Source organism: Anoplopoma fimbria, chromosome 24 (assembly GCF_027596085.1).
Source record: "Anoplopoma fimbria isolate UVic2021 breed Golden Eagle Sablefish chromosome 24, Afim_UVic_2022, whole genome shotgun sequence".
Lineage (NCBI taxonomy): Eukaryota > Metazoa > Chordata > Actinopteri > Perciformes > Anoplopomatidae > Anoplopoma > Anoplopoma fimbria.
This window is the reverse complement of record NC_072472.1, coordinates 18,803,864-18,948,042: the sequence shown is the minus strand read 5'-3', so window position 1 is coordinate 18,948,042 and position 144,179 is coordinate 18,803,864. Positions and strand designations below refer to the sequence as shown.

The following is a 144,179-nucleotide window of genomic DNA, read 5'->3' as shown; positions in this document are numbered from 1 at the left end:
TCATTAAAGATGTGGTCACCAACTGGAAAGTGACTGGTTAGTAATTGACCAGCAGGGGCGGAGCCAGATGTTGAAAAACATTAAGGGGGGTATGCTCCCCTGTATTAGTTTTCCACATTTACAGCAGCTATAAGCACTATTTTCCGACCCATTTGAGATAATAGAATGTTTAAAGATCTGTAAATCATTTGAGAAAAACACAAAAGAAAAAATATGTAACATAATAAATGTTGAGGAATGCTAATTTTCACTCAGTCCTGAAACAAGGCATTTTTTTAAGGTACCTACCAAACATAGGTAGAGTAGGAATATGGTGTGAACAGCATTACTAATCTTGAAACCTCTTTTTTTGTACTATGCAGATTGAATGTTTAGCGGACATATCTTCAACATTTGTGGCAAAACTGGAGCTACAACGATTAGTTAGTCAAAGATTTGATGGTTCCTGGTTCTCAAATGTTACAACTTACAGTTTTCTTGGTCTCTTTGGGTTTTGTTGTTCAGACAAACAAGGATTTAAATGATCTCTTGTGCTCTAGGATACTGAGATTGGCATTTCTCACTTATTTGTCAGTCAATTTGGTATAAATTAAACATGATTCAATATGATTCCACTGAAACAAAAGTCATCATATTATTGCAATACTCTCCTTTCCCTGCAATTCCAAGCACAAGTAGCAGGACTGGAAAAGGCCAAGTTGTCTAGTAACCTGTGACAGCTTTTACAAGAGGACAGAGTCATCCTGTCCTCACAGAGAACTGTGTTCACAGTCTTGGCATGAAGTCAAACTCATTCAAGGTGGGTGTCAGAGTCTGACAAAGTTGTCCCTTTGCCTGTTTGTGATGTTCATGGATATGCATCGAGGCAGAGCCAAGGTCTGACTCTCAGTGACATTAGGATGCCATCTCTGCTGATTGCAGACAAATGTCATCCCTTCTGCCTTTTTGTCTTACTGTTATTTGTTGCTTTGGAGTACTTTGTTTTTTCATATTTGTGCACATTAAATTACTAAAGATGTAGTTACACAATCTGCTTAATATAAAGATTTGCTTGCACAGAAAGGACAAACTGGCGTTGCACTGCCAGCAGTGGCATTTATTCATTTATTTTTATTTGAGGAGATGAGAAAGTCTTTGCATGTCCCCTAGTTTTCAGATTAACTAAGGATTGAATCAGTATTCATAGGAATGCCCTGAAGCTGTTGTAAAGGTCTTATGCAGGTCCTGTAAGTGTCTTAGAAGCTGCAGTTCATGAAGATAGTGCACATTTTCAGGCAGGATAAAAAGCTGATAAAGCTCCTCTGCTAGTCTGGTTCCAACCAGGCTAGCCGTAGATGTATGTATGATATTTTGTTGAGGTATATTGTGTCTACAATTCACTTTCATGGTCTGTCAAATGTAATAAAGTAGCAGTGTCTCTTGATGAAAGTGCTTGCGGGGGCAGGACATTTGAGAAAACAATGTTTTATTATTGCAACTCCCTTGGTTGAGAACAGTTCTTGGTTGAGATTAAAAAAATATGGTTTTTAAATGAAATCTTAAAGGGCGGGTCCATTATTTAATGATTTATTTATTGGGAGGTTTGTTTATCTTTCTGTAAGTCTCAGTAGTGTTTCTTGTGTTTTCAAATCCAAACATTTAAGTTTTGTCAAAGTATGTACGTTATTTTCCCGAGCCCTTCTAAGAACTTTTCCCCCAGTTACCTGACGTAGGTTTCTGCATGATGGCGTTTTACATATATACATATATCCTTACACATTGTCAGTGTATTACCTACAGTAACTAAGATGACAGTCTGCATGCTCCCAGTTTGAAAAAGCAACTTAGCTTGCATCCAAGAGTCCACAATAACCATGCAAACTAACCGATCGTTGCATACACTGTGTTCTGTTGAGTACATTTTTTTTTTGTCAATGGAGCTAGTGGTTTTGAAGACAGCGATATAACGGCTTTGATTCCCTTTTAAGAAGGGATGTCTGAAAGAAACTTAAATCGGTTAAAATATTCATACATAATCAAGACTATTAAGACAGGCTTTTTTTTAGGTGGCTAAAATAGGATTTTGATCCAGCTAGTGCTAATGTTCACATTATTCTACAACCTAATTGATTAGCTTACTTTGGTAAACTATCTTACTGCTTTTTGTAACGGAAAAGAACGCAGATGGACCAGCCCTTTAATTATATTCCTCCTATATGCCTTCTTAATCTCTCTTAACCATGAGGCTGCTACAAACTGTTAAAAAAAGCTGCAGCGAGGCTTTTAACTAAAGCAAAGAGGCAGAACCTCATCTCCCCTGTTTTTAGCATCTTGTCACTGGATGCCTGTTTCTCATTGATTTTTAAGAACTGTTAATGTGCTTTAGTCTTTGAAAGACTTGGCAGCAACTTGTCTCTGAACTTAAGGTCCCCCATGACAGAAAATCCTCAAGCAGGATCCTGCTGACAGTTTTTTTGTCAAGGTTGTGTACTAAAGGTGACCATGCTGTTGCTGTCAGGGCTTCTTAGCTTATGAACAAGCTTCCAGCAAAGTGGCGTCGCAATTAAGGCCTTTTTTTATCATCCTTGATGTTTACTCTCTTTGCATCCCTGCAGCCTCGTCTGATCTCAGTATTTTGCATTAGCTATCCCCATGACTCCCTCTGTTTAGTGAGGCATTTTTCGTTAGTCAGTCATTATAACCTTGACTAACAGATTTCCTGTGGCAAATGCAGAAAATCTGATAGTTATTGTTCTTGACAGGAACCATTTACGGTACAATTTAAACTGTAAAATCCCCTTGTGCATTGAAAAGATACAGTTCAGCAACCATCATCACACCTACACGGTTGCATAGCAATGCATTAGTGATGTAAAATAATCTCTGTGAAGGAAATTTCTCCGTGCCATACCTGGTACAATAAAGAGTAGGCTGAGAGAATGAAGGTGGACAAACGCTATACGCACAATAAAATACCCACAATCATCTGTCAGCCTGTGATAAAAAAAAGAACAATACTATGATCCCCTTGGTGAGCTAACTTAGGAAGGGAGCTGTTGATTTCTGGGCAGAAATGTGCTTCGAGTTACATTGAGTTATATAAGAGTATTGCAGTCCTCTGCATAGGATGTCATACCAGGGTACATTCACCTAGCAATACAATGAGATAAAGAGTTCTAAACATGGCTTAAACTACCAACCCCCCTCTGCACAGGCACTCACCTTACTGTTCACTACAGCTGCAACTGACCATTCTTTTTTATTCATATGGAGAATTTGTTTTTCTGGATTTGTTTGTTCTATTAAATGACAAAAATAAAAAATTGAGTCATGATTTCCTAATGCCCAAGGTGACATATTCAAATTGTTTTGTCCAACCAACCAACAATCCAAAACTCTTAATTACTTAATTATTATTTTAAAAAAACAGACAAATTAGGAAGAGAAAGGGACCAGGGAGTGTTGTCATCTTTGCCGGGGGAAAAACTACTTAAATGGTCATTGTTTAAGCCCTACAACCTCCCATACTATTTGACATTACAAGGTTATTGAGTGAGACCCAAGTGTGTGTGTCTTGTCTCTTGTTATTGTGCTCTGTGATGGAAGCAGACGCTCACTCAGCCAGGGATATGTCAAAATTGCTATTAACACCTTGATCAAGATTCATTGCGGCCTGCCAAAGTGGGATCACAAATCTGAATCACTATTTTCTCTCCATTACATATTGTGCAGTGCGCACCAGGCTGTATCACAGAATAAACCACAAAAACTTGTTTTCCTCGTTCCCGTCTCATGGGTCGGTTTATATCTTGACATCCCTGCACAGCTTCTCAAGCCGTAAAAATGATCGGTGTTAAAGTTGGTGTCACCCCTGGGTCGCTTGGGTCCATTAAAAAAAATCACAAGGCAATTAAAGCTCCTCTCCCCTCTTAACGTCACAGAAAGCCCACAGGACGGTCGATTCCCAATAATCCCCCCTCTCCATATCTAAAGATGCCTGAAGCATCACATTTATAATTGCAATCGGGTCACCTGTGACTTATATGGTCAACGTGATGTGTTGGAGCCTAATAATGGCTGTTTACGTAGCTGTGTTGGTTACATTTCATCGAAATATGAAGGAAATCAAGGACAAAAAATACACAAATGTTGGGAGGGGGGGTTCATGTGCAGGAGGTTATTCAACCATGGAAAGGTTTGTCTATACTTGTGTGCCTGAAGCCTCAAAAGAACACCAGAAGTGCGCCACCACTCCCTCTGCACACATCAACACCTGACTGCAGTTTGAGCCATGCACTTTGATTCACAATACATGCCACTACTGTCTATAACCTTCAAGCTCTACTCTATTTCTCACTCATCTGGATCCGTAACAGAATCTGACCGCTCATTGTGTTTGACTTGAAAAGCCGTAAATACTCCTCAGTCCTCAGGCCCACTTCAATCAAAAGACCAATATTTAATGCTTTACTTCCTTTTCTTGTGCCAGCTGATCAAATTAATGCACAACTTGAGCAATTCTTCACTGAACAAACAACGTTTTAGAGGTTTTCTCAGTTTTAGATTAAGCAATAAGCCACAAGAGGCATTGATTTAGTTATTTAACAACAGCTAAGGGGCATTGTTAGGCACCATTTCAGGTCTTGGATGTGTATAATACAATGCCAGACATTTTTAGGAGTTTCTCAGGGTCTGCCAGTCATGATATGAAGCTTTAGGCTCTGGGAAGATGATGACATTTGAGAGATTTTGGCTGGCAGCCGTAAAAAGGTCAGAGTAAACCATGAAAGACGTATCGAGTTAAAGAGGAAGGACACCTAAATTAAGGATTCCAATATGTTATTTCAATGGCCTTGGATAGTTCAATCAATATTTGTGAACTAATGTACTCCCCCTCAAAGCTAGGAAATAGAGAAGTAACTCACAAACGTATGATGTCAGCTTGTCATTTATAACATCTTTCTCAGTTTATTTTATTTTTTATATGCTTTATGACATCACAAATTTGAGTTTAACAATCTAGTTTTTGGATTTGGATTTGAGTTGTTCATGAGTACTTGTATTTTATGACTCTGTTAGTCCATAGGAATAACAAGTATATTTTGAAAATAGCGGTGTATTCCCAATTAAGGATAGGAGGTGAAAATTAAGTAAGCGCATGGTGGTATTATGTTTTCTACAACCTACACTTACATATGGATTCTACTTTTTTAAAAAGAATATACGAAATCAAAATCAGGAGGTTATCTTTCGACTACAGTACAAACAAACATGCAGATTTCCTAACGGCTCCAATCTGGAAATATTTAAATGAAACGCCTCTTCTGATCCGTGATTTCTTGCTTGTGTTGTTTGTATAACATGATTTTCTGATGGGGATTTCCTCTTCCCTTCCATCGTATACTAAAACGGATTGCGAGAAACAAAAGGTAACATCTGCGGTGACAATGCTGTTGTTTGATGATGAATGCTCATGAGAGTGCTAAATTACGCCAAATGTTACTCAAATTCCTTCATTTGTATGCAAATCTGCCCCCACAAAAAAAACAGCTTTTTTGACAAACATTCAACAGCAAAACACTTTCAAATAACGAATCTAATATCAATGATGATCTAACAAGAACAATTTCAACGGCGTAACTGTGCAACCATGGCAGCTCCAACAGCCTTTCATCAAACAACTAGTCGATGATTTGCTCTGCACATAATGTACTTGTGGAAAATGTTTTATGCTGTTTTGCAAGCAGTTTCTGTCCCTATATCACGGGAATGTGCCATTTACATGAGAACGCTCTCGTCGGGAGTCCTCTGTCTCTGCCAAAAATATTTTGTTTGTGGAGTTTTTACGTAACAAATTAAAGCGATGGCAGAGGAATCTGTGCAGGATTAAGATCAGTGACAATCACAGAAATGATCATAAATCAGCGGGCGTCTGGAGGTAACATTATTCCAGCGTGAAAAGCTTTGGTGATTAATCTCACTGCACATAAATGGGGAAATGATGGGAGCTCACCAAGCCAGAGAAATGAGTGAGGTAAGTAAAATTCTTGGAAGCAGTGAACATGTTGGGGAAAATTAAGACTAATGCTGAAGCACTCAACAGACTTAAAATTTTCAATTTTCTTCACTTCATCCTACAAATTATGTTTTTCGTTGTGCTGGATAAGTGTGTCTCTGTTTCTACCCGCCTGTATTAACCCAGCGTGGCCTTCTCATTGTCCTGCCTTGTTCCACTTCTCAACGTCTTTGCCCCTGTGGAGCCACACTGTAAAAATGTCGTCCTCAAAGCTCCTCGGTCATGACTGACATGATCGTGGTCGAGGCTTCAACATACTTAAGAGAGCTCTCGTGATTACTTCCTGTCAGATGTGATCATGATCACCATTCGACAGTAGCTTGATGCCGTAGTCTCATGTCCAATTGAGCTGTGTGGTGGATCTCAGTGCAAACAGTAGTGGAGGGTAACCTTGTTAGTGAGCACACAAAGTTATTTCCAAAACATGTTGTAAACAATAACATTAATTTATTTGTACAATATTCGCATCCTGCTAAAAAAAAAAAAGAACGAAAAGAGGATGCTTTCCCACAACACTCTGGGAGACATTACCATCGTTTATTTTGTAATCACTGGAGATACTTTCCATTTTACTGCATCATGCCTCACTGTGCCTCCAGAAACAATATGGAAATGCTAATCCTCGCAACAATCTGCCTCCTATCTCCGCTACCCGATATGTTTGACTGCATCCGCATGCAGAATCTAAATAACGGCAAATAACAAACAGATCCTCCAATCACGCCTCTTCAGATGTAGCCGGGGTTCACAACAGTCAAGCCATGGAAGCACAACATATCCGTCTGCAACTCTCATAAAAAAGATAACACCTCCCTCAACGAAAATCTGCTCTGCCTGACACATTCCCTGCTGGACAATAAATCTTGAGTTTGCTTCTCTTCCACCACGCAGCCATTTGCTGTGAAAAGAGGGGGTGACTGGGTGGGTGGGTGGGGGCCTCTGCTGTGTGCGTCTCAACAGATGAAGAAAACTGGCTGAGAAAAGTAATTTACTTGTGGTCACACTCCTGAGTCCGGGGAGTCATCGCATTATGAGGCCTGTATAGCGTGCAGACTGAGAGATGGCAGCAAGGGGGGGGGGGGGGCTCTGTGAGGAGCTACAGATGACTGTGCATTACATCAAACGAGCGAGGTGTGGTAAATACATGAATATGTGATGTGCAGAGGAGGAACTGCTGAAAATGTGACAGAGGCGGAGGACAGAGCAGGAGAGAGTGGGAAATAAATGATCCTCAGAGTGAGAGACTTCCCATTTCATCACAACCCTTGTGATGTCCAGTAATTAAGACCGGAGCACGGCCTCTGACATTGGCTGGCCGAAAAGCAGGAAAAGATGAAGCTAATAAACGAATGCTGCAATCATAATTCGTCCTGCAGCTAAGTGCGACTGCATGTCAGGCCTGCTTTTATACCTGTGAGCCAACATATTAAACATGCAGAACCAACAGGTTTGTTTTTTATGTGCAGCTCGTTTGGACAAATGCCAATTACCAGGCTGTGCACACAGAGATGCAGCACAAATGCTTTTTAATAGCATGTTGGCACAGCCAGGGACTGACACTACTCTGTGGGGAGAAAAAAATCATTAGTTGTCTCTTTCTGTTTCTTCTTGGGCAGAAAACAACATTGCAGTAATTGTGAAAGTGTGTCTTGTTTGTGCAGTCTGCGGTAGCCCAATTTCACCAGTTTTTTTGTTTGTTTTGGGCTGGGGAGGTTGCATGTGCTTCTGTAACGGTGTGAGATGTGTGGGGAATATTTGAATTATCAATGCTGATGGGTTTGATTTCAGAGAGACATCATTGCTCAGCATATGTGGCTGTTAACACACTACATAGCATGCATGGTCACAGACAGCGAGAAGGGGTGAGTGGATGAAGAGGGGGAGAGTGACAGGCAGAAACACACACACACACACACACACACACACACACACACACACACACACACACACACACACACACACACACAGAAAGAGATTTCTCAAGAAGGGATTATGTGTTTTTTAACACATAATCGAGGCGGGTTTATGCTTCCTCAGCCAAAACAGACAACATTAGAAAAAACATATCTCTTAAGTGAAAAAACGTGTGGATACATGGAAATGTTATTCATTTATTTTTGGTAGATATAATAGAGATCATGTTTTTTTTTTTTTTTTTCAGTTAAACTTATTAATACAGCCACACAAACGCGGTACAACTAGAATTTATTTTATTTTATTAGCCAGTGTTGTTGTTGAATGGGGGGGGTGTTCCAAGGTTAAGTTAGCCTCTGCTCAACAGTCTTGTCACTGGTTGCGGTTGCTTGTTTCCGACAGGATTTTCTGCACGCTGGGGGTCAAAGCGCGGAGGATGGAGTTACGGTGCAGGTGCGGATTTATGAGGAGAAACGTCGCGCGCACCGTTGTTTAATTGCCCATTAACGGAAAGTAACAATCGCCGTAGTGTCGCATTGTGTTGCCATTTGACTGTCCTGAGAAGTCAAGCTGGGTGAAAAGCCATTTAACACGGCCATTGTCTCAACTGCATGCCCCACACAAAGAACACAAACAAACAAAAAAAGACCCCACATTTGTTGCTTTCTTTTCACCGCCAAAAAACAACACTTAACCCCCCAAAACCAAATCTCCATCATGCCAGGCAACATCACAGCGCGCGGCGCCGCATCCTCGCATCAGCATCATCTCCTCTTCGGCATCGCAAGGGAGACCTGTTAAGCCATCAATTATACTGCGGTAGCTGTACACAAACAGCAGTTGTTGCATGTGAATGAAACATTGCCACTGAGCGCATTTTCAATCATCTCCTGCTATTAATTCCTGGCAGCGACATGTGCGAAAGCCCAAATAAACGACGTGACATTAAAACACACCATAGGCAATGACAAGCATTAAAAAGAAATAATAATCTCACCAGCAGCAATAAGGGATGTGCTCTCCTTGCTGTTTCTGCTCTCTCTCTCTCTCTCTGTCTCTCTCTCTCTCTCTCTCTCTCTCTATCCAGACTGGGTTTCCTTGGAGTTAATGAGGTTCTTCTGACGCTTGGTCCGACTGATTTCTTTCTCCCTCAGCTGTTATTGTCCACTGGGGTTGGAAATGTTTTTTCTTTTTTTTTTTTTAATTTATTTTCTCCAGCGGTGAAGTAACAGGGAAAATCGGCGTCCTCTCGCAAAAAGCTCTGCCCCCTCTTCAAACTATCCTTCCCGCCCCCCTCCTTCTACCCATCTCAGATTGGCGCCGGTCAGGAGGGGCAAACCCTGGACCCCGAGGGCTTCTTTAGAGGCGGGGGTCGATCAATGCCCACATGGACATGCGGTGGGACGCTTTGCGGGAGGGTTCACTGTTAACCGACCAGCTTGTCACTGATGCTCTCGGCAGCTGGAAGGGACTCTCTCTCTCCCTCCCCCTCTCTCTCTCTCCTCCTCCTCCTCCTCCTCCTCCTCCTCGTGCGTTATTGCACAGCAGCCTCCAAGGCGAGACACGGCAGTGCGTGGGCCCACTTATTCAGAAGGGTCCGCGCGCGGTTTGAGCACTGACTGACGCAGGTGCCCAAAGGTCCAAAAAACTGCGGCTGAAAGAGATGCCAAAGCCTGCGGGCTGCTGCTGACAGTGATATAGCAATCTCATCTGAGTCATTGCAGTAGTAGGGAGAACGGGAGCAGATCATTCCCCACTCCATGACCTTGGGTTGGTGTGGGCTAATCACGGAGAGGGGCTGGGGGGGGGGGGTCAGGGACGGACTGGGCAGGGAGACATCTCTCCTTGAACTCAAAATGTGCGCAAAGGTGCCCTTATGCAAGGCATGTGATGTGACCTCTAACCCCTGCTCATGCAGTGGCAAATAGTACAAGACTTCTGCGTGCACTGTGCTGACTCCCTGGTGTGTTTGTGTGAGCAGCAAGCAGTCCCTGACCTGATTTTTATTACAGATCAAATATATTACAACTGGCAGACAAATATATGCACAACTGAAACGAGTGACCTACCAGTCAGATTTCAGCTCACATTTAAATGGAATGTTGCAGCAGCATGATTTGATGATTGCAGAGGTCAATTGACAGTAGCTATCCTATGGAGTTATTGCAAAGCCTTTTCTGAATAAACACAGGATGCTTTTCTTTTTTCCAACCCTGCAAAAGACCCCTGATTACTTTCATAGCAGACATGTTGCTCTTTCTTTTTTTTTCTGAATAGTTCTTAGACAAACATATAAATCTAAAATAGTGGTTGACTTTTTCAACTTTACAAAGTGATGGCAAGTTAATAGACAGAGGCCTGCTGAGTGCTTTATAACAATTCATAAGACTTAGAATATGTCTTGTTCTGTCAAAACTTTGATTCAGTTTTGATTAATAACACTACGATGGTGTTCAAACTGCCCCTTAATATACAATATGAATGATACATGTTACGCAGTATCTGTGCTGTATAAAGTATTTTCTGTCACAGTGGTAGACTCTTGGTAGAATATTGGTGCTCTGTTGCATGGGATAAACTAAATGAACACTTAAAGCTACATGGGTTATGTTCCTCAAAACCACATTTTGCTATATTTGTTAAAATTGTCTTTACATCCCAATGGCAAACAATACATCAAAATGCTCTGACAAAAAAAAAGAAAAATAAATTTGGTATCTGTGTCTGTCAAAGGACTTTCATAACCATGTCCAATCCTTTCATTTTGCAGAGTGACATGATTTGATTTAACAACTTTTGCTGCTAGTGCTTCTAGCTGCTTTTATCAGAAAAAAGAGTTGGCAACACTGGGCTGTTTTTTTATTCGGTTGGATAATTTGTTAAATCTAGCGTAGTCTTGCTAGTTTCTCAACATTACCAACTGTAGCTTTAACGTTCATGAATAATAAATGAGCTAGTTTTGCAACCAAGCCCTCTGAGATTGAGGTTATCTTATCAGCTCGGTCGATACTCAAACCTTGAGATGACTTCAGTCTTTAACAAGGTGGACAATAACTATAATAATAATAATAAAAACATAAAGGATAGATTCACTTTTCTTTCAAACAGACCATATTTAACGTTTTTTTCCTATCATTTATAATAAACCCTTGGCCGACTTTGAAACCTCTTGATTTTGAGAAACTCACATGGTTTTAACATAGTTCAGTGGGGTAATTTATACCTTAAAACACGTGATGAACCTATCTTTTGAGCCCCTGTGACTTTTTAAAAAACTTAAATACCTCACTTTTACCGCCTATTGCGTGGCTTTTCTTGAAGGGAAAGCGGGATTCCTCTCTGTGAGGTCCACCACAAGGTTTCTTGCATCCTTGTCCCTAATTAAGTTGCTGTGGGAAGGGTTTCCCCCTCGTTCTCACCGAAGGTATAAGGTTGTTGGTGCCATTTTCATTTATCATTTTCATTTATTGTTTCATTGTGAAGCCCTTTGAGACTGTAATTGCAATTAGAGGCTGTAATAAACTTGATTTGCTGTGAGCTCCTGCGGGCGAGGAGAGGAAGAGGCGCCGGCCGGCTCTGCCAAGGAGCCTGTGAGCAACGAGTAGAGACAAGTTTAAGTGTCTGACTTTAGGCCCTGCGTGCTTATTTTAGGCTGAAACTCATCCGCGCTCCCTAAATCTAAATGTTCCCTGCCTATATCATCAATGCCACCTGCTGTGTGCACTGCCTTCCGGCTTATTCCTTTAATCTCCCATCTTATTTGTTTTTATGTGTCACCGCACGTAAGACTCTACTCGGAAGTACGATCAGCTGAAAGCATGACATTTTCACACCACATTTTTGTCTCACCTTCTTTAGTTGATGGGGCAAAGCAGGAGCGGGTACAACGAATCAGGCTCAATGTGCCATTTCCACGCTTTCTACAGTTACCCAGTGCCTTACAGTTTGCTCCCCTTCAATAAATCCTTGAGCCGGCATAATCATGTCCTCCAGCCCGTAATTATAAACTCTGGAAAACTGACACTGAGATATGTGTATGTCTCGGCTGCTTTTGTTAATTAGTCCCAGCTTGCGGACAAAGATGTGTTGGCTTTAAAAAAACAAAACTGTATGCAGAAATAGTGCCATAGTTTCTTTAACAATGCACTTAATAAATATTGTGTAATGTTCAGAAAAAAATAACAGCGTACAACCGAATATATGAGACAGATTTAGCAGCTGAATTATTCTCAGCCATATAAGCTGATACCTTTATGATATCTGACCATTACCTCATCTCTAAATCTGGCATTTTTTTTTTTTTTTTTTTTAGCACATTGCAGGTCCAAACTGTGTAGTCTCTGTAGTGACATTGTTCGCACAGCAGACTCAAAGATGGTCAGTTCAGCTTTGACGTTACGGCTGATAATATCTACTTCTGGGGGGGTCACTCTCAGTGAGACACTTGAGCCTCAAGAGGTGCTGCCGGCCAAAAGGTTGCACTCGGCATCTCCGAGGCATGAACACATGTACCTGAATGTCACGCTGCCGAGCAATCTCCCTCTTGCATCCAATGTCTGGCTTTGTGTTCTCTCAACCTGCTCTCTCTTTCTCTCTGCGTCTAATGCGTGTGACCTTTTTGACATTTTCCATTGCTGCAAACGAGGCTGCTGTTCCTCCTACATTCATTAGAGCATATTGAGAATTCAACCAAGGGGCCCCAGTGCTCTGGTTGTTGTTGTTTATGCGTGGCCAGGTCTGAGCCACAGGTGCGAGGGTTGTCAGGGCTGATAAATAAATGCAAGACGTTTCCAAGACATGGCGCTTTTTCCTTCATGAAGACGAAGCGAGGTGTTATGGTTCGTGCAGAAGGGCGCGTTACGTCGTCAGATGAGATCAATCAGTGAACATTACCCACTGTGGAGCCCCCTTGTGACAGCTCTAAGTAGCTGCTTAAATTAATAAACAATCAGTCCCACCACTATGCATAAAACAACGTCATGTGCTCGATGTGCTGAATGTATAAATTTGCAGGCAAAGCTCAAGTTAAGGCAGGAAACACAAGTTATGCACGCCACATCAGCTGGCCATCAGCTTATTCTAATTAGCGCTAATTACTGTCAACATTTAATGCCAGGCCGCTCATTGAAGCTGTCAGCTCTTCATTTAAGGCATCAGCTCGTCTGTCATTCAGGGGTTCTGCCACACTGCTCATTGTGTGGATTCACCACCCTACTCTCTTCCTGTTCTGGTTCCCTAGTAATCAAATACACTTGCAGAGGTATGTTTCGTGCCTGTCTCTCATAATAACTTGCATTCCACATTTCAGCAATATGCACTTGCATCACCGGGCAGATTTGATCTCGACTCAATTCCGACAGGGAGAACCTAAACATTTTTGCGTTAGCAGTTTTTACTTTATGGCAGAAATGTAGCGGAATGAAATGGGTACATTTACCAGAGGCTTTGCTTTTAAGAGTTGCATACATCTCTTTAGGAGGAGCCACAGTGAGCAAAGGAAGTGCTGTGATCATCGCATAAAAATCAAGCGTCACAAATCATTGTCAGCCCGATAATTAATCACCAAGTGCTTTGGGATTCAGCACATAAACACTGTTAGCTTGATGCTAATTACTTTTGAAAGAAATTGTTGCTTGCTAACAAGTCCTCAGTCCATCCATCAATCTGTCCGCTCTCTGTTAGTGTTCGCCGCGTCTCTTTGCTCCTACAGTAAACACAGCCATAAAATAGATCATTTGGCAGCTTGCTCGGAAATGACCCAGGGTTGTAAAGGTTATGTATAGATCACCGACATCTCAATTTAAATGTATAATGACACCACGACTGCCAGTTTGTTCCGTGCTGCAGAAGTAAAACCCCTAAGCAATCTGAGTTCAGATTATATTAGCTCAAAATAATCCCAGATGGGACTCTGGCATTTTCCAACAAGACGTGTGGCTGCTCTGAGGACAGGAGGTGCTCATGGCCAAACACGTCGCTCTACAGCAATGCTTCTCAATCCTGGTTCTTGGCAATCATGGTATTGCTGATTTTCTATCCCATCACCTCGTTAATTAAAGCTCATTGCATTCTCTCAGTCCTTAATCAGCCCCTGATTAGATGGCTGAAATGAACGCCAAGAACATATTTAAGCTGAAAACCCCTCCACGGTCGTCCCCAGATGTATATAAACAGCCGGCCCCGTGAGACAAGGTGAGCACTGCGTGTCCCAGAGCTGTGTTGTAGCCTATTTGGCTGTCGAGCACAGAACACAAGTTTACATTTGTTCACAAAAAATAGTCCTCTGGGATTGCAGAGGTTTGTGCTGCTGGATCTGACCGACTTAAGTTCCAGGTTTTGTATTTGTGCTGTTTATTTCACAAGGGACAAGTTTTCTAACTTGGAAAAATACTGTGGTAAGGCTGCATTAAAGGACCATGGGCCCCGGGAGAAAAGCTTTTTTTAGGATCATTCAAGAGTTTCTAATTAAGCACCTTTTCGCAAAAACAAAAACCTTCGATGTGCATATGTACAGTATTTAATGTCTGTATTTTATTTGTTCAGGTTGTTATGCCCTAATTTAAAGACCCTGGTTCAAAATTGGAATTATTCTGTATAATATCGATACCTAAATATCGTTAGCATTAAATAACGTAAATTACATATTCTATTGATCTTTATAGATGTTAATAGGGATGTCTTTTCTCACATTTTATTATGAAAGCAGACCCATTTTTATAACATCCAGAAGCTATGTTACTCCAACCATAGCTGAACACTATCGTTATCAGTAAATAACCATCTGCCTTCAAGAAAAAAGAAATACAGATATTTATCCGGTGAGCTGTAATTAAGAGAATCTGCTCTATTAAAAACTGGCATATGGATAATGTTTCCTTTTTCATCTTCATATCAACCAGAAAACCTTTCAAGTGATTTAATTCCATATCAAGTAGACATTAATTATAATTCTAAAACGGAATGTTTATTGAACTGACCTCAGTCTTGTCTGTAGATCAGCCTCTTGAATTCCACTGTGGTTGACTCGTCAATCTTCCATCTCATGAGACTTCTGTTCTGACGGGATAATTTGGGGAAATGGTTTTGTGAAAAGCTCTTTATGCTAATTAAATACATGGAAACTTAAACATGCAAACACTGTGTTTTTGCACCAATCTAAGACTTCTACCGACGTAACTGAAATAGATTCTATTGTTTACTATTGATCAATACCTCAAATCATCACCGTAATATGTGGCTCATCATCGTCCGCCACTAACAAAAAAAATGATGATGGTTAAAAGATGTGATTGGAGGGAAAACAAGATGTTTCGAAAGCCAAGAAAACATTGTATTGAATTCCTAGAGAGGACTGAAACTCTAAGAATTTTCTTTCGAGCACAAACTTGTTAGTACAAGGAAACTTTGGCTTAGGACCCCAGGGGATGAAACTGTATAATCCTGCAGTTTTTACCCAGAACTCTTGGTGTGAAGCTGCATCAATCTCAGCTGCTAACTCTGTTACCCTAAGTATTTAAGAATCTGAAGTTAAATAGAATAATAAGGACATAATAAATAATGCACAACTAATGTTAATATTAAAAGAAAGAAATTCAGAAAGCCTTGGCCCTCTAAGAATACGATGGTAATAGTAATACAAGGGTGAATACTATCCGCTAATACTGCTCATAAAATTCTAATAATGTTGGAAGACAAGCTACATTATGAATGCCTCTTTTTAATATAAGAGGGATTCATGAGATGTAGTTCTCATATCCTTATAATGTGATTTGGGATTTGGTGTGTATTGGGAAACATTTATATTCATGCTTATTGTTTATTTTTTATTCAGAGTTTTTGTCTTCACCTCACAGATCAAAGCAGGGAGGATTAGGAGGATGACACACAGCACGCATTCAGGGAGATCATTTTGAAAGGTATACACATTATTGATCCACCCTCTTTTCAACTGTAAAGCCAGTTACTTAACGAACATGTTTCATTTGTAGCTTTGTTTAACAAAGGGTTTGATCTTGTCTCAAGTAAAAACAAAAACCACATTATAACTATTTCATCTCCAGGCCGGCCCTGGTGGTTTGAGCTACAGGTAGCATCACTGAATAAGAGCCAGCCAGCTCTATAGGCTTCAAAGAGTTCCCTGCTGTGATGTGGATTTTACCAAGCAGAAACTATGCTTTCAAGATTTTTTAGGAAGGAGAATACCTGATACTGACTTCTGTCAGGAAACATATCCTGCAGCAGTCAGACAGATGTAACAACTTTAGATCTGAGCAGAAATCAGCCTTTAATTTGCACAAATGTTTGTTATTCAACAAATTAAACACGATATAAGCCTTGCATGTTCATGTGCACATAAACTTCCATTCAAATATGCCATTGGTGAGGCTAATGATTCTAAAGTTTTTATTTCGATCCCTTCTAAAATAACCTTTTGTAAATCCCTTGTTGTAGACACAGTTCACCATGTTTAGTACGCAAGTTTAGACGATGAAGAGGAAAATAAACTATCTAGAAAGAGAAGAGACACAGCAGAGGTTGCCATTCTGTATATCCTACAAGGATTCAAAGTTAGTTTTTCTGTAAATAGATTTGGCACTGGCAGCATAGCCATTTGCTGCAGACCACGGAAGTAGTAATTCAAAGTAAACCAACAGAAATGAATTATTGATGTGTTTTGAGAGACAACCATACATCATTATGGCATTTTAGGTGGAGAGAAAATAAAAAAGAATTATTGAGTAGGCACAAGTTAGGTCAGCCTGGGTACACAAGGGGATGCAAGCACACAAGCGTCAACTTTCTGTCGTGCCAAGGAAAACAAACACAAGCCTCTAAGACCTAAGTCCATCAGTCAGCTTTTCTGTTTACTTTGGAGGGCTCGCTGTGCCATAGGAAGAAGCAGTAAACGCTTAAGATCAGGCATATGGAAGTAAAAAGCATAAAGGCAGCGGAAACACTCTGAGCCTGCAGCCAAGGCTGAACAGTGAACAGTTTACAGCTTGGAAAAATGTGGCCAGGGCTTTCATCAGCAGCCAAAGGCATCTTCAGAGGCAGATAAAAAAGGGAAAAAAAGGGCATCGAGCGGCTGGTGTGGAAGAGCAACTTAACTGTATCTAGGACCCGAAGTCTGAAAATTCGTCTCAAGAGATACTGTAGGCGGCTCACAGCCGTGTGTGATATACAGTAATGGCAGTTTGTGGTTAGTAAAATGCAGTTACTGAAAGGGCTGATTCACTCCCTCCCCATATCTCTGGTTTAAAGCTGTTTCTGGTTTTTATTCCAAATGATAAGGTTAACATGAATTACCATCTTATCCTTGATTCTTAAGAAATTAAAAAAATATTGATTACATCCCATTTACTGAAGATCAATAAAGCCAATCTGATGACTGGAATTGATCAACATGGTTCAGGAGAGAGGGTGACAAGAAGGGTCATGACCTTTACAATCACTGAAGGAGGTATGGTAATGAAAGGCTCTGAAGCAATTACCTTGTCCGCTCCGGGATTCTCTGTATGATCAATGGACCGATGTGACCTCATGTCTCCAATCACCTTAAGTCCTCAGAGGCCTCCCGAATGTGTTGGACCTGTCAAAGGAAACAGTGTGATAATCAACAACATGAGTTTGTGTGACTTTAAGCCCCAATTCAAATGTCAGAACTCAAAAGCACATCAGCACAGCCGCTGCGAGATCAAACAAGTGCAGGTTTGAGAAGTGTGTGTGTATGTGTGTGTGTGTGTCACAGAGGTGTGCGTGGGTTTGACAGACGCGTAGTGTAGTGTGTGCAGTCAAGACAGCAGCAAGGACTCCAGTGAAGCATATAAAATCAACAAAAGCAACTCTGTGGTAGGTGTTAGTCACCATGTGGTTTCTGCAGGACAAAAAGTAGAGCTGCACTTGTGAACTGTGGTTGTTGTCATTCAAGATAATATTTTTGCTTTCTTTCTGGATTCATTTTTTGTTCATTTTTTGAAGAATCCTGTAGTCTATAAAATGTGAAAAATAGAACAAAATAATTTCAGCTTCAGATTGCTTGTTTTGTTCAGCCATCAGTCCAAAATCCAAATATATTCAATTTGCAATGATATAAAACATAAAAGCAGCAACTTCTTACATTTAAAGTGAGGTTATCGTGAATGTTTGGCATTTCCCTTGATGAATAACTGAATATTTAGCTCTTATCAAAACCTAATGTTTCCATTATTTAACTTATTTACGCATTAAGTACAAGCTTCACCAAACCTCATTTCAATAGTGAATAGGTGTAAATAATAAAAGGGAAACTTTACATCAAAGGAAATTTGGGGGAAATGTGCTAATTGTCTTTCTTGTGAGAGTCAGATGAGAAGATTGATACCACACACATGTCTGCATGCTAAATATGAATCTAATTTATATAAAGACTGGAAATGTTGTCCTTACACCTTATTTTTTGTACAGATTGAACAAACATGATACAATGTGTTAAGTAGTATGCTTTAGACGTTCCTGAGAGATTTTGTTACTTTTGTATACAGCTAGCTGTTTCCCTCTTTCTACAGTCTTTATGCTAAGCCAAGTTTGTCATACAGATGAGTTATATCAATTTTCTATTGCAAGAAATCAAATCAAATGTTGAGCTATTCTTTAATATGTTTCAAAAGATCTCCTAATTTCTTTCATTACGTGTACTGTCGGTCCACTGCTCAGCTTTTCAGAATATTATTTACATGTTTGAAGGCCTTGACGAAGAACCAGAAAAAAACTGCCTAATTATACAACCCCTAACATTTTTGCTGGAATTGTACAGCTTGTGGTCTGATGTGAGTACAGTACATCACAGCATGGAGATGCTCTGTTTACTGAATGGAAAGATTATAGCAAATAACACTGCCTGGTTCCAACTAAGCCCACTGGAACCATTATTTCTCTTTACGCGCTCCCACAAGGGACAATTACCAGAAAACAATGTCAGGTTTTCACAGTTACTCAGTTGACTCTGTACACATGGCTCGACATTTAAGGACTCTCTGTCCTCTGAATTTGATTGATGAATATTTTCATAATGAGGTGGCTGTGCCGTCACACCGCAGGACACTATTTTCAATAACACGTTTCAAATTGACTAAAAAATAACCCCATGTTTGCTTCGGGCACAGAGTAAGCTAGTTTGCCGTAAATTCAATCCCCCACCACTGGGGCCATGGGCCTGTAATGTCAAGGTGAGAAATGCAGACTTGAATCAGGAAAAAAACATTCACTACTAATGATCAGATTTTTCCTCGAAAATATGGGTGGAGTATGGGATGAATAACTGTCTACCTTAGGGGTTTCACAGTGGGAGGAATTAGTGCAGTCACGACTCTTCTTAATAGCCCACACCTGAAACAGAATTATTTGGTGAAAAAAAAAGGACAAAAAAGAAATTGACCATTGATTGCTGTCTTCTACGTCTACCTGGCACTGTACCAATGCTCATATTTGTTACCTCTGTTATTCTCATGGCAAAGTTTTTTCTGCTTACCATACAGTAGAAAATAAACTAGTTTGCTGCTGATACCTCCCATATTTGGACACTTTGTGGCAGGAACTATGCTGTCAATCCAAATGCAATTTACGATGTAGTTCAGGTTCACTTAAAAAAGAAAAATCTGTGACCACAGTAACAAACTAAAGGGCTGCAATTGCAGAAATTATGACCAGGTGATATTGGTTACTATGCTGTTATTTTTAGCATCATGAATGCCAATCTTGGTCTGTCCATCAAAATATACATTTTGCTCAATGTATTGGTTTATGACCAAATACCTTCAAAACGAATGACATTCTCATCAATCTCAGATGAGCTTTGTGTTCAGGGCTACTTGTTACCATGCTAAATTAAGAAGGTGGGTTTGACCTGCTAAAAATCAGCATGTTCATGTATCACAATGTATCACATATGAATGTTTCGATCTATGATATACATCAGTAACTATCCCCAGTTTCTTAAAAAAGCAAGTTGCTATTAAGTAGCAAAATGAGACTACAAAACCTCATCACTCGACTAGTCCGCCTCTACAGCCTTGTTGTGTATACTTGCGCTCATGCATCCGTGGTGAAGTTTTTTTATAGCCTAACGTTAGCATTTTACTTCTGCTGATTGCATTCACACTTTAGAAATCATAAAAGTGGCGTTAAGTTGTGACGATAATCTTGCTGAACAAAATGTGTGGGTACCATAAATGTTTGTTTGTAAAAGAGTTTATTTTCTGCAATAATTCAAAATCCAATCAAAAGAATACCATTGGCTTTTTGACGATGGAACCAGTCCCATGCTAACTTTCTGGATTGGCCTAGAAAAATATGTCATCCCTGCAGCTTTATAAACAAATATGAATGTCCAAAACACTTCTAATTGGATTAGCCTTTAGTTTTGTTTTTAAACTTTGCCCATCCCTTAAGTGATTTCACAGTCTTTATCCTGATGCCACAGTATGACAAAGTAGATATTTGCCTCACCATGGAGCTTGTATGGTTATCAGGCTAACGGTATAATTCTACAAATTGAGAATGCTACACCTTTTTATCCAACACTGTATTGTTAGTCCTGTCCAGTCCCACCCTCTCTTTCAAATTAGACATTGATACATCTCCATTTTATTAAAGTTCCAGTTGAGCTACTGGCACAAAGTAGAAAAAAACTATTTCAGCGAAACCCATTTTTCCCACCACAAAAATAAATTCAAAGTTCCCTGATGAATAGATGACAGATAGATGGATAGACATAATATAATCACCGTCCCATTCTTATAGCATATTCTCAGTATAATCTTTCTCTTGTTCAGAGTAAGAACTGACGTGTTGCAGTGCATTCCCTCTGACAACGTAAGTGCACTAGCCTTGTCAGTGAAGCTTCCCCAGCAGTGCAGATGGTGGAACAGTATAAATTGTGAGAGCTTGTCAGGGATCCCGCCACAAACAGCAGCCAAGTTAGTCTGGTAGGATATAAATTTTGATGGCGTGTAGCTGCAAGTGCCTATTACCGCTGTCTGAGAGTGCTCACACCTACAGGAGAGCGGTAGAGCATGCTGGACTACAGTATTGCACTTTTGGATGCACATTTTAAAACATAACTATCTAAATTATTTACAGTTAGTGATAACACTTTTGTTTGGCAGGTTACAAGGTGATTTATTTTAGTTTTTCAACATTCATTTTGGACATTGTTTGGCTTTATTTCATAGCTGAAATTCAGAGGCAGAATTGATTGAGAGAGAGAGAGAGAGAAAGGATGCTGGTATGCGACAATGGTATGCTGCTTTCATGGTACACGCTTTAGTGAGCTAAGCCACCATGAAAACCCATTCCAATCCCTGTTTTAATGATCAACTGAAGACAGTGGTTCAGCCCTTTCTCTTTCTCCTTTATTATCCCCTGCTGCCCTCAACAAAGCTATCATTGCTTTCATCTCTTGTCTTGATTAGTTGATCCCATCCGCTCCAAGCCAGAATGCACTCCACCTCCTGCAATTAGTACAACATGCAGCCCACTGTACTTTTAAGCAACCAATACAGCTAAGACCATATCATGTCCATGTAAGCCTCGATACGCTATTAACCAGATTGCTTCAGAAAGTACAATGCAGACCTTTTAATTCCTTATGGGCCTGTGTGCAACCTCAGATCTTTTAGATGGAGATCCCAGGGTCCTCTTCGGCTACGTATTAGCATTTAGATAATCGACACATGTCATGTCAGTCCCTCTTATCCCTTAAGATTACAAACGGATGGTTTACTGTTCAATACCTGCAACTTTATATCATATAAATATCAGTCATGCAACTATTTTCTTCACCTGGTTTAACATTTTCTTCTAATTCGAAAATGTATATTGAGCATTGCTGCAAAATGTTTCAATTCTTTATTCCTAAAACTCTTGCAAACTAGGGATTTGGCAGTGCACATGTTATTGCATGCATTCATCTTCCTTATCAAAACCCGGTGCCTACATTCAGGTGTGTTACTGTAGTCGTGGATGATCAGCATTGAGCCGCTTGCCTCAAGCAGAGATGAGGAGGGGGATGTATCAAGTGTAAACTTGAATGCTGATTACTAGCAAGAGGGGAAACATTAGAGCACAATTTTGGAGACAGGGTTGATAACCCAAGGTATGAACTCTCTACACTGAAATATTTACTTCTTGACTTCTCCTTTCCAATAAGCACCGTGGAGCTGTTGAGCATCGACTTGCTCATCTGGAATCCCACCACGGCCTAGTATTTTTTTTTTTTTGAAGCAACAGTGAGCACAGCTTGACAAGGCAGACAGAGCGTTCTCAAAATCTGATTCTGACACCACAACTTGTATCTGCAACACAGGCACGTTAAACGTGTTTTCTCATCAACAACAAAAAAAGGAAACCCTTTCCCATAGTTTACATCACAGGACTGGACCAGGCCCAGCTGTGCATACACGACTCTCCCAGCAGGATTATCGAAGCACCAGCCAAATGTTTTATCACAGCTGATTGTAAGAGTACATGTTGGCCATTTCTTTTTATCTAACTGGAACAACCCTCTCAGCTTGCCAATGGCTGAACTCAGGAGAGGGGCTTGTTTTTTGCTGAAAATAAACAGTGATGAAGAATTTCCATCAGATGAAACACAACAAAGATCTTTGGCAATGATTAATATGAATATTCAATTTGGGATTTAGTTCACTTAGTGTGATGACAGGAAAATACAAAGGATAGCACAAGAAATTGGCACTTAAAAGAAAAACACATTGTAATGTAATAGTAATGAGGTTTATTTCTGAATAAATGTATCTTTAGAACTTCTGTACCTAATGTGTGATTTTATGTCATCTCCTTTGTATATTGCTTGCTTTTTTTGCTCTTTATACTGTGTGCTTTTTGTGATTGTTTTTTTATTGCATTCTTTCATGAAATGCTACATGCTTACATCCTTTTGATGCGATTTGAGCTACAGGTCCTGGTCCAGGATTTGGTCACCCCCAAAATGTGAATAATGAGCCCTCAAGCTTAAATAATTAGTTTCAGGGTTTTTGTAAGCTCAAGATTTTTACAGTTTTTAAAGATTAACACAGGGATGTAGATGTAAGAAACAAAAAATGAAAAAGATCAGAAAAATAGTATAATTTTATGACTTAATGGCATCCGTGGTTACGCAATTACCCCTGCCCCGCCTAATCATATGCTGAGCTGTAATGTTGGGGATTAGCCTTGGCCTATTTTTCCTTCTCACACTACAGTACAGAAGCTCTTTTACTCCTCTATGGTTCTACCATTTGCTCATCCTGTTCCTTTTCTGCTCTTTATTACTGTATCACAACCCTCAATGAACTTGCAGGAGCCCAACACACATGATAATTTAATCGTGGCTCTGGTACAGCTTTAACGCTAAGCTGTGATAGGAAGCACTGCAAAGCTGAAGGTATTTTAGTGTGTGTACTCCTCTTTCACTGGTATTTCTCTGCTACAATTCTTCTAGTCTTTTATTTTGCTGGTATTTTATGTGCACATGACCCTGTGTCGTTTTGCTTTTTACATAGCACATAATGGGGAGGTGAGGTTTTCTTTCACTTATCATAGCACTGTGTCTATTCGGGTTGATTGGCCTGTCCTGTTCCATCAGGGACCGTTGCACTGGTACTCTTTAATCTGTGGTAGCATTCTGGGGTCTGTTACCTTGTTATTTGTGCTCTTGAAGCGCCAGAGCACTCTGTGAAATCGCTGCCTAAAGCTACAGTAATTGTTTTTGCTATCAGCACCTAACATCCAAAATGAATTAGGGAAACAGCTTTTGTGCAGTCTGCTCCCTCTCTTCCTTTGGACAGCTGGTGTGGCAGCAACTTCTTGTACCGTCTTTCTTACGATTTTTTAGAGACAGCGGTAGGATGGATATTGTCGCACTCTGTGCAGTGCTATGATTTATCTACCAATACCTTGAAAAACCGTATTCATTGCATCCTGATTTGAATTTAGAAATGGGCTACACAAACAGAAAGTGAATTACCCAACAATAATGATGCAATAAGTTCATAAAAGGATAAATCAAGACAAAAGATATCAAAACCTGGCTAAATGTGGTTGTAAAGTGTGGATTTATAAGAAATGTTGATTATATTTAACCCTGATTCTGTGTCAGATCTGTTGAATGGCTTTATTGTTATGTGAAATATCATCTGTTATGAAGACTTTTCAACAACTTTCACTTTCCAAGCACGTTTTGCCCATTGATTGAGTGAGATCATTTTTGATCTCACCTACCCAAGACCTGACTGAACTGATGACATTGTCTGTGAGGTTAAATAAGAAAGTATGTATTAGCCTGTTGTTTAAATCTCACTGATGATGTCACCAGTTCAGATAGATCAGGTTATAAAAGGGACAGTGAAATATAAAATCTGTCGACCTTGCTCCCTTGAATTAAATCTCGCAGACCTCCCCCACACTTTAGAGGTGAATGACTTGTTGCCCACGGCCCCCATGTTCCCCCCTCCGGGGAAGTAGCGTTTGGCGTGCAGTAATGATGATCTAATGAAAACTATTAGCTAGTTGCACTCAGATCTGCAGACCGGTTCCAACAGGTTTCTGCAGTCTCTCAAAGCTCTTTACCTTATCATTACTCGATAGCAAACCACACATTCAGAACCATGTTTTCCTCTTTATGTAATGCTGTGCCACTGGTCAGCAGGTATCAGGGAGATTGTTACCATGGAAACAGAGCACTTCAGAGTTAAGGCTAACTTTTTTTGCTTAGAACAAGTCATTCTTTATTTGTGTTTTTTTTATGTTGGTATCATTTGCACCTAGAACACATAATCTATACTTAAGAGTATCTTGCTCATGCTGCTGCTTCTCTTTAGTGCTGAATGTTCCTGAGCTGTGGCAGTGCCTTAAGCTAATGTCTCTGATTGCAGTGGGCACCTTTTTAACTGTCTGCTGTGCTGTGAAATATCAGAGTGTTACTGTGAATGTCATAAAATGCATATTTGAAGATACATTTTTTGAAGTAGCTTATCTTGCACAGGGTTTAGAATGTAGACAAATAGCTGGTTGCATCAGCAGACTGACTCTCCGGTATCACATGTCCTGTACTTAGAAAGGTCATGCACGCCGTGTACACAGCCTCTTGTCCTGTTAAGCGACAAAGGGCAAGAATAGAAGAGTCCGTAATGTTAACAGCCAATGCTGGACAGACTATTTGTTGGACTCAGGTGCAAAGTGACCTTGGCCATGTCTGGAATGGTGATCCAGGAGGGGAGAGCTGACAGTGAATGTAAATCACATACCCCTTTAGCTGATTAGAGTGCCTTATGCAGTCTAACCGGACAAAATATGGAGGACCGCCCGAGTCCATGGGTGCAAAAAAGTGCCACAAATAATGCATCCGCCCACCAAGAGCAGGTCTCAAGAGAGAATGACAGGTTTATGCGCTGATTTAAAAGAGTGCGTGTCCTTCGTAAAGAGAGCGAGCACAGTGCGCACTCCAACCGACTTGCCGTCATGACCAAAATGACAAACTGAGGCTGCGGCTGGGAATACTAAATTGGTGAAAAAGGACAGGCTTTTATCGCAGACGTACTGCAGAAATGTGAGGAAGTATGGGTGTGGATGGGTGTACTGCGTGTTTGGATTGCACCCATCTCTAAAAACGTCCTCAAACATGAAGGCCCCAGAGAAATTAGAGTGATGAGAGAAGCTACGAGGTGGCTTTTTCGCAGTGTAACCTGTGGGAGATGGTGTGTGAATAGATGCATTCTCTAAGATGAGGGGGCTCTCGTGAATTTGGCTGTTTTGAGGCAGCTCTTTAGTCTAGCTCTTCACCATCAAATGTAGTTCTGTGAGCGGTAATGAGGCAGCTTTTTTTGCAGTCATGATGAATTGTAGAGACGGTGAGCTATAGAAGGTAGAACCAATATGTGAACTTCTGCTGCTGCTCTTTGTGTATTTGCCTAAAGAACCACAGTTTACATGAGAGATCGTCTTTAAAACATGGCCACACTCTTTCACCATGACCCAGGAGGTCTATGCAAAATGAAGAATTGCTCACGACGGTGAAGTCATATTTATTTCCCCTGAAGCCAGCGCTGCAAAGCGATGAATCACAATCATTATTCAAATCAGAGGTTTCATTGTCTCTATTGTTGCGTCTCCAGTCACTGCACAAAATATGTTTTTGGAGTAAACTACATCTCACACAGGGTATTCTTAGCGCTTTCTGACATGGCAGTGTAGGTTTATTTGTTCTCTGCAGCATTTCTGTTAGTTGACTTGTCATTGCACTTTATTCATATAGATAAAGGTTTGTCGAATTTGCTTAAAGCTCAAGAGATCAATAGAGAGCATTTAATATTTGTGCAAAGGTGAACCAGAAAACTTGTGACTTTTATGTCTACAGTTTCAACGAATATTTGTAATAATAAAACTGTTGTTTAGAGAATTTGTATTACCATTATATGGTATAGAAATGATTCAACTAAGCAGCCGACAACAAATGTCAGCAGAAAAGTAAATCAACCTGAAATCCAAGAGCTTATCATTTCTGATCATACTCATACTAACATACTGAGACTTACTTTGTGTGGTTTTCGTTTCATTTTTAGGATTTAGCTGATGCGTGGTTATATAATACAACACATTGTTAGGGATTAAACAAGTGATTCCAAAAACATTGTCTGGTTGGGGCCCCTTGGTACATTTTAGATGTAGAAGTTCTTAACAGTTTCACCAAAGAGTCATTCCCCCTTTAGGCCTCTCATGGTTCAATTTAAAGATTAGAGACAAGTAAAAAAAAATAAAACAATAAACAACTTTTTTATAGAACTTCATTGGTTATTTTTTGTTTTTTTACTTTATAATTTATATTATGAGAGAGATTTATCTTGTGATCCTTTGGAGGGGGTCCAAATCCTTGTAGGTTGGGAATTAGTGGACAAATTACCAAACTGTATTTAAAGTAATAAAATAATCAAAAATCTATCTGTACCCATTACAAAACACTTAGGTCACTGCATCAGTAACAATATAATGATATAATATATAATAATATACAGTATGTGGGACAATAATCTTCAGCGTTAATACATTTACTTTTTAAACTTTAATATTCTGCTAATTCTATTCTATTCTTTTACTTGTAATGGAGTATTATGACATTTCTGTATTGGTACTTTTACTGAGGAATACTTCTATCACACCTGCCATCTCATTCGGTTACTGGATTATATTTCTACAAATAGAGCAAATGAACCCAAATCCCAAACTTAATTTAATACTTTGTCTTTGATATGTCAATCACGATGAAGCCTTTAGTTCAGGACAGGAGCCTTTTCAACTGTTTTCTAAGAACAGTATCAAAGTTTGTTTTCTGGTTTATAAAAAACCCTTAACCTTCTTTTTTTATTTTTTAGGTTTATTTGTGTCCAGTGTTACTAGGAAGGCCAAGCATAGCTAATTTTATCTTGCTGAAAATACAGATGAAAGGGATGAGGTTGTTACAAGAGTAGCATCCGTCTCTGATACCATGAAGGCTTGGGACAAAACCTCGACACACGGATGATCACAACATCCACGCTCAGGGTTATAAGGATAGCAAAGTGGTACACCTAACTTTGTGTAATCTAATGATAATGGCTGTGCTGACTCATAATTTCATAATTTCAATGCTCTTTTGACATTATCTCTCACACTCTTTAACTGTCATATTATAACATCACACTGAAGCGATCTCTGAGTAACACAAAATATATATTTTTAGAATGTTTTCCACTTCATCACACTCATTCCATGCCCCTTACTAACTTAATTTTTTAGAAATATACATTTTATATGACAATGTAGGCATTTTTCTTTAGCATATAATTTACATACAAATGTAATTAATACAAAACTAACATTATTATTTATTACTTATCAAGAGTTCAACAGTCAAATCTTCAGCTAATCTGCCTCATTGGGACTTTGTAGGAGCGGTTTGATCAGATGTGATTGAACCAGCAAACAACTGTTCAATTAAATCAATCCATGACGTCAGAGTAGGGAAATATGTCATATGAAACAACGGACGACATCGCTCACAATAAGGCTGATCGAGAAAATAAAATTAGATTTTCTAGCCCTTGGAGACAAATGACAAATTAAAATGTGCCACAGTTCAGTCTCAAACTTGCTTTTACTTCCTGAGTCTTCATTACAGAGTATTTTATTAAATTGCCTGTTATTAAAATTCACATTTTCTGTTCCAGTGTTGTGTAGTAAAATCACTACCACCATTCCAGTACCTGCCATAATCAATTGCTTAAATGACATCATACTGTGTCAGTCGTCATGTGAACAATCTCCTGTTCTCATCTCCTCCTCTTAAAGAGGTCAGAGGTCAGAGGTCAGGGTTGGCTACATCAGTCTCACCTGGTGGCTTCCCAAATGTAAAGTGAAATAAGAGATTGAAACAGTAAAAAGCTTGAATTTAAAATGCTGTAAAATCTTTGCCATTTAATTTAATTTGACTATTTTATGTGTTTAGTGGGAATTTTTTGAAACCTTTATATGTCTGTTTAATATGTGGTGTAAAAGACAATTAGTTCAAAGGAAAAACAGACAATTTTATTAAACAACTAAACATAATTTGAAAAGGATACTCACTGTTTTCTTATTATGTGGCACCTAACTGTAAAATTTGTGTCTTCAGTAGTGGCACAATGAAGCAGCTTTAATCAGAGCTGTGGGTGGAGGTGAGATAATAACAGGGGCCATGCGAGGGCCAACACAAATCCTTCATGGAGGAGTCGATACATATGTAGCGAAGACTAATAGCTTCAGGGAGAACTGTGCCAATAATGAAGCGGAAAGGACAATAATTCTCACATTGGTTGTCTCTGTGCAGGTTCTTAAATCCCCCAGGCCACCATTGAAGAGGGAGGACACAGGTTTGAGACACCATCCAGAGGACCAGAGTGGTATTACAGGTATGGAGCAAAGACGTGTAGGAGATGAATTTCTTTCCCTTCACTCATCTGGGATGAAGCCTCCTGAATCACAGCAGTGGTCACCAGATGGTGCTGCAAAGGCAGGTTTGATCCATGTGTTGCTCGTCCAGGCGAGAGGATGAAGGAATGAGGAAGTGGAGGGTTCACATCATGATAATCATCATAACTCTGGTGTCTGGCGTGCCGACAAGTGACTGATGGCAGCTATCAATCTGGCCTAAGAGAAAAGAGGCTATTATATATGCTGTGGAGGAGAGTGATGCTTTGCACTTTAGAAATTAGAGAGGTCCATGGGCACAATGTACCTTACTTGTTAATGGAAAAGCCGTATCATCACTACAGACAATTCTGGAAGTTGTTGCGTGGCAGCGGATAGATGGACGGTCGCTGGGACTGTGTCTAAGATGGAAAATGTTTATCAAGTTATGAATTAATTTTTTGACGTTATAATACCTTTTATTGAGGCTTTTAAAATGTTGCCTAAGACAATAACAAGATAGTAGGTCTAGAAGAGAAAGAAAAACACCCTAATTAAAATAGTCACAATAATAATGAATTTCTTAACGTAAGGCAACTTCAGAGGTTGTTTTTAACACCAGAAAATAAAACAATCTATTTAAAGTGAAAGTCCTGCATTTAAAAAATGGACCAGAATAAAAGTAAAAAGGTAGAATGTACTTACTTAATAAATTGTCTTTCTGTTGTTCATGTATTATCATGAATGCAGCAACTTAATGTTGTTGGTGTTCCAAGTGTAGCTACTTTCTACCATCAGCATTTTTAACTACATATAGCAATACATCATATGTCAAGCTGAAACTGGTAGATTTTTCTACAAGGTCTCAAAATAGACACTTTGCATGTAGATAGCAGAGTAAAAAGTCCATTGTCTAGTATAAAGTAAAAACATTCAATATAAACTCTCTCAAAATGGAGTAAATCAAATATTAGACTTGAGCGCAATACTTTACTAAATTCACTGTCCACTGCTGATCATTTTCAATTTGATTTCACGCACTAGAAGTTGCAATGTCAGATGTTCATGGCATTGTGGATGTTGGTGTAAATAAAGTTACGAGATGATAGATGCCAGACAGCAGGGGAGCTCAGGACATTTTCCAGAAGCCCAGAGGTTGGCACTAGGATGGGCCACCGCCCATCCTAGTGCCAACCTCTGGCAGGAAAACGGGAGCAGCAGATGGGGTGTCCCATTAGCAGTTGTCCTGTTAGCTAGGGCCAGCTGCCACTCTCTGGGTCTCTCTCCGGGCCCGTCTTCTCCCCTGAGTCCACAGAATGAACCCATTTTTGATTTTAGGTTTGTTGTTTTGATGGCTTTTGCGAGTGGAGCTTGAACACACAGAGCTGCATGTACGAAGCAGACAAAGTAGTCTATATGTAGGAGTCCAGAATGTCACTTCTACAGCCATTAAGAATAATTTCGGATAATGTATAATTTTAAAGAGTGGGTGTTAACTTACTCTTTAACCAGTTTGGACCATCACGTTTTTTCCCTGCTATGCACATGAACATATAACTGTTAGATGGTGTCCATCAACAGCACAAAATCGACCAAATTTAGTCTGTATACTGTCTGCTTTGAGTACGCTCGTCACTTCTCTCTTGTTAACACTGAACACTGCATACACAAAACACACAGCAATAGACCAGAGCATGACATCATACAATGCAAAATAAAAAATACATTAGAAATAAGTAAAAAATCAGCTCCTCCTTTTTAACATAACTTACTTAATACTTAAAAGCTTAGCTAAAAGTTATTGCATATTTAACAGATCAGTAACATTATCAGAAAAAAAAAATTCAGATCAGAATCACAAAGGAGATTTTGTTGTCATGACAATGATGTCACTGATGATGATTACTATTATTGCTATTACTGTTATTACTATTATTGACACTATTATTATTATTATTATTATTATTATTATTATTACTGGTATAGTGGTATAGTGAGAAAATAAGACGATGAATTAAAAATAATAAAGAATGGATATTACAAAAAATAGACATACAACATGCATGATGTTACCACCACTACTATCGATGATAATGATAATGATTTTAATAATATGAATTATGATCATTTAAAAAAATTAAATGATAATAGAAGAGGATGAAAATAGAGAGGAGGAGGAGGAATAAGAATTATGTGTTGCTAGTGTGTATGTGGCCATTGTGGCTAGTAAAGTCAAAGTCAGCAGCACCTCACATTGTTTCTCTGTTGCTTTAATAACAACAAATGGTAATGATGGGATTTCCTCACCCAGACAAGCAGCCTGTGTCTATCACTCACTCTGCTCCTCCATTTGACAGAGAGACATAGTTGCATGGTTCCTTCACACCATTTCGTTCGCCAATAAAACACACACAGACGCACAGATGCAGACACACACATGCAATTCCATACACAAGTCCCAATTTTTCTACAACCTTTCTTCTTCACTCATCTTGTCTTTTTTTTTTCTTTTCTTAAATAGCTCTTTGTTCTCTGCCCGTGTCTATTTATATCCCAGCGTTCACGGGAGGAGTCAGAGAAATGACGAGGCTTGGGAGACTTGCTCATCTCCATGGCAACTATATATTGCAAGCCTTCAGCGTCTAATGTAGTCTTTTCTTCTGTGTTCTATACCTTTTGTTGCCCTCGTCTTAATATCAGATTTGCTCAAGTCCGTATTTGACGGCACTTCCTCTCCACATGTAGCCCTTTTTTCCCCATGCGTGCTTCCTCTCTTGGATCCTCATCTCTCCACGCTGTCCACCCCTCAACATGCCCCCCCCCAAGAGTGGATTGAGCTGTCTTTTCCTCTCTGAACCAATGGGCGTGCTGTTGTGGAGTAATTCTTCTCTAACCCACGCCTCACTCATGAGCCACAGTTAAGATGCCGTTCGTTTTGCTACCACTGTGAGGCCTACTTTCATGAGACCTAAAATCTCTCTGGGCTTTGTTCGGTTCAAGGGGGTTTCCCCATTTCCCCCCCCTTTTAACAAATCCTGCTGAGAAATGCAAATTTTCTGACAATCTTCCCCAGTCAATAACTGCAGTATGGCACCCTCTTTTGAAACACATGCTGTACTACTGGCCTTGTTTATAATCTGATTAGAAAAGCACGTTCATCACTCTTAGGTTCACTACACCGTATGTACCTGGAAATGTATTATAGTTGAATCCTTTGATAGTAGATGCAGTATTTCTTTATCGATATTTCCAATTAGAGCTGTATTTTCTGAACTGTTTATTCAAACTCAAACAAATTCACGACGCCATTTGTAATCCTGTCACTGTGTGCACTAAATTAAGCAGCACAAACAAACCAGCCTCCATCCGCATTATTCCATCACAGATCTCCCAGCCATTAGTCATCTCCTCATCAAAATATTTGCATCCATTGTAGCTAGCTGTCTGTTTCAGAAAACGGGACATGCATACAATTCCTCATGTGGGATTCCTTCAAGTAACGTGGGCCGGGGCAGCACACACATATGCTGTCCGTGGAAGCTTCTGTGTGCATTGGCATTAGATGCACAAAAACACACATAGAGAGAGGAAAGTACAATCATAGGAGCTATAATGGTACCAACATGAAGGGGGTGGGGGCTTCAGAGGAGGCGCTCCAATGAAACACAAGCAGGAGACAGAAATACACCACAGAGGCAAAGAGCAGACTGATGCACAGCCTCATATTTAATACAGCCTGCACACCGTTAAAGGATAAAAAAGAATATGCTCGCACCCAGACTAACAATGCCAGGTGAGATAATGAAGTTAATTAGGTGTTGCCTTTTGTGCCAATCCACAAGCGCTGACAGATGTCAGTAGCCCTGAGGAACTAAGTGCTCACCCATGGTCCTCCAGATTGCCCCCTAAAATAAATCTTTTCACCGGTCCGCCCGTTCCCTATGGCAACAGTCGTCCCCATCCTGCGTCACCTGCCAGCGAGGGAGCAGGTGGACCCAGCGGGGCCAGGTGGAGGCTTCACCTGTCACACTTCCAGAGCTGTCCCACGCATGCCAACACAAACATAAACGGTGGCACAAATGATCCAAACCTGCGATATTTCGAGGTTTCTTTATGCAAAACACATGAAACACACAAAAAATTGGCACGCTAACATGTGTTTAGAGTGCAGACAGAATGCTGTGTGTAACACAGGCTATAGGTGTTTGTCTCCATGTGAATCTTTGACAGCATATCTTGAGGTCCGTTAAGATTGCAAAACTAATTTTATTTGTGAGAATGGTGTAGTTTTTATTGCAGTTACATATGTACTTATACTCCATTGTTCATCGTAACAGGAAATATTTATTTGCAGCCGTCTTCATTATGGGTTTACTGACTGTAGGGCTGATTAAGTACATTTGTATTGCATTTATGTATACAGATTTAGATCAATCCCTATTTAAAACATTCTACATCCAGCTGAATAGAGTGCCCTGTTGATAATCAGACAGAGTGCTCTACAGGAGCAATAGAAGCAGTGATCTTACGCAGGGTTGTGTGAGGGCTGCGTGTGACCCTTGACGTGAAGTGAGTGACAGTCAGGCAATCCACAACAGCATCTAAGGTCACAGCCCCCCCAACCCTGAAATACAGTGCAATCAATACGGGCAATGAGATGAGGTGTGACGAGTGGTCTATCAATACCTCGGGGCAGAAGGAGCTGGATTCATAAATCAAACCGTGTCTTTCAGGTTCTGATTGTACAAGAACACTTACAATGGCAGGACAAGAGGGCACGTCAGCAGTTAACTGTTTTATCCAAACAAAAGCATACCTTCCAAGCAGAAATGGTAATAAAAGTTTATGAAATTGCTACATGTATTAAATGCTAAATTATGTAGCAAAGATCTATTTTAAACAGATTGTGTAATTTTCTCTTTGCGCATTCAGTATTTCAGGAATGAAATCGAAATGCTGAATATAGAAAAATACAACATTACAATGTAAGCCTTTTTCACGCAAGTTGACAAATAGATTGATGATTTTGAACGGAGGAACGACAATGATGGAATATGCCATGATATTAAACTACTGGACCAATGAACACTACTTGATGTGTCGGCACTGACAACTGAAATCAATTCCAAATGCCATTAAAATTATATGTTTTCTTCTTTTTCATTCCTTGCCCTGGCTCAGCCGTAATGGCATGATTAATGTGCAGGGAGAGAGTCGCACGCCACTTCTGGGCTGACAGTGTGGGACAAATGATGTAGTGGCTCCTAATGCTCTTTACCAGGAAAGAAGCAATAGCTTTACTGGACCAGTACTGGACCAACCAGGGGATGTCAAGGGTTACCGATTGGAATCGCATCTCTCTATCCATCTTGCTCTGAACTGTCCTCCTCATCCTCAAGGCTGTTCATTCGCTGCTACGGAAGGCTATTAGACATGAGGGGTGACATGTGATATTACACTTTGTTGCCTGCTCACTGTGTGCATCCCATTCCCCTAAAATGGTGAGTATCTGGACACAAGGGCACTGGGGTCTGACCTCTGGTTCCACTGTTACCCTCGGTTGCGAAATCAATGAAGCGCGTGCGCAAAAGGGCTCCCTCGGGACAGTCCACATCTGCACAAATCAGCAGTGTTTTGTCACCACCATTTTTTCTCGGCTCTGTCAGATGAGATCAGAAGGCACAAATGTGCCACATTTTACGCACCTCCACTGGATCTTCACACACAAATAACCATAGGATACCCAGGAGACAGTAGAGGCTGGCCATACACACGTCTCAAAAATATATTTAAAAGTAGGCCATATAAATGTTGGTATTTTTATCATGACTAATAAGACATGAATAAAGAGGGGCTGCTTTTTAATACACATGTATTATGTAGACATTGTTTTTCAAATCCCAATGTTCATTGCTGACTTCAATTATCAGACTCGGATCCCAAACCTTCCCCCAAGCCAAAACCTGCACTTTGCAATTTCCCCCCAAATCTCTGTTTCCCTATTCTCTCTCGTGCAGCACAATCCATTTGCCTTTCCAGGCCCTTTAGTTGGCTCTGCTCTTCTCTTTGCTCCGTGCTGTACAGTATATGAGTTTCTCCCCTCGGGTCTCTTAGACATGCAGAATACTGAGCTGTGCACATTTAGGTTGACAGATTAGTTTACATTTGGTTTGACACCAAAAGAGAAGGCCTCAGCTTGCCTGCGGTAATGGCCGCTGCTCTCTGGGTTGGTTCAGTGTGAAAGCATGAAATATGGAGGGTCCAGACCCTGACCCAGTAGGACCTGCCCATGAGTTCACAGCCCCCGTGCCTTTGGAGTACGAGGTGAATCATCTATATGGGAGCCCATATATACCAAGCAAAGCAGAAAGAAGCCCTGGGGAAGATTCTGTTTCTAAATTAGTGGCCACTGAAGGCTGCATTACGGAAGAATGCATAATCAGGCTTCAAGTGCGCTTAATTCAACACTGACCATCTCAGAGAGAGAGAGAGAGAGAGAGAGAGAGAGAGAGAGAGAGAGAGAGAGAGAGAGATAGAAAACAAGTCAGTCAGTCATGTGCTTATTTGTAATATTGACTGTGATTATTGTATTTTTATTGTAAGCCTGATTATGGCATAAATCATTTGATAGCTGATTTAGTCAGATGCTTGATAAGTCTATTCACATTAAATTATTTTTTATAATTTCATGCATTTAGAACTAGGTTTAAAAAGTATTTTTCAGACAGTGATGAACAGACCTATTAAACTAATAGAGTATGTGCTGCCTGTGACTGATTCATTTGTTCCCATCTATGTGAGGCCACCTCTCTAAAAGTGTAGCGCAGCTGCTTGGAGATGGCTCTGGTCCCCTGGCTGAACCCCACCACACAAACAGACACATGCACACAGACATAAAGACACACAAACAGAAACAGACAAATACACACACACACACACACACACACACACACACACACACACACACACACACACACACACACACACACACACACACACACACACACACACACACACACACACACACACACACACACACACACCTCCTTTCCCCTAGAGTGGGCTCCGCAGCTGTTCCTGTTGGGAGTGTGCAGGATTTGGATCACTAGGGCCAGAACAAAATCTACACGATTGTAGGAAAAATGGGTGCCTCAAGGAAGATGAGTACAAATGTAAACACATGTCAGATAATTGAGAAAATATATATTCCAGATATAGGAGAACATACTTGTACATTTGTACTTCTGCAATGATGCTTCTGGAAATGTCTTACAAGTCACCCAGTGAGGTGCCCTTAAGCAAGGCACTTGACCCAGAGTTGCCCCTGTGGAGATCTCTGGTGGCCAATTCATTAAAATCTGGCTGTACTTGGGTGCTCCTTGCTCTAACTTGTGTGTGACTGTTTGAAGCTGGATGTTTCTAGAAAAAAAATCAAATCAGCCAACCTCTCCTTACTAAATTAAATAAAAATATATTTACCATAATTATGCCAGAAAAGCTCAACAATAGATTAACTTAAATGTTTATTTTATTATCAGACGTGAGTCAAAGTGGTTACAACCAAAGTCCTGTAGGCAGAACCGAAACAAAATGAATACTTTTAATGAAATGAATGTTTTATTAGGAGTGTAGTTCTGAATGTACTCTTATCCAAGTTACTGGTGCAGTTTGTCTGCTTAGTCTCAGGGTTATGTAGTACGTGGATGGGGGATTGATCAGCAAATAATTTGTTATGGGGGCTGGTGGAGCGCTGGGTCTAAGCCGGGTAACGGCAGCAACAGAAAGTTTGCTGGTCTGACGAGAAGTACAACTGCAACAAGTTAATGAATGGTGGTGAGAGACTAACTGCTAAAACAGTATATTATGATAACTTCTATGAAGTGCATACTGTATATAATTACTATGTAGGATATGGGACACACCAATACCTACATATAAATTAAATTGTTGTATAAACTGGTTAATGGTTAGCAAGACAAGGCTCATTTTAATATATACCAAATTAATAAATCCATATGGTAGATGATGTACTATAGATCTGAAATATACTTATGTAATAATAAGTGTTTTATTGTCATTACTGACATCAAATGGTGCCATTCTTAAGATAAAGAAGGGACATGTTTAACATCCAGCCTCTCCTTCCCCCGCTGTATCCATATATTGATCTCATCACAATCAGTGAGGCCAATGAGGCGCTAACAGTACAGTGGTTGCTGATTGCTTCTGACTGAAACGACATTGACCTCAGGTCATTTTCGAACTGCTGTTACATATAATGTTGTAAAGAACATACAATGTTTCACTTCACCTCAAGTACGAGTCCTCGTTTTTGAAATTACTTGTTCTGTATTTCAAAGATAAATGTAGTAAATGTTCTAAACTCTTTAGTCACACCCAGTGCCTTTCTCAGCTTAGTCTTAAAAAACAAAAAGCTTCTCGCAAATGTTGGTAATTCCAAAGAAAGGCCTTATTGTCATTAGCGAGGGCGCTAGCTGCAAAGTGACGGCATCCCATTCATTATCTATGCACATAAAGAGTGAGGGAAGACGGCAAGAAGTCTATACGAAAGTGTCAACAACATAACTGAAAGTGGCAATGTGCCACTACAACTATGCATATGTTGGTGTCAAACACAGGAGCTCATGGTATAGTTAGCATAGTGTCAAATGGGCAGACAAGGCTGGCCTCAGTTGTTTCATTGCAATTTCTATCATCCAATTATGCCAATATAGATTAAATGGAGGATCTGGATGCTGCAATTGTGATTTGATGAGCCAGATGATGTGCTTTAGTGGTTTGGCTTATCTGAATTGTATGGATGCCATCCAGTCACACTGCTTGTACAAGCAATGTAAAATAAATGAGAGGTAAGTGCATCATAGAGTGAATACATATGTAGCCATGCGAGTGGCTCCAGTCTCCTCTCTGCTGGTAGGATCTCAGTTGGAGATGGCACCTGGTTGTAGATTCATCACTTCTGAGTTACGAGTGGCCATCACTGAGTCAGTCAGTAGCTTATATGACGAAAAAAAGAAAACCTGTCTTTGCATGTTTGTTAATTAGCGCTCTGCTGCATCTATTGCCAGAACATGAGCAGATGTGTTGGCCAGGTAACAGATCTCTCCTTGTGAAGAAGTGTTTAAGCAAGAGAGACAGTGAGCCGCTTCCAAATAATTAATTTGGAGTATACTGTGGTCCACTGAACAAGGTCATTCACTACCCATCCTACAGGCACAGTGACACAGTGAGTGAAGGAGGTACCACTGCTGTCCCCTCACCACACCTCATGTCAAAAGCTTTGACTTTCTCTAAATCAGTTTTTTTGTATTTAAATATAACAAAAAAACAAAACAAAAAAACAAAAGTTTTTTTAGATATGTATTCCTCCTACCAGTTAAACTATTCATCAGAAAGTGACACTGGTGCCATTCCTGCTGCTGATGGGATCAAACGGTTGAAATATGAGAGAGATGCAGCATATTGTAGTACACCACAGCGGTCTACTACCTGTGTGATTTAAGTCCAGGGCGTCAGCAATGGCACTTGCTGATAAATGGTGTAATTTATACCCATAGATAGATTAAAAGATGATGGGCCTGATACCTTAAAGGGCCCTCGTCCTACCTGATCGCAACGGTGTCATGGTGGCTTCCATGTTGTGTGGTCTTCAATATCAGTTTTTTCCTATGGAATTTTGACTCGCCAGAAATGTTAAACAATGTTTGGTGGAAACCATAGAGAGAACATTTTTCGGAGGATTTCATTCAGGTTAATTGATGAGTCATACGTAAGATTGTAAATAAATCTTATAATTTATCCACTGGTGATTAATGATTGAACATCATATTGATTGGATACCTTTTTGTTAACTAGTTATCCTGTGAGGTCAAATTGTTTAATATGTATTATAACAAAAAATGTGTTATGCTGGTATAGAGAGCAGGGATAGCCTTCTAAGATTTGATAGAGACTTTGTCCATGGCTTGACTGAATAGTACTCTTGACTCCACTTCTTCCCCACCAGACATTGGGGTGGTGGTAATTTCGGGTCATTTTACATCAGCCATCTGCAACAGTAGCAAACCACTGTCTCTGCTTCCATACCCATTAAAAATGATTATATTAAACAAGTTCTGAATAACAATGGCCATCCAGGGTCGGTGTCCCTCTCCTGTGACCGACCTTTTGTGCAGGTCGGCCAGGAACATAAAGTACCATAGCTAGTCTGGAGCACAGTGGCTAAGTTCATTGTTCTGGCCCTGAGTGTGTGGGCACTGTAATTTATTTGTCCGGCCGAGTGGCTGAGGAGTTACAAAGGCCTTCCTCAGAAGCGTGGGTTTGCCTGTTTCCAGATGGTTGTTGGCCCTGCATGGTTTCTGTAGGAGGCTCCAGAGTCTCTGTCTCATCAAAATCTCAGCCAAGGGAAGGCTTGACTGCGTTCTCGGGAATACCAAAGGATGGGTTTAGCTTGATGGCAAAGTAGTGGAACAGGAATAGCTGTAATGGAGAAGGGAAAACATTGTTGTCATCTAGCCATCTGTGGCGGTTCACCAATGGAGCTGTCAGCCAGGCCACACCAAAACGTAAGAAGGCAGGTTGGACTGTAGACTGAGATGTGATTAATGGCTTCGGTCCAGATAAAACTGGCTAGGTTGAAGCCTGTAACAGAACTAAAGCAATATGGTAAAGTCAAAGTATTAGACCCCTGAGATGGTATTCTGCAGGATTTCCCATGACGGCCTATAGCTAGGTACGAGTATTTTTACAGCTAGCTGCAGCACTGGAAGATGAGCATTTTGGTAGAATTTGGTAAGTGTGTACATGTTTGTGGACGTGTTGACTGAAATGGGCATGTTGGCAGATTGGCCGTGATTTGCTGTCTGTTTTAGGGGGAGGGTCTGGTCAGCAGGCAGCTGTGTCTGAAGAGATGCTCTGAACAATGACATGTGCTATTAATTTCAGTCCTGCAACTGCCAAATTAACCTTATTTTAATTGATTAACATTATGTAACTAAAGGTATAACACTCGGGGCTTGATGGTAAGGGTTGCCAGGTTGACGTGCCAACCATTTTGAGAAATTTGCAACAAATTCTTGGTCTATCTTTACATATAAAAAATAGGGACATCAAACAGCAGACCTTGCACCAAAATATAAATACATTTCTTTATATTTGTTGCGTTAGTGTTATTTGAATATTGCTGTTACAGTCAGAACCACACTTATATGGTGCATTTACTCTTTTGCTGCATGGGCATCTGTTTTAGAGGCAATGTTGAAGCAAACTAAGTTGTTTGACTGTGGGGTGAAAAGTTCAACTAACCCTTCAACATAACAAAGAAAATGTGAAAATTAATTCAACAGTCAAAGAACAAGATGCACCTGAGAATAAAACAAAAAGGAAAACTTGTGAAGTCTTGGGAGGCAAAGTATCTCGGCGTCTTTGAGCTCTAAAGTACTGCAAAGCATGTACAACAGTGACACATCAAGTTCAGTAGTTCAAGGTAGCACATCGCACAGAACCACGGGGCGAGACAAACACTGGAGCTCAAAGCAACATGTGTGGGCAGCTAACAGACATAATGAGGTGGAGGTTGCAAGAACTGGCACACCCATTGAAGGGACGATGAACACCGCCGTTCACATGATTGTCATTAAGCTGATATACAACCCCATACTACATGTTTTCAATAAACACTTCTTATAGGTAAATTTATCAAGTGATTCCCAAGAAGAAAGCAAAGATTGGAAGACAGAAAAATGAAACATAATTGGGTGTTGCAGAAACATGTTATTTTTGCTTTCCTATCCTGAGCTAAAGATTTTCCTTGTTTAACTCCTGCCTACCAGGTTGGCAACCACTGTCATATAATTTGACAAGTGATGATGCTGGGTAATTGATCATGTTGTCATTGCAACGCTAGTGTTACTGTGACAACGTTAAGTATGGGCACAACACTTGAGGTTCAATTTGCATTGAGAAAAATGTATATACAGAGATAATGCAGCAATATTTATCTCTTAATGGTATTAAGATCTTAATAGAATAAGTAAAAAGAAACAGTACATGTTGCTGCGAGTCAGAAATCTATAGGTTTGATACATTGTTAATATTGGATGATTTAGGTGTTAGACATGGGAAGCATTGTGTCATCAGAACATTTAAACTTAATCATTCTTTTAATTGTATTTAGATGACAGTGACAGGTGATGAGAACCATCAGCATAAAAGCTTAAAAGCCCCAAAACAAAAGAGAAAAAAAACATATTCTTAGGATCTGGAGTGTTGTTGATTTACATACAGTGTACTGTGCGCATCATGCTCTGTCTTTTCATTTCTCATTCAGCACTTAAAAGTGTAGATATTAAATTCACAAAATGATGTGGACACAAGCATTCATTTTTTTTATCAGAGGTATCCTTTACATAAAATAAATGCACCGACTTCTTCAGTGAAGCAAAACCAAAAGCTGCAAAGAAAGCACTTTTTCTTGCAGATCCTACAGACCAGCAACATAATAAGAGGTAGATTTCTTTTACAACTGAAATATAATCAATATCACTGACATTCTATTTCAGTGGAACATTGTCGCCGTTTTATTTTAATTCTTCAGTTTTATTAATTTGGAGAGTACATTTTCATTGAAAAGTAAAATTTATGTTAATTTCAGGATTGCGTGCCACACGTCCATATGTTTATAATGAAAGAATGGTGGTGATAACACAGAGGCTCAAGGTCAGCATACAGCCGCGGCTGATTCAGAAGTGAATATCAGGCTGAATAATGTCTGCAATAAATAACAGCTCCACATTACTGTAAAGGGGTAATAAGTAAGATTTTACTGCCCCGTCCCACCAAATGACCATAATATATCTGCGCTGGGTTGATAGGATTATTGATCAATACAAGTGAATCAACACAACTCACCAAGTGCCTGGATTTCCTCTCTATTTCGGAAGTGAAGCTTCCTGTTCATTGAAATCTCAAGACATTTCCTCCCTCCTGCATACTTCCATTTTCACCTGCTTCAAGATGTAGGATGGTGTCATGTGCAACCGACCGGCATCACAAGACAGTTTGTTCTCTTTGTATTACTGTATCTAATCATTATATTTTCTTTTGCAACTCCACTCCCAGGTGGTTCAAGTGTCCCAGAAATAATTGGGAATTCTGAATGCAACTTTATGTCAGCCGCAACAGCTGGTAGTCGTTATTCTGGAGGTGTAGTTAATGGAGACCTGTGACCTGAGAACATTGCTGAGAACCTCCTACCTGCTGAACGACAGTGAGACAAGTCACAGTTACTTCTAAAGCTGTGTAAACCTCTCACATATAATGTAATTAGAGAGGGCTTTTTTTTTGTCTCACTCTGACTTCTAAGGAGCTAAATGCTTAATCATAGCAGTTGTTTCAAGAATAAAAATGGTGAGTTTGATGTGCGATCTTCCTTTTAAATGAATACTGATAATGAATCTCTGATTGATTGCGTTTTTAGAGATTTGAAAAGTTCCATGCAATTTCTGTTGATTTTTAAGGGCATATTGCAACCTCATGACTTCAGGATTTCAAGAAGTCACTGCGCCTGACCCCCTTTTTAGAGATTTGAAAAGTTCCATGCAATTTCTGTTGATTTTTAAGGGCATATTGCAACCTCATGACTTCAGGATTTCAAGAAGTCACTGCGCCTGACCAAGAAATAGTCCCGCACCTAACCCCCCTTAAAACCATAACATGTTGTGATGTCAGGTTTTGCATGGATTAGATATGCCAGCTTTAACATATAAATATGCAAGATTTAGAGTCGCTGGAAGATGGATTTTGTTACCCTGTTTCCAGGCTAATTGCTAAGCTAAGCTAACCGGTTGCTGGCTGTATATTTACTGTGCAGGCATGAGAGTGATATTGATCTCCTCATCTAACTCTAAGCCAGAATGCAAAAACACATATTTCTCCAAATGAATGCAAACTCTAAATTGAGATCACATATTTCTCCAAATGTCGCACTATTAACGCTTAACGCTTACTCTAAATTGAGATCTTCCAATAACCCAACTTGTGTCCTCAAATTACATGACATTTTTGTGTCTCTTGTGTAGTCTCTTAGGTATTCATGAGTTTCAATGAGCTAGGTGACATCCTTAGGACGCAGACTGTGGAAGTTTTGGAGAAAAACTAAACGATGTTATACACTGTAGATATTTAAATTGTATTTCTTGTGAAAGAAAAGGTTGAAGTCCTGCACACTTTCAGGCAGCAGCGATTCATTGGAGAACATTTTGTTCATGGACCTTTAAATTTTATTTTCTGAAAAATCTTTGTTGATTACAAAAATCATTAAGAATGTAGACCGAAAAAAGGGCCTCAGAAATGCACCTCTAATATTTCACCTGCATGTCACCGTTAAGCCTGGCGTGTAATTTCTAGCCATAAAGAAATGATAGTGTCCCTCCATGGCTCATTTAGCAAATAAGATGATATCTCTTCGCCTACCTGCCTGACAAAGTCACAGAGCCTCCCACTAATTTGCTTTATGACTTATTTCTCTGTGCTTGTGTGATAAGCTATGATAGTCACCTAATCTTGTAACTTCTTGTCAGATGTGTGCTATCTCATCAATTAAAAACTCCCCAGTGGAGGATTGGATCCCAAAAGGAATTACTAAAAAATTATTATCCAATTATGATCTGCTTACAGCTGTGTAATTACACTTGACCACAGTTCGTCCTGCTGTGTCATGAGGGGATTGCTGAAGTCCATCTCTTTTTAATTAACCTGGATAAATGTGGCTCAAAAAACTAAACAGATTGGGCTGATGCATTGGTCTGAGCTCAAATTATGAATCGACTGATCCCATGTGAGCCCCAACCTGTGACATCTCCCGACTAATTATAGCTCATGTTTGTTGATTTCTCAAAATAGCTTCAATTCATTTTTTTTTGTCACAAGTGAATGTGAACACTCATCTGTGCCTGTTTCACGTTTCATTTGGGTTGCATTGCTATTTCAAAAAGGGGAGCAAATGAAAAGCGACATCACAGGCCCCTTTAAAGGTGGTTTTCAGCAAATGTTCCTTTTTTCTACAGAGAATGTGAACACAAATCACAAAAGTAACAGCAACTCAAATATGAAAATAGTAGATTTAACTGACACAACGTAAAGCAATGTGCCTGAAAAAATGGAGCATACACTCTCTACATCCAGCTTAATGGACAGGACACATCCTGATGGAATGTGGTTCAGATCCTCAGAGAGTTCCCTGCTCTTGTTTCTGATTGGAGGAGGAGAAAAAAAACAACCTTTTAGTCCAAAATGGACAGAAAGACACCTAGGCTTATCGGTGTTTTAATGCTTCTGCTTGTCGCTGTTTATTTATCTTCCCTATTTGTTTGTTAACTGAACACTCCACGCTATGTGCTTCCTGCCCCTTACAGCTCCTTGCATCTCTATGCTAACTCCACTTTATGGACCTAAAAGCTTTTCGATGCATCTCAAAATATTTATGAATCTAAATACAGTTTCTTTTTGCTTCAGCAACTGAGTGCCGGCAGTGAATGCAGCAGAAACCAACCTATAGAGTCATATATGCAGAGTCAAGCAGAAAAGTCCATTTGGGCAGTGTGAGAGACTATTGACTCGCTATTGGGAGGATGGCTAATGGCACTGAAAGAGCATGTTTTTGTGCGGGAGGGGATTAGGTTAACCCACCAGCTCATAGTGTGCTGCGCCACTTATTTTTTGAAAACACGGGTAGGATTGTATAATTTTGAAGGGACAAATAATTATTGCATGTACATATGTGTGTGTGTGTGTGTGTGTGTGTGTGTGTGCCGCGCAGCATGGTCTTGCCTGTTTGTACACTTTTGTATTTGAGAGCATAATAAGCATCACGGACCTCAATCTATTCCTTCTTTCCTCAGCTCAACCGCGAGGCACATTGCCTTAGGTCTGTTTCATATTGTGAATTAATTATTCTCTGCTGGAATTGTGTTAGAGCGTGCGTGTGTGCGCATGTGTATGTTTTAGTGGCTGTGTGTGCACTTTGTTATTGCAAAGGAAACGACAGAGCACATAGTATTATTTCCCATCTACCACATCCAGACCTCGTATTTTTGAATGCATTAACTCCCTGGCTATTGCAAATGCATCTCCAATGCCAATCACAATTCCTTTGAATTTTCAAAGATGGATAGAGAGAGTGAGGAGGGGAGGTGGTACGGGGGGTGAGGGTGCAAGGTGGCTACTCCTCACTCTTTGTGGCTCTGTGCTTATTAATAAAAAAAAAAAAAAAGAAGAAAAAAAATCTTAAATGCAGCTATGTGCACTGGAAAGCCTCTGCTTGCTGAATTTTAAAATACCTTTTGCTCCATTGTTTTTTTTCTCCTCCCTCCTGTGTGTATACAAGCTGCAAGCAGTCACGCAGCTGTTTCCATGGCAATATCTATCTGTGTGAGGAATTCATTAACCCTTTCTCGTAGGAGTTCCGTGTAGAAATCCCACGTAGAATACAGATAGGAAAAGAGGAAGGGATGCTACAGTGCTATTTTTGACGAACCGCTACTATTTATATTATGTTATATATTTCTTTTTGGCTTGTAGTTTTTTTTGCTTTGGTGTTGACATTCATTGTTTCCGTGTTATGGAGACAACTCAAGGCTGTTGCATCAGGCTGTGACATTTGAATTTAAGGAAAGCTGAAATGAGGACACTTTGAATGCAAATAAGGGAATTATATGAGTTGCCCTTTTGCCAGAGGAATACGAGAGTGACCAAATGAAGCCTCTACCTTACAGCTATAAGCCGTCCTCGCAGAGAGAAATATATTGAGACAGTGTTTGATAAAAGATAAATCAATGGCACGCTGAAATCCACCTAGCTGAAAGACAGTGTAATATAAAAAATACATGGAGTGTAAAGAAATGAAGGTGGATCTATGACATACACATGTACCTACTCACACATGCAAAGACAAACAAGCACACTTACATACGCTCATCCTCAAGAGGGGGAGAGAGGTAACGCAGCCGACTGACTAAAGACTTTGCCGGACGACGTACAAGTCACAGACGTGCTGTTTTGATATTGATAAACCATTGAGAAGATTAACCTTGTGTCAGACCTTTACAAACACTTAATTAATTATTTTGATTGTATCAATAAAAGGCCACAAGGGTCTGGTTAAATATGCACCACCCCAAATGCTCTATAAATGAAATGCACTGAGAGTCGCAAAGGGACGCGGGCCAGGTGTGGGACAGAATTACAGATTCGTATTAGTGTTTGTCCTCCATCAATAGCTATTTAGCATTGAGTGTTGCGCCTCGCCCATGCTAATTTTGGAGCCGGCGGACCACGTGACTGTTTGAGATGTGCACTCCTCTGGTGGAGAGGACAGATGAGTGTTTCAGGTCAGTTAGCTGTGTGGCGCCTGCAGGGGGGGCGAGCCCTTAGTTTTCTCACTTAGAGTGGATGAACAGGTAGGTGTTGAGCTGCTTACATTGCATGTAATTGCACAAAATGCACAGAACTATTTTTTACAGAGGGTGGTGTGACACATCTAACCTTTTTGCTTAGTCTTATTAGTATTGTTCAGACCCCCTGAGGACAAGCACCTCATGTCATTACTATTGATCATTTTAAAATATGTATTACATTTTACCTGCCTGTCTTTAAAGGGCCACGACTCTTTTGTTTATGGTCAATCAGGACGTGTTCATTAATTTGCAATTATGTGAGAACATTGATACATTGCTGTGAGCGATTTAACGCGAGAATGAAACAAAGTACTACATGTTGAAGGTGAATGTCTGTCAATTTTATGGCCATGTTTAATAATCGTGAATGGATGTCACTCTGTCTGAGTCATAAATCATATGCAGGGGTTTTCATCTGCCATCCTGCAGTGCACCACATACAGTATATCTCGAAGTGGATGGCGACACACCACCTGAAGCTCAACCTGGACAAAACCGAGCTACTGTTCCTCCCGGGGAAGGGTTGCCCGCACCGAGACCTGTCCATCACCATTGATGATGCCGTGGTGACGCCAACTCGGACTGTGAGGAATCTGGGTGTGACCCTGGACGACCAACTGTCGTTCTCAACAAACATTGCATCGGTCACACGCTCCTGCAGATTCCTCCTCTACAACATCAGGAGGATTCGCCCCTTCCTCACTGACGAGACGGCGCAGGTGCTCATCCAGGCTCTGGTCATCTCCCGCCTGGACTACTGCAACTCACTACTTGCCGGAGCCCCGGCGTCGGCCATCAGACCTCTGGAGCTTGTCCAGAAAGCTGCAGCACGTCTGGTGTTCAATCGCCCCAAGTTCTCCCACACAACTTCCCTTCTCCGTTCTCTACACTGGCTCCCTGTAAGAGCCAGTTTAAGACTCTGGTGCTAGCCTACAGGGCAGTGAAAGGAACAGCTCCTTCCTATCTCCAGGCCATGGTCAAGCCCTACACCCCCGCCCGACCACTTCGCTCTGCTGCCTCGGGGCGATTGGTTGCCCCGTCGCTCAGAGGTCCCTGCGGCCGATCGACCCGGTCACAGCTTTTTTCTGTCCTGGCCCCACAGTGGTGGAATGAACTCCCCACTGACGTCAGGACAGCAGAGTCGCTGCCCATCTTTCGGCACTTATTGCATTCGTATTAGTTTGTTGCACTTATTGTATTCGTATCAGTTCGTTGCACTTATTGTATTCGTATTAGTTTATTGCACTTATCCTATTCGTATTAGTTTGTAGCAATTATTGTTTTCGTAGTAATTTGCCTCTGCACTATACTTTTGCTCTGGTTTATGCTTTTAGATGCTTGTTTAAGAAAGGAGATGCACTTATGACTTCTGGTGACTAGTAGTTCTCTTGAATACCTTTGTTAAATACACTTCTTGTAAGTCGCTTTGGATAAAAGCGTCTGCTAAATGACTGTAATGTAATGTAATGTAATGTAATGATCAATGGAGGATATTATTCATGATGCATCAGTCTGCCTTGTTTACATGATTGTGTTTTTTTTTCCTGCAGAAACCTGAGGTTGACCAAGCGGAAGCATTAGCATGCATTTCGCCCTCTCTCTTGTGTGCTTTCTATGGTTTGAGTGTAAACAGCGCTCCTCACAAGTATTTGGAACATTGTGGTGCAGTTCAGCCTCGACGAGCAACACACTGCACTTTGATTGGGCTTTCTGCGGTAGCATAGCAACAATTGCCTGGTAGCCTGCTTCGAGGTAGTGCTTCAGAGCCGTGTGTTTTCAAAGCCTCCACTCTCATCACTGCAGTCCATGAATGGCGTGATGTACATTGAAGTTGAACCTTCATTTTCTCAAAGCTTGCCAGGTGTACTGTTACACAGCGGGGAGGCGAGCTCATGCAGCGCCGCTTTGGGCTGCCAGTGTGATCACAGTGTAAGATTCCATGGTGAACAGTGGATAATCATCAAGTTTAGTCATGCGGTGCATACATTGCATACGGTGCATACATTCAGCACGCCTATACAGATAACAGCAGACTCACCTGCCTTAGAACTCCCATGTACAGAACCTGGAAGAGTGCTTGCATAGATCACAACTTTTAACTTGGGTCTGACTTCATAATCAGATAATTAGGTCTTAACTCAGGAGGTCAACTAAGCTCCCAATTTGAGAGGGGTTTGGCTTGTGTGTGGCCGGGGGAATTGAGAGAACCAAATCACCTTTGGATCTAATAACCCATCACATGTGTCTCATCACATTCATTTTGGTTTCCTCTTGGGAATCGCTTTTTTAATTTTTTTAAATTACTTTGAAATACAGACTTTTACCTGCAAACTTCAACGCTTAACCTGGTGGGACAGTCTTGCCACTTGGACTCGCCATAGAAGCAGCATGCTAGTGGCTCAGGACAGTTTGCATTGTCCTGATGAAGTGTCATCGAACCTCCTCCGTCTACAATCCAGGAAATAGTCTGAAATTGGATTGGCTACAGCAGATGCCACCCTATTATTCTAAACTACTATTGGCAAAGTGCCCAGTGAGAGGCAGGCACTTAGAGCCAACTGTTTGACGTGTAAAACCGGACTTTCGTTTATTGGTGCAATTCAGTCTTAAACCGGAGAGGTGGCAATGCGCCGGTGCAGATCGAGTAGGGAAATCTTAATATAAAATTTGTATGAGATTTTTAGTAATATGTATCTTTTAAATTAATATTTCCAATACAGGAAAGTAAAAACCTGTAAGATACTGCAATGTAATTAAACTAGATGACTATCCATGTAGTCCAAGTAATTCTGGATTTGGTAACACAATACAGTAAAGACAAAGGTCATCAAGTTCAGACTTGAGTCAGGTAGGTCTCCTGCTCTGCTTTTCCAAACCAAGGTGATACAGCCATGATAGCGATTTGATTCTCACAATAAAGGAGAGCCCTCTCACAGTGAGGTGGCCCAAACATGAACTCGGGCTGTCGTTTCACCTCATGGTTAAAGACTTAAATGAAACCTAACTTCTCCATGAGAAGCCCTGATTGTGATCTCTAATCAAAGGGAGTACGCAAAGTCCCACAACACATTAGCGTTAAGCGAGCCCTCATTAAGTCGGCCCCTTTTATGAAACGCACATATTCACTTATGTGCCTGACTGATGGTGAAGTTGCCTGAAGAAAGGATGAAGCATGTTGAAATGTCTCTAAACACATCAGTTAAATATATCATATGTTACTTAGCGGATAGGGGTGTGTGACAGATATGAACAGCAAGAGGAACAGAGAGTGACTGGAAGGCACCAATGCATTAACCATGTGATACTATTTATATCATAGGAGCATGGGTGACCCAGCAACTCACATGCGTTATGCAACATATGAATGGAGCAAAAAAAGTGCATGGTACATCTCAAGGGCTCGGATCTCCTTGTCATAGATGCCAATTAAAGGTAATTGCAGTAATCAGGGAACGCTGTGAATGGGAGCACTATTGTGAGCGAGACACAGACTATGGGTTAAAAACACGGACTGAGCATGCCCAGACATTAAAGGGATCCATCTAGTATGGTGCCACATAGGTTCTGGCTCCATATTGCACATGGCTCTACTCTGGCTCTCACTAACATAACCTATGGGAGATGGACTGAGTACAAAGAATACACATATGGACAAAGTCTGCTTTTTCAGCAATTATCCAGCACACAATTACTGTTGCCTTGGCACCTATGCATGAACAGACTGATTAAAAAACGAGAGTAAGTCAAGCTAGTTTATTCTCAAATTGCCTGGTGAATAATTTGCATTTAAATCACTGAATCCCATTTTGAAAACCAATGTGGTACTGGTTAAGTATCTACCACCGATTCCAAGGTGAAAGCCCACTGAATAACTAGGTTTACAAGGTTACAAAAAATAATACTGTATTCTTTCCATTTAGGGACTGTAAGAAAACCATTGGGGTGGCAGTTTCACTAAAAAAAAAAGACTCTTGGGGCTTATTGATATTTCTTTGTATATTCTCCCCTTCTCAACTCAAACCTAATTTTAGGACTAATATGTTAATGCTCAACCAAAATCACACAAGGAATTACCACTTGCCAAAATTATGGTAAACATAACAAATGGTGTATCGTGTTAAACGAGCTGCTAAATAAATATTGTTCGATTTGGTAATAGTTGTAACTGTTACAACTACTGTCACTGAATAAGTGAACAGGGTGCAGGTAGAAACTCAGTGGCTTCTAAGTGGCTTCAGCACTATAATATATTTGCTTTGCTCATTAACAGTTTTGGCTCTATAAAGATGCATTATATTATAGATTAGATAATATATTGCTTTATTATTATTATTATTATTATTATTATTATTATTTATTGTCATTAAGAATAAAGTGAAGGCGACGGTTGGCTAGTGAAAAAATGGCTTGACAATGTTCAATCCCTACTAACCCTAAAGATCCACAGCTAATGTTACTGTCAAACTGACTATCGGTTGGAATAGCAACTAGAAAATTAAGAGATTCTGAGGTGGAAAAATACAACTTTATGATCTATTGAGCCCACAAAAGGCTGTCTGTGATGCAATTTTTTTTTTACAGTAAATCCCAGAAGAAAAGAAATATTAATCTAGAGCATGGAAAAAATAAAGACCTCCCTTGCTCCCCCCCAAAATTTTGATAACCCTACTTTTAGCAAAAAGAAGAAAAAAAATAGATACCTTCTTCAGCTTTTTCAATTGTAAGTTTGTTCAGCTTTGTGGATTCTAAAGTGTCTGATTGATTCAAATGATTTTTAGTGGTTGAAGACAATGCAACATCAAACATTTATACTGTGCTCTCTCTGAAGCCTTTAAACTTTTGCAGCGCAGAAACACCATCCTTTTAGCCGGTTGTCGTAAGCAATCAGATTTTAACATTAGACTAACGCTCACGAAGTAAGAAGCACCCCAGTCAGCAAGAGTTTTTAAGCTCAAAGGCAAACTAATCTGCACAAATAGTCTTTAAGAACTTCATTGGTTTAACTCAAAGTCCAGTAGCTAACTTTTCCCAAAGCATTAACCCACATCTCATGGTCTTCTTTGACGGGTATGGTAATGTCAGTAACTAAATAACGTGGAAACAATTAAAGGTTAGGTTTAGGCAGGAAAACCACTTATTAAGGTTTTGTGAAAACATCATGGGTTGGCTCAATATAAGGACGTAAAATACGTAAACCCATCACCAATGTAACTTCACAATGACTTCCCAATCAGGCTGTGAAAGCTTGTAGGCATTTATATTCCCTCCTGTGATGCAACACGTAGGCCATGAACTGTGAAAGTCAGTCTGTTTCTTATAGATCATGTTATGTTAATTGCTCACCCTTGGGTGCCCGTTCATGGTCAGTCATGGTGTTGCCCTTTTGATGCACAGTATGTAATTGCAATGCCATTTCTTGTCAGATTTATGATTAGGGGATTAAGTATAGTCATGTTAAAATACCATGCCTCTTTTAAAGCTGGAGCACTGAAAAGCCAAAATACAAATGTATAATCATTCTACTTATTTTGTTTTTGTTTAACATTGACACTCAAATAAGTCGTAATAAAAAAAACATTAAAGTCCATCCAGAAAACATTACCAAAAAAAAGAATTCCTTCTTTGCCAGTTCATAACCCTCTTGTTCAGTGCTGTGACATCACCTATGGAGGGACAAAAACTGAATTCTCCTCATATGGGTAAAGATGACTGCCGAGCATAACCAAAAGCAACACATACAGCGGGTAAAATAAGTATTGAACACGTCATAATTTTTCTCAGTAACTATATTTCTGAAGGTGCTATTGACATGACATTTTCACCAGATGTCGGTAACAACCCAAGTAATCCATACATACAAAGAAAACCAAACAAATAAGTTCAGAAATGAAGTTATGTGTAATAAAATGGAATGACACAGGGAAAAAGTATTGAACACGCTTACTGAAATTGATTTCGGCTGTGGCGGCTGTGGCGTAGTGGAGAGCAAGGTAGTTCGCCAATCAGAGGATCGGTGGTTCGATACCCGGCTTCGGCAGTCGATGTGTCCTTGGGCAAGACACTTAACCCCAAGTTGCTCCCGAAGGCTTGCCATCGGACTGGATGTTGCATGAATGTTAGTTAGAGTCTGATGGTGGCACCTTGCATGGTAGCCCTGTCATCAGTGTGTGAATGGGTGAATGATATGTAATATACTACTGATTGTAAGTCGCTTTGGATAAAAGCGTCTGCTAAATGACTGTAATGTAATGTAATTTAATACTTCGTACAAAAGCCTTTGTTGGTAATGACAGCTTCAAGACGCCTCCTGTATGGAGAAACTAGTCGCATGCATTGCTCAGGTGTGATTTTGGCCCATTCTTCCACACAAACAGTCTTCAAATCTTGAAGGTTCCGTGGGCCTCTTCTATGAACTCTGATCTTTAGTTCTTTCCATAGATTTTCTATTGGATTCAAGTCAGGTAATTGGCTGGGCCATTCTAGCAGCTTTATTTTCTTTCTCTGAAACCAATTGAGAGTTTCCTTGGCTGTGTGTTTGGGATCATTGTCCTGCTGAAATGTCCACCCTCGTTTCATCTTCATCATCCTGGTAGATGGTAGCAGATTTTTATCAAGAATGTCTCGGAACGTTTTTCCATTCATCCTTCCTTCAATTATATGAAGTTTGCCAGTGCCGTATGCTGAAAAACAGCCCCACACCATGATGTTCCTGCCTCCAAACTTCACTGTTGGTATGGTGTTTTTGGGGTGATGTGCAGTGCCATTTGACCTCCAAACATGGTGTGTATTATGGCATCCAAAGAGTTCAATTTTGGTCTCATCTGACCAGTCTATATTCTGTGTTGTGCAGCAAACTTTAAACGAGCTTCAACATGCGTTTTCTTCAGCAATGGAGTCTTGCGTGGTGAGCGTGCATACAGGCCACAGCGGTTGAGTGCATTACTTATTGTTTTCTTTGAAAAAATTGTACCTGCTAATTCCAGGTCTTTCTGAAGCTTTCCACAAGTGGTCCTTGGCTCTTGGACAACTCTTCTGATAATTATTTTCACTTCTCTGTCAGAAATCTTGCGAGGAGCACCTGGTCGTGGCCAGTTTATGGTGAAATGATGTTCTTTCCACTTCCGGATTATGGCCCAAACAGTGCTCACTGGAACATTCAGAAGTTTATAAATCCTTCTGTAACCAATGCCATCAGTATGTTTTTCAACAATAAGGTTGCGAAGGTCTTGAGAGAGCTCTTTGCTTTTACCCATCATGAGATGCTTCTTGTGTGACACCTTGGTAATGAGACACCTTTTTATAGGCCATCAGTTGGGACTGAACCAGCTGATATTAATTTGCACTGACAAGGGGCAGGATTGCTTTCTAATTACTGATAGATTTCAGCTGGTGTCTTGGCTTTCCATGCCTTTTTGCACCTCCCTTTCTTCACGTGTTCAATACTTTTTCCTTGTGTCATTCCATTTTATTAAACATAACTTAATTTCTGAACTTATTTGTTTGGTTTTCTTTGTATGTATGGATTATTTGGGTTGTTACAGACATCTGGTGAAAATGTCATGTCAATAGCACCTTTAGAAATATATTTACTGAGAAAAATGGTGACGTGTTCAATACTTATTTTACCCGCTGTACCTGTTGAGTATTAACATGTTTAAATAAATAATGCTATAGACTGATTGATTCATCACAGGCCCTGACAGTGATGGTGATGATGAGGAGTAGGACAATGATGATGATGAAGCAAAAGTAGTTTGAGTGTTATATCCCTGACACCCCACATTTCTTTTACATGTATTATTGTAGGCTAAATGGCGTCCCCCCCCCCCCCCCCCCCCTCCTTCTCCCCCAGCCCTATCATAACAGAAATGGCTCCATGGTACATCAGTTGCTGTCTGCTTTTGTCCCACTGACACCCCAGCGGTGACAGCATCGGTTCTACTCCTTTAAATGAGCCTTTGCGCATAGCCTTCGAATCACCACAACTGCATCGGTGCTGGCTGGGTTGCTTAGCAACTGGACAGCACAGAGATCCCTGAAGAAAACCTCCTCCTCTGTATAAAACACGAGCTTGCGTGATTCTTGAATTGGTGGTGTGCGCGCGCTAGCAGTTTCCACTAAGGATGTGCATGTTTCAAATACATCGGCGCGAGCACTAGTTTGCAATGAGGAATTAAATGAATAGAAAATTGATAAATAAAGTGAACACGCGCAATCTTTTTTATTTTTTGAGTGTGCGCGCGTGATTGTGGGTGTGGGTGCATACGTGCGTGTCTCTCCGTGTGCGTGTTAAAAAAAAAAAATTGTGGCAAAGTGGAAGAAATGCACGAAAACGCACCGGCACACACTCCCAGCATCCTACTGGGTTTCAGAGAGAATAGACAGACGATTGAGCGCATGGACACACAGTCGCTAAGGAATTCACCTTAGGTGTCCCCCCACCCCTTTCTCCCCCTTCCAGTAGGCTAGGACATCTTTTTTTATTTCAACTAAGAACTCCAAAAAAAATAAAAAAGACAATCGAAAGGAGACAGGATATCCTCGTCATGTCTCTTCGGACTGTTGCATGTCTGACACTTGCTCGGTGTTTCGAGGGGAAGAGGAGCGGACCACGTTTAACGTGTTGAAACGCCATTTAACGTTGGACAGCGGAGGCAAGTGGACTTTTCAAAATATAGGTACGCATCTTTTGACATGACATCCGAAGCTGTGATACATGCATTAGCGTATAAGGGGCCATCCATATTTCTCGGCATCTATTTTTTTTTTTCCACCAGAGGAGCGATATAGCCTGCTCTGACGTCTGCATCAGATATTACCCAGTGCTTTTTCAATGTGCATTTTCCCCTCAGTGACTTTGCGCTGATCTACATCATCATCAGCAGCGGCAACGGGGGGAAGAAGAAAAAAAAAAGGGAATGAAGATTTCATTTTTCTTTTTTTTAAACCCACCGCTCCCATCCAGCCGACCAGCGTTCCCAGCACAAACAAATCTCTTTTAAAACAACATCACGTTGTGGAATAGTCTGGCGCCGGAGCATCGCTGGAACCATGCCTCTTCTGCAGATTTGGACTGGGAAATTTCATCCACCGATTTGATCATCAAGAGGCTCCTGCTCAGTCATTCATGCCAGTGTTTGTTTTTTTAAGAGGAAGAATACTTGTCATCACTTTTAAAAGTATTGTGTATGCTGTTTTTTGAGCAAGATGTCTGATCTTCTGGTGTTGGTCGAGGGGCTCTGTGACCTGCACGGATTTCCATAGCCGGGGAAAACAGCGGGGGCCAATTACGAGATAAAAAAAACACAACACAAACCCAAGAAGCCTATTATAATGAACACATCGCATGCGTAGATGTAGGTTAGTTTCTTCGACATTTTTAAAAAGGCAATTATTTTTTAATTGCCCGTTTTTACTTTGTGAATTTTTCTGGAGGACCACTGGACTGGTTGGATTATAGAAACTATATCTAAGGATTTGTGGAGATGTTGGGTCGTCAAGAAGATAAATTATGTGGAATTTTCTCTGCTCTGGCGGCTTTGTCCTTCTTCTGCTTTGTTCAAAGGTAAGAAAAACGTCGCTTGGACCACAAACAAACAAACAAAAAAATCCCGTTCACACCAACGGACGTGATTTGCCGGTCAATAAAAGGCTGAGATGTGGCAAATCGCATAAACGGGGCACCCAGGCCTACTTATTAGGGGCATTGCTGCCGATATATGTTCTATTAGATGGTGTTGTGGTACGCGCGAGCGTAAAAACATGCGCGTGCACGGTATCAAGCCTATTGTGAAACGTAACCTACTCCCGATATCAAAATGGGGATAGACATATGTGTACTGGGAAGGGCGACTCTCAGTATGATGATGCCTAAAATGACAGCCCTCTGTGGGTTACAATAGTGTTGGCTGATCATTAACTGATGGGATCGATTGATTACTCCAGGGTAAGCAGCCAGATGTATGTCTCCAGTGCCGTGGCAACACTGTCCGAAGGCTCACTTATTGTATTCATCTCTAAAAATGCAAATCCTTTTCATATAATCTACGTGATTGCCCATTTTATTGACCGGAACCAAATCAATTAAAATCGAAAAATAATCCCAGCAGGGCATCATCTGCTGTTGCTTTCAAGACAGGAAGCAGGGTGTATGATTTAACGTTTCAATAAATACACTCTTGTCTAGTTCTTGAGATGTTTAGCCTGCAGTATGAATTACTGCACAGGCCTTAAAGAACATCATCACAGTCCCAATCTCCAGATCAATCCCTTTTATTGTTTTGTTGTTAAAGGCACTGATACATATCCCTCCTGGCCCCCTCTTTTTCCTGGGCTGCAGTAACCTGCAGCCTCACTTATGAGATTAAGGTGCTCAGTGAGAACTGGGTCCCCCTTTTTTTTTGACATTTTGATCCCACTGCAATAACCCAGATTAACAATAGAAAGGGGCGTAATCTTGTATGTGTTTCAGGTGTCATTGATATTATTCTCATCATGATGCTCTCAGGTGTCAAACCCTCAAGTCCTGTAACTGGCCAGCTTTATGAACAGCTGCACTACCTATGAGCTAATTGAACAGTGCTTCCCTGACTGAGCCGAAGGCTAGTGCTCCTTTCACGAGAGCAATTTTAACCCACTTCCTCCCCTAATTCCCCCCCCCCAACACACACACACACACGCTTATTCCACACCCTCCCCGTAACAAGGAACCTCAGCTGGAGAGCCGATCTCGGTCAGGTGATGCAGGTCATGGCACCAATGTTTTAAGTGTCAGTCAGACTAGTGCGGACTATCCGTTCCTCCTGGGGATAGTCTGTCTCCAGTCCAGTCCAGTCAGACCATCCAAGCCTGAGCCTCTGAAAGCACAAAAGGAAGATATATTTTTAAATACATGGCCCACAAATACAACTTTGTTACTTTTAATGCCACTTTTTTGAAAGACCCATGGCAATAAAATGCTTGAAATGTGTATTACATCGCAGCCCTTTAACTGATTAGATTAATACACTGTAGGTGGGGTTCCATACACAAGGCACATGTTTTAACCTTCCCCATGACAACAGTCAGCATGCCTAAATATACTAAATATACGTGGTGAATGTTTATTCTTCCGTCAATGTGGTAACAGCCCAGAATGCAAGATAAAAAATAAAGTTGACTGAAATTGAGGATATAATATGACCAAAAAAATAGTTTATTTTAGAAGAGAAACAGATTGTTTGATGAATGTATTTGTTGGCTGTTGTTTAATGCATCCATAGTCCTCATTCCCTTCGTCAAATCCTCACCACGTTGGCTTAAGGGCTTACTCTTCCAATGTTGCGTTCATGTCAATAATGTTGACAACAGAGAGTATGTGCAGTAATAATTGTATTGTACAGGTGGTGTGCTGTAGAGAAACAAATGTCTTTGACAAAAGTATCAGACTTCCGTTTTCTCCCACTACTTAAAATGGCTCTTACACTTGTGTTTTCTGCCCTTAGCTCTTCCACTGGAAGCACTGGAATGTCTGTGGCCAAGACCACCGTGGACAAGTTGCTGAAGGGATATGACATCCGTTTAAGGCCTGATTTTGGAGGTAGGTGTTGCGGCTACGTCCTTTTTTTGGGGTCTCTTTGTTGTCGAGGGTTTGTGCACGTCAGGGTCTGTACACGATGATATTCACGAGTCATCCCAACTGAAATCTGCCGAAGAGTGGGCCTGTGGCAAAATATAGGGAACGGCTTTGATGTAACTGCTACCGCGTCATTACTATGCATCTATTCGCATATCGAAGATGGCTGCTCCTCGAGAAGTAGAGCACACATGGAGAAGAGCAGTCAAACACTGTTTTTTTTAAGACCAGGGATGTTGAATGTATTTTTTTGTATTTTTATACTTTTCTGATTGGAGATATTTTTTTATGGGGTCTTTGTATCACATAGCAGTGTTTCTGAGCATTTGATTAGCAAATCAGGGAAAGCACTTTTGCCCCATTAACTTTTATTGGAAATTGTGCATCTTTTTACATCCACTCTTAAGAATAATGGATAAGGAATTATTTTGATAATTTGCTAAAAAAAGAAGGCGTGGGGGAACAAGTTATTAGTGTTATGTCAATCAGGCTGATTGTTTTGCTGTAACGATTCAACCTCAATAGATGTTAAGCAATATAAAAATAGTTTGATTTTTGACCAGCATACTAGCCTAATGGCTAATTATTTATGACAACAATGGGCTACTTTGATCTAAAATTAAAGGTTTCCAGAAAAACTATTTTTGCAAATTGAGTATGGCACCTGTAACTACAATGTGTAGGATGGATTTTAAAGATGAAGCTTTCTGTTTCCTGGTTCTGACCTTTGCATCTGGGCCCTGGTCTGTGAAGGCCACTCACTGAAGACGTCATAACTCAACGCTGACTGACAGCCACAGTGATGGCTCTAATTGAGCACAGAATATGATTGTACCTAATCGTTTCAGCACCAGCCTTTTGTGTCTGCTCTACACGTGCTCCAAAACTTTGTGTTCAGATAAGCTTATTGCTACTTAAAAAAACAAAGAGGGCTTTTTACTTCCAGGACAGAGTGTGATGTTAATTTAATGAGAGTCTGTCGCCACTTGAATTTGCTCTAGCTCTAGTGTTAAATATAGACAAAAAAATCTATCCTACATGTAAAAATATCACCATGCTGAAAAAACCTGCTTTCAAAATTACTGATCATCCCTTGTTTAGCCACAATTACTCAAAATCTTAGTCAAAAATAACAGAGGTGACATTAAACTTATTTAAAAATTACATTTGAACAAATGGTAGGTAGAGACAATGTTGCAGGACTAACCTGCAAAATATCTGAATATTCTATGCAGTCAGGTTATGTGTAAAAACGCTAGACTTCCTTTAACAAATTATATAATGATTACATGATACATGATGATGTTCATTGCCTCAAGAACTTCACATATTTAATTCACTCTGGCAGGTTGGCTTTTCTGTAAAGCTTAAAAACATTTTTCGAGTAGAATATTTGATATTTTTTCTACATTAAAAGTACATCAATTTACATTTTTTAGACAGCATTTGGCCTATTATTGTAATAATTCATATTATTATATTTACCAAATACAATCTAATTTATGACTATTAAATATATACCACTCCGCAGTATCTTCCTAAAATAGGGTTCAGGCGGCAGCTTGTCAGTCATGCGACCACATCACACTTGATGAAAATGAGAGCAAGCAGTGAAAAGCATATAGCAGGTGCGCCTCCTCATATAACCTTCCTCTGGTTGGGTTCTCTGCCAAAAACAGATGCTCTGATGAAGGCTTATGTGCCAAAATGGGTTAGCCTGATGTTAGCCATTGTAAAAATGTGTAATAGTTGAGGTTATGTCTTCGTTCTGTGTTTTAGAGTCCTGCCATTCCAGGGTTGTGTCATGGATTCGGTGGAAGGAATTGAGAGCAACAAGCAAAGAAATGTCTCATTCATAACTGTGTAAAACATTTCAATCAACCGTATAATGGTCAACAGTAGTTATTGACATTTCAAATGTAAGACATTTTCAATTTGCAGCCAATTTCAGTTTGAGAATTATCATCAGCATGCTTCTATAACATATTCACACCTTACTCAGCCACACTAAAGGAATTTCAAGTAGTGCCTTCATGACAGTTGGCAGCAATTTGAACTAATCTAAATTACTTTAAAGACGTTCCTCACCATCAACAGTGTTGTCGCTCACCAGTTCTACAAGTGAAAGCAGACAAAATTAAAAAATATGAACAAGAATAACTAAAATGTTGTACCACATTTTGTTGATAAATATGACTAAAAACTGTCGGCAGATATGAAACAAACTTCACTTTTTGTTTATACAATGAATTATGAAACTATGCATTAATTATGAAGATTAGGTAAAATAGGCATATCTACAGTATATTTATGTGTATACTTCTGAAAATATTTCTCAGTGTAATCAAAGTATTGGCACATTTATTGTATTATTTCACCATTGTGCAATGCTTTAGTTTTATATCAAACAAACAACTTATGGATCAACGACGACAGCACCACTTTGTATCATATAAATAACTGTGAGTTCAGCAAGATGGAATGGAAAGCGGAAGTGTTTTGATTTTTAGTTCCAGATAAAATTATTTTTTGTATTATACTTCATTATTAGCAGGTTTTTTATTATTTTTAGAGATACCCTGACCTAAAAGTGATTTCAACAAACATTTCTACTTCGATGTTGGTTGCTCAAGTATTTATTGGCTAAAGCACACTATTGTCTAGCAGCCTGTGAATGCACTTGAGTGGGTCGAGCAAGTTTTAGAGAGTGAGTATCCCAGGCAGAGGTTAGCTGTGCTTTACCCTCAGGCTATGGGAGCTATAGTCCATCATGTCTTGATATTTCCAACATCAGTCAGCTACTTCTGCCGTGACACACACTGCTGATGACCTTCAGCTCTCGAGATTCAACAGAGAGGGTCTTAATTTGGCACAAAGCTGGACACACACTGGACTGTGGCCTGGCCAACACCCATATTTAAAATAAAGAACAACTCCAAGGTGAACATCTCTGGAAAAAGTATGGTCCTAATGGTTAGAAAGAGCGGCAATAATGCTGCCATGTGATTTTAATGATGTGTTGTGGCCTTACCACCAGTATATCTAGATGAAATGCCCGCTCTGAAGTCAGTTTATTCAGACCCAGCCCTCTTCCACCCATTGGCCTTCAATTCAAGAAATTGGACACAGACCCAAATGGCAGCTGTCCAAGAATTCAGGATCTAGCTGGGGCAGTGAATTATATTTTTTGTAATTATAATTGTTATTATAACTTGAAAAAACTTGTCCTTGTGTCATTCCCCCAACTGATGCATCCGTTGCATATGGTGTCTGCAGCCTTTCATTATCTGCTTGTTTGGATTATAGCCCTTGGATGTAACTTCCTAACATATTGCTCATGGCCATAGGGCTGAATCATAGACAACAACCCCCATGTAACCTGAATGTTGCATTACATAGATTTATATTCAGCAAGATAACCACAGCCTTGCTTACCCGGCAAAGAAAGTATAATTTTTTGAAGATTGAGCAATATTATTCTTTCTTTTTTTTGTGGAAACATTTGAGGTATGAGATTGCAATTCAAATGTATGCATACTAGTTCTGCTATTACTATTATTTAATCAAATACCTGAAATGAAAGACGTGCTTTGTATGGAGAAATCACTAATATGATCGTTTTACACACTGCCTTTTTCATTATCATGTGATTATAAGTTACTCTAAGTTGGTATTGGGTACTAGTAATGAAATAAGGCATTTGATAACAGTGATATAATGCATTACAAAAAGATTATAATGTATTCCAACAAGTTATGATACTTGACCATATAATACTTTATAAAATGCTTTATTTTGTGGTCTGAGTGTTGTTGTGAAGCATTATCAATATGTACGATCATAACACATTGTAAGTGTTTTTATAAAGCATTATAGACATGGAAGGTGCCAGAGTACATGCTTACTTTCTCAGTTCTGTTTTATCTTCTCCTATTAAATATTCAACCCTAACTAAATAAAGAATTAAGACATTTTACTTCCAGTTTCTCCTACTGTAGTTATACTAGTCTCACACACTAATGTCTCTTGTACGCTAGCTTTAACTAGATCATTAATGGGCAAATGCTTTTTTGAGAAATATATTCCTTGTTTGGCATATGATTCAAGGACCAGTGTGAGGATAAGTTAGGGTAATTTGGGCCTATTTTGGATTGTCAGTTAATTTGCGTATGGAACTAAAGCTTATCAGAGTATTGGTAGTGAGAATGGAACACTGGGACATTGCAAATGGAATTACATATGAGGTTTAAAAGAGCTCTATTCCACTTGGTGTTTCTAGTGTGGTGGATATCCAAATGACTATATGAGGAACTGGTCTTGGAACCACTGGGATCCAAAGCCTTGGTTGTCCAGTTTCAAAGTTCACAGCCATTTCCATTAAGTATGGCCAGTTCGAAGTCTATATTGTGGCATAGATGCACCATTTGTTGGAGCACTGAATTTTGAGTTGTGTCTGGTGACATGTTAGGACAGGCTTCTCTGAAGGGTTAACGATCATGGTGTACAAAACCATCTGTTGGATGCGTTCCCTTACTTTTAAGAAAGTGCTTTAGATTTCTCAGGGACCTTAATGACTGCTAAACCTGCTAGAAATATTCAGAGGGGACATGGAGGAGTTTAAATCTTTGGGGTCGTTACGTTTTAGACTGATTTGAGGTACCATCAGTCATCGTGATTGGCCTAGAGAGATCTGACTGAAATGGCAAAAATTCAGGCACAGCACTATATCCAAAGATACTGTGAAGTTCTTAAGAAGAAGCTGGGCACCTTCAAGGGTTTTAAAGTGAGGATGCACATCGATCAAGAACCCACCCGATACTTTTACAAGTCCAGTTTGTGGTTTATGCCATAAAGGGAAAAGTATAGAAAGAGTTGGAGCATTTGTACAGACTGGGGATTATTGGGACAGTGGCACCCATTGTGTCAGTCCTGGATGAAAAAATGCCAAACATTAAAAGGATTTGTTCAGGTATAACTGCCTAGGAAGTGATCGAACATGTGCCACGGAGAGCCAACTGTCTGCTGGTTTTCTGGCCAAACAAAGATTTATTTTACTGATTAATATCCTTCACAAGTAGTGGGAAATAACTCATCGGTAAAATCACCTGCAAAAGTAATCAGACTGTTGGCACTCCATGGTACATGGTTGCCTTCCCTTGGTTTGTTGTTAATTGCATCCAGCCCCACCATTTACCACTAGCAGTTTAAACACTGTATAGAGGAGGACCTGATCCTGTCCCATATGTCCTATATCTCTTCACAAAATAGTGTCTGGAAAACAGATGCAACATTTGGGGACCAGAATGGTTGTAACTCCCTTTAATTATGTCATTTGGGTGCTTCTCGTTTGAAAAGTGGTACCCAATTTAATGTCTGGTGGCCCGAAATAGACAAGATGTTAAGAACAAAGCCAATCAATGAATGGTTCCACCCGCTCCTTGCACGACTTTGCAATCTGTTACGAAAAGAAGGTTTTCTTCATCTGCACCTTGAATTGTGGATGGTCATTTAAAGTATATTCATGGCCTCATCACAATAGTCCAGGCCACTCATTGTTTAGCAGAGCTAGCAGTTTAGACAGTGAAGGAGGGCTTTAGGAGAGCACGAGGAACCAGGACAGGTTTGTCTTGTTTTCTGCATTGTCTCATGACATGGATAACCATAACATGCAAGCTGCTTTGAGCTATCCAAACCTGGAGGGGCCCCGTTTCATTTATGTCAAGATGGCAGACAGGATTGTCTGAATTCACTGTAAGTTTACAAAAGCTTCTAGTAGCCACACCCCTCACAAAAAACTGTCACCATCAATGTTGTTGCCAGTAGACCAGAGAATGGCAGACGGTTTAGACTCAGATGGTAGAACCTTCTTACCCTGACTAAGGCTTTTTTATATAATCGACCCCTGATTGCCGTGAGCGTCCTGAACCTTGAAGGTCTTCTGTGACACTGGGGTTCTTGCAAAGCTCTCACTTGTAAACAAGCAAGGGAAACTCTACAAGATTTACAGTTTGCTTTGCTTTTCTAGTTTACCCAGCTGAGAGGGTTGAACTACTTTTAAATGCCCTGACGAAGACCTACAGTGGTCAAAAGATGTTTGCTCTTTTAATTATTAAGCCACTATAACAAAGGCTTTTTTAATATTTCCTTGTTGTTCCAAGATTTTGGAGTGCCTGGATTGCCTTCCTGTTTATCCCCAGCTTTAGCTGCCACAGGGATTCTAATGACCCTAACCCTAACCCTAACCCTAATGTGCTCTTTTACGTACAATGTGGATTAATAAGAATTCTATTCTCTATTCCAGTGCCAATTCATAAAGCTTTGCGTTTAGTCAAGCTATTTGTTATAGGGATAAATAGATTTTTTTCATAGTCAAAGGATACAATCACAAAATCCTTATACTTTGATTTAACATTTCATAGGACTTTTTGGTAAGCAATTTAAAGCTAGGGTTTGTAATGTTGATAAACTAGCAAAAGTATGCTAGATCTTTAAAATGATCCAACTAAAAAAATCCAGCCCAGTGTTGCCAACTTCTCCAATGAAAGTAACAAGCAGGACTGGCATCAAAATTCCCTGAATCAAGCCAGAAAGTTGTCAAGTTGGCAACACTGGTGGAATATCCTTTCGGACCTCCCTCCAAAGCCACTTCCCCAAAATTATCATCATGAACGTAAATATATCATAATTAATGTAAAAATAAGACTCTGGTGATGCCCAGTGAGACCAAGGATTTCGTTCAGGCGGATTTATTGGACAGGTTTAAAGAAGTCCTGCAACAGCCACAGTTACTAGATTTTTTTCGTGTTTTTGTCAGAGCATTATATTTATTGATCGCTGTCCACATGTCGCTTTTCTTTAAGTTTTTCATTATTTACATTAATAAGCATTTCAATTGAGCAACATGTGAATAAATATGTTATCAATCATGATGATCACATAAAAACACAAATTCATTGCAACTTAGATCGTAATTGCGTATCTATACAACATTTCACTGAAACCATGTCTCACTTTTTGAATACTTCTCTCATTCACACTGCCTTTCATGCATACACACAAACACGTAGGCATTCAAGAGTGCTTGAGACCATGCATGTCTCTGCATCTATTGATTATTTTTCTGCCGAGTTGTCTACCACTACTAATAAAGCCACGACCACAAATACTGCCCCTCCTGGACAACACAGCCCATCTTTAAATATACAAACTTTTTGAAACTTATGGAACGGATTCTCTGACACATGGCCTCAACACATACGTACATGTTGGCACGGTTGGAAGGTATGCTTTATGATGAAGTGTTTTTTATAAAAGTCCCATAAAATGTAACTGAATAAAATTATTAAGTAGAGTAATGAAATACATGACCCAGCTAAATCAGTTTCATAAGAGGCCCATTTAATTATTAACCAGTCTCTCAATGCGTTTACAAAAATGGTGTTACCTTGAAGTTGACAATTATTCCAATATTTTTTTATAAGCAACAACAGCAACAAAATGAACGTTACGGCTGTTTTTTGACAGTTATGCCGCTTTGCTGCATGCTGAGCTTTTTAATCATGCCTAGCAAAATTGTTACCTGTAACATAACATTTCAAGTTGTTCTCCAGACTAGAAATTGTACATTTATTCTACCAAAATGTACACAGCGTTTGTCTCCTCTGCTCATTACTGCATGAAAAGGCTCCTGAAATGCTTGTTGTTCCACCTAGTATTCTATTGATTTGCACATTGGAAGTGGAATCGTGTAGAGTAATGGGTCACCAGTGGGCAGACTTTCTCAGGATTCTACGTGGAAAAATTCACCGTATGGATCTCAATATTTAAAAGCTCAGCCCTCACCTCGGTCACACAATCGTCCTCCTGGAGGACATATTTTAAATCAAACTGTCATTATCACGCAAATGGGTTTTATGATCTCAGCTTCGACCATTAACAAAGCATGAAGGGTGACATATCATTAATGCTTTGAACATGCCATTCTTCCTGCTGAGCTAAGTGCACGACATTCTGGACTACAAAGAACCGAATTTGTTTCATCTATATTAACACGACAGCATTTTATGGATAGTTAAATGTGCTGGGGTAAGATCATGTTTAAGACAATAAGTCTTTATATATATATATGGTACCAGGCATGGCAAAGTATGCGTTCAAACACAAGTGCTGATCATGAAGAGCATCTCCCCCCCCCACTAAATATAGTTGACAAATGTCCAGGGGGTGTTCTGAAGCAAGCACTTTTGAAACGGTGACTTTGGGATGAGCTTGTAGTCATAGAGAGAACGCATTTTGAAATGACCAACCCAGTGTTTGCTGTCCTGTAGAATAGGAGAGTACACTTAAGTTGTTTAATAGTATATTGATGTACGCACAACCAAATAAATACAATTAATAACATCAATATTTTTTCTTACATGACTACATCACCTAAATTTAATTTAAATAAAAAAATTGTATCTACATCAAGTGGGAGGTGCTACGCTGAAAACATTATTTTCCACATGATCAATGTGCAGTACATACCACGGTCTTTAATGTGATTACAGGAAACTGCAAGGCTCACAACACGCAACATTATACCTGGAAAAATATCACTCAGCAGTAGGTATGAAGCTCTTTAACTGATTAAAGTACACATTTATCTTCTCCTCTTCATTACACAGAAAAGCCAGATGGAAGAAAAAAAAAAAGTTAACTGGTTGGGTAGGTTTTTAATGACTAACTATGTAATCCGCTTGCTGGCAAGTCAGCGTTAACACATTAACTGCAACTATAGTGATGAGTTGATTTAACTTGGACTCTGATACAGTGCTTTGATAATTTCACTTTCATTGCTTCCATTTAAGGCTCAAGTCGATAACAGTAGATGGCAAAGGTTGGCAAAAGCATCATAAACAATTATGGATAATGCTGTATATCAGTCATGATTGCTCTAGAAGTCGTATTTGTACTGTATGTAATGTTTTTCATGCTATTCAGCTTTTTTTGCAATGGTTGTTGATTATGTCAGCATTTACATTGTCTCTCTCTCCTTCCTATACATGGAAAATAATTTAGATTATCAGCACAAATACAGTTCTCTGATGCTTTCCTAAGCTACTCTCCTTCCTTACTTTGTCCTTGTCTGGCGTAATAAACAGTGATATTGGCTTAGTATGTATTAAATGGTGTTCTGTCAGTTGTGCAGCAGAGAGAAAATGAATTTCGCTGAGCATACTGTTGATGTGCATAAACAGGATGACAAAGAAACTGGGGTGCTGTACGGGGGTGATTTATGGAGTGTTGTCATTTGTTGTAGATTGCCCTGCAGATTTTGGAAATCCTTGTGAGTGCTCAAAAGTGAAAATCTGTTGTGTGATTATTTTTGATAACTTCAAATAAAGGGCTTTCAGAGGTTCATGGGGTAATCCAAAATGTTTCTGTACAGGATGTTTTAATGAAGGTTCACTTGCGTATTTTCTAGGCAAAAAGGTCCGAAAAGAATGTGTCCCGTTCTTGGACTGTAAAGTCACACATGAAGCCTCGTGTGAACATTCAATAAACCCACAAAGTCCTAAACACTGTCAATGTAAATGTACTGTAGATCTAGACATCAGCTGTCGACAACCCCTTCAATTGGGGAAAAAAGACATATTGTAGCAAGAAATTCTGACAAATTCTGACAATATGGACAAAAAACAGCAACACATGACAGTATTACATCATATAGTACAGCCTTAAAATTACAGTCCAGTTTAACACAGGAACAAAATGGAGGTTAACAAATGTTGCTGAGCTATTGAATTATGTTATAGGTACTGTAATGTTACCTTGTATGAAGCCAATTAAAAATATACAAGTTCAATGTTGTTATTGTCAAAATACATTTCAGTTTTGCCCAAGCTATGGAATTAGAAAATATGATAACTTAACCACCAAGATAGACTGATTGGGTTCATCTCGTTTGATGAAATGTACAATATATGAGAAAAAAAGAAATTTGCATTATGATATTGTTTTTGGTTTTGTGTTTTTAAAGCCCCTTTGCTTAGGTTTGGTTCTGCACAAATTGTACATATATACTGCCTATTAATGTATATGTCCAATGCTTCCACAGCTTCACTACAGGACAGCAGTCTGTAAAGGCTCCATTACGACTGAACTGAGAATTTATCACAATGTACTGACAAGGACTTTGACATGAGCCTTTAATGGTTCCAGCTGAAGGAGCATTAGCGTATATTTTGCCGTTTAACGATCTCGGACATTAAAAAGCATCAATAGGTGCCAGGAGGACAGGGATGTGAGAGCCGGACTCTATCTGTTAGGCAGCTTGTAACCATAACTGTAAGCACCGGATCCCTGGCCATATAGGCGGCACACATTTCACCACTCCGATGAAGCTCGGTGCCAGTTCATCCTGCAGCCGTGTCATCAAAGCGTGGTCACCTGTCCCTATCTGCCATATGCAGCCTGTGTTTTACTGATCTCATTTCCCATTGACTCAAATGAGCCCCAGCTGCAGCTTGATCTTATTTGTAATGGAAGTGCAGTAAATGTAGCCATGAAACTGCAGATCAGTTGCAGTGAGTAGAATAGACACTTAATTGACCGAATATGAAAGAGAGACCCCGGCGATATGAGAACAGCTGGAGCTGCACCACTTTATGTTCAGTTTCTAATGTACTTGACTGTATGTAATGTACGTGTAATTGATCTTATAGGCTACGCTTTGTGTCCTATGAGATAAGAGACTAAATGCTCTCCACATACTGTTTGCGTGCAGCCATTTACAAAATCACTTCCCACCCGGTGGTTTTACCCTCTGTGAACATGACCGCTGATTGATGCGTGCAGGACATCAGCTGCAACCTGCGTTTCGGTGGCTGCAGCCACTAAGTGATGTATGGTAGCAGTTCTTTCATGACCAGTGGACGCTTTTGCAATACTGAGGACAATTCTTTAGTCAGTGTGCTGCCACATGTCAGATGGCGGGGCACTTTGCATACGGGCGGATAGCACAGGCCGTTGTAACTCAGTCTCGAAGTAATGCCTATTCAGCGCAAAACAGGAGTGTGTTGTCAGAATCCCAGGATGGATGTTCAGGCATGAACAAGTGGTATCTATCCTGATGAAGAGAGAACGCCCCATGATTTATTTCAGAGGAAACACAGGAAAAATGCTCAAGCTGGGCACTTTTCCCTTCTCCCTTCACTTAGATTTTCTATTTGAATTAAATGAGGTGTGTATGTAGGCAGGCAGAGGGGGGCAAGGGTGCTGAGAGATAGCACGCAGGAGAAATGACATACTTCATCTTCCCATTCAAATTGTTGTTTTCAGCAACTTTGAAATGAAGGAGAAAAATGTTGATAGAATTGCACCAGGATGTATCGCAGTGGACTGCAAAGTACAAAAACCCTAGGTCAGACTTTGAGGAGGCATCCTGCATGCTGGGCTGTTTTTTTCCCCCGTTTCCCATCTCCTCTTAAGGTCCCCAAGGACACACGTTTTTTGAACCTGCAGTGATTGATGGGAGGTGTACCCTTGACAGGGCTAGGATAGGCTGGCCAAGGGCAAGATGCAGCTATCCAATTGTTTCACATAGATAAACAGGGAGAGAAATGTCATTTACAGCATCTGGAGATAGATGCTGTCATCCTCACTACCAGGAAGCACGCTTAAAAGCCCATCTCATTATTGAACTCCTAAAAGCCGGCTGTAGGAAACGGCTTCCACATAAATATGATGTGTGCACCATGCAGAGCTGGAGGGGAAAAACAGGAAGGGAGATTGAAGATGTCGAAGTCAACAATATAAGAGAAATATTAAAAACATAAAAGCTAGACATTATGGTTCACAAATACGCTTTAGGTCAGAGATCTTGATAATAAGTGGCCTTTGTAGTTGCCTCCTCTCTGATGTTTGGCCTCCTTTGTTCACTACTATACTAGTATACACTATCTATCTATTCTTTCAATTTGTACCATTCCCGCATTAGTATGCGCTAGCTCAGGATATACTAGAACATTTTGAATATCAAGAAAAGATTAACCGTTTGTGGTTTATCTGTGAATTTAAACCAATTGCAGTGTCAGGTCTAAAATAAACAGTAAAATGTTGTTTGCTGATTGCTTGGGCCCCGTCTTCCAGCTAATAATATTCATTTCAAGTCGAGATGAAATGAAAAAGTGCATTTTGAACCCTTTTAGATCCTATCCTTGGTCTTTGTGCACCTATTAAACAGTTTAAGCACATAAATTACATATTGTTATAATAAAATCCAATAATTTTTCATCCTGTAAAACAAAGTATATACCGTGTTCTTAAGTAATCTGGTACCAACCACTTTCAAACAATAATATCATGACATCCATACATCAATCAATCTGCACCTTTTCGTGACAAGGGAGGTGTGTGTAGAGCCACAGTACTCTGTAACTTCGTATTTAACCCGCCCACTTTTTTAGCTGTCCAATCAAATGCAAAGGATTTTATTTAAATCCCTCTATCTCTGTACACGGCTAAAATATTCCATTTCTCCTGGAGATACTCACAGTACAGAGGCTAAAGATGATTTCAGGACGCCACACACAAACGATAGTTGTAGTCACGAGTTTGGTGGCCAACCTTTGAACTGCAGGTAACCATAGCAACAGAACTTTCTGCTTTGTGCTGCGTAGACCTTGGTATTATCATGATAATGCACTCTGAGGTGCTCTGATATAGAAAATAACCTAGACACCTTTTTGTGTCATGTCAGTTACATTCAACTGTTACGCATCATTATTTTGGCCATGGTGATATTCAGTGACAATGCAGGAAGCAGAGTGATATTCAGGTCCAAGCGTTTTCAAAGTAGTTGCCAAGGTTTTTGCACATATCCTTAGCATAGCATGAAGGGAATAAATATGGACAGACAGTACACTGTGGCCTGTGGGGTTGGGGGCCCATATAGAGAGCCGACCCTCTAACCATGTGTTGAGCAGAGAACGGGCCTTTGCCATTCATTCAGTTTGGCACCTTGGAAGAAAGCCTGTGTGAAAGAAGAATTCAGTTAAATTAAAAGGGGGGCAATTTTCTATATATGCCCTCAATAAAGATTTGCGAAGAAATCTATAACTAAATAAAATGCTTATATAAACAATAAAAACTACAAATGAATTCTAAAAAACATCTATTGAATGAATTACTTGTTTTTTTCTGTGGCATTTTTGTCATACAGATATGCAATGATTATTGCTGAGTTATGTGTATGGTGACGTCCAATGTTAAGTCTGTAATAGATCGTGAACGAGACGATACGATATCAATAAACCTGTCCTGAGTATTGTACCTCTCTGCTTTAACCTAAGAAACACATTTTTCTGTAGATTCCAACACAAACATTGTGGGAAAATATATATATATGCCTAATGGTGTGTGTGTATGTGCCTGCTTCCTAACTAGTAACCAGTGTGCACTGGGGCCCGTTGCAACTACCTTACCCCACTGATACAGCTCATTTTGCGGCATATGATTCAAGTAACTACCCTGCAACAAGAGCTGCGTTACAATCATGCGCATTACCTTAAAACAAAGCTGTACCTCCAAATATTGAGCAAAAACTGGGTAATTACTTGAACGTGTGTTCTTATGTCAACCCGACAGTCTGTTGTTCTGCTGATTTGGCTCGTAATGCTGTGTACGTCATACATGTATAGTGTAGTACCAATGTCTTCTGGACTGCCTTCATTTACTACCTGCAAAGTGCTCATTTAGTTTATAATTTATGCTGTCTGGTCTCCATTAAAAGCATCTGGAATAGATCGGTCCATTTTGCCTCTAAGGTCACAGTTCAAATATAGACGTACGAATCAACTGGCTGATGAGCTAAACGCACAACACACCTTCTCTATTTCCCCTCCGTCTTTGAGCACACACCAGCACACAATATACCTTTTCCTTTTGATTCCAATTTTTCCATTTTGGTCTCTGTGAGTTTATCTTGGTGTCCTCACTTTACATTTATACCGTTTGTTTTTGATATACTATTTTTTCCTTGTTTTTCAGTCTGTCATTTAGAGGCTGTTATCCAGCTCTGTTGACTTTTGTTTGTCACATTGTTTTGTCTTTGTTTTGTTTGAGGTGAGAAGATTTTAGTTTTTTCTGACTTTCTTTTTTTATCTCACCTGCACAATGTGACTTTCTCTGTTCCTTTGCTGTTTATCTGCACATCATTTCATGTGCAGATAAATTAACTCGAAACTCTAGATGGAAGTGTGGGAGAAGCAAAGATTATTTGTCAAATTCATATGGGTAAAAAATAAGTGTAATATGTGACGCATATGTTTCTCGCATTCAACATTCTCATAATTCTCTTAAATCCTACTGTACCTCTTTTAGATCCTGCACTGGTCAAAAGACAATGACAGTTAGTAATATTAATTTTGTAGCTGTTTGTCATTTTTATTTTCATTTAGGTAATTTCTTTATGGCAGGACTGTATAAACATGAAGGGAAAACCCAGAATCCAGTTTAATAATGTAATTTTTATCCTCATGGGATTAGAGAGATGACGTAAGGGGAAATGTATGGGGGGATGTCATACAAAGGTCCCGGGCCAGACGTCACCCAAGGACGTTACGATTCATCGTCGGGGCCTTAACCTCTCAGCTTCCAGGGCGCTCCAGTATTTCACATTTTATGATCTATGGTTGCCTTCTTAAAACGTTCTTTGGTCGCTGTATTTGTCATAACATCTTGAACAAGCCAGTGGAAAGAATCAGAGGTAATAAAAACACAATTTTTTAAATGGCAGCCACCAATATGATCACTTATTCACTTGCACGCACACCAGAGTTAATGTAATGTCCACAAATTAATATATTAATAAAGAATTAATGAATGAATCCTAGTCCCTTGAGACACATTAGCCATGATCGTTGGGGAGGATCTACACATAATTACCACAGGTTAATGTAATTACGCAGGCAGCTTCAGCAGGACTTACCATTACACGGCATGCCACTGAAGCAACTGGGATTTACTGCACATGTAGGGTCACTCAGGAGATTAGCTTTGAAGGAGACAGAGACTGTCTTTTCCAATACCTAAAAATCTTTACCATTCCCACTTGTCCAAACTTCAAAATGTTCACTTCAAAATCATAGAGGGACATGGAAACGATGGCATTGATTAAAACTGCCAATGTGTGACTTGCTGAATAAATTAGGTTGTTAAATATATTAATTAGAAGTTGGGTCATAAATTAATCATACACTTCTTTAGCCAATAAGTTTCCCAATGGCTCCAGGATAAATCCTGAAACGCGCACACTTTGTCCTCAAATGCCCACACTGTACATCATTTCTTTATAAAAGAAACTAACCTTCCAGGGTCTTCTTTTTTATTTAAAATTTGAGTTTGAAACTGAATCATGACTCACACTATCTTGTACTGTACATACCGTCCTTTCTTTGTGCAACATATCAAATCCAGCTCTGCACATCTTTAGAAGATAGAAGCATCATTTGGAGTACTCTAATGTTATCTCCAATTGATTTCCTTTAGCTGTTTCCAGTATAGACATCTCACCATTCGACCAAAACTTACAAGAGAATGGGCATTAATTGTTTAATATACTAACTTGTTTAGATATTTCCCCAAAAATGCACCAACTATGTAACATCTCAGGCATTATAATTGCACTAAACATAAACTTTATATTTTTTAACTATATTTTATTTACGTGACTAAGCTAAAATACGCTAAATTAAATGTAATTAAACTAAACTATTCTATTGTAATTCACTCTTTATCCCTTTGGAGTACTTAAATAATGGTCCTCATAGGATTGTAATTTATGAGTTGGAAAGGCAGCCGGTAATATTTGCAGTGTTTTCATAATTCACTGACAAAATATGTGTATGTAAGTAAGAAGCATTGTTCATATGCAGCAGCGTGTTGGTGTGGAATCAAAGTAGGTTTCATGTATCAAATGGAGGTTTGTGACAGGATAGGACGATAAGATGAGGCCACCTTTACTTATCCCCTGTCTCTCTGGCTTCCTGTGATGTACTGCCTCTGCTCTCCTGTTTTACCTCATCATTTTCTTTTTCCTTCTCCTCTGTCCTCTTTCACTCGTCGTGCCAGAGCTGCTTAAATGATTTCCCTTTATTCACCAGCTATCACTAATCTTACCTTGCCGTTTCTCCATCCGTACAGTAGTTGCCATAACATTTTTCTGTATATTTATAGAAAAATAAATATAATGAAAAATATACAGTATCATTCACTATTACATGCATGTGATATTTCTTTCAATGTGGGACCAGCAGTTCTGAAAGCACGGGGAAGACAATGATCTAATGGATCAAAGACTAATAAAATTGACATTTTGAAGATAACTTGAAGCATTTTAAAGTTTTCTCAAAAAAAACAACAACTTGTGAGTGACTTTATATAATAATAGAATTGATGGATATAGAAACTGTCCAGGTTATATGACTGGAGTTGGAAATATATGACACGATTAATTAGGCCTCAAGAAAAAAAACATTAAGCAGAGCTGCAAGATGAATCGCCGTGTCAAGTCAGTTGGTCTCCTGTTGGCCTGTTGGGCAATAAAACTGAGCAGCATGGCTTAGACCAAATCACACGGGGGACTCTACTACAAATGCTGAAATATCAAGTGTACCATTTCCAACACCAACCTTTTTTACTGCAGATATAATTATAAAACAACAAAACCCTTTTATTTCTAGAATAATCAGTGTATATCTTCTTTTTCTTTTACTTGGTTATGACCAATGTTAAATTTGCAACCAAAACATCCGAGTCTGTTCATCATCGTCTTCATGTAAAAGTTATGCAAAACCCTTAATGTGGTGTAATGCTATACTGCATGCAGCCCACAATAAAAGGCTAATTCGTTTTTCAGACATATTAAATATATCGTGTTAAAAGCACAGAACGTCTTTGTCTGATTGTATGTTTGTATTTTTGGGATATATCCTTTATTTAATCAGAAAGAATCCATTGAGATACAATATCAGGCAGGGAGTTCTGCACAAGAAAGGCAGCGAGTAAAAAGTTTTCATATACGTCCAAAGGGGGACGGATCATAATGAAAAACATACCAAAACACAGCAACAGACACAAAACATACAGGAATCAGAGGTTGATCTAGTGTTATAGCTACTGGATTAATCTGTCGGTAAACTGAATATGTACTGCTACATTTTACCCACTCAAGTTTTAGTGATAAAAATCAACATGCAAGTTTTTTCTCTGTAAACACAGTGAGGTCCATTGAACGCAAGGCAGCATGTTATAGACTAATAATTTTTTTGCATGCATATAAATTCCCCATAGTCTAACAATTACAAAAAGATACTTTGGAAGAAATGTTAAATGAAAATGTAACCCTAACTCCACCTGGGTATTTGTAAGTGGCAAATATGTATTTAATGTATATCTTTGTTCTATATCTATTTTTCAGTTTGAAAGGCTTTAAAAAGAGGAGGAAGCATTGCCTTTGTTAAAAAACAGTGATTGCTGAATGTTTGTATATATATATGAGAAATACACAAACAAATGACAGTGGAGGTGTAATATTATACTTTCCTAGTGTTTTACCTTCTACTGCCGTGCAGTAAGCAAGCATTTTATTTTGAAATGGCTGCTGGTGAACACTGTGGAGGGGAAACAATTACACGACCTATAAATGTTTTTGAATATTTATTAAGACCACATGGTGCCTCAGCGGTTAGGTCTGTCGCCTCACAGCAAGAAGGCCCTGGGTTCCAATCTGCCAATCTGTTCGGGACTGTGATCTTTCTGTGTGGAGTCTACATGCTCGCTCCATGTCTGAGTGGGTCTCCTCCGGCTGCTCCAGATTCCTCCCACAGTCCAGAGACATGCAGGTTAGGTCAACTGGAAACTCTGAATTGAGTTGCCCGAAGGTGGGAACGTGTTTGTCAGTATATATGCGTGTTAGCCGTGTGATAGACCGGTGACTTCCCAACCCTGAAGAGGAGCATGTAGAAATTGGAAGAATTATAAAATTATATTTAATATATGGCTATATAGAAAAAAAGAGCTTAAAGAGTTTATATGCCTTACCTATCTATATTTCTTAAAATGTTGATGATTTCTGCATTGCAAATTTAATACAGCACCACCCAACACAATGTTGATGGATATTTAAGGACTTGAAGGTGCAGCATAAATAAAATTAGCCAGCACAGACAACTACAGTAGTTACCCTAGTTAGCTTCCTTCAAAAAGACCCTCCACATTCATAACCTCTTAATGTATGCAATCCACATATTTTCATATAAACAACTAGCATGATGATTAGTCCAATTCTATTGATGTTATATGTTTGTTACCAGCCTTTAGGTTCCACATACTAAGATTTAAGTGAGCCCTTTTTTAGAAATATAATTGCCAACCATATTTTAGAATATTTGGAAGGGTTTTACATACCCATAGCTGATGTTCACTACCCTAAGTTAGGATGTTAAGTGTGGCAGAGTTTGGCTGTGTTGTTCGATCTCAAACTTTTCACATTTACGCAAGAGCTCAAAAGGAATATTTTAAGCATCTAAGCCTTGTGATACGCACATCACAGCCAAGCATAGATGTGTTTTCCTGAGTGATCATAATAAGAAATCACTCACAATGTAGTCTACAGTAATGGCGTTGAATCCAATAGACCCGTCATAAACAGTGTTAAATTTTGAGGTGTCATTGTTACTTTTGTAGATCTTCTCTATTTGGTCACTGTCGATGCCTATCAAAGACACCCTTTGTTTTTTATAAACCTTTTCTGCATTCAATGTAATTGCATCGGTTGCTCTCTGCTGCGATGGAAAGAAATGATGAGGCCACTGTATTAAATGCAGGGGAAGAATTCTCCACGAATTCTCCACGAATTCTTCCCTGCAATGTAACATGTAGTTCTATTTGTTAATTTATTGGTAAAAAGGGCTTCATGAGGGCAGTGGCCATTGAAAATAAAAGCAAACACAGACACGACTGGATAAATCATCATGCTTCTCTTGCCACACTGTAGGGAAAATGCTGCACAGTTGCTATGGAACCCTCTGTTGCTAGGCAATGGGTTGATTATCAGAGGTTTTTTTTTATATAAGAGGCAGAGTGGTGTTTTCTTTGCTGTCTACCAAATTTGCTTTCAGAACTGACAGGTTTTTACAACTGACAGTATCTGTGGAATAACATGACAACGCTATCCACGATCCAAATGCAATTTATCCAGTTTGATATATTCCCACTCTCTGGACTGGAAGTTGTGGCGCACTGAATATTAGAATGCTCCATATTTACATGAAATGTAAACATCATGAAAGGTTTTACTGGTAAACATCGATGTTGGGGAAAAACGGAGCTTCTCCTTCCTATGTTGACTGTATAAAACCGTATCTGTGACTGTCTAGCTTCCTTAAGGAGCCTCTTTAATCAGATTTCATCACGTACTGGTGCTGAATGCGGTGCAACGAGATGTCTTCTCGTCGGCTGAAAACTAATTTTTTCTTGGCACGAGTACAGAATCAACCCAGATATGCCAAAAGATTTAACTCAGCCCCTAATCTCAGCACCTGTTTGCTGGTAATTTATGCCGCTCCATTTATTAAAATATCCAATTTATAAGCAGTGGACATTGTGAGGGAATATCATAATGTTGCCCTCTTGTGGTTGCTTTCAGATATCAGACTGATGAGGCCTTTCATAAGTGGAGAAAGAAATCTGTCTTTTTTATTGTTGATGTTGATTGATGTGATCTTTTGCAGTGCACTTTTCTTTTGTTTCAGACACGTCATGAGATTAAAGGTTGTGTTTAAAATCACTGCAATGTTTAACGCAGACGTTATTAATGTTCAAAATACTAATGTAATACCTTTTTCAGGTTTGCAAAATTTCAAGTTTGCCAAATACAAAACACAAGCAATGGGTGTCAGCAGGGAGCTACGACTCTCTCTGCATCCTCCTCAGTCTCTGCCTTGATCACATGTTTTCTGAGCCCATGTGGTCTTCACATTACTCTGACAAGGGACTCTGATGAGTCCCTGAAACAACGCCGCCCTACTGCCCCTACGTCTGATTAAGCCAGCAATTATTCAAATAGAAGACATATCTTATATAACGTTTCTCAAGACTTAAACTAACAATGTTCACCATTAGGCCGGAGTAAGCAAAGGCCTGATGTGTCCTATCCTGCCAATCTCCATGAAAAATCTAAAGATTTAGTGATGCTTTTCTCATCACTAAATTAATATACAGGTAATGTTGGCAAACACATGAACAATCATGCAGTGTTTCATTTCAGTGCACTGCAAGTTTGCTTTTTGTACATTAGTAAATAATTCTAATACATATATAAAGAAACCAATATCAGAGTTTGTCAGAGATAGAAGATGAAGTTGTTCATGTCTACATATTTTATCTCTGAGGAAAAAATAATAGGTGTACAGTAGGAGCTTTGGTTGACATTGACATCCATAATAAAAGCACTTCATGATTTTTGCTTATCTGTCAAGCAGCCATCAGGTTAGGTATGACACCACATTATTGATGCCTCTCCAGCCTAGGTCTATAGCTGGCGTTACAGTGACATGGAATAGCTGTCTGAATCAGGTTTATTCTGTGTACAACCAAGAATGATTTCTAAAGCATTTGTTAGATTTCTACAACACTGACATGATATCACTGTGATTTGGAGGTGTAAGACATCTAAGGTCCGGCTACTGTGGTAGGTGGCTCAGAATAGAAAAAAACATGATGGCCAATCCCAGACACTGAACTTATATATATATATATATATATATATATATTATTATATATATATATATATATATATATATATATATATATATATATATATATATATATATATATATATATATATATATATATTATTATATGTATATTATATTTTCATCTGAACTTACATCACCAAGGAAATCATTAAATAGGGCAGCCTCACCGCCCACTACAGTTTAACTTGTCTGCCCTGAGGCTAGATGAGTCCGTCAGACTTGAAGCTGAATGTGGAGACACATTGTTGGAGTTGAGAGGACAGAATACATACATAATAAGCGGAGAAGGAATAGGATAAATAAATAAAGTAAAAAAGCAAATGTCAACGAGGATTGGAAACATGACGAGCCCAGCGAGATGCGTGACTGTCTGGTTTTTGATCCATCTAGGGAATCCAGATCCTGAATTTAGCAGCTATCGTCATCGCAGGGTTCCCAACCTTGCTACTAATTCCCTCATCCGTGATCCAGGTCAATCATCCGATCCAGAAACACACTTTAGATGTTGTGAGGATGGTGTGCTAATTGTAAACTGTTACCATGGGGATCATCAGGCAGGCAGCACCATTCAGTAAGCACGTAATGTAAATGGTACAGCGTTTAGTTTTAAATGCAGTTATGTTAGTATTACTAAGGATGCATTTCTCAATAAAGATAAGAGGAATTAGGCCCATGACACCCCAGAAGGCTAAACAGTAGTTATTTCCCTGCTTACAATGTGTACATGATTCCATCAAGCATCATTGCTCTTTTTTGAAGAGTGAATGCCATTTTATTATGCAATAAAAATACCATTTGTTTTTGATATATTGTTCAATTGATCGCCTTTAGTTCTGCTAGATGGCTCTTTTGGGACAAGGTACTGTCAAAGTCATTAGCACATAATTTATACTCTAATAGGAAGGATATCTGATGAGGTAATGATATCCAGGGTTGCATTACTGAGACACAATCACAGAGATTGATCATATATAATGATTTCGTTAAAGGACTAGTTTGTGTTTGTTAATTGTCCTCACAATAAATAGAACAGCCTGTAACAAGATGACTTTGGTAAAATAATAACAAGCTCATGCCGTACAATAGTACGAGCACTCTGTCAAAAAAGCTGGAAAATACCTCTCCTTTAAGAAAACTATTGGGCAATTTCTCAATCATTTTGCACTTAGTGATCAATAATTCATTGGCACCGAAGTGTATGGTCTTCGTTTTTTTCTTGTTGACTGTCGATACGCTGTCAGTTTTCCAGGTCTCTCAGCTCTAAAGGAACTGAATGTAGTTCATGACTTGATTGTGTTTCTCCCAGAGTTAATTCTCTTATTCTATTTAATAATAGTCATCTCTGTTGACATAGAGAAAGCTTGAGGATTAATTGTATGTCCTATCTTGATGCTGCCAAGTGCTATGGTAAACTGTTGGAATGTGTCAGAATAGCTCATACTCCCTGAGCAAATTTTAGATAATGGTTGAAGCTCATATTTTGCGCATAAATTATTATTGATTGATACCTTTCCTATACGGAAATTGAATGGGGGAATTAAATGGATAGTTTCTTGATACTAATACTTGCAAAGCAAGGGTGGAAGAAAACTTAAAACCATGTCATCAAAAAAATGACTTGTACTTTAAATTTGTATGCTTTCACTTTATTTCTATAGTTAGTCATGAGTAAAAGGACAGCAGTAGCCTTGTGGGAACCGACAGGGCTTATTTGTTTTATTGTGGTACATATTAAACTAAATAGATATAAAACAGGTTAATTACTAAGCTTTAATAGAGCTGATATTGGCGGATTTTGTAACCTTTGCTTAGCATCCAGTATTGATGCTAAGCTAAGCTAACAGACCGTTGCTGTGTGTGGATATTTACCCGACAGATATGGGAATGGAACTATATCAAACTTTCAAGAAAGCAAATGAGCAAATTTCCAACTATTCTTTAACTGAATCTGGAGGAATCACTGCAAAATGCTGCCATATTTTATATATCGTAAGGCTGTTAAAAAGTTATGATTGCTTATTGAATTTAAATAGATCTGTATAGATGCCAGTGTCAGTTGTCTATTTATGAACTGATACAAAGACACTAAGATGGAAATGCTCCTCCAAAGTTAAATGTCGTCATTGCTAAAAGACAAACCCTAGATTAGTTGCCCTCTTCTCCTCATTTATTGGTGGACTGGTTTTGCTTTTTCAACGTATATCCACCAATCATTGCTACCACCCTTTGCGGTCCCTTTGTGCTCATGGCAACCCTGTGCATTCTCGTGTGCATGCTGGTAGCACGTGTAATCCATACTCTGCCACACCTCAAATGTTCAAAATACCCAACAGGGCACCTTTCATTTGTAAAATTTCAGTGAATCTGTTCTATTGTCTGAGCGCTGTCCCTGTGCCCAGTCCTGCAGGGGGCCACCGATGGGTTCAGTCAAGAGGCAAAACTGGGCGACAATTAGAGATCAGTGCATATTGTTTCTTTGTCTTTGTTTGTTTTAATGGACTTCATCCATATCCAGCCCGCCATCAGATATTTGTGGAAAGCTGTTCCTGTTGTGATATTGGACTAACACTGGTATAAAATCAGAAGCGGGTTGACTCATTCAGTAGATTCTTGGAAGAGTAGTGGAAACTGTTAACACGCTGATACGATAATTGTTCAGAGACAATATGGTTTGCCTGGGGACGGCATGTTTTCATGCACTCACTCACTGCTTCCTTTTATGTAAAATACAGACAGGGGATAGACTGAAGGATGATTGTAGTGAGCACTTTGTTCATTTGTTCATTAGTATCATTTTTTTTAAGAGTATCCAAATATTTAGTGGTAAAAAAAAATCAAGCATTTTCTAGACAATGTTGGAAAAGGTGGTTGACACTGAATGGAGAAATGCTTATTTTAAGATGTAAAGTAGTGTTATTGTTCTCCCAACTTGTGAAGTACAAGTATAGGAAGCGTTTTCTTTCTTTCAGAAGGCTGTGGTGACAAAGTGAGTGCCTCCGTTTCACTAAAGATGGGTCAAAATATGCACAAAGAGAGAGAGAGAAAGGGAGATATTTGATGCTTTCTGTTTTCATCTAGCGAACAAATGTACTTTGACGTCTCTGGGGAAAACTGTTACTGGTTGCCTTCACAAAGTGCGATGGAAAATGGCCCTACTTTTTGCTTTTTTTTAAAGAGATGGGTCAGGGAATATGACAAAGCTTCAGGGCATTTAGTGTAGTGGGTGGAGTGGGGGGGAAGGAAATAGGATTACAGAATATAAGAGGGAGGAGAGATGAGCCTTTTTTTTCTCGGTCAAGTGGTTGGCTAGTTAATATTTTAGTACAAGTATTTGAAGAGAAACATCATAATTAACCAATATCTGCAGGAAGGGCCCCATAGGAATACATCATGTTTAAGTAATTTAGAGGAATCAGAGTACATGTTTACATGTGTACATGTCAGTTTTTTACCATCATAGTTTTTAAACTATTTGTATTTTGACCATCTGATGGACATATTATGGTCAGTGTGTCCTCTCCAATGGTGCATCCAGTAGTGTTGAACTCAAAACAGAAAGACACCATCATTTTACATCAAGAGTTCTGTATGTCCTGAACGATGTGATGCTACAGATGAGTACAGTCACGACTGCCTCCCCTCAGGCTCCGGGGGAGTATTTGCTGACACTAATACCTCAGTAGAGAGCACAGGATAGTACAGGATACTACATACTGTAGTTTTGTTTGCAGCAGTGCTTACAAATAAATGACTAAATTGTGATCATGTTTCTCTAATTTAGGGGTTTATCAAAGCTTTGACCAAATGGTCCTGTTAAGATAATTAATTACATATTTTATGATCCATTTACTCAAATTAGATCAGCTGGTATGGCGGCCTGCAAACATTATTCCATAATTTCTTTCTACAGTGAACTTGAGAACAAACATGCTTACTTCTGATTGACTTGGACTGCTGTAGAATTATCCATAGTACTCCGTCGACTTGTTAACGTGTGCATAAATAGCCCAGCACACAGCTGCCACATATTTTTTCAAGCAATTAGCAATGTGTTTAACACCAGGTGGTGTTTAAGAACATGTATGCCAATCTACTTTTATTTGCAAGCTGCACCACAATAGCTACTTAGAGTTCGGTTGGATTCATGCACTGAAACGTGTGCAGTAAGTTTAGTCAGGGCTGTTAATGTGTATTCATAGGATTTTTGCCTCTAGGTTTTTAGCAAACAGTGCTTAACATAAGAGACACGTCATTTGTGTGAATGATTTATTTGGAATAGTGTTGGTGCAGACACAGACTCAGTGGTCCCTGTGGTCTGAAGTTGGATCGGATCCTGGCAGTGTGCCCGGCAGGAGGGCGTATAAGTCTGCCCAGGCATGCAAACAACCCTGTGTTAAACCACCTGTTTAATCCATATTTGCTTTGGGTCAGTGAGACTTTGGTTGGACTTTGCAAGAGGTGCTTGGACCCCATTATAATTCCATGCAAGGCAGTGAATGGCAATACACTGAAATGTGATGATGCTAAGTCCAATTAAGTATTTATTAAACTAAGTGGACATCACGCTTGGTTAAGTTTTACCCAACAGTGCAAGAGTTTACACTGGCTTATTGTTGTTGGTCAAATAATTGTCATAAATTATTTTGTCAAACAAAATGTTTTTGCTCAGATGTGCTTAATCCTCTTCTATTTCTTACAGTAGCATGTACAATGAGCTCCATTCTCTAAGTGATTGAAGCCAGACACAGGATTTGTGGGTCTATGCTGTTATTACAGTGATGGACACTATATTTAGCAAGGGTAAAGTGCAGACTGACAGCTTTGATTGGACTGTATTTTTAGCCATATCTAATAAAATAGTCATATGGCCTTTTCATGCACTTTGATTCTTTATTGTGGGATATATTGTCATTTTATACATTGTCAAAAATATTATGAGATCTGAACTGTGCAAGTCTGCAACCTATAAACGTCACCATGACACATGCTGTCTACAGTAACTGTCAAGATGCTTTTTTTACATTATTTTTGCATTTCAAAGCGTTGTATTTTGAGAGGATTCAGAAGTAAAGGCAAAGATCTGATCTCGTCAATCACAGACAATACACACAATACATTGAGTTAAACATCCATCAACTGAGCATAGAAAAATCTATCACCCCATTTTCTGTGAGTCACAGTGGCCCATAAGAGTCCACCTTAGTCTAAAAAACGAAGAAAATGAAGACTCAATGTGACATTGTGCAGATACGACTGTGTGGGGAATGAGACCTTGCAAAGTTTTAAAGAAGGTAGTAAATGTGAAAACAAGTGATCTAAACAGATGTGCAAGGACAAATCCAACAAAGAACAAACAACTATCTTCTAGCTGATTTTGATCAGGATGGTAAGAAAACTGTTCCTTTCCCGTCATTAGCGTGTTCTGTTTCGTTCTGGATTTGTGAGTCATAGAAGCGGACGAAGACAAACAGTGGCAGAGAGAGAAGGGGTCTACAACGGGGGGGGATAATAAAATGCACATAAACATCAAGTTTAAATCCTATTTGAGTAAAAGAAGGTGCTGTACCTCTTGATTGTGATGATACATGCACAATGTACATATTGAAGCACAGCTGTTTTCTGTGTAGTTTATGATCCTTATGCTAATGTCATTTCCACTGTGATACCATGAAACATTATCTGTATATACTGATTCAGCACTGCCTCATAAACCAATCACTGAAATGTTTCTGCCGTTTCTGTTCTCTGCGTCAGCACTTCATATTTTGTGGCCTGATCATTCTCGCTGAAGCAATGTAAGGCGGACACGGTTGGAAGAGGAAGGGACGAGGGGGGAGCGTGTTTAGGTGTTACAGATAACATTGGGACTTAAAAATGCATGGAAGGACAAAGCATTTATAATGGTAACACACTGAGAATCTGTGTCAAAAACAGTCTTTTCACTCACAAAGTCCGCTGCCTGGGGTAACAGCTTCTCAAGTAGTGGGGTCTGGTTGTCTTTATTTTGCTGCATGCTAAAAATTGTACCAAGTCAAGAACAGATGAAAGAAAAACAAATATCTGTGAATAGACTCCGGCCCTCTCCGCAGTTCTGCATCTAGCTTCTTCAGCATTACTGTCTGTGTTGACCAAGAAGGTGTTGTTGTAGTGTTATCTCCATTAACAGACATTTGCAAGTGAATGCAGGATCTGTAGGAAACGGGACAAGATTTTGGTATCGGAAGCATTCTAGTTTCTGTGTGTAGTCCGTTTGTAGTCCGACTATTATTGGCCAATTGCTTTTGTGCGGGATAATATTGCATGCAGTTAAACAGTCTGTATGTTGGTCAAAAGAGGGGAAATGCATTGGCAGAAATGCATCTCAGAACCCATTGGCTATTGTCTGACAACGATTTAGCATCTTTTGAAACATTCATAACTTACAGTTCCTAATCAAACTTTAAACAATGATCAGTGCACAGAAAGGGGAATCATCTGGCGCCACCGGAACCCCATTAATTATGTTTTTTGTCCCCAGAGGTTAAATCAACGTCAAATAGAGTTCCAAGATTGGTTATAGTGTGATATAAATATTTCAAATTTATTTGGATTTAACCTAATCTGGAAAGAGCTGAAAACAACAAAACGAATTAACTCCAGGTTAGAGAGCTCAAGGGTCAGGGAATACGGTTATACACTGTACACTTAAATCATCTTGGCAATTATTCAAAATGTGTTTCAAGCACACCGATGTGAAACATTTAATTGAATATGTTGCACACAAGCTTATCCATGTGATTATACACTACATAGTCACACAGTGCATCTGAAGTCACCTACTCATGCTTACAGTGATAGTGTGGGCGCATGGGCACTGTGAATGGATAATCCTTGTAAACCTTAAATTGTGTGAATATTGAAGTGGGCCAAGTGTTATCTGCCCATGTAAGGGAGATGATGTGCATAGCTGTTTACATGTCTACAGCATGTACTGTAATCATGTAAATGAGACACCGTCTGCTCTTCCAGTTCCTTGCTAGCTCAGAAATTAGGATGGATGAGTGCATTTTCCCGGTGTTGTTTCTTGAGCATAAGCTGAGAGTAGCATGTCTTTACTTTCTGTTTTATGTACACTCTCTGAACAGCAAAAACAGATTTAAATTTTTCATCGATTTAGTTCAACATCTGCAAATAATGCAAAATGCAAGTTGTCTGTGTGATGTTTGACTTTTAACCATGAATATTGAAATCAGGCGTACGGGTGAAATCCATTCTTCTGAGTTGCAAACATTTTCCACTACGTAAAATCTGACGTGCAAATTTAACATCATCATCATCACTACTCTATTGTGCTTGGTGCTCACACATTTCAAGTGCAGCAGTTGCATATTATCCTTTTTGTACTTTTAAGGTGACAGTTTTTTTTCTTTGTTTCCTCAGGTCCTCCAGTCATCGTAGGAATGAGCATCAACATAGCGAGCATCGACTCCATCTCAGAAGTAAACATGGTAGGTTAAAAAGTGTTTTGTGTTATGATCCCTCACTGGCTTCCCACCTACAACTACTGCCAGTTCTGATTGTTGGACAATATGACCAGGGGGGCCAGGCCTTGAACTACTGATATTTTTCTCATATTGTAATCCTTTCACTACTCAGCCAGACAACACATATTTGTATGCTCTGACACAGACTTTAGAGCAGTCAGGAGTCAAGAAGGCAATATGGCCGGTGTCTGAGTGACGTCATTCAGTCTCATAGCAGGCTCTTTATTTTACTCAGCTTGACTCCTCCCATATGGTTCGGCAGATTCAGATTATTTTTCTTTCTTTTGTTTATTTGTTTCGGTTTTGCTTCTGAACGGATTGAATGATTTTTCAACCTGTTGAAATCCACAGCAGGGATTTTTCTTTGATATGTTCATGATCTGCTTGAGATATTTTCTTTTACATCTATGAATCATAAGATCATAGGAGGAATTAAATATCGTGAGGGGTTTTATATATAATATATATATACGAAAAAATATGCTCTTACATAGTTAATAAAAAGCACACAAAAATAAAATGTTCGTCATTGGTTTGCTATTTCTGAAGACAGTCGAGGGACAAAAAGTTTTTTGCTCTGTGTTTTTGTCAAACTAATTTCTATTTCTGCATTTGAATTAGCTCATTTTTAATGTCAGATATGATTGAGAGGGTTGATTAAGTTGTTTATCAGTAGTGTGGCTGAGGGCTAATTAAAATCTGCTTGTTCATTCACTTAATCAGGAGTGATTCTTTTCAATATGAAATACATTGCACTGTTAATTACAAAACAGGATGTAAGGGTTTGTATTAATAAGTGATGCCCATTGATTCCAAATCATGTTTATCATACTTTTTTCTACTATCACTAAACATCTTTAGAATAAAAGAAAAAAGAATACTACGAGTAAAATATTAACTTGGAAAATTGTTGAAATTTGTCCAAGAGAGGGAGATGGGGGGGTCAGTAGGAGACAGCAAAGTAGTTTGAACTTGGAAAGTGGTATTATGTCTGTCAGTATTAGTATTTTTCCTCCCCAAATGTTATATTCTATGCCATAATACAGTTTAAAGTCTTGGGTGTTGGGATATGTAGTGTTTTTCTTCATTTAGTCAGGAATGGGTATTACTAGACCATTTCAAATAGATATTGCCATTTCGCAAGTCTCAATGTTAGATACTAGCACAGCTGTCTTTATTGGTTTGGTACCCATGTACTATTTTACAAATGCTGGACTAGTTTTTATGATTGTGAAAAAAAAAAAATCATGATCAGAGAGCATAAACACAGTGTTGTAGTGCCCTCGTAGGAGATGCATTTCTGTTATTTCTGTTGCTGCCCTATCAGAGTTGCTTATTCCTCTTTTTGCCCTTATTTAAATTACATTGTGGTAAACTACTGAAAATATGTATTATGGATTACATTTTTTATACTTTATTAAGTCTGTTAGTACACACCACCTTGGTTATGCTCTCATATGTAGCATACATTATGTTATTGTCTGTCAATTGTGATTTTATGATTGACAAAGATATTAAAGTTTTTATTTTAGTTTTATTTGTTTTTTGCCTGTGTTAACATCTATGTTCATGTGTTACTACCATTTCAATAAACCAAACTCATTATAAAGGGCTCACTCAAATCAAGCACTTGTTAGGAAATGGGTTTTTTTGCTTAATTGTTCCCGTAGTTCACCTTGTGTACAACTGAGTTTTCTTTTGTCTGTGACTTTACAGAGTGTTTTTTTCCCCCCAGGACTACACCATCACAATGTATTTCCAGCAGAGCTGGCGGGATAAGCGTTTGGCCTATAATGAGCTGAAGCTAAACCTGACACTGGACAACCGTGTAGCAGACCAGCTTTGGCTCCCTGACACCTACTTCCTTAATGACAAGAAGTCCTTTCTTCATGGTGTGACGGTGAAGAACCGTATGATCCGACTGCACCCGGATGGCACTGTGTTATACGGGCTGAGGTAAGAACGCCCTACACTCTGCTTTTCTCTGGTGGTTTACGTCACAATTTTCTCATTGCATTTTTTGGGTAATCAATAGCGTATCCTTTTTGTTGTTTTCCATCCTGTTTGGTTTTGCTTTCTACGTTTCAACTTGTTTCTACTATTTAAACCTGAACTACTGGTAGTAATTGCAATTCTCAAAGATTATTTACATAAAGAAAAAAAACGATACGGTTTTGATATTTTGTGTAGCCGTAGATTATGAAAAATTATGAATTCAGTAATTATTTTTAATTCACACCAATGACAGATATGCTCACAAAAGTCAGAACTGTTAAGAAAAGTGATAACACATGATCGTTGATAATTGTTAATGTATGACTGAGAGTTTGAATTAAAACAATGTTATGCGTTAAAGCAATACTATGTAACTTTTTTAAGAACTCACACATTCTTCCTCTTACAAATAAAATGATGATTCAATAGGCAATAAAAGCTGCTTCAATACACTGATGGTTTAGCAGCAGCAGCTTTACTGGTCTGGTGTGACCAGTATCTTCGGGTCAAGGAGAGTTAAAAGGGGAGATGTCACAATTCTTATAATTGGGGTAGCACACATGTGCAGTAAAATCTGGTCTTCAATTGCCTCATTTACTGATGCACAAGCGTACAAACAGTTCTGTCAGGCTGAGCGCAACCAAAGAGCACCTGAGCAGAGACCATTCCTTTATTTCCAGCGTGTGCTCTAACCCTGCAGCATCGTAGTTAGATAGGACACTTCACCAACTTTGACTCCTCTGCTCTTTCTTTGCTCTTGCAGTCCGAAGGTAAAGAGAGTAGGTGAACGGCACACTCTAAATTGCCCCTAGATGATTTAAATGTGAGTGTGACTGTATGTGTCTGGTTGTTCCCAGAGATGGACAACCTAGTCCAGGGTGTTTCCCTGCCTTTTGCCCAGTGCATGCTGGGAGTTACCCAGAAAAGGAAGGTGGTACGGCGTAGAGAAGGGATGGATGGAGTTTTCTTGTCTTTTTAAATTGTACTTTAAGAAAGATTAAATAATGCAAGAAGATGAAAATATGGATACAAAGGAAAAATATTTAATTCGTGCCTGGAAAGGCTTTTACCCATCCGTGACCCTAGACAGCATTATCACATTCAGAAAATGAGTCGATGGCATCACCAGCCTTTAGAAATCTAGAGCAAGAGCATTGAATATAAGACCAGAGAACTCACTCTATTGTCGGATGGGAAGGACAAGTGATACTTGCCAACAGTAAACTGCTGAATACCCAGACAAACTCATCATAACTTTTGACTGCTGCCTCACATTTGGAGCCACAAAAACTAGATCACCGCTGCTAGTGTTCTTGTCTCAATTATGACAGATTTATTTTTAGCGAGAAAAACAGACTTTAAAGTTTTATTTATAAAGTTAATAGTCCACAAAGTTCTAAGTGTGACTCAGGACAAACAAAACAATATTTTGGAAGAAGAGGGGGTACATTCAATCCGAGACTCTTTGTCCCAGAAAGGCTAAAAAAAGGTTCAAAATACTCACCACCTCAATGTCCCAGATCACTGTGACAAACTAGACAATTCAGTCAACAGTAAATGTGCACAGAGGGACCCATCTAGATTCCCCTGGGGACGGCTAAAAGTACGACAGCGTCCTGAGGTTTGTTCAAGCTCAGAATGGATCGGTGCTTTTCTTAACACAAGTCATTAGAATAAAGTAGTTTGACGGAGGCGAGGAAGCTGGGAACGGGTTTTGTTCCATGAATAAAAGAAAATGGCAGTGACAAGGTGTAGATCATACAAAGTAATGAATTATTAATGCAATAATCAGTATTCAGAAACTCTGAATTACTGAATTGGCGCTGACACAAAAGGAGATTTGATGGCAAAAGTTTCTTTTTCTTTTTCCTTTTATGATTATCACAAGGTATCAGCTTTGTAGAAGTGCAGTCTCACTGCTGCTTTAAAGACTGCGCTGCAAATGTCTGCCTAATGGGTGAATCTTTAAGGTTTGCTCTTTACCCTCTGTCACAGTTGCTAAAGGGCCAGGCAATGTACAATTGCAATCTTGGAGCAGAATGGTTAGAAGGGTCTAGAGCTTGATGAATATTACATTTTTTAAAGGAATACGTTAGCAGGTGACCATTGGTACGTGCTATAATAAAGGCCAATCAAATCACCTTCTGTCTTCCCCCTTCTGCTGCTGTTTAACGGCCGCTGAACTGAAACAGAAGGACCTCATACCTCCTACAAGCAGTTTCAGATAACATTATACTGTAAGTAGGAATAACCCATTTGGGTAAAAGCTAATTCGGTATTAAACAATGAATTCAATTAATCATTTATTGTTTTAAATGTGCATTAGATGAAAAACCTCACATGTGTGCACCTCAACTAAATAAAGCAAGTGGGAACAGGATAAATTTCACACCATTTGGTGCCAAGATGACACTACGCCACCTGATCTGAATAAGCATTCGCAGCTGCTCCACTCAGCGCACGTACCTCCGCACATCCAGGTTCCTTTGGAGGCACAAAAGTACCAAGCACGCACAAGCATAGTAAAATGGAGAAGAAAATAGCATTACACCTGGCTTTGTGCCTGCATGAAACAGAGAGCTAAGGCTGTTGCTAGGGACAATAGCATCTTCCAACATCTTGTCTCCAAGCATACTGCACAGGGGTTTTACTGTTACCATCACACACTGCAGTAATGGCAAAAGGCAGATGGCGTCAGGCCCTTGGATCTGTCCTAAAGACCATTTTTTAGCAGTGTACAGTGATTAGAAGCGGTGCATAATCTACATGCCATGGAGATTTCAGGACCTTTACAAGCCTCCTGTAAGCATGCAATCAAACCGCTTTGTGAAAAGCGGTTTGATGCAATAGAGAACAATAGATGTAACTTTAACAATAGATGTTGTTTTCTCAGTTCAATTCATTTGAATGCCGCGCCTCTTGAGTTTGACCACTTGAGGTTTCCTTAAATGCGTTTTCTTGTAAAGACCGCCTGTTTGAATCCATCACCCGTGCTACACTACAATGCGAACTGTGGACAATCACATTACACACACTGCTGCACCTAATGCTGCGCTCTCACCCACTCCGCTCAGCTCACTGTGAAATGTGCTGATACTGGTCTTTACCTTTTTTTTTTAAAACCATTATTTACCTCGAATCCTAGTCCTTTAAGTGATTTTAATCCAAGCTGTGCTGATTTGTGTCGATCAACCTCTTCAAGTTCCGCACTCATTTTAAGTACAAGCGCTGCTTCACAAATGTGTCCAAATTTTTTTACCCACTGATCTTGTGTTGAGCGTTGAATGGTGCAGTCTCTGTACCTGCAGTCTTTATTCTGTGGATAAACCAGGCACAATACAGAATATCAAGTTTTTTAGGGTGCATTGTTTTTATATTTATACAAGCGAAAACGTACATGTCTGCAATCAGATTATTGGAAAAAATGCTATAATCACATAAAAATGTAAAAAGTGACTTAAAGGGAATGAATTACAAATTATTTCGTATTTTCCAAGCAACATATGCCCATAATTCCTTTCTTCTATAGTCTCCATGAATTGTGAGAGTCAAATGATGGAGGAATGATGGTGCACTGGAAGCCCAAAATTCAAATCAAATCTGACAAACTGCCGCCAACCACGTCCCTAGAACAAATTTTGCTTCTGCAAAACTTGCTTAAATTGACATTTTTGTATACTGGAGATACCGTAGTTGTTGCTTTATTTTCTTTATACGAAGAGTAGAGAGGGGGCCAGGTTTGAGGACTGCTGAGTAGTGCAGGGGTTGCAAACAAACAAAGTCATTCGAAACGTCAATTAAAGAAGTCGGTGTCAGTAGAAATTGTCCAGCCCCGTGTGCAAAACAGAACAGCTTTTTTCGAAATTGCCAGTGAGTGGAGAGGCTGAATCATCGATAGAGGACTGACAATCCAGGTTTGGTAGAGCATGTGGTCCTCAGAGCATTGAGGGCTTTTTTGAGGTAAGCGTTAGCCAGATGGGGAGTTCTCTCTTCCAATCTTACGTACCTCTTTTTTTTTAAACCACGGTGTAGTACTATGATCTTCTTTGGTAAGCAAGCCTCACAGAGAGGGATACAGCAGTAGACTGAGTAGGTGTCAAAGCTATTGCTCATATATCTGAAAGCTTCCCTGTCTATAGTGCTGGCTGAGCCTCTTGGATCCACCTCCAGGTTGCTTTTAGTTGTCACGTAATGCAGGCACGATACATGGTCTGAAAGCCAAGAGCGGCCTGTAGAAATAACTAAAACTCACCTTTTAGTTGTGAATCAAAGGTTTCTACTACCTCAGACGCTACGCCTACTAGTAAACTCTCTGTTTGTGTGTTTTGCATTGTAATCACATTAAAGAAGTTATATTTATATTTTCCTACGATATTTGCGTCACACACCTCTTAGTGATAATGACAGAAAAATACAAACCAACTAACATTGCGTATTGTGTTGCAACCTACAAAGTAGACAGACCACTCAGTGTCGGACTGCAGTAGCTGCTCAGGTCTGAGGTTGCTGCTGGACAGACTCTGGTGGGACTGGAAGTTGCTGACCTACATCTGCTGACATTTCCAAATCCCAGGCCCTCGCTGTGAGCCGTCCCAACTTGTGCCTACTCAATAAGGATTCTCTCCTGACTTGTTAACTGTCACATAAAAAGTAAATTTATTCGTCCAGGGTTTTTACCCCATCCTCTGCCAGGGGGTAAAGGGGGAGGGGGGGTTCCATTTCTCCGAGCTGCTGCTGCCAGGGTTTCACTGATTCACTGTGCTACCGGGGGGGTATTGTCTTTTAAGTACGTTAACTGTGTCTTGACAGGATACGTGTTTCAGTTTATGATCATGAATGACACAGGACTACACTACTTTTGGTTTCAAGCAGAACATTTAGTTCCTCCATTTTCTAGATTGTTCCATTTTACCCTTACAAGATGCATTTTTGGCATACTTTCTTTGGTGATGTAATTGTATTGCCACTTCTTCACCATTTGTACTTGGTAAATGTATATAAAGGCCGTGGTTATAATGTGTTGGAAATCTGTAAAGTTCACTCTAATTGGACTTAAAGGCCCTTGAATATAATTTCACAATCAGCATCTTACTCTGAATCATAGGATCATACATGAAGACGTGGAGATTTATTGCTGAAGTTAGAACAGCTCAGATTAGAGAATTCTGTATGTCTTTATTCCTCTGGGTATAGTAGCTAGTAACTTAGCCATTTATTTGTATAAAACCAACATCCACCGCTCTGCAGAGAAACATTGTCGAAAAGACAGTTGTTTTTTCTCCCCAACTTTTTGCCTGGAAAATCATGATTGCCAAGTGACCTTTCCTATTAATGTAATTAGGCATGATGTTATCTCCTCACAGCGTGTGTCAGTAGTGGCCATGCTGTACACTCAGAGCAGAGGAGCACTGTGAGGCAGCAGGGTGGTGCAGCACAACACAACAGAATGCAGTTTGAGCAGCTTACTGCTTGTGCAGCAGAATGCAGCTCAGTGTCATTGTGACTATATACCTGTCACACACTTGTTTATGTATTATTTTCTTTACCCTTCTGGTGCCTCCTGCTGTCATGGACCCAGAAGGCTCCACATGCTTGTGTGTTTATCATGCCCAATCAGCTTTAGCAGAACATATTTTGTTTTCCAATTACCAGCCGACAGCACCTCTGTTCACCCCACCATGACCAATTTACAAACTCTGTGTTCAAGCGATATATTTCCAATGCAAACAGTTTATTATCTACTGTGTTACTAATTCTAAGGTAGATGGTGGTGTGCATTTGCTTACTGTTTTCACTGTAAAACCAAAAGCCTGTAGCAGCATTAGTGGCTTTCACTTAAACATGATTGATAATCTTTCCAAAATGTGAAACATGCTTTAAAGGGTAAAACTTCACTCATTACTCTCATCATGTTCTGTGTCAGATGCTTCTAACACCGAGATGATGAGCTGAGAATACATTTTTCTATTTAATTTACACAGGAGGGCAGTAAGCGAATGAAAGCTAGTATGATGAACACATAGCAGCTGGTATGAACAGCAGAAATGTAATTACTAAAATGTGCTGCACCGGTAAATATTTCAGTTAAATGCCAAAGACCCCTACATGTGTAATTTGTAGCCAACCACTGTTGTTTTTTTTACTGGGCTGCTGGGTTTATTGATATTAATAAACTGCTATGCATACATATTTTCTAAAGCTATCAGGCAGAAATGCACATCTTGGAACTAGCAATAAATAACGTGCATTGACAAAATCGCAGATGCTGAGCAGTTAGTGATCCATATGAAAAGATAGATTCCTACAGACTACTCACAGAAACATAAAATATATTCATATTTAAGGGAAAAGGAGGAAAAATACTTTGGGAAATACCCCAAAATACAAACCGTCCCTTTTAATAAAAAAGAGAAATGGGTTGCTGCATGTACACCATGACCCTGAACCATGAATGTGTGCCATAGTTACATACATTCAAACCCACAAAGATGCATGCTATACTGGCAAAAACGTCTTCTAAATAATATAAGTTTAAAAGCTAGCCATGAATTATTGAACTGCTTTCAGGTTTCCAACAAACAGCCACAAAGTAATTACTCTGAAAGTGCAACTTGAGTAAGTGGCGAACATACTGGTGGTTCATCATATTGGGCAACATGTTAAAGTTACCCCCATCTTAACCTTTTTCTGTGAAAAAAAATTGTGTATCCATGTCATTATGATAACGCCTTTATTTTTTCTTAGAATAACCACCACTGCTGCGTGCATGATGGACTTGCGGAGGTACCCTCTTGATGAACAGAACTGCACCCTGGAAATTGAAAGCTGTGAGTATAATTTGACTTTGTCTCTCACATCAAAGACTTAAACACGGAACGTTACAGTTACCTTCATGTGGTTAATACATTTTTACAAAATAATTTAGAGGTGTCATTTGTGAAATATTGGGCATCTTTGCCAATGTGTGCCATTTGTCAGATGAGTGACCTCTGCGGTTGATAACCGCCTTGAGAAATAGTGATGAAATCACAGTGCCTGCTGATGTGCATTGATTAGTATTCCCTCAGTGTGACAGATGGACTGGCCCACCACTGAATCTTTGAGTTGTGAAGGCAAACTGCTAACATTAATATTAGGGACCTTACTTCATCCTCACTATGGCTCTTAACATCTAAATTATACTAGTGCCATGCAATGTCTGAATAAACACCCACCACATCCTCAATAATAATTTTAATTAATTATTTGTATATGTGACTAGTATGTAAGTAACAAGGAAATAATGAGTTATTGGTAAAGTGTCATTAAGCACCTGATTAATCAGGAATGATTAATTAAGGGAGTTATAAGTATGTAGATAATCAGATATTTGGTGCAATAAGATAGTATCAAGCAGTGTTTTCTAAAATATAGTTATCATTATCTACTAATATCATTATCTACTATTTTCCTTAAAGGAATATTTTTGGGAAATAAGCTTTATGCTTTCTTGCAGAGGGTTAGATAAGAACAGCAAGACAAGAAATAGTCTGGATTAAACAAACAAGATATGTTGTGTTAATTAGTGATCTCTGGAGGTTCTGGTAGGTGGATATTGTTACCTTTTGGACACAGCTGTTTATGCCTGTTTCCAATCTTTATGCTAAGCAAAGCTAAGCCAAGCTATCCATCTCATGACTTTAGCTTCATATTTTCCATACAGAATTGAGAGTGGTATTCAATCTTCTTATCTAACTCTCATCAAGATAGCAAATTCTCAAAATAATTCTCCAAATCTCCCAAAAACCTTTAATTCAGAGTTATTCAGGAACTACTGGTTAGCCCCTCTGTTCCTCATTTGTTCTGAAAATCTATTCCGAGAGCCTTCGTGAATTGCATTTATGTGTGAAATTGGTAAAGTTACCCTTTAAGATCATAAAAATTAACATGCTTTTGACCTGGTCGTTTGACTCCAAAAAGGAATGTTGTCATCTGATCTGTTGTGTTTCTGTGTAGTCATCTTTTTAAATGTAAATATGCATAGGAGAAAATAAGAAAAAGTTGATGACTTTACACAATATCACACAATATCTTTCAATTGACATCTCATGTCTTTTTTTTCAAATGCTTTAATTTAGATGAATCAATATCCAGGAGCAAAATGTGCCAGCGGTGTAATTAAAAATTGTATTTGCTTGATCATTTTCATCGACCACTCCATCAGTCAAGCCACTTGCAGATATTTGTGGTCCTTGTTGTTCAAGATAAAACTGCAGAGTGTTTACCCTAGGGGACATCAGTAGGCAATGAAATATGGATATGCCATGAATTAAAAAGTTGCAAGAATATCTGTTAATGCTCATGGAATTAGCTGCGCCAGTGGGAGTCATGCACATTAACCATCAGTTTGATTGATTAGGCAGGTAGTTTTTTCATTTTCATGAACAATGTCACATTTCCTTACCCTATAACCTCGGAGGGAGATTTAATGGTAATGAATCCCGGTCCTTTAGTGAGTTTAATGCCATCCAGGTCTGGATGCGGGGTAGTACAATGTGAAATGTAGTAACATTTCCTGGACTGAGATATTGCTCTGCAGTGAATGCATACTGGCCTATTGACATAAATCTTCGGCTGTGGTCACTTTCGATTGCGCTGTCAGTTGAGAATGTGTGGGAGCGCCATACCAAGTGACACATGTTAATAAATATTCATGCAGCGGATAATGCATGCATTGATATAAAGCTCCATAGGAGTCTGGACAGTGGAGCATGTGATTGCAGGCCGAGACAACACGCAGATTTAAGTCTCAGGTAGAAATGTTCAATAAGAAGTTTTTGTTTTGATTTAGTGTTGTCTTTGGTGCTGCGTGGTCGCAGAGGAGAAAACATTTCTCCTTGAAGCCTTTCTCCTCCCACCGTTTGACTTAAATGCTTAATGAATGGTTTGTACTAATTTGATAAACCTGTGATGTCTTGTTGAAAGATGAATTGTGCTTTACTTGACCTGATGGACCCATCTCTACCACGTGGTTTGAGTTTGATCATGTTTGCCTCTTATGAATAACATTCCAAATAAAACAGAACTGCATTGTCAATCACATTTTGAGGGAAAAGTATTTTCTCCGGGGTTAACATTTGTTTTTGATGTATCACAAATACGTTTCTTATTATAGTCTGCAGAAGTCTGCATAGAGAGGAGGTCAGGTCAACTCAAGACTTTCACCTAAGAGACAGATGTTCATGTTCTGTGTGAAACCAAAAGTACCTATTTTTGGCCAAACCTTGATGTTTTTACTGATTATAACCAAGTTGTTTTGTTGCATTTTTGTTTTGCTTTGTTTCAATTTACAACTCTTATCCCATGTTTAAGTTACAGAAAATCTTTGTTGTCTTATTTTATTTTATTTAGCTTTTAGGTCTCACTGAACAAAAAATGATTTCTGCAGCTATACAAGTATAGTTTTGCCATGGGAGACAACGTTTTATGATAACAGTTGTCACAGTGATGAATCAAATGCTATTTTTCAAATTAAAATACAGTAAGCAATCAGTTAAATACAGGGTGATACTATTGATATTGGCAATAATCAATTAACATGGCAAAATGGAATCACAATAACAGCTGTAGACATTGACAAATTTTACTCTGATTACTGGGTGCTGTGCAACTCATACCCAAAGGGCAGGTTGAAGTGTGTAGGGATTACTAATGGGGGAATCACGAAAAAGGATCTATTGTTTAAAAACCTGTTGTGCTGTTGACCCACCAGACAGATTTCAAAATGTTTCATGTACTTGTAGGTCATTTATTTTTTTGATTTCTTGAGGGTTCACATTGCTCTTGTCCATAACAAAAAAAGTTTTTGCTTGTTGGGGGTTATTATTGGTTACAATGAGTTAAGATTAAGATTCTTGCAATGCAATGTCCTCCAAAAGTCGAGAAAAGTCTTCCACTCATTATCTATACTCCTGGAACAGACTTTAAATAGAAACATGGTTATCTTTAATGCCTGTTTCTTCACCACACTTTGTTTCCCTCTCTCTTCCCTCCCCCTGAATTTGCCCTGACCTTGACACAGATGGATATACCACGGATGACATCGTATTTTTCTGGCAAGGAGGAGACAGTGCTGTGACGGGCGTCGACAAGTTGGAGTTACCTCAGTTTTCCATTGTAGACATCCGTTTAGTGTCAAGAGAGGTCAGGTTCACCACAGGTAAGGCTGTTGTAGAAGATGCTTCTAATAAGGCTCCCCTGCATACTCAAAATTATTCAACGATGATTCAACCACGTTTAGTTCTTTGATTTGGGGCATCAGTAGAATGGTTATATTTTGGTCATAAAGGAAGACAATTTTTGATGCAGCAGATTGTAGGTGGCCATTTCCACATATTTATAAAAATGTGCACTGACTTGCAAAAAAAACATAAATAAATTTAACTGAAGTAGAAAACTTTGACTAATGATAACTACATTATTTGACATATTTTATTATCAGCTTTCCTGTAAGAATCACTACTGAAAATTAAACTCAATAAATGTATGGAGTTGTTATCTAAATTCAAGTTTGGGATGCTTTTCCCTGAGTATTTCTATTTTTTGACACTTTCCACTTCTACTTCACAGTCCGCTTTAGGTTGGCAGATATTTTTATTACCTTTGGACAGAGCCAGGCTTTTTGTTCCACTCTTTATGCTAAACTAAGATAAGCTAACTGTATATATTCAGTGCACAGACATGAGAGTGGGATTAATCTTCTCATTTAACTCTCAGATTAAAAAAATGAATAAGTGTATTCCCCAAAATGTCAAACTGTTCTTTAACTGTAAGTAAATAATCTGATTACCTCTTCCACCAATGAGCAAGAATATTTGGATTTAGAATACATCACAGTATGCTTTCAGTTCTATATTTGAATCTCTGACATACTTTATAGAGATGGCTAGAAAATCAGTAATCTCATTAATGTTTACCCCGGCTACCGAAGGACAAAAGTAAAATTCAAGTGTAATTCTCATGTTTGAGTTTAATGAAACCCATGAACATTTGTCGCCACCATTAATCTAGGATGTACTTGGGTGATCTAAGCCACTTGTCTCAGGTTTGATGAAGTATGTTTGCTATGGTATTGATTCATTAAAAGATTTACAGGAACCTGGCGATGATGAAGTCATTCATCATTGTGTGTTCCCCCATAGCAAATAGCCTTTTAGATTAAAACCCTCACGCTTATCTGAAGCGCTTTTCTCTTTGATGACATATTGGAAATAAAACTGTAGATAGAATACATGGAATGGAATTTAACTATATTTAGTGCAACTTGTATTGATTTCAACCTTGTAAATTTCTAGTTATAGCTGAAGCAGAGAGCTCCTGCCTTGATGTAAATACTGTTGTTTGCATCAGCATTGCATTGTTGTGGTTGTTTAAATTAAGGTGCAGTCAAAAGACCAATTAATGTCTTGGCACAGCTAGCTGATATCTTACTGTAAAATGCACAATGGAATGAGTTACCACTTTGCAAGTGTAAAGGCATGCGTTGCAATTATGCACCTCTAAAATGCCCTTTTGGTAATGTTTAGAGGACAGAGAGAGTGCAAAAGAAAAGCAGAGCAGCTCTCTGTGACAATTCTCAGAGGGATGCTGGAGCTGCCTGCTGAGATAGGGGGTTGCAGAAAAATCTGCCGTGTTTGCGACTTTCTGCCATGTTTAATTGGAATCGAACTTGTCCCTGGAAAGGAATCCATCGCTTTGGGGAAATTAAGTGTTCCATCTGAACAAATGGAGAAATGACTACCCTGCGCGTTGTCAAAGTGCAGACTTTGGAACTCTTAAGTTGTGCCAACGTTCAACCCCGTCCCCCTCCACCCCTCGCCCCCAACTCCCCCTTATCGCCTTTTTCTCCACTGATGTGTTTTCACTCTGACTCCCTGCCCTTTTCCAAACTGTCACTCCATCCTTTCTCCTTACAGGTTCATATCCAAGGCTTTCGCTGAGTTTCAGGATTAAGAGGAACATTGGATATTTCATCCTGCAGACGTACATGCCCTCCATCTTGATCACCATCCTCTCCTGGGTCTCCTTCTGGATCAATTATGATGCCTCTGCAGCTCGGGTGGCCCTGGGTAAGAGACACAGCCACCACCGCTGCATTATTAAACCTACAACTATCCCTGTTAAAACCCAGCGATTACCACTGGAACGAACAGCAAGTGGTTGACACATGTTCATTGTTGTTATGTACATTGTTTGCACTTACTGGCACATGAAATTATCAACTTTATTTAAGTAGTGATGTGTAAACACTGACAGTAGACACACTGATGCCAAAATATGTCCAAAAGTGATGTCCTGATGTCCAAAGATGGAGTGATGAGTAGTGTTTGAGTATCTGAGAGGACTAATTATGAGTAAACCTGAGAAACATACCTAATCATAAAATGATATAATACAATGTGTCCAAATTACCTTGAAGTAGAACAAAGAATGTCACAATTTCCAACATGACCCTCTGGCTGCTTTTGTGATGTTTATGACATTTAACACATTTACATTACTGTGTGTGACAAAGAAGCTCTCACACTCACTCATATTACTGACCAAAAGCTCAAACCCCAATACTCTAGTGAATATTGGAAACAGCGGCCAAAATTGCAAGAAAAGAACAGAAATGAGCAGTTCTGTAAAAAACTTAATTTTACAGATGTAAACAATAATTGGGTTTTTACCAATTTTCTAAAACGGTTATTCATGCTGCTGTATGTTGAGTTATTTGGTCTCAACCAAATTAAAGGATAAGGTAGCAGATGGCACTTTCATTATTCTGTAAAACTACAGCATTAGTGGAATGTTACTAAATACATTTATTCAAGGACTGTTCTTACTGCAAGTTTAATTTTGAGGCCCTTGTACTTTACTTGAGTATTTCCATTTTCTGCTACTTTAAACTTCCACTCCACTACCTTATCAACGGGATCGCATCCCTGAGGCGTCATTACAGTGAAGCCTTTTTGTAGTATCTTGACACAGAAGGTTTGCGCAATTAACGTTGGGAAATGGTGGTGGTCAGGTTCAGGCAACAAAACTAGCTGGAAAGGGTTAGAAAAAAAACCATCACCTTTTGGATTAAAATAAGTAAGTCTGTTACATAACTTAAGCTACGGAGCTAATGTTATGTGACTCAGTGAACTTTGGGTTTCACACGGGACACGAACAGCGGTCCCTTGAGAAAAAATCTTGTGTTTGTTTGAGACAGTATATAAATAAGTTACTATTACCAGCTAGAGCATTAAAATGCTGCTTATGTGCCAATGCATCAGTATTGCTAATTAAATTATATGATATTATTTTACTGAGAGGCCGTTGTGTTGCCAAATTACAAAAAAATGTATTTGAAATATATTTTGCTGAGAGTAATTTTGTACTTTTACTTACAAAATAGGAATAGTTTTACTGTGCTTTTACTTTTACTAAATTATTTCAATACTTCTTCTATCTCTGAGCTACAGTAATGTAGGTCAGATGATGTCAGTGTGAATAACTTTGTTTCTGTGTGTGCTGTTTTGCTCAGGTGTGACAACGGTGCTTACCATGACAACAATTAACACCCACCTTAGGGAGACTCTCCCAAAGATTCCGTATGTGAAAGCCATCGACGTCTACCTCATGGGCTGTTTTGTGTTTGTGTTCCTGGCCCTGCTCGAATATGCCTTTGTAAATTACGTGTTCTTTGGCCGGGGCCCTGCGCAACAGAAGAAAATCAATGAGAGGCTGAACAAAGCCAACAACGAGCGCACAAGATACGAAGAGAAGCGCCTGAGGGAACAGGTTTGCATCTTCATCTGCTACCTCTCTTTTACTCTCTGTGTCATTCAGGGCTCAAGTACAAAACAGCCAATGTTCTGCACATAAGATTTCTAGCTATAGCCATTTTATCCACAGACACATATGCAGTATTCCCCCAAGTAATCTTCCAGAAGCATACTGATGCCACCACAGCCCAATATGTATTCACCAACCATCATCCATTGCTTCTACCTCGAGCACTGACTGCCTTTTAATCGAGCATAGCCCCTTTTCATTGAGATAGCGATTCATCTAGCCAAACAGTGGTGTTAACATTCTCATTTCTTATTTAGGTTGTTGTCTATGTTTATGCTGCAGGCTTCATTCACTCTCACTCTGCTACCTTATGTGTTAACGTGTATTTTCTTGACAAAATATCAAAATGCGCAATGAGAAGGCAATTTTTTTGCAACGGCGGATGCTGAAGTGTTCAGACTGAATGAAGCCCCCTCCCCAGTTTGTTTGTGTGTGAAGTACTAAATGCTATGCTTATTCAAAGTTGTTTACTATAACTTTATGTCTTATGCATTGTGTAATTTTGAGAAAAATTTGCTTATTTGCCAGAATTTTATAGCCGTTTTAATGTTCTCTTCATTTTTCTTTCACATTGCAAGGACTCCATTTCCGTGCCGTATCAAACCAACACCTTCAGGTCATTTACACAGCGAAGAAATCTGTATCTCGAGGAACAAAGAAAAGTTGGGGTACATGTATTTAGAAATCATATCAGCTGTAGGCTAGCCCTCACAGTAAAGTCAGATGATTAAGGCTGTTCAAATTACTTGTGTCACTTTTGTGGAAAGTCACTAATAGATATCTGTATAAAGAAATTCTTTGTTAACTATTTGTGTGGCATGCAAGAAATTACGTTCCATATCATCCCTGCATTTAGACATTTTGGGGACGGGAGGGGGGGCTTAATAGAAGTTTCATAATTAAGGGGATTTGGGGTTGCTGCTCATCATTTCAGCCATCACTGACTCCCGCTGTCCTCCCCCCCCTCTCAGGTGGATGCTTATGGAAACATCCTCCTCACCACACTGGAGATGAACAACGAAGTGATGCCTTCTGACGTGGGAAGCAGCGTCAGTGACTCTCGGAATTCGGTCATGTCCTTCGACAGCTCCGGGGTCCAATTCAGGAAGCCCATGGCGCCCGCGATGGCTTCAGCCACCACTCGCTGGATCGGAGCGCCATGCGGAGCCGGGCCAACTGTCGGCTACGACGACGCTCCTCCAAGCTCAAGTTGAAAATCCCAAACCTGTCAGATGTTAGCACCATTGACAAATGGTCCCGGGTCATTTTCCCTATCACCTTTGGATTTTTCAACCTAATCTACTGGTTGTACTATGTGAATTGATGTGCATCCCCCTAGGAATCATGGGCCATATTTTGAGAGCACATTAAATTGGCTTTGATACAGTTCCAAAATATGTATACACATATACAAGTTGAACATATGTATATGCATATTTATATATATTATATTTATATATACACACGTGTGAAATCTGAAGGACCTTTCTGCTGTACAAAGTATTAATAGGATGACTTGAATGTTTAAGAAGAATTGTGAGAGAAGAATTTCAAGGCTTTGAGTTTCTTTTTCCTCCTGAAAGAAACAAAGAAAGAAAGAAACAAACCAACAAACAAACAAACACAAGATCCCACCTGGGGGTTTCGGAACTAAAGACTGCATGATATTTTTGCTAAAAAGAAAACAAGAAAAAAGAGAAAGTGAAAGCTCTTGAGAGAGAAAAAGATGTCTCAGAGTCCCATTGACTTTTTATTGATACTTCTTGTAATCAAAAAAAAAAATCCTCTACTGCAGCTCATGAAATCAGTGGTGGCTCGTCTGTTCAGGCATCAGCTGAGTGAGATCCTTGGCACACCCCAAACCCTCCCCCCAGCCGCTCTCACCTAACCCCACCCCCACAACCCCGCCCATCGCCCATGGATAACATGCACGGAAATCTCCGGTTCTACTATGTACAGCAACCTTGTTTGGATTATGTGTTGTTCCTTGGGTTTTTTGAAGTGATATCGTTCTCTTTATCAGACATCAGCTCTGGCCTAACGGGCTCCATTAGAGGCTGGCGTGGATTGGGATGTTTGACCGCCGCATTCCCGCCCAGAGTCGACGCAAACTTGTGTTCCTTTCTCTTCTCATGTTATTTTTAGAAAACATGTCCTTGGTGGGGTGGGGGAGGGGGGGTATTTTTCATTATGGTGGAAAACAAGTGCTGATTATTGTAGATATGATTTTGTCTTGAAAAATACTGTGATTTCAGAAAGTGTCGGAACATGTTCTAGAGCTAGGGCATTATGAGATAAAAGAGTCAAAGGTATGCATTACTCATTTTGATTGTGTGAAGAAAAAAAAAACATATTCTATACATTTTATCATTCAGTATTCTCATGAAAGTATACTTGTACTGTTTATTTCCTCCTATTGATTGATTCTCATGCTCTTTAGACGCAGAGTTCATCGATGTCATATCCTGCTTTGTGTTTGCTAAACGGAAATGGGAGGAGTGCTTTTGTGATTCATTTGAGATTATTCCATGGCAAAGATGTGAGGTCATGTATTTATATTCAAAAGAGTCAACATATCAGCCCGCAGTTTGACCAGTTGTCATTCAGTATACAGTATTTCATTGTTTGTTCGTTGAGCATTTGTTGTGGAGTGGCAGTTTTCGAAGGCAAGATTATTTGATTGGGATAATTATGGGCAGCCCGGGCAGAAGACGTGAGGAGAAGGATTCAACATTTAACACTTTAACTCGATCAGTGCCATCACACAAACGCTGCAAACCCAGAGGATCAGAAACATCAGCCTTATCAGGAATGATGCAGTGATTCTTGGGGAGAAAATGTGTGATTAATAGCCATGAATTGAAATAACGACCAAAAGGCCTATAAACCATATGCATTATTGTTTGGTTTTGCTCTCAAACACACATACACATACTCTGCATTTCCAGTACTCAGCTTCATTTACAAACTAGGGCCAACATTCTTTCAGAATTTTTTGGGGAAATTAGACAACATAGTAATCGCATGTGTTAAATTGCGGTATCCAGCGCCACCAAATGAAATTTAAAGAACTTAAAATGAAGTCAGAGCATAAGATGGCTGAGGCAAATGGACAGTGGACATTGGAAGGGGAGAAAACTCATAAAAAAAATCCTCCCGTGCCTGTTTTGCTTCAGCTGAAGTGCAGATCAGCATCTTGTGTCATCTTCACTTCAGGCACAAACAGGCTCTACTGGGAGCAACAGGCTCCGAGCAGGAAAATACACACCCAAATCTACCATTGGGTCCCATAGCAGCAAAAAAAAAAAGCGATTCATTAGAATACGCAGCGCAGCGTGGTCCCTTGGAAACACAAATGGAAAAGAGAAGGACATATTCATATACAGTACACAAACACATGGGAACAAGAGGAAGATGGAGGGGCTGCAGAGTAATCAATTTATCATCAGAAACATCCACTTCCCTCCGGAGTGCAGGATGTAGTATGCATAGGATGTCTTCAAAAAGAAATACGTATCAGAAACCAAGTTTGACTGAGAGTTTAGTATTTTTTTTTGTTTAAATTAAATGCATTGTCATCATAATACTGAAGGAGCAAAAGCTAGACAAAAATATCCCCTTTAAGAATCAAGTGATCCATAAAAATATAAAAATGGAAAAAGGCATGAGAGCAACTGGAAGACATACTGAGCTGTGAGTGTTGTGTTTCTGTCTGCAGCTGAACAATCTGTCTTTGTCTCTCAGTCCACTGTGAGGTCCAAAGGATTACATGACCAAAACATAGTGAAAAGTCTTAAATGTGAAAAAGGACAATTTGTAGTTGTTTATGACAGAGTTGACAATGTGATCAACGAGTGCCACACTAACGAAATAAGCAGTTTCTATTGTGTTATATAGTGATTACAAAGTTTTAAACTGTAAGTGGTTGGTAGGAGTACCGGCTAAAAAGATGGCATATGCGCACAAATTTAGAGTTCTTCAAAAGTTGCCAAATGGAAGTGAGTCAAGATTGAAATGCAATGAACTTGAATACGGTAGCATCATTTGTTTAAAACATGGGTGTGTTACGCTCGTAGCCCCTTATGTAGCCTCGAGGCTCTAGGCTCAAGCAGAGCTGAGGAGCGGTCCGTTAAGCTCACTTCTTTCTAACTCCACACGCCCTGATTCCTTTCATCGTCTTCACATGCTGACTCAAGTGACATCACTTGAGGACGTTTACCAGACTTCACACAGCTCCCTCTCGAGCCACAAAAGGCATTATACAGCTTTTTTTTCTCCACATATGCAGTAGTTCTCCCCAAGACATATAAACAGACTTTGGTGTGTGAAATCAGTGGAGTTCCCCTTTAACTAACATCTCTAAGATATGCATGCAACAATTTAAACTCCTCATCTGAGACACTGCAGTTAAGTCATTAATAGATATGATTCTCTTAGTGCCAATTGGGTTTTGCAATAAAATAAAGAGCAGATCTTGATTGTGTTCTCACAGTATATATTACTCCACGGTTGGATATATGATATATATATGATCTGATTCAGGCACTATTGAGGTGGTGATTACCTGGGTGCACATTCACACTTTCAGGTCACCTTGTCCTTTAGAATAAAAACAAAGGATGGTGGTAATAGTGAGTGGGTAATGAATGCAAGTTCATTCTAATAGCACCCATTAGAAATTAGTTTTTCGTCCTGGTTTGCACACTTACGGCTTGAAAAATTGTAAAAAGGCTTTTTGATGGGTCTATACTAAAAGTAGAGTCGGGGTGTGAGGCCAAGAATACTCTTTTGTTTCAGTGCAAGACGAGCACATATTGTTTGTAAAAGTATGAGGCTTAAAAGCAACCATAAGTGTTATTTTAACCAAAACAATGGAACATGTTTGACCAGAAAGAAGCCTAATCCATCTACTCTGTGGTTTCAACTTGCTCTTACATTTCGTAACCCAAACTAGCACAAGTATCAAATTATCATTCAGGTCGGTTTATCCCCATAAATTAATATTATTTATTTTTCTTGATTTGTTGATGCATATCTTGAATGAACTCCAAACACACACAGTGGAGAAACTAAGCAGCCCTTGCATGATCGCAAAATATACTCACCACTCATTTCACTGGACATGAAAGCAGCACATTCATCCCAAAAGCTGTGAGGATCTTCTGTTCTATGCTTTTATTTTTAGGATATTAGCTTATTCAAGAGAGAAGATAGATTTCTTTTTGACACATATGTTTAAGGAGCAGAGGAGGAGAAAAAAAAGTGTTGAACTGATTTCAATGTGAATTTTCTTGCCTCTAGTGTATATGTGTAATTACATGTGAATTGTACTGTAAATATGATATCTTTCACTTAATAGTTCTTAATGCATGAACAAAAACATGGCAGTTCGTAATACCAGCTAGCCTCACTGCTAATGGCATGGACAGCTTCTCTAGCATTGGCATACTTCTGCAAACGAAACCTAAAAAAAATGAAACACAAGAAATACATGGTGTGAACAAAATAATGGAGAGATCAATGCAAAGTTCTCTCACAGTGAAGGAGTTTCTGGTAGCTCTGAGCTCGTATCGGTTCACCTGCTCCCTCGAGAACAAGGCTAATGCTAATGCTGCTGAAGACTCCTGGAAATTACAGTACGCCTTGGTTCACTGTCAGCGAATGGGATGGTGCCATCTTGAATGAAATTCTCTAGTTGGGCTTTTCCCATTTACAATATAGAACTTAAGGATTTTTTGGCAGATTGCAGAGAGGTATACGTGTAGCGTTCAACTCAGCCATCAACAAATCACAGAATCGTCCAGGACCCCGCTAAAAAATATCAAGGGCATGATCGGCTAGCTGGCTTATAGAGGCTAGAGGAGCAGGATAGCCTTAAGAAGGCGAGTGGGATGTTCTTTCCTGTTCCTCAATAAGACAGTCATGTGTGCCCTTGAGCAAGGCACTTAGCCAATTGCCCTAGTGCAGCTGCTCACTTGCTAATAATAGAAATCTATGTCTGTGCGGTCTAGTTCCTGGAAGTAAATTATGTTGAGCTATGTGAGGGTATAGGAAGCTGTCATCTGGATGAATGCAACTAGTTAAAAAGAAACTTAGCATTGCAGTGTGATTAAACCGTCTCATCAGTACTATAGTTAACAGCTGAGATCAAAAAAAAATAAAAGTTATGAATCATGTCATTTTTTGTAACCCCAGTCTTCATGTGAGGGCGCTTTATCTGGGATTACACCACTCCCCGATAAAAGAAATGCATGACGGGCCAAACCTGTCAATGCAAAACTGTTCTGTGAGTTATGAATAGCACTGACGCTAACCCTTAATAAAAGAGTCGACCACAAACATGCAAGAAAATTTCATCCACCAAACACCATGACCGCGGCTGACAGACTCCTCACTGTTGGAAGAGCTTTCGCTGGTGCATTCATTATTTTGTATGTACCTTGTAGGTTTTGTTTTGCATGACCTGAGTTTTGAAAGGTTTATTTTCATATGTTTTTACTCCACGCCATCCGATTCATCTTCATAGCCAGGAAAAGAAAGACGCAGTGTTTACATGCTCAAATTGCACTTGTTTTACAGCCAGCTCTTTAAATCTTTTGAAATAAACTGTTCGTAAAACTGGAGGAAAAAATGTTAACCTGTGGAACGTACATGGTGTGATTCGTGCGAATCATGAATATGTACTTCTATACAATGTATTTACTGTAAATCACACAATTTGGAATAGATGCACCACGTGCATGCTGTAGTTTTATCAGGTTCAGCATAAGCATTAACATCAATCGCCCTTCAACTACAAAGGATGTTAAGGATGCTCACCAGTAGCATCTGAACGTAAGCCATGTGATTGCACACTGAGTGGGTGTTCCCTGTATTTTCTCTTCAATAAGTTGCCTCTGGTTATGGTCTGTTGTCGATTACTGTATGATGATGCTTGCAAGAAGCTGTGCTGATTCCCAGTTACACATCAGTATACCTCCCTCTTTGAAAAAGCATACCATGGAGACTATCTCATGTCTAACCAGTGAGTAAGAACAATTTTCCAACACTTTATAAAAATTGGCAACGAGAAGAAAGAAACCCACAAGACCAACAGTCCATTTATTTTTCAATATGAATTAGTAAATTATTTGATTCATTTCTGTGTTCATTTCTGATTTATTGTATTTGTTGCATTTGTTATGGATTGTTATTCTTACTGTAGTTGTTGTTTTATCATAAGAAGGAAATGTAATTCATCTGATATACTGGCACTGGAAGAAAAATGCATTTGGTTTTTGTACTGTAATTGTTTTGTTCACATTGGGCGCTTATTTGATTCAGTTGTTTAATAAGGTGTTTGATTTCATTTGGAGTATCAGTACTCATGGAATCAACATTTGTGTAGTATGAAGTTGTATTTTTTTTGTCAGTGCAAATTAATGTTATAGTGTCAATCAGCTTTTTTAGGTGTTTGAACAAAATGTGTTTTTTACAAATACAAGGTGTTCAAGTATGTGGTATAAAAAGGGTTATCATTCAAACAACAGACTTTTTACAAATAAAGGCTTATACAGTAAAAAAAAAAAAAAAAAAAAAAAAAAAAAAAAAAAAGCTAGTGTCTTTTCATTTGCCCTTTGAGGACTAATATACTACACTGTTTCATTTGACGTCTTATTAACTTATTTTCGGATATTAGTCCGCAAAAGGTAAATAGCATACAATGTTGCAAATTAAGAAGATAAAACAGGTATTTACCATCGCTTTTCCATGTTGTTGTCAGAGCTCTCACCTCCTAGTTGGTGTCTTGCTTTTGATAGGGACTCTTGGACACAAAGACATTCCAAAAACAAAATTTAAGAAAAGTCAAAAATATCTTCTTTTAATTTGATTATAAAACATTGCGCGTTTATGAGAATATACCGCCTTTCATACCCTATTTCCTGAATAAAGACGCAAAGTGACACCTGCTGACAAGTGTAATATTTCCCCCCTTTTCAATTCAGGAGCTATTAATTAGTTGTTTTTTTTACAGTGTTGGCAAAAACAAGTAAAAAGGATATACTGCTATACGTGTCAGATGAAGTAGCATTGAGCCATGTCTCGGTCAGTTTGGGTTATGCATCTACAAAGCACAAGATAATTAATTTATTTTGTTAGAAGGACAGATGCAGTTGAAACTCTTTGCTGAGACTTTTTGTCCTCTGTTGGAGGACATGACGCTATATATGGTAACACATTTGGACTTTTTTTGGTGGATGCACTCTGGGCAAAAGGTGAAGAGAACAGTGACTGCACCTGGAGCAGAGAACAGTAATGATTCAGTAAGACATTTGACATATTATGGTCCCCATATAATGCCTCTAAGGATTAGGAAACAATGTATTGCTGTCCAAACCAGCTAATTGATTTTATAGATTCATAGCAGAGGTGGTTTGAGGGGCTTTGGGTACAACCCACCCCTCCACCGGTCCTATGTGAAGCAACAACCTGATTAAAGGCACAATCTGCCTCTGAAAGATTTAACCAAAGTAGTTGCCCCTACTACAAACATTAAAAACACATGACTTGAATCTTCTATCACTTCCAAATAACAGGGGGACGGGCTTTTAAAGGGCCAGTTTGAAAGATTTGGCATTATCTAGTGGTGAGGTTGCAGATTGCAACCAACTGAAACTTCTTTGTGTGCAAAGCTTGTAGGAAAACTATGGTGGTCAGCACCAAAAAAATAATAATTATAATGGCCTTACTAAAGCGAGTTTGTCCATTCTGTATCGCAGAAACATGGAGGTGCAACTCCTTGAAGAAGACCCGCTCCGAGGCAATGAAAACACAATGCTTCTTTTTTTCAGGTGAAGAAAACATAGTCATTAATAATATAATCTTTTTCTGCCAACAGAACCCCCCTAAATACTACACACTGGCCCATTAATACATCAGCAATATACAAAGTTATTAATTACATCTGATTCTGTTGTGTGAATTTCTATGTACATCAGTAATGTTTGTAGACACATCTGGAAAACAGATATCAAACAGTTCAAATCAAATTTTTCATATACTCTACCAGATATGGACGTCATGGGCCTCTCTGTGTGGCGTCAGCATGTTCACTTTGTGTCTGTGTGGATGTCCTCCGGGTGCTGTGGTCTCCTCTCACCGTCCAAAGACATGCTAGGACCACAGGAGACTCTAAATTGCCTGTAGGTGTGAATGTGTTTTCTACATGCGTGTTAGCTATGTGATAGACCGGTAACATGTTGAGGCTTCACGCCCAATGCATGCTGGGATAGATTCTAGTTCCCAGTGACACATAACAGGATAAGCAATTAGGAAAATGGATGGGTGGTTGTACTTTACATGTTAAATTCTGCAATTGCTGTGTGAAAATCAGTGTGTTCTTAATTTATATGGTCAGAAAAAACACTGAAGGCTTTAAGTTGTTAGATAAATTCAACATGTACCAGAATGTGTTTTTAATTGTGCATTGATGGCTTTGAAAAGTCATCAGTTCCAGGCTTCATTAATGATTTGTCGGAGCAGTGACCCAAACACTAATACTTCAATGTCGTCAGGAGCAGGACCCAAGGCTTCGTGTGTGAATGGTGCACATGCATACAAATGACACATACGCAACTTGGTGTGGAAAAAAACGTTTACAATTTACAGCTTGAAAAGACCCGAGTGTACATTCTACACACTGTGCGTATGCATATTTGGGAATGGATTCAGGAGTGGGATATGGTGATGCATTATTTACCATACAAGTTATTTTTTTTTTCTTCTAATAGCCTCTTATGATATGGGAATATTACTTAACTATACATTCAAAGGCATTAGAGATATAATTGAATGTGTGTTATGTTACCCAGCCTTTTCCTAGAAATTCTGACTCACAAAACCCTAAAAGTATTTAAAAGCTACGGTTGGTAATCTTGAGAAACTATCAAGATTAGGCTTGATTTTTTTTAAATATCCAATTGAGAATCCAAAGTGTTGTCAATTCTTTTCCAAATAAATTTTCAATACAATTATTATAGAACAGAGAGAGAAATTACAAGACTAAGAGCTACAGCCTTGCTAGCAGCTCTGTGATGCTTATAGGCACAGTTGTCACAATGCTCACAATGACAATACTAGCATGCTGATGTTAAGCATGTTCACCATTTTAGTTTGGTACATTAGCATGCTAGCATCTGCTAATAAGAAAAGTAAAGATGAGGCTGATAGGAATGTCATTTTGTAGATATTTAGTTTAACTTAGGTATTGACCCGATGATCACCAAAGTCCTTAGAATACATTATCTTGGATCATGAATGTCTGTACAAACTTTTGTGCCAATCCATCAAATAAATGGATGTTGCAATATTTCACAAGATAAATGTAAACTTTTATCCGCTGGTGGCCCAAGAGGAAATGTCAGGGCATCCCCAAAGTCATGAGGAGTCATCCTCTGGGCTCCATGAATGTCAGAACAAACTTCCAAATCAATCAACTTAATCAATCAACTTTAGTTTTTGAGATATTTCTGTCTGTACCAAAGTGGTTGACTCAAAATGCTATTCGGATACCATGGCAAAAACAATTGCTATATTGTCATATCAAAATTATATTTAAATAAATGACATTTCAGCTATTTGAAAAAGATAGATGAGACACAGAAAAGGACTTTTGTCAAGAAAGCACATGATGGGGCATCCTGGTGGCCTAGCGGTTAAGATGCATACCGCAAAACCACAATGTCCCCTGTTCCCCAATGGGTTGCTGATGTTTGTTGGGACTCAATCTGATTTAATTCAAAATGCCAAATAAGATTTTTGTTAGATAACTAGACATTTGAAAATATTTTAAGATATTCAAAAAGGGGTTCCAACAATCTGTCAATGTTAAGCTTGTTCAAACACCCAATGGTCCACTCTTTATTTTTTCCCTAAAAAGCCAAAATTGATTTGCTGCCTTGGTATAAACAAAAAAAAGGACAGAAAAAAGGAAAAAATTGGTTAAGCTACCAAGCTGGATGGCAGCTGTAGGCCTTACCTCAAACATGCAAAATAGCCATTAAGATAATAGCTGAAGCCTACCTCACTCTTGTTTTTCTCCAGTTCTGCTTTTTTCTGCACAATATCAGTTCTTTTTTGAGACATAGCTGTTTCACTATAAATAATGCATAGGGGCAAGAAAAGGCTTGCGGCAGCACAGTTAAGGGAGGAGAGAAACATTCTCTAAATTTCCAGTCTGTTCAGTACAAAGTATGTAACAATGTACTTAACACAAAATGTTTAAAAATGCATCCTTTAGTCAGATTCAAGATGTTTTCTGCGTTTTAGAATTCTTCTCGACTTTAATACTTTTTTTTTTTTTTTTAAACAATATGGAACGCTTATATTACAAGAAATAAACAGCATATAGTTTGTTTTTATATAATATATGTATTTAGTGTTATTCACGTCAAGTGAAATGACTATTCTAAATGATGAATAAATATTGTCCATCTCCTCTGTTAATACCAGAACTTAAACAAGAAGGATTTGAGGTCAGAGGTCAAATATTGATTTCAAGGAATGAATTAACTCTCTAATAGATAACCAGGGACCTAAAGACAGAATCAATGCCACTAATATGTTAGCAGATCATAAAAAGTTGTGGCGAAGCATCTTGTTTGGAACATGAGTTTACGACAACAGCACCCCAACAGAGATACAGTAATGGAGCTGCAGATGAATCATTATGACCATCTTAAACCTTCGCTGTATCTGTTTTAAATGGGATCCAATCACAATGCTTGAATGTATCGTTAAAACAGATACTAGCAGAAAGTAAGGCAATGAGATAGATTCTGTGGTTTATGCCAAATTAGCTGAAGATCTATTGGCCAAACTTTCACGGGGTACACAGTATTACACATCTAAGCTCTTTTGTATTTGTTGTTGTTGTTGTGTGGTGTATTTCATCATGCTTAGGATCCTCTTACTGTGACCTCTGTAATGATCCTCTGCTGGTATGTCCTCATTCAGATACAACACAGATTTAATGCACAGGTTTGTCTCACCTAATTGATTTATTTTAATTTCCTCTCAGTCACCTTCAACGGGCACTTTGACAGTTGATTAGGCCGCTAAGTGAGTTCACCTTGAGAGCTAACATATATAAATTACATGTCCAACATGAAAGGACGTACTGATATCAACCTATATTAAATCAACATTAAATTATACCCTGTACAACTCAGGTGAAAGGGCAGTAAGTCACCTTTGGAAAACAACAACAAAACATGAATATGTGTGAATACTACTGCTGCTTAATTTCAACACTTGTGTTTAGTGTGGATTAAAGATAACACATACAGTCTCGCTGAAGTCGCTGCTATCTCTCTCTCTCTTTCTGCATCGGAGTGCATAGCTCTGTTGAGAAGATGGATACAGAGTCAGTGAAGTAGCCCGGCAAAAAGCAACTTCCATTTCTGTGTTCTATTGTCAGCACTCCATATAAAAACATAAAATATTGAAAGGTTGCATTAACATGGGTCAGGAATTGATGGCTGTTCCACTGTGGGGGGAAAAAAACGTAAAGTGACCAAAAAGCATTGGATGCTTTGGCCTTGTGTCTTAGACTGCCTGTGCTTTCTGCCACGTATGTGCTTTAAGAAAATAGTCTGAACTGATTCTAACTGATGCATTAAGGTTGATCTGCTGTCTTTATGGAATATTTGGAGTATTTAGAGGTTATAAAAATGGTCAATGATGCTGAACTGTTGTTGTTACAGTCGTGATTGCTACACGATGTTTAAAATTTAAAATCAATCCAGTATTTCAAACAAAGCTCATGTCAAACATTAATGTAGACTGTAGACACAGTGGTGCTACTCATCCAGGGACAGGATGTACTGTTTCCAAGGGATGACTGGAATTGATTTTTTCTTGGATTGGCTGGATAGATGACATCCACTAAAATCATAATTATTTAGCCAGTAAACAGTTTAATCTCTTAGTGTTTTACCCCAAAAAAGAATCACAAATTCTTTAAGCATCAGTTTTAACATGATAAAATGTCAAGCATGCCTCTCCTGTAACGCGGCGTGTCCATCTATTTTCCTTTTACAGGATGTTCATCTGTGTTGCCATGGAGTTCTTGTTTGGGGGTTGAAAAGAGAGTGAAGAGATGAAGAAGAGTGGAAACATAATGTGTCTAATAAAATATTAAGACACATCTCTTTTATGCATTGTGACCACGGCTGAACCACTAAATCCAAACCCCCCCAGGGGGCATCATTTTGAACATCCGATGGTATAGCGAAAAAGGGTGGTGGTGATGGTGAGGGAGAAAAAGGAAAGATTATAGTTACATATATGTGCCAAAGAAAATGCAAACACTGCACATTGTGTGATGAATGTAACTGAGGAGGTGTACATGCCATCGGTGTCAAAGTAAATTTTCAAAATTAATTGATACTGCGTGGCTTTGTTGGAGCTTGTCACTGCCCTCCCACATTTGCATTACACCATGAATATCAATCGGCGTGCAAGATCTCATTTTAAGACACTGAAATCTCTCTCCAGTATTTTATATAAGACATTTAGAAAGCACGTGAGAATCACTTAAAAAAATTGTTTGGTATGCTGCGTGGAAAAAAAACATAAACTGCCTCTTGCCAAGTGAAATATTTCACTTAAATTGTGATAAGGTCACAAGTCAAACACATAAAATTCTACTTTCCTGGCAAATCTGCTTCTCAATTTATTTTGGCATTTTCCCTGGATTGAAGTAAATCACCGAAGGACAGATTTAAGATTATCAAAAAGGCCATTAGACAGTGTGGCTATGGGAACATAATGTGTCTTAGGGAAGTGTAATTCTTCTTTTTGCCAATAAGGGTCAACTATGTGCTCGCTTCTTTTTTTACTTCTGGCACTTTATGAAAGTTATAGCTTGAAGGCAACAGTGACGGGCTGTCAATTAGACTGTTTGCTGATGTAAACTCTCTCCCTTCCTTTGACCTTTGTTCCATGCTCTCTTCCTCTGACTAGTTCGTGACAGGTCACCTTCACCAATAACAGACTATTTCAGAGATGACAAAAGAATCAGGACAAGTTGCCTCTGAAGCCCATGCACCACTTTATATATATATATATATATATATATATATTCATGTATATATAGATTAATTTTGACCGTTCTGTCTATCTTTTTGAAATCAGTGTTTCATGCTGCATTTGATGCCAATGTGTAAAGATATTTCAGTGTCACTCCATTTGGCTTTTTGTGCCTTGAAGATAAAAAAGCAATGCAAAGGAGACCTTTTCTTATTTGCGAGTCAGATGATGTTGCAGACGACTATTTATGGTTTGTGTGGTCTTGTTTCCACATAAGATTATGTTTTGTAACATTACTATTCTTTAAAGTAGAATGGCTGCTTGGTACCTGGACAGTAAGTGAGAGCATACTAAATGTCTGGCATTTATATATGCCATGGCTGTTGAGAGCAGGAGAGCAGAAGAGGAGGAGTAATGCCAGTATGTGGCGCCCTTGGCATCAGAGCTCCTTGCACCCTCCAACACAAACACACACTCAACATCTGACAGCCTGGCCTGTCATCTACTGGCCAACTTCTGAACTGCATCCCAGCGTTCCGAGCAACAGCACTAACAGTTTCTCAACCAAACCATACTGCTACCAATTCCACTTTAAATAAATACATTGCTACAATAATCAACTGATATATATTTGATTATATGTTGTTGTTGTTGTTGTTGTTGTTGTTGTTGTTGTTGTTGTTGTTGTTGTTGTTGTTGTTGTTGTTGTAACGCAAAAGCTACCTTCAGACAGGTCTATCAAAAAGGAGAAGAAAACACTTCCTCCTTCTGAGCCAAAGCTCTGATTCACACCGCCTCGCAGTCTGCTGACGGGGAAACACTGGTTGTAGTGGGTGGATGAATAAGTGTGTGAGGAGGTATTGCACTGAATCCTGCTGGCAGTTTGTGTAGGACACAGTACCAGGCCCAGAAACCTTAATTTCAGTGTGTGAGACAGCTCTCAAAGTTTGTGCGTCATTGGTCCTCCACTCACATTTCAAATTAATAACTGCAATTATAACTATTAATGTGACTGGAATATTGATAAGATAGATAGATAGATAGATAGATAGATAGATAGATAGATAGATAGATAGATAGATAGATAGATAGATAGATAGATAGATAGATAGATAGATAGATAGATAGATAGATAGATAGATAGATAGATAGATAGATAGATAGATAGATAGATAGACCATGCGCGCATTATATACAGGATTTAAACAATATGATATATACAATGTGGCAGGCTTTCATAGATTATTATTAATACACTGTCCCAAGATCAGAAGTGTAAACTGCACTGATATAAAAAGAATGGAACCATACAGCAGTGGAGTATTTATTAAACTTTGTCAGAATGGATAATCAGCATTTCCAAAATGTAACCATAAGTTTGCATTATTTTCTTCTTTTATTTATTCTTTTTGCTTTCCCACTTGACTTTCGTTCACCCTCTCCCCCTCTTATCACTTATTTACTCATGCTGGCAACTCTTCATGAAGGTTTTTTCGTCTAGGATCCTGTGCAGTTGCTCATGAGTCATCCTGTTGATTTCATTTATTTAAAGAGTGCTCCTTGCTGTTACACAGTACAGTTCTTCCCAAATACACAGCTTCCTACACATGTTGTTTTCTTCAGACAAAGTCTTGAGACAGCGTGATGGTCTCGCTTCCCATCCTTTCACGTTAGTGTCTCCTAGATAATAAGCTCCACACGCCTCCATCCACTACCCCACCTTATCCACCTCACCCCTCCAGTCACCCCTGATCAACATTTTTCACATTGTTAATCGCCTATGTCAGCTTCTGGTAATTATAGACAATTAATCATGTGTGATTCAGTCTCTCTCCGTCAGCATTGTGCTCCACGCTGTGTTGAGTGAAACCGACAAAGGTGAAACTGCCTTTATTAAGTAGGCAGCGCCAGGGAGTGAACTCCCCAATGATAAGCAGCGTGTTGCAGTGCTGTGGCTTACACTTCCTGGAGGCCAGCGATAAAGGCCAGGTGGAGATTAAATTACATTAATTCCTTCGCCAGAAGCCCTGACCCAGAATGACTTACAAGACAAGGAGGATGGAGTGATGAGCTGTAGTGAAACTACTGCCAAAGTACTGAAAAATGAATTAACCATCAGTGTCACAACACACTGTGGTCCTAACCTGCATTATAAAGTCAACGACCTCAAACACAAACAATAGACTGCACTGACTAAGAAATCACTGTAACTTTATTGTGCTGTAATTTAAAATGCATACCGAGTTACTCATAAATGTATGAACAGGGGGAATTATTTTCATCTGCCCCAACCCAAAACTATTAACGGCTAAATCTACGTTTTTGAAATAGTACACAAAGAGTACACACACCCAGTCTGGCAAACACTGATATGCAAACATTGTGTTATCAACATGCTAAGTAACAGTCAGTCGGTGGCGGAGAGTGCAGGAAGTTCAGTTCTGTGAGTGTTCTCCAACATTGTGTGAAGATGTGTCCCACGATGCGCTTGTTGGTGCTTATAAGCATGATAGGTAAGTACATTTACTGCTTCTTTACTCTTGTAATTTTGTGTTTATGGGACTATTTGTATGTGTAGGTTTCAATACACAGTGCTTTCAGTGGTGTTTGATTTTGGATTAAATTTGTTTTTGTAGGATGTGTTGAACTGATCTCGGTCAAGACTCCCCAGAAATATGTCAACGTTACAAGGGGTGAGAGTGCCCTGCTCCAATGTATGTTTGTGTCTATCGAGCAGACCACGGCCCTCACCATCCAGTGGGACTTTGTTTCACCGTCCTCCATGACGCCACAGCAGGTAGAGACACACTGCTGCTCGGATCAGAGCTTTGCACCAAATATGCTTGAAATGTGCTGCATTACCCACTGGGATGATCGATACTGTAACGTCAGGTTTAGTGACTTCCTTCATTGGTAAAAAAAAGTGAGGATCAAAATATTTCAAATAACATCAATTGAACAAAAAAAGCAGGCCTCTCCCATCTAAATTGAGTTTCAGTCAAGTAGCTCACAGTGTTTGTTTAATGCAAATGTGAGACAAAATCACTGCTCGTCAATGAAAGAACTCAACAATTTGGGAGATATTCAAAAGTTTCAGTTGTCTGTGCTTTAATTAAACTTTTTACCAAAGCTTTAACATTCAACTCTTGTGAAAAGGTTAGCGCCTTTTTTCAGTATCCCGTGTATGTTTGACTAACCGCCAGGAGACACACCTCACTGAGCCAACAAAGCCTGTGAATGCCAAATCAGATTCAAGCAAATAAAAAATAAAAACCCCCACAATGTTTACAATTTAAATGATTGCAGGAGTGTGATTACTATTTAGAGTTTTAAACTAATTTAACAGAATGACAAAAATTTTATTAGCTGCTGCAACGTTTTTATAAAATGGTACTATCCTCTGGACATAATTACACTAAAGGTCATTTATTTAGGGCCTGTGGACTTTATTTCTATTTTTTCCGTAGTTGTTTTTTTTCGTGCTAAGCGACAAAAATCTTTTCTCTAGCAATTCGAATTTTACCAGCTGCCTTACTAATGCTCTTAAAGTAGTGCACATGGTACCTTGCAACCTAGGAAGCAGAGACTGAATAAAATGTCCCTGAGAAGACAGACTGTCACTGAGTATCACAGAGTAACAGTATACAGAAACATCTGTGTCTTTATCGTGTCTGACGTGTTGCCATCCGCTTTCAGGTGTATTACTACCAGGCAGGCAAGGATGTCATCCCAAGTACTTATGGAGGCAGGATTCAGCCTCCGTATTCTCCTGGCACGACAAAAAACGCCTCAATAACAATAAGCAACATGCAACCATCAGATTCCGGAGTCTACACTTGTCAGGTTCACAACTTTCCTGATGTGGACGGACAGTCTGAGGTCAATATCATTGTGAATGTTCTCGGTAAGTTTTATTAACTACAGAGGGGGTAAAAAAGAAAAAAAAAAGCTTTTACCCTCTTGGATGTTAAGTGAAAGGTTTGTGGTGAGGAGCTTTGAATATTCGATAAATACTTTGAACATAATAAATAACTAATTAAAAAATGAGTAAAAAAGTAGCAATAATGATCTGTACACATCCATGCAGCCCAGAGAAGTGTACAACTGGTGTATAGAGGATTTCATACTACTTGACCACACCCGTTAGCAGTATCAGCTTAATATTTGCATTATGACAGAATGCAGAAAGTAGCTGAATCATTTTTGCGTCCGCATGTTGTTATCATGTTCTGCTTTCATACTTGCGTTCACACCTGGACCTGAGTGTTATCTGACAGCATGAGCTGCTGGTGATGTTAAAACAGAGAAAAGAAAGAGAAAAAAAACCTACCCAACCCTAATCTGATCCTCGTGCTGGTGTTTCTGCCATTACTCTGCTGCTCATAAGGGTGTGGCTACCTGAAATGGGAGAGACAAAGAACACCAACGGTTTCCTGACGTCCACTTAAATTATTATTTTTTTTCTTCAAATTTTAGGTTATATTTAAATGTTGTTATTCCATAGTAATCATTTTGCTAATCATTGGTGTCATTAGTTATGTCTGAGTGAGCTTCTCCTTCAAATTCCCGAGGGTTTTCTTACACAAAATCCCACTGTAAATTTGTTTGAAATATTTTAGTGCTGAGATTGCTGTAAATATTATCAGTGTTGTGACATTAACACATCTATTAAAGCAGTGGCCCTGAATAGTGTGATTAGGGAATTATATTCAGTTTGAATCCTCTCATTCACTGAGTTACCAGGGACAACCTCGCAGGCCTCAGTATCCTCAGTAGTTTCCATGGTTACTGCAGCAGTCTCCTCATTGTCAGCGTTGGAAATTAGAGTATGACTCTGACTGCACCCTTGTACTGCATACAGAATATATATCAGCATCTCCTGAATGCTAAACACACGTCTTGGATTTCATAACCTTTAAGAAAATGTTTGCAGGGCAGTTTCTGGAAGTGATGCCTACTTAAGAGCTGTTTGAATATGTATGAATGTTCTCCTGCTTATTATCATGGGATAAAATATTTTCATCATCACTTTCTGTTACATAGAATTATGGTAATACAGAAAAGAGAGGGAGTATTCTATCATGAATTGCAAATAAGTCTGTGAGCTTTACCTTTATTATGAAAACAGTAGATGTAAAAAATAAGTTATGTCATTTTAAAGAGCTGACCAATCAAAACACTGATAACCTAATGATTATAGGTAGGCACAGTGGAGATTGAGTCTATGCTCAGGAGTTGTAACGCCACTCCCAACATACTATCTGCCTCGTGATGACTAATGGACAGACTCAATGTTTGATTAACAATAAGCAAAGGATTTGTCATTTTAACAAACACAAATCTGCAATTGTCTTTGTCACAACACACAAGATTTATACCAGAAATCGAACCATTCTGTACAAATGAATAGAAATAAAGAGAGGTTGGCAGCATTAAAAACACTATTGATTTAGTGACTTTGACCAATCAATGAATTAGCAGAAGCTGTTGGACTGTAATATATACAGGATAGTATGATCCAATCTTAAAGCAGTGGTGCAAAGTCAGTTCACTTATTAAGACCATTTTGGCTTGTTACCCTTTCTAATGTAATCGCTCTTGTTAGCAAGAGTGATTTCCCCTTTAAACTGATTCATTTCATTTCAAAGAGGTAAAATTATCATAAAAAGAGAAAGAAAGAGAAAAGTCAAAAAAATAAATACATTAGTATAGAATATCAATATTTTCTACTGATTGAACCAGTGCTTTCTAATAACCCCAGGTAGAATTAAAACATATAAAGTCACCTAGTAGACTCATGCATCATCCTTGTCCTCTGTCAGAGAGGCCCAGTGCTCCTTATTGCTCCGTCCACGGTGATGTGGAATCGGGTCACCTGGTCACTCTGACCTGCCACAGTGTAGCGAGGGAGCCCGGAGTCTGATTTGGACCAAACTGGATCAGACTAAGACAAGGAGGCCTGTGAGCGTGGGAGCCCGAGCCCGAAATACACTTGGACCAAACTGGATCAGACTAAGACAAGGAGGCCTGTCCTGGGAAGAGGTCAGTAATGTGTGTGTGTGTGTGTGTGTGTGTGTGTGTGTGTGTGTGTGTGTGTGTGTGTGTGTGTGTGTGTGTGTGTGTGTGTGTGTGTGTGTGTGTGTGTTGTGTGTGTGTGTATTTGTGATTTACTTGTTGACTTATGCACATTTGCCATTTTTTATATACAAGTGTGCCCTTTTTTCTTCAGCAACTGAAGCAGGAATCCTGGAAATAAGAAACATATCCCAGTTTGAGTTTGGGGAGTACCAGTGCAACGCTACAAATGCGGTGGGATTTTCAACATGCACTATTGACCTGAGTCATGGTATGGTAACAGTTTGGGTTTTTGAGAACATGAACAAAAATACCTAAATCAACACAAATACTAAAAAAGGCTTCATTCTCTTATATTTGTACAGAAGTGGGAGATGGAGTGATTGCTGGTGCAGTGATCGGCGCGTTGCTCGGGTGTGTCCTGATCATTCTGGTTGTGTGGTTCATTGCTCACACTCTGAAGAAACACAGATACAACAAGGTCAAAGAATCAGAGGCCAATGAGATGAAGTAAGAATTAAAGTTCTTGATGTTGTTGCATTTCACCATGTCATTCCTACTTCAAGTGTGTGACACCAACTCTCTCTGCCACCAGGAGGAGCGCTCCTCAGGCCCGGGAAACCTCAGATAGGGTTACCGTGGCAACCCCAGCCAGCAACCTCCATGCCGAGGGAGATGAGCCACAAGCCTAAAAAAAGCCTGTTGAAAACGTCACTCTTCAGAAACAGGGAGTCCAGGATGTTCAGTCTTTAACATACGTCATTCTCAAATTTAATCAATATGACGAAGCTCACGTTCGTGTTTGAACTTGCATATTGTTACATGTTTTCTGAATCATGGAGTCATATGCTCACCATTAATTCAATCTTTAACATATCTTTTGTGTGTTTTTTTACTTAAAATGTGCTTTTGTAGTTCTATTGTTTGTTTTACCATTTCATAGTTAGAGTGCCAATCAAAACATGTTAAAGAGCCCTACATTAGTCATTCAAGCTACATAATATTAGAACAAATACATTAATTGTATGAAATAGGACATTAAAAATGAAACTAGAGGGTGGAATCTGCATTATGCAAATTATCAGCATGATTACCTACTTATGTATCAAGACAGTATTGTCTTTAAAAAACTAATTATTTATAATTTGGTTTTTTTTATGAAATTATCTCAATGGTTCTTCATAGGATATTCAGACCATTATAACAGCAGCAAACTGCTATTTGCAATGTAAAGATATATTGGATTAATCTCTACCTGAGCAAAGAATCAAGTCACTCCCTCTGTGTGTGTGTTGTAGTCAAAGCTTCTCTGTGCTTTGTTGACATAGCCGGTCCGGTAATATACTGCACGTTTTTACAAGTGTGTGTGCACGACTAGCTAGCTCATGGCCGCAGCCATATATGTATTTTTGTTTTTTACAGCTAATGGGAAGTACAAACTAACTTAACTCATCTTTAGGTAATTTTTTTTACTTTATGTAATGACGTCCGGAGATCCTGATTAAAATAAATATTGTGTTTTCGGAGTCATTGAGTCATTTAGCTCTTAATTGATAATATCATGTTTCATCAATGTGGCAGCAAACTTACACTGGAGCAATTTGAGGTCACAGGTTAGAGTCCCCCCAAGTCTCCAAGACTATTTGTCTAATGGGTTTCAGTGGCTTTGTTTTTATTTTGTATTGGGAGGGGTCAGATGGCTTTAAAATTGTATTCAAGCTGTGTGGTTTCGTAGTCTATTAGATTTTTCTGTTTTTATTCATTTAATAATGGTTAAGGGGGGCAGTGGTGACAACTTGAACCTCTTTATTCCAATGGAGAAATTAAAAGGTCAGCAATCGGAGAGTCACTGGTTTGATCACCAAAACTATTAATTCAATTCAATTCAATTCAGTTTATTTTGTATAGCCCAGAATCACAAATTACAAATTTGCCTCAGAGGGCTTTACAATCTGTACACATGCGACATCCTCTGTCCTTCCCTCACATCGGCACAGGAAAAACTCCCCTAAAAAACCCCTTTAACAGGGAGAAAAAAGGAAGAAACCTCTGGGAGAACGACAGAGGAGGAATCCTTCTCCCAGGATGGACAGAATGCAATAAATGTCATGTGTACAGAATGAACAGCATAACAGAGATACAACACATTCAATGTATATGACATAAATGATTCATATAATAAGACTACTTATAATAACAGCAGCAATTATTATAGTAGAATTATAATTATGAAAATAGGGATAGTAATGTGATTAATAATAATAATCGAAGTAGCAGTGGGTGTCAGTCGGCTCACAGCAGGAGGCACGACTACGGTCCAGGTACCACAACGATTCATGGAAACCTGCAGAGCGAGAAAGCAAAAAGGGCTTCAGGGTGGAAATAAAGCTAAAATGCTTAATGGTACAGGTAATAGTAATAGTAATGTGACTAGTAATAATAATGGTGGTAGCAGTCGGTGTCAGCAGGGCCGTAGCAGGATGCACGACCACGGTCCAGGTACAGCCACGATTTATAGACTCCAGGGTAGAAGCAAGTCAATAAGCGTAATAGTACAGGCAATAATAATAGTAATGTGACTAATAATGATAGTGGTAGTAGTAGTGGGTGTCAGCAGGGCCTCAGTAGGTGGCACGATGACAGTCCAAATATAACCCCGATTCCTGGGAACCTGCGAGGCGAGAAAGCACAAGAACTCCGGGGAAGAAGCAAAATCAGTAATGTGCATAAATAGGAGATTAATACATAAAGAGGAAGTGAGAGAAGAGGAGAGAGGAGCTCAGTGTATCCTAGGTAGTCCCCTGGCTGTCTAGGCATATAGCAGCATATCTAGGGGCTGGACCAAGGCGAACCAGAACCAGCCCTAACTATAAGCGCTATCAAAAAGGAAGGTCTTAAGCCTGCTCTTAAAAGTGGTGAGTGTGTCTGCCCCCCGGACTGAAACTGGAACCTGGTTCCACAGAAGAGGAGCCTGATAACTGAAGGCTCTGGCTCCCATCCTACTTTTTATAATAGTTGGGTAATATGGAACTATAAGTTCCTTAAGATAAGACGGTGCCTGGCCAGTTAGAGCTTTGTAGGTAAGTAAAAGAATTTTAAATTCTATTCTTGATTTAACAGGGAGCCAGTGCAGAGAAGCTAATACTGGAGTAATATGATCTCTTTTCTTAGTTTTTGTTAGAACACGTGCTGCAGCATTCTGGATCAACTGTAAAGATCTAAGAGACCTATTAGAGCAGCCTGATAATAAGGAGTTACAGTAATCTAGTCTAGAGGTAACAAATGCATGAACTAGTTTTTCTGCATCGCTTTGAGACAGGATTTGCCTGATTTTCGCAATGTTACGTAAATGAAAAAAGGCTGTCCTTGAGATCTGTTTTATATAAGAGTTAAAAGACAGATCCTGATCAAAGATAACTCCAAGGTTCTTAACGGTAGTGCTGGATGCTAGAGCAATGCCATCTAGAGAAACTATATCGTTAGATAATTGATTTCGAAGGTGATCTGGGCCTAGTAGGATAACTTCTGTTTTTTCAGAGTTTAACATTAAGAAGTTACAGGTCATCCAGGTTTTTATGTCCGTAAGACATGCTTGAAGTTTAGAGAACTGGTTAGTTTCGTCTGGCTTAATCGATATAACTGGGTATCATCTGCATAACAATGAAAGTTTACTGAGTGTTTTCTGATAATATTCCCCAAGGGAAGCATATATAAGGTAAATAAAATAGGTCCAAGAACAGACCCCTGTGGAACTCCGTGACTGACCCTGGTTTTCATCGAGCTTTCATTGTTTACATATACAAACTGAGATCGGTCTGATAAATACGACTTAAACCAGCTAAGTGCGGTTCCTTTAATGCCTATTAGATGCTCCAATCTCTGTAATAGGATTTGGTGATCAATGGTATCAAATGCAGCACTAAGGTCTAGCAATACAAGTACAGAGACAAGTCCTTTGTCTGAAGCTATTAGAAGGTCATTGGTAATTTTCACCAGTGCCGTCTCTGTGCTATGATTCACTCTAAATCCTGACTGAAAATCCTCAAATAAACTATTGTTATGCATAAAGTCACAGAGCTGATTTGCTACTGCTTTCTCAAGGATCTTAGAGAGGAACGGAAGGTTAGATATAGGTCTATAGTTAGCCAACACCTCTGGATCAAGAGTAGGTTTCTTAAGAAGAGGTTTAATTACAGCTAGTTTGAAGGCCTGTGGTACATGGCCCGTTAGTAAAGACAGATTGATAATTTCTAAATTGCTAATTAAAGGTAAAACTTCCTTAAGCAGCCTAGTCGGAATCGGGTCTAAGAGACAGGTGGAAGGTTTAGACTTAGAAATAGTTAAAGTCAATTGTTGAAGGTCGATGGGAGAAAAGCCATCTAAATATATTTCAGGTTCTACAGCTGTGGATCGATCGGTACTGGCTGAGGTCAGTAGATTATACATTTTTTCTCTAATAGTTAGAATCTTATCATTAAAGAAGTTCATGAAGTCACTACTACTCAGGTTTATAGGAATACACGGCTCAACAGAGCTGTGACTCTCTGTCAGCCTGGCTACAGTGCTGAAGAGAACCCTAGGGTTGTTCTTATTTTTCTCTATTAATGCTGAATAATAGGCTGCTCTAGCATTACGGAGTGCCTTCTTATATATTTTAAGACTGTCTCACCAGACTATTAACAACAGCAAATGAGTTATAGACATTACTTACATAACATTTCCTTTATTTATTCCCACATGGATAAAAGCAAATATTAAACAGCTCCTTCTATCCATACATTGGCTACCCCTCTGGCCTCTGCCAATGCTAAGCTAGTGTCCACAAATGTATTGCAAATGATTATACATTTGAAAAGAAACATTGTAAATGAATAAGCATGTCATCAAAAAAAAATTGTATCTAATGACTACATCAGATCAGCAGATAGCAGCTGTGGCGTAGTGGAGAGCAAGGTAGTTCTCCAATCAGAGGGTCGGTGGTTCAATACCCGGCTTCGGCAGTCGATGTGTCCTTGGGCAAGACACTTAACCCCAAGTTGCTCCCGAAGGCTTGCCATCGGTGTGGACTGGATGTTGCATGAACGTTAGTTAGAGTCTGATGGTGGCACCTTGCATGGTAGCCTGTCATCAGTGTGTGAATGGGTGAATGATATGTAATACACTACTGATTGTAAGTCGCTTTGGATAAAAGCGTCTGCTAAATGACTGTAATGTAATGTAACAGTGATTCTTAACTATCAGCCTCGACTATGCTTACTTTTTAAGTGCTTATTAGCTGTAACTTACTGTATTGAGGGAAATATTACAGACCCAGTCCATTCCTTTATTACACCATTTATTGCGATCATATGATTGTATGAGCTCAATAATAACTTATCCATTTCATTTTTTCAAGTGTTATACAGGAGACATTCAAGATTTCAACCACAGTCTGTACCCCATGCTGCCATCTGAAAAGCGTTACAGACGTATTATCTTTCGTAACACCAGACTGAAGAGCTGCATCTTTCTTCAGGCTGTGAGACTCCTGAACTCCTTCTCCCGACTCGTTATAAAAAATAGAGTTGTTCTCTTGTGTAGTATAAAGGGACTGCAACTTGCATTTAGGTGTGCAACTAGAATGTTATTGTTGTTGCATATGGGCAACATATGAACCTTGAACCTATAGGCTAATAGATAAGGCACAGAAGTGAAAGGAGTTCCTGTCCAGGATCAGGCCTGCAGACCGAAGCAGCGTGCGGAGCTGAGGATGTCATCTCTGGTTAAATAGCATCCACAGAGCTGCCTCAGGCCAGTGAAAGACTCCCTCCCATGCATGACACGCCAGTTGTCTATGAAAATTACCTCATGAAGAAAAGACAGGATACAATTCTTAGATCAAACTGAAATACAGTTACATTTGTATATTTAAAAGTTTCCTAAATCTGTAAATTAATTGGTTGAGTTGGGCATTTGGAGAGCTTTTATACATTTTTGCTTCCTGGCTGGGCCGTTTCTGAATGCACCTCCTTTAATAAGAGTAACTTTCTTACTTTCCCTGGAGTCAGTTTCACCCACAGCTCGTTCTCAGGTTTCCTCAGTTCTGTAGTCAGCTCTCGATGTGCCACGTACCATCGCTGAACAAGGTCATGGGGTACTGTGTTTATCACCGATCGGTCATAGTTGTTGTATCTGTTGAGAAAAGATACACCAATCTTGCTGTTGATTTTAATTTAAAAAAACATATCATCATACCTTTAAAACTACAAAACATTCCTTTAAAAACAATATAAAAATAGCAAGAAATGAACTATCAAAACTACAGAGTTTCTCAACAAACTTTAAATGAGGACAAGTTTGCCTTATTAATATATTTACTCAAGGGAAGCCATGAATATTTAATAAAAGGATAAAGCTTTAAGCCTTCATTAAAATCCTAAAATTTCGATTTCTGATAATTCACTACTGCGCAAACATTAGTAAAAATCGCATCAAACTAAAGCGCTGACATACCGGATCAGGTACATTTCATTGTTCCAAGGGTAGACGTTAAGCACAGGGCCGATGCCTGTCATGTGGTTTTGGTGGTTGTCAGAGGTTTCAATGTACTCATGCCTGATCGGCACACGTGCAAGCAGCTCAAAGTTTTCGGGAGACTGCTGGCGCACTTTTTCAGCAGCGTAGAACCCATCTACAAGTAGTGTCCTTCCCCCAGTTCCATCATGCTTGAGACAGTGAAATACCTGGATTCTGCAACAGCAATCAGCGTTATTGAGTTAGAAAATGCAACTTTTCTTGAGCTTCGTTTAAGATATATATTAAAATTAAAATCACTCAGTGTAATGAAAACAGTTGACAGGACATTTGTTTCAATGCTTCACAAACAAAATCCCTTCCTTTCTATCGGGGCCGTGTTGAAATCACATATCAGTTCATCTCTGCTGCACCTACCCACATGGTTCGTGAAAGTAGGAGGTGTCAGTGTGACGGTCCAGGGCAAGCTGGCTGTAAGCAGTGTCTCCTCTTGAAAAATCTGATGTAAAACACCACATTCTTCCATATGTAGTCTCCCTTGTGGATCAGTAACACAAAAACACAAGTAGATTAGGAAGGGGTGAACAGGGTCGAACAGCTTCTGTGCTGCCTGTGAATATTGCCATTGAAAGCAAATCACTAATGCTGAATATAGTTGCATGAAAATGAAATTTGTAGTGCATAAAGTTTCACAGTCAGCACTTAATACCTGATAAGACTGACTCTCTGGGTCACTGCCTCGGTGGCCTCCACTGTAGCTGGGACATCATCTACAAAAGCGATCCCATACAGAAGGTAGTTTTGAAGAAACTTCTTTACTTCATCATCACTGCTCATGAACGTGTCCCATTTGGCGGAGGGTATGTTTGCATTCTTATAGATGTCTGAATCCCAAAGGATGCATGGCTGGACGATGCTCTGCTTCTTTCCTTCATAGCTGTTCTCAGCTAGCCAGCTAAGGCTGTACTTTGACACATGACCTCCAGGCCCTGGGATAGAGAAATTGAATATATTATTATTGGGTACACTTTATTTAAATTGCATGAAATGCAATGCATGACATGGTTATTTCTCATCTTAATCATTTATTTATGAAAGGTTACAGCCTATTTTGGGTAGATCACAGTGTGTATTTGTTTCGTAAAATGCACTTAAGTACACAATATCCTGAAATGATTAGAGAATTTAAATGTATCAAGCATGTTAATAATGTTAAATCTAAGCTCTTATTTTAAAGCCCTTTCCTCTCAAGGGGCCTTGTGTCGTGTGTCATGTGCATGAACAAACTTATGATAAAAAAATAATAACCTTTGCACTGCAGCACATAAGGCCCTTTCTTCATTACCTGACCAAACCCAAAGGATTAACTGACAACACATTGAATCTGCACAAAACACACCCATCACAGAGTGAAAAGTCCACCTCGCCTTTGCATGAGAAGAGAGCTTCTCAAGTCATGTGACAATGCCAATTTGCACTAATGATTCACTCATTTACACTCTTTTGTGTTTTATATGACTGAATATTCCTAGAGACAATAGAGCAATGTATTTGTTCATTGAAAATAAGAGATTGATCTGACCGAAGGTTGCATGTTATAAATGCTTTATTTCATATTTTACAGTTTTATTTCTTGGTGCTTATCTTGTTACTTTCTGTGATGGCCCAGGCAACTCCTTTCAGAGCTGCAATGGAGCATGACAATGTGGTCACATGGTGCATGGTCAGATTAATTGTTTAAAATGTGTTTGCCCAGTATAATGCTCACAGCGAAATATATATGACAGATTGGATGTATACTCAGAAACTCACCTACCACAGTGCAATACAACAAGCTCCCAGGTTTTCTGTGTCAATTAGTTTGGGGGCAATTTGATTTAAAAAAAACATTGAAAATCTGGCCCCAATGGGGCATGTGCCTATTCTGAGGTGCGGAGGAATATGTTTTGACAAGAACTCTTTGCCTGACCTGCCCAGTATTTCCAGATTTTCAGGTGGGTAAAGCTGACTTACAGGTGAGGACGAGATGGCCATCTTGCACAGTTGTATTGTCAGGACGGATGTTGAGATCTATGCTCCCAGTGTCCAGGTTCCGCTGGTTAGTCTTGGAGTTGTATGAAGAGGGGGAGCGGCAGTGATCCCGCAGCCACACGTAGTTAAAACGCATCCGCGTTCCTCCATAGTTCAGCACTGGCGATTTCATATGCAGAAAGTTAACATTGAGTTCTGCCACAAATATGCATGGGTAATAGTGCAATTTAACTCACCGAGACAACCTTCCAGTGACTGAATTGTGGCTGAACCCGCAGCACATGTGCGGATCTGCATCTTGTGTCGCCATGGTAGCTGGGAGTTTGTGAATCCAGACAGCAGTTGCGGCTGAGCCTGTTTGAGCGCAGGTCGCAGTATCCTAGTCAACGTGCCCAGCATCCTGAACAACAATGTGTGATGTAAGAAAAAGTAGAGTTAACCACAAACTTAAAATGACAACCTTCTTCTTTACGCGCAGTCGTAGAACCGACACATCTCCTTCAGCGCTCCACCTCTTTAATACCAGAACAGTTATTTATATGCCGAGATTAATTATCAACCACAGCATGTTTTTTGTACCACAGAAATCGTCAAGCCTAGGTAAGATTTCTGTGGTACAAAAAACAGGAGGTAAGATTGGCGCATGCGTGATTCCCTTAACACCAATACCCGGATGTCCAGCGCATACGGAGCGTGTATGTTGAAAGAGAGCAGAGGCTGTAGTTTGAGGTGCTATTCAACTGTATTCTACTTAGAGGTAGGCTGTTATTTAGCAGATACCCTCGGACATAATAGAAAAAGCACCTGTCAACGCCATATAGTATCATGTGTACGCTACTTGCCCTCACAATCCAATGAGGGGATGCCAAAATATGTGAAGGCCCTTGTTTGCACAATAGATGTGTAGTGTTGTGCTTTCGGGCCCAGACAATGGGACTAACAGGTAGACTCAACAAACAAAGATGTAAAGGATAACCCAGTCTTTGCTTGGTCAAAACTCTGGTTTACAGTCATCAACAAAGACGTGGACATGCAGGCACCGCAAACAAACTGGAAGAGATGAGAAGAGCAGACTGGCTGATAGCAGGAAACAGGTGTGCAGGCAGGTGAGCGACCAGATGACTGCAGGGCTTCTCTAAGGGCATTGTTCGGCTTGGGTGGAAGGGGCTTATCCCCAAATATGTTCCCAGGATCGTATGTTCCCAGCGGGCATAGTGTGGCTCTTACACATTGTAAGAGATTGGTAGGGCTTATCATAGCAGTTCAAAGGGAAATGGACGTTTCAAATGGAGTTTGAATGAATCTGTTCAGCTACTGTGGAGATATCAGTGTCTAAAGTCAAGGAAACCGGCATACCCACATATATGAGGGTATAGGTTTTAATGAGTATTACATCAGCAGGTTATAAACTGTATGTGGTTGATTTTTAACTAGTTGATCTAGGGGAAACGTACATTAAACCCACGGCCTAAACAAATAGGTCTTTTTCACAGCAGACATCTTGTCATAGCAGCAAAATCCCAGATGTTGTTTACACAAACAGTGGTTCTGTTCTCGTCAAGTGTCCCAGTAAGCCATGACAGTGAGACAGCATTCTCAATACCAGGACCCTGAAACTGACGCAGCTGAATTGAATTCAGCCATCATTCATTTTAGTATTTACCCCCATGCTCTTTCTTTCTGTGACAAATCAAAATGTCTCCTATGAAAGAAGCCCCTTAACTGCCCTCATTAAACATGTAACATTGGCTGTGTGGCTTTCCCCTGAAAGTTGTGTGTGCATGTTTTATGATGGTCTTTGTTTTAGATTAGGTGCCCACCTCTTCTAGGAAATACTACAGGAGAGTTGGGATCCTCTGAGGGCAACTAGTGGGCAGAAGGCGAGTAACTGGATGTGACAAGACAGGAGAAACAGAGTAATTAGAGGTTAAATGAGTCTGTGACAGAAGTAGTGTGTGCTGCTCACCTGTGAGCATGAGAGGCCTTTTCTACTATGGAAACCTGACAGCTATTTGAAGCAGAGGTAGCGGTGAAGCTAAAACCATGCTAACCCCATATTCACAAGGAGCTAGGCCTCAGCAGACTCAGCCATGTTAGTGGCTGATGGTTGATAGAAACCTGCATGCTGGCTCCCTCTGGAGTCCTTTCTAGAAATTGTCTGCTTTTAATACACAAATCACCTGGCTGAATACCGCTTTCCTTCTCTCCCAATTTTCCAATGATTTGTTTTGGTGTGCGTCACAATGAAGAGCAGTGGTGCAAAGCTGTCTATGCAGAATCCCTTTGGCCCTGCTGCACACTGGGGTATCCATATAAATCAGGGGAAGTTTAATAGAAGAAGATTTATCATACATAAATCATGATAGACATCCAAACAGAAGTGTGACAATTTCCCGTTAAGATTTGTTAAGAAGTAAGCATCTGTATGAAACTGTTTTTCAGATAAGAGTGATTTCTGCATAAGTAAAGAATGACCTTTTGCATACACCAGACATAAATCATGTGTATTCCCTCTCCTCTGGTGATGCATTGTTTGGCATTCTCTGTATTGAAGTTGAGTTTTTTTTCAGCAATTTCTTTCAGGATCCTAAAGTGCAGTTTGTGTAAATTTAAAATTTGCAAACTGAGGTTCGCTATACAGGAAAAGGGACTGAAACCATCAGGGGAAATAACCAGATCTTTATATGTAAATATGTAACCATGTACTAACGCTCAGGCCCTGTTGTCATTTTTAAATTTACTGTTTTATTTGATGTAACATCTGTACGCAGTAAACAGGGTGTCTGCCAGTGTATTAATAAATCACGTGATCGATGTAGGCTAATTTCCTGTTGATGATTGTTAAAATTAGAAAAACAGAAAAACATACTGAAGTTTGTTTTGTAAAGGACAATCCTACAAGTCAGCTGTTGGAAGGGGATGACCGCCAGTAGCACTCCGTTATTTTGCTTCCCTGTAGCCTGATAGTGCAGCCCTGCTGAGAACGCTGCGGTAATGCCCCATTCAAGTACTGTCGGACATTTGAAGTTTCCGTTTGGTGTCCACGAACTGCTTAAAGTAAGATATATGAAGGTGGATTGTTTATCAGAATGTGACGTTGAGGAGCCATACAACATGATAGCGACAGTTTTGTTTTTTTATCTGTTATTATTATTATTGAATGTTTCTATCATTTGTTGTTGACTATATTTGAATTAGATTGCTTAAAAAAATGCAGCAGATTGTGAAATCAAATTGGGAAAAACGTGAAATAAGCAAGGCAACCAAACAGTCGGCTAATATCAATTTGCAATATTCCTTAGGCTACAGATAACTTAGTATAAGTCTTAATCAATGTATGAATAGATAGCAAGTGTTACACAAGCAATACACGCAATTAAAAACATATATTGCTTAAGTATTATCTAAACCCAGCAGCATAGTAGCCATGAATGTGGGTCTTACAAGAAGAAAAATCTTCATGCATACACGTGCTGTAATCTCACTGAAGAAACAGTTCAATGATCAGGCTAGGATGATAGAAACAACGTGAGTACTAGGATTTAGAAGCTTATAGGGCGCACCTGAAGGCAGCATAAGCCTGCCCCTCTGAGCAGCAGTCGGTTGCATGTTTACTTGCTTTGTCAGCGGTGTCCCCGCAGCAGATAACTCATGCGCCTCACCTGCTGCTGATCAAAACCTTGGACTTTTATCTCAGAGGTTGTCTTATCGCATCGTCAGGGCTCCTTATCGGCAGATTCACCTCTCGCAACGCTTTGCGGCAAGGCCAGCCTCTTGCGGACCTTGAGCGGGGGGGCACACCGGGTTCACAGTATTTTCCAGCTAACGGAACGATGACGTTAAAATCCAATAAAAACGAACCCGCTGTCATACTGGAGTCGGTGAACAGCGTCCGGACAGCCCTCTCCGATCTGTACCTGGAGCAGCTGCTTCAAAACAAACCAAAGTCTGACAAGGTAGGGTGTCGTTTTTACCTCTTTTTTTCTTTCTTTTTTTGACCCCCAGATCTTGGTGTACATGCTTGCTTCCGGGAAGCAGAGAGAGGGGGCACATGACCGATGTTTGTTCCTGGACAAGGTCTCTAAAAATAGAACCAGTCGTGATTCCATAATAGAACATGCAGCAACTGAATTTGGACTGTGAAGCAAAGAACTATACATGTAGATCTTTCCTTTTTAAACACAAATCAGCAGGTCTGTGTGTTGTTAGTGTCCACTGCAGTGCTCAGTCAGCCTTAGTTGGATCTAAGTAGACATTACATTGGCAGTTTCACTTCTGCATTCCACCCAAAACTACATATGGGAATCATTTGACCAATTGGGGAAACGAGGCTGTATGACCTGTCAGACAGTCCATATGTCTAGCTGTGATCATAAGACAATGGTACCTGTGAACTTTGACTGCAGCTACAAGTGCTACTGCTGAAAGCCAGGCAGCTTGTTTACTACATCACACTGTACCCAGGTTGGAATTTAAAGACATGACTTGTTTTTAAATTAAGGCCAGATTATGTTGCGAAACTACTTTTCCATTAAGATGAACAACATGTGTGACCACAGACCAGTTCAGACTGTTTCAACTCTTTTTCTTTAATGACTGAATACCTCTAAGCAAGAATTTGGCAGCCAGTGGAACCTTGGGAACTGTTTGTCCTAAACCTCTTCTCCCTGAATTTGAAAAGTCAGCAGTGAGCTTCTAAGGGGAAATGGAGAAGGGAGGAAACTCCTTTCCCTGACATCAGCAGTTTTACAGTTTAACAGCCTTGAGTTGCAATCTTGGCGACGTGTTCTTCTGCTCGATTCCGTTATGTGAAATCAGGGTCTTTAGGGAAGGTCATGTGGTCCATTTATCATACAGTGCAGACACATGCAGTTTGAAATGTTGCTCATATGGTGGTACGTGAGTGAACATCTGACTTTTTTACTGATCCAAATGGATTCCTTACCTTGAGTTTGGTAATAACATGAATAAATTATGTTTTGTTCTGTATGTTTCGAGCTAAGTAGTGGTCTTCTGCCTTACATGGAGTTGTGCTCGTCTGGAGACTACGCCAAATACTTAAAGACTAACTGTGCATGGGCCCTTCATGGACAGTCATTCATGCATTTCAACTCCACACAACTTGAGCCACACTTCTCGCTGTCATGTTAAAACCAAAACAAGTTTAAGCAAGTCAGGCTTCAAGCAGGTGAGACCTAGCATGGGACGGAGGACTTATTGTCTTGGCTTTCCCTCCCAGCTATTTCTGTACAATCTATCCAAATTCTTCCAATCCTATATAGGTCAAACATTGATCTCCTACTGTGATCCTTCAAGAGTTCAATACTTCGTTGCCTTTTGGCCACAGACCCGCCCTTAATCCCACAGGGAGACATGATTAATAAATACTATTTGTTGGCTTGAAAATACAAATTGTTTACCCAGAAAGAAGAGACGAGAAAGAGACCGATTGTTTTAAAATGCAATCATTCGTATTAGATCATAGTGCTATGTGGAGAAAAGCAGGCAGAACAATAAGGTTGAGATCTTTATGGTGTATTATCTTATCCAGAGAGTGGCTTTCTGGAACGCACTCTCTGTTTGATCTGCATCATATAAAGACAAATTTACCTTTAGTTGAGGGGACTCTGCTCTTTCCTCAATGCATTTTTTGGGGGCTTTCACTCGGCTGTTTGTTTATCCTGTTGCTTCTCCACACCCAAGACTGGCGTTCACGTTTCTGTAGGGGCCTCCTGACCCTGTTTAGCGTAACAAATGTCCACTGTGATTGCAAAACACTGTGACAAAGCAGATGAATACTTTTTAATCATTTGATCTCTTTACACTCTGATGCGAGTGATAGAGCTGGCGGAGCTCACTGTCATGAGAATCCTCATGAGACTCATTTAATTAAAAATGCCTTTCAGTGCCAATCTAAAACTTATTTCATCGGTATATTAGCATTCAGTGGTAAGACATGTTCCCTCTATTTCCTACTGTATGTGATAAGCCTGTTTATATTCTGTTCAGAAAGGTTCAGTTGTTTTGTGCTAAAGCCTTTAGATTGAACCTTTGTCAGTTTCCTTCCTGCTCAGTCCTGAGGATCAGCACTTTGTTGGGAGGACATAAAGTGTCCTGCTCTGTGCCTTGTGGAGAGCTACCTGGTAATCGTGAATATAAGTTGAGCACTTATCCCTGCCTAAAATGGGCACACACAAAGTAGTTTCTATAAATTGGTAAAAATACTAAATGTTAGTATACACACAATTCCTGGTACTTTATCGCACTTTCCTCAAGTTAATTAACGCTGGTCATAAGATGAAGGATATGTGGTTCAACAAAATGACTGTCCAATTTTCTTTGAAGCAGCTTTGAACTGAAAATGAGGTTTTACCATCCGGATTAGGAATAACAAGAAAAACACATTTGGAGTTCAGAGATAGAAATCAGTGCGTGTTCTTTGAGGATGTATTTATTTGTGCGGAATGTAACCGTAGCAAGATTGCTGTACAGACTCCTTTCCTCAGGGGATGTAATTTCATCAGTTCACCATTGGACCCCATCCAAACACTCCCTCTTGGTACTGCACAATCCTGACGGATAACAGCACAAGGCTGGTAAATAACTATCATGTTGCACAAGAAAAGACAACTGCGTGGCTTTCATGACTCCTACATGTAGTCCAGCATTCTTCAATGAACAAATACCAAGTTTTTATTAAAATTAATGAAACTTATAAGTGAAATAAACAAACAGTAGAAATTCCTGCCTGTTTAACACACCATACTGCTGTTACAGAGTGCAGTATTTTTAGGGCTGAGGCTACAGGCGAGGAGGAGGAATGCGATAATGATATTTATTGGTTTATTGTAGTGCTGACGCTGGAAGATAGATAATAACGCTTTTTGCTGAACTAGTGCTGATGTGTCATTTTCATGCAGAACATTTCTCTTCTCTGACGGTGATCTGGACTAGAGTACACCTTTGTTGACGCTATGGAATGAGGACCGACATTCTTCTGGGGATAGGGATTTCCTGCTTTTGAACTCATAATGTTAATGAAAAACAACAGCATGACTCAACAAAGTCAGCCCATTGTCCCTCTTTTGATTCCTATACCAAACTTAGAAAGCTCATTCCAAACACTATAAGAATTAGCTTCCTTACATTAATGCTACTCTTTGATGGGATCACCTGATGAGACTGGTGGTATCCATGACCACATGAACCAGGTGGACCAGATCACTGAACGTGGTTAATGAGGTGTGATTACACACCGGGTTAATTTTCAACCTCGAACATATGTTGAAACTGCAAATGAAACACGGCTGTTGGCACACATTAGCTTCCACTGCAGTTATTGGAAATACCAGTATAGTAATGATCTGATCTGTCCAGATGAATTAACTCTAAATCTTCAGTTCAACTATTTGTTTTTCTTTTCACTTTAAGCTAAATTTATTTCATTCTGTGTGACACAAAACAATATTTGTAATTTCCTTTTTATATTCAACAGGCTTCTATGCAAACCTATGAGAATAAGGGAGCTGAAGTTTACACCAACGGTAGTGCTGGACACATGAAGGGCACAGAACTGACCAGAATGAAGGAAGTAGAATTTGAAAAGAATCCTTCAGAGCCAATGGTATTCCACCTGTCTCTACACACACATTTTACATATTTTTATATTTGTGTCGCTGATTCCTCCTCATTGACTGTGGTCTTTGTCTTCAGGGGGTCACTCTGAAGCTGAACGACAAACAGAGGTGCACTGTGGCCAGAATATTGCACGGGGGCATGATCCATAGACAAGGTAATTAATCAAATATTTATTTGATATCAGTTAGTGAGTGTGCTAGAAGGTTCTCTTCCCAAAAGGTTGATAGTTTGTCCCATGCAAATCTGTATTAGCATTAGCATCTGTATGATAATCTATACAGTATAGATTATAGACCATTCACAAGCCGAGCTGTAGAATAATACTTAAACTATTCAGGTGAAATATATTTTTTTGGGTTTAGATTATGCTGGTATGATTTGAGATTCGGAATGCCACTAAATTTTTAATTGTCAGTAATAATCTATAAAATTTCGACTGCCATAGCGGCCATTTTGATACAAGGCTTTCCTCGTCTTCAGTTGATCTCTCAGGAGAACAAATATTAGTTTAGGAGCTGCTAACACATATTAGGACCATAATCGAGAAAAACAGAAAACTGTTACTATACTTCTCCTGGTTTTCTGCCTCTCTCCAGGGTCTTTACATGAAGGGGATGAAATAGCAGAAATCAATGGGAAAAGTGTGACAAACCAAACTGTAGATCAGCTACAAAAGATTCTCGTAAGTTCATATCTTATCATTTTTCATTTGGCACTAAGGCCTATGCAAATCTTTATGTGAGTTAACCAATATGAGTTCACACACAGAAAGAAACCAGTGGAGTCGTCACAATGAAGATTGTTCCCAACCTGCAGAGTCGATCCCGCGCCTGTGAGGTAATATACATTTACTTTAGGTCTAGTGGTTAATTTTGTGTTTTGCATTTGTCGTCTCCAAACGTCTCGGAAAAAATATTTTTGCATGACCAAGAAAATTAGCGTGACTGTCAAATCCAATGGTAACTTCTAGGGGTGTAATCCACAAAGACGAGTTTGATTGCATTTCTTTCTTTTTGTTCCTCTACAATTTACTTCTTAAAAAGATTTTGTTCTTCGTTAGGTGAATCTCCTGTTAGTCAATGAGCAACCCAGGTGACTATAAAATAAGTTTAAACCTAAAGAACATCACTCGTAATTAGTTTTGCTAGTTTGACTTGAACCACTTTGGTGTTTCATTCTGCCATCTACTGGCCACATCACATTTTCTCTGGCGGCCATTTATGTGCTTCCTATGCACAAAGGATTTGCTGCTGGCTTTATTTAACAACATATAACAATAGTATGTTGCATAATCAAATAATTGTTAATGGCTTTAATTTAATGACCACAGAGAATACATTGCATTCAGTGATGTTACTCTTGTCTTAATACAGTATATCACTGCATTAAGTTCCGACTTTGCTGTGGTCAGTGATGGCAGTCTACTTAAAAGCTTATAGTCCATCAATATGGAGACTTAGTTAATACGCTTTTCATTTTTTAATGCTCAAAGAGCATCATTTTTGGTTACCCAGACCATTCCAGTATGCCCTCTCTTTGTACATAATGTGTTATCACTTTTACTTTGTACAACTATCACTGGAGTAACTTGGGGAAACCAAAAATGTCCATAAACTCTACTAACAATAGTAATATATTACCCTGAGGAGAATTTACATGTGGTCCTGTTCTGATCTTGGACAGTTTAGCAATGGTTTGAACATAAACTTATCTCTCTCTTAAAAATAAGATTACAAATCTGTGATCAGTGGGGTTTTTCACGACAAAGTTCTGAAGAAATGTAGCTTTAGCTTACTCTATTGTATGTTTCTGCAGATCGGCTGCAGGAAGAGGATTGATTATTTAATAAATTAGACCTCACGTCTGGAACTGCGGTTAAATAGTTCATTATCACAATAGGAATCGAGCTGTCCAAGATCATATCATGAACATGTCAATTCTGTTAAAGGGTGGATTTCCCTATTAACCTTAGAATAATCCAAATTAATTTGTTAGAAAGACCCAAATTAATATTTATTAAGCCTTATGTATAGGTGCTGTAGGTCTTTGAAGTCCGACATTTGGTGATTTATACTTGCTCATAATGTGAGGCCCTCATTATGACAATATGGGTGTATTATGTACGCAGTCAGCAGACTGTTAAAGGGCTTCTGTTACGTAGAAAAATACACATAAGAGATTTTAAGCATTAATTTGAGATGCCCCTCTTCTTGATGGCTTAAACATTCAGGAAAAACTACATTTTTAAAATTAAATGAATAGCTTTGCATGAGCTGTCTTAAAAAAACACAGTGTAATTAGTAACTGTCCAACAATTGACTGGCTAAAACAGGCTTTCAGTGTATTACTGAACTGCAGAATACCTGCTTATTTTAAAGCAACTATTCATAAATATAAAAAAATGTCAAGCCCTGTAAGCATCTGGTACAGCAGTATGTAACTGGTGAAAATTCCCCACAACGGATTACATAAAAACTGGAGTAAAGTTTAGCAACAATAAATACTCGCGTACCAGGAACTATTTTCACAGCTGACCTAGATGAATGGAGATTGGACACATTGGTAAGGTCTGCAGATTTATCATTAATGTCCAGTAACACCAAATACACACTGCACGTTTTTATGAGCTCCTTCTTTCCCTCCAAAAAGTGAATACAATATATGTTCTCTTAATCTATAGATGTACATGAGGGCCCAGTTTGACTATGACCCCACCAAGGATGACCTCATCCCGTGCAAAGAGGCAGGTCTCAAGTTTCAAACTGGTGACATCATACAGATAATCAACAAGCAGGATCCAAACTGGTGGCAGGGCAGAGTGGAGAGTGGCGTTGCCGACTTCGCTGGACTGATTCCCTCCCCAGAGCTCCAGGAATGGTAAACAGCCACAACTGTCATACTATCTGACGAAGTATCCTGTCACACTTACCATGACAATGCCAAAGAATGACATGATTTCATAAACCACATCAGCATACAACTGAGTAAAATTGTTCCAATCTCTTTTCCCGCTGCAGGAGGGTTGCAAGTAAAAGCAAGGCCAAAGAGGGCAGCCAGTCCTGCAGCCCATTTGGAAAGAAAAAGAAGTGCAAGGACAAGTACCTGGCTAAACACAGCACGAGTGAGTGTATCACTAGAATCCTGCTTCTTGGACATTTTATTTCCCTCAGTTTTACTTTGGTGTGGGTTGGTCTAAAACAAAATCCCTTCTGTTGCAGTTTTCGACCAGCTGGATGTGATTTCTTATGAGGAGGTTGTTCGACTCCCTGCTTTTAAAAGGAAAACACTGGTGCTTATTGGTAAGATCAGTTACATTACTCATTAGGGGTATCAAATTAATTTCGTCAATCATTTCTGATACACATGTTGTCAACAACATGTTCCACATCTTGCAAATGTACAGAACTCTATTAAAACCTCTTACAAGGTAAAGATAGTTTCTCTGACCGCAAAGATTTAGACATGAAGGTTAATGTCTGACTGAAATGTAATAAAAGATTCTGCGTCTTTTAGGTGCACCTGGAGTGGGAAGAAGCCATATCAAAAATGCACTATTGACCAAATACCCTGAGAAGTTTTCCTACCCTGCACCTCGTGAGTAGACCACCAGACTTTTTTCTTTTTTCTTTCACTAGAATAAACAAGTTTTCCGACTTGTCCTTTGGCTAAGTCTTTAACCTTCTACACAGACACAACCAGACCCCCACGGAAGGAGGAGGAAGATGGACAGGAATATTATTTCATCTCCAATGAAGCCATGACCAAGTGCATCTCTGGAAATGAGCTGCTGGAGTATGGCAGCTTCCAGGGAAATATGTTCGGTACCAAAACTGAGACCATCCAGAAGATCCACGATCAAGAAAAAATCGCCTTACTGGATGTAGAACCACAGGTTAGCATTCACAGGTTTCTTTGGAGACATGTCATGAAATGAATAGTTGAGGGAAACTTTACTATTAATTCAACATTTCCCCAGAGTCAAATAAAGTCAAATGATGTCTTTTTATGCCTATTTTAGCTTTTTTCAAGTATTTTAAATTGCGAGATTAACCTGCATCAAGCAAGTATCAGCTTTTTTGTAGGTTAATAGGGAGTGGAACATTTGAAGTATACTATCCTATTATTCTCATTAAAAATGAATGTGTGAATAAGCAATATATATTCATTAATTAAAATGCTTTTGTAAGTTAGACTTACTATCTGTCTTAAGTGAAGTAAAAGGTTGCCTACATTGAGCTGCAATCAATAAAAATAGCCCCAAAATGTTTTGAAAACAAACACATTAGAATAAAAAATTGTAGGTGAAGTTTGGCCTTTACAAGCTGTTTCCATGCAGTTAATAAGTTTAACAAATGTCTTCTTTTCTTTCCCATCACATTTGAATGCAGACCTTGAAAGTCCTGCTGACTGCTGACTTTGCACCTCTCGTGGTGTTCATCGCTCCGACCAACACAGCTGCCCAGGTGCTAAATCTTTATCTGAATTCACCCGAGTGCTTTGAAACACCACACTCAATCATCCAGCAACTGCTTAACCCTCTGTTTCTTTTGTTTCCTAGACGGAAAACCTGCAGATGATCCAGAAAGAGTCGGACGCCATTTTCACCACATATAGACATTTCTTTGATGTGGTTCTTGTCAACAACGACGTGGATGAAAGCGTTAAAGGTGTGGAGGAGGCCATGGAGCGGGCCATCTCTACTCCACAGTGGGTGCCTGTATCATGGGTGTACTGACCGATGTCTAGCACCAGTTTAATACTGTTCTGTTTGTTAAAAAAGCAGTGCAATATCACTCCTTAGAGTTAGTGATGTCCCAGGTGTGTATGGGTTTATTTTTGGTTCATGTTAATTGTCACTGAGATTTTTTGCACAAACGCATCCCAAAAAAAAGCAATATCTAGAAAGGTTTCTTTTAGAAAGTTGAGAACCTCACCAGGGATGTTTTGTTTGGTTGTTGTGACATTTGTGCTTCAGGATTTTGAGGGGCTTAGGGATAGTTTTGGTGCCGAACACCTTTGTGATTGTTGGAACGTGAGCAAATGCAAAATAGGACCACAACTGTGAATGAAATCCTTCCTTTTTAAATGAAAGGATTTGATCATGCAAAACATTATTTGTGGATTCATTGTCTGTTTTTTTTTTTTTCTTTTTCTCATTAGATTGTGCCATGAAATTGAGATTCTAAAACAGTTTGTTCATACAGTGTGTGTAACTCTATTCAACCATAATGTCTTGTAATCCAAACCTTTCATTCAGTCATTGACAACATCACTTGTCTCATCTCGTCAAAATTGTATATCTCATGGGGTACTGTAAAGGCACTTTTAAACAAAAATAAATTTCCCAGCTCTATTGCAACTGCTTCTTTGACTGTTTTTCATGGGGAAAACCTGTTCTCCAGTACCATCAGGGAAAATAATGACAGTTTTATGTCAGTGGGAAATCTCCAAAGGGCACAAAAATGATTTCAACTAGATCCACATAAAACAGGAAAACACATGGCAGTGTCGATCATGAGCCAAACCACTGCAATATAAAGGGTTGATATCTATCCTATTTTATGATTTGGGATTTGAAGACGTCACGGCTCAAAGCTTTGATTAATTATAGATCAAGACTTGCGTATCAGAGCTGTACAATGTGTCTCAAACACATTACAA

The 144,179-nt window shown here is 39.4% G+C and overlaps 4 protein-coding genes across 13 annotated transcripts; 3 read left to right on the top strand and 1 right to left on the bottom strand.

Annotated features, from left to right (window-relative positions):
* The first annotated feature begins 55,880 nt into the window (after positions 1–55,880).
* Positions 55,881–103,515, top strand: gabrb4 (gamma-aminobutyric acid type A receptor subunit beta4). The gene is given in 11 exon segments (XM_054625642.1): positions 55,881–55,960; positions 57,879–57,973; positions 86,230–86,297; positions 88,069–88,289; positions 95,073–95,155; positions 98,389–98,526; positions 100,283–100,435; positions 101,881–102,137; positions 102,770–102,859; positions 103,163–103,310; positions 103,313–103,515. Coding segments are annotated over 11 exon segments (1,536 nt in total).
* A 15,204-nt stretch (positions 103,516–118,719) lies between these two features.
* Positions 118,720–123,824, top strand: LOC129114024 (V-set and immunoglobulin domain-containing protein 1-like). The gene is made up of 8 exons (XM_054626526.1): positions 118,720–118,774; positions 118,898–119,058; positions 119,958–120,165; positions 122,084–122,160; positions 122,219–122,303; positions 122,491–122,607; positions 122,702–122,846; positions 122,932–123,824. Exons 1-8 carry the CDS (start codon positions 118,732–118,734, stop codon positions 123,026–123,028), a joined length of 933 nt encoding a protein of 310 aa, XP_054482501.1. The 5' UTR covers positions 118,720–118,731; the 3' UTR covers positions 123,029–123,824.
* A 3,277-nt stretch (positions 123,825–127,101) lies between these two features.
* tmlhe (trimethyllysine hydroxylase, epsilon) lies at positions 127,102–134,906 on the bottom strand. Of its 4 annotated transcripts, none has more exons than XM_054625360.1 (8): positions 134,855–134,906; positions 131,117–131,280; positions 130,863–131,039; positions 129,559–129,838; positions 129,267–129,386; positions 128,829–129,065; positions 128,369–128,507; positions 127,102–128,180 (listed from the first exon to the last, which is right to left on the bottom strand). In XM_054625360.1, exons 2-8 carry the CDS (start codon positions 131,277–131,279, stop codon positions 128,049–128,051), a joined length of 1,248 nt encoding a protein of 415 aa, XP_054481335.1. In that variant the 5' UTR covers position 131,280; positions 134,855–134,906; the 3' UTR covers positions 127,102–128,048. The 4 variants fall into 4 exon arrangements, with proteins under 4 accessions (XP_054481335.1, XP_054481334.1, XP_054481332.1 ...); XM_054625359.1 differs by lacking the exon at positions 134,855–134,906 and adding an exon at positions 134,543–134,628; XM_054625357.1 differs by lacking the exon at positions 134,855–134,906 and adding an exon at positions 134,444–134,515.
* mpp1 (MAGUK p55 scaffold protein 1) lies at positions 131,276–143,896 on the top strand. Of its 7 annotated transcripts, none has more exons than XM_054625353.1 (13): positions 131,276–131,299; positions 131,891–131,986; positions 138,376–138,504; positions 138,594–138,672; positions 139,115–139,200; positions 139,287–139,355; positions 141,199–141,395; positions 141,536–141,639; positions 141,737–141,817; positions 142,032–142,112; positions 142,208–142,410; positions 142,907–142,981; positions 143,077–143,896. In XM_054625353.1, the coding sequence occupies exons 1-13, from the start codon at positions 131,291–131,293 to the stop codon at positions 143,251–143,253; spliced, it is 1,386 nt and encodes a 461-aa protein (XP_054481328.1). In that variant the 5' UTR covers positions 131,276–131,290; the 3' UTR covers positions 143,254–143,896. The 7 variants fall into 7 exon arrangements, with proteins under 7 accessions (XP_054481328.1, XP_054481331.1, XP_054481326.1 ...); XM_054625351.1 differs by lacking the exon at positions 131,276–131,299 and adding an exon at positions 131,555–131,637 and having other exon boundaries at positions 131,891–131,974; XM_054625350.1 differs by lacking the exon at positions 131,276–131,299 and adding an exon at positions 131,555–131,637.
* Positions 143,897–144,179: the final 283 nt, after the last annotated feature.

Excerpts from the sequence above, each read along its gene's own strand:
- tmlhe (XM_054625360.1), bottom strand. The coding sequence starts at position 131,279 with ATGCTGGGCACGTTGACTAGGATACTGCGACCTGCGCTCAAACAGGCT. Across the intron at positions 128,508-128,828 it reads AATGAAATGTACCTGATCCG|ATACAACAACTATGACCGAT; the intron begins GTATGTCAGCGC and ends TTTTCTCAACAG. Across the intron at positions 128,181-128,368 it reads TGAAACTGACTCCAGGGAAA|GTAATTTTCATAGACAACTG; the intron begins GTAAGAAAGTTA and ends TTTCTTCATGAG.
- LOC129114024 (XM_054626526.1), top strand. The coding sequence starts at position 118,732 with ATGTGTCCCACGATGCGCTTGTTGGTGCTTATAAGCATGATAG. Across the intron at positions 122,161-122,218 it reads TCACTCTGACCTGCCACAGT|GCCTGTGAGCGTGGGAGCCC; the intron begins GTAGCGAGGGAG and ends TAAGACAAGGAG. Across the intron at positions 122,608-122,701 it reads CACTATTGACCTGAGTCATG|AAGTGGGAGATGGAGTGATT; the intron begins GTATGGTAACAG and ends ATATTTGTACAG.
- mpp1 (XM_054625350.1), top strand. The coding sequence starts at position 131,578 with ATGTTGAAAGAGAGCAGAGGCTGTAGTTTGAGGTGCTATTCAACTGTA. Across the intron at positions 138,673-139,114 it reads GGGCATGATCCATAGACAAG|GGTCTTTACATGAAGGGGAT; the intron begins GTAATTAATCAA and ends GCCTCTCTCCAG. Across the intron at positions 141,818-142,031 it reads GAAAACACTGGTGCTTATTG|GTGCACCTGGAGTGGGAAGA; the intron begins GTAAGATCAGTT and ends TGCGTCTTTTAG.